This window comes from Melanostigma gelatinosum (assembly GCF_949748355.1).
Source record: "Melanostigma gelatinosum genome assembly, chromosome: 19".
In the NCBI taxonomy this organism is placed as follows: Eukaryota; Metazoa; Chordata; class Actinopteri; order Perciformes; family Zoarcidae; genus Melanostigma; species Melanostigma gelatinosum.
Genome location: NC_136652.1, coordinates 613,588 through 757,766, shown reverse-complemented (window position 1 = coordinate 757,766; position 144,179 = coordinate 613,588). Strand labels below are relative to the sequence as shown.

At 44.4% G+C, this 144,179-nt stretch overlaps 1 protein-coding gene across 1 annotated transcript; it reads right to left on the bottom strand.

Annotated features, from left to right (window-relative positions):
* Nucleotides 1–44,062: 44,062 nt before the first annotated feature.
* Nucleotides 44,063–124,867, bottom strand: kcnk10a (potassium channel, subfamily K, member 10a; the record flags this gene model as incomplete). The annotated part of the gene is given in 8 exon segments (XM_079290239.1): nucleotides 44,063–44,087; nucleotides 44,089–44,735; nucleotides 45,558–45,700; nucleotides 66,015–66,207; nucleotides 86,018–86,178; nucleotides 88,237–88,354; nucleotides 102,194–102,579; nucleotides 124,813–124,867. Coding segments are annotated over 8 exon segments (1,728 nt in total).
* Between the last annotated feature and the right edge of the window lie 19,312 nt (nucleotides 124,868–144,179).

Here is a 144,179-nt window from a genome sequence, read left to right as displayed (position 1 = left end):
GTGGAGAACAGGCAGGCAGATATTTTAAGATTTACTTTGCTATACTTTACATACGTTGCTGATTGTGAGTCAAGATGTACTAATTATTGATATTGTTGTTCATCTCAATGACAAGACTACAACTGCAAGGCCTTTTAAGATCACATCTATGAGCCTCTATATGTGGTGGTGGTTGAGGTCCTAGAAAGTCACCAGAAGACAAGCAGCAATGGTGTCACTTCCACACCGGACTGTTGGACTGGACTAAGATAACATACCTACAGCACACACTGGTACATAAAATACATGGTAATGTTATTAGAAGATAAATATACCACATTCATGAACTGGTAAATGGACTTGTATAGCGCATTTCTAGTCCGTTCATACTTATGGCAGGGGCTACCATCCTATACCACCGGCACAGCCTACAGGAGTTTGGGGTTAAGTGTCTTAAGCCCACATGCTCAAGGACACACCAACATGGAATCGAATCACCGATCCTATGGTTGAAGGACGACCAGCTGTGCCACAATTGCCCCATGTGAGAAGGTAGAGAGTAGTAGAGCTTTCTTAGTTACCTTGACCTACCTTAGACCAACATAACATAACATAAGTTCAGGTTGGTCACTTGCTTCAGTCAAGTTCAATCAAATTCAATTGTTGATTATTCAAGTCAAATGAACAACTTCTTTCAGCTATCACAACAGCTCCCCAAAGATGTTTTGCCTATGGTGCCTAAGGCTCTTTAGGGAAGTGAATGAGGAAAAACATTTGAAACAAAACCCTGTGACATGTCACTTTCAGACTGTAGGGTTACTTGTGGTTCCTAGAATCTCCAAAAGTAGAATGAGAGCCAGAGCCTTCAGCTATCAAGCTCCTCTGCTGTGGAACCAGCTTCCAGTGTTTGTCTGAGACTAACACCTAAGACTTTCCTATTCCATTACACTTATAGTTGGGGCTGGCTCAGGCTGGCCTTGGACCAGCCCTTAGATATGCTGCTAGGCCTAGACTGCCAGGAGATACCATACCAAAACTGTCTTATAGGGGGGCGACCGTGGCTTACTGGGTAGAGAGGGTTGTCCGCCAACCGAAAGGTCACCGGTTAGATCCTCGGCTGCACCGTGTCCTGTGTCGAAGTGTCCCTGAGCAAGACACTGTACCCCTAGCTGCTCCCCGGGGGCCTGTCATTGGCAGCCCACTGCTCCCTATACATACAGGGATGGGTCAAATGCAGAGAATCATTTCCCCACTGTGGGACTAATAAAGGAATGTTTCTTCTTCTTCTCATCAATGTTATTTTACACCTAACTTACGCTGCACACTGAATTTGGTGGGGCAGATGCAGGCATGGGGCATTAAGGCTGGGAATTTCTCATTTCATTGATTTGATTTTGAGAATGATTCATGGCGTCATGATGTATAAGTTTGTAAATACAGTCAATGTTCTCTTCAAAGGAGTAATCTATATACTTTTAAAGCCACCTTTCAAGTCTGCACTGGGTGAATATTTGATATTTTGAAGATTCGGGACAGTGTGTTTGAGTACTTGCACACTGGCTTCACCCTTCAACTATGGTGGCACAAAACACTGTCAGTATATTTCAGTATTTGCTCTCCATGATACTGCTAATGTGCTACAATCTGCAACAGAATTTGTGTCGACAATATGTACACCTTAAAAATGTGACTATGGCAGTGGCAGGCCGTGCATTTTATACCTGGGCCTTCAGTGCTGTCCTGCAGCTGAAACACCACCTAATAACCTCATCGTGACGCCACAGCTACGGTTATTTGTTTCTAGGGGTGTAACAATACACGTATTCGTATTAACCTGTTCGGTACGAGGCTTACGAACCGAACAATACGTTTGAACCCAGAACAAAAAAACCCAAAAGACAGCTGAGGCACCGCACGTGTGTTCTGGGAGGCTACGCTAAACTAGCTTAATGGGAAAACAACAGCAGCAAACAAGCTACGAACTCTCCCCGCAGCATTTAGGTAGCTGTTCCCTACTGACTCAAACAGGGCTAAAGCAATCGCCACACAATCCCCGTTTCTCCAGACCATAATTCTTGCTTTGTAAAAGAAAACAGCCCAAACAATGAAATGAATAACTAAATAAGTAAATGTAAACTAATATGCAAAGCTGCTGGTTAGCTCCAGTTGTACATTTACATTTTATATCATGTTCTCCTGAAGGATAATCTCTTTTTTTACATGAATGAATGACTGAGAGGTTTGTATTTACGAGTACATTGTTTGCATCTTGTAATAAATATTGATATGGTTTTGATCACTTTGTGTTGTGTCTATTTGCCTTTTCTGTTGAGAAGATAACTGAGACATTTGTGGGATTTTTTGGCACTGTTGACCTTTCAATGTTATTTATAAATGCTTTGTAAGGCATAGATCCTCACTTTAGATGAGGTCACACAAAACACTTAACGAGTAGTAACTACCTTAATGAATCATGAATTGCAGTATTAATGTGTTTATAAAGCATATATAGCAGGGGTGTCAAACTCATTTTCACTCTGGGGCCACATCAGCATCACGGTCGCCCTCAAAGGGCCGGTTGTAAATGTAACCACTCCGAACATATTTAGTTTAGTTTCCCGGGATATCTGTGACTTCCACAACACGTACTAAGCAGAAATAGAGGTTATTTTTTCCATGGTTAATGGCGGACAGTTGAACGGCTTTCAGGGCGATAAGCCCCGCCCCCTCTCCGACGCGTCCAGTGCGAATGAACACAAATAGCCCCCGGTGAGACCGGCGGCGCGAATGGCTCAACTCAAAGTTTTTTTATACTCAAACATCTCCGCTCGATGTGAACTTTGAATTGGAACAGTACTTGGGCTGAGACTGATGACGTTTCACAAGTCCACGAGTTTACAAGTCCAGAGAAGTACGCATGTTGAGAAAGGCACGATCACTTGTTGGAAATCCTCTTTATGGGTTGTTGCATCTCCTGTCCACCTGTTGTGATCGTTTTAATGTCGGCACACAGACAACATGCTATCTCATCACTTCGACTTTCTATCTCATAATTTCGACCATGGGGATATTTTTATTTTCACATCTAACTTTTAATTTTTGTAAAAAAAATAATAATAATAAAAATATTTTTTTTTATTTTTTTTTATTTTTTTGCTGGCGGATTCGCGGGCCACATAAAATGACGTGGCGGGCCGGATGCGGCCCGCGGGCCGTATGTTTGACACCCCTGATATATAGTAACATAGTCCCTAACCATGAGTGCATATCTAAATCATTATATATATATTTAAATGCATGAATAATGTACATCTAAATAAGTTATTAATCATTTACTAACACTTAATAAATTATGTTATTAATCATTTACTAACACTTAATAAATTATGTTATTAATCATCTACAACTCCTTAATAACTGGTTTGTAATATATATAATTAATTTACAAATGGGGAATCCATCATTTATAAAGTATGAAAATGCTAATGCCTAATGCTTTATAAATGATGAATTAAGTGTTTACTCATACTTAGCTAATGCTTCATAGCGTGTAGTTATTATAAAGTGTTACCGTGATGATATTTATGCTAGTTTTTATTTAATAGTTAATAATTAAACAGAAAAATTAATAGCATAGGAAGTCCTTAATACACTTCCTGTCTAGCCGCCGTTCCACTTTCTTATTAGTTCAATGCAGTCTGTCATTGAGGGTTTTATTCATCAATTTCCACTGTCTAAACAACCTCTATGCTCTTTTGGCCTGCCTGTCTTATTGTCACCACTAGACTATTACCTAAAAAACAAGCAATATTTCATAATTTCTTTAAATGTACCATACCTGTTGTCTAGACACACAAATGGCAACTGCATGTGGTGATTTGAAATTAAAGGTAAATATAGAAGTTCTCATGAACACTGTTATGTTATAATCATCTGACAGAGATCCGATGAAGCTGTGCCACACATCATATTTAACTGACTCTGCTTTCAAATTACGGTTCCGAGGAAAGGATTTCTCATTTTGCAAAATGCCTGTTGCCTCGAGTTCTCTCTCCTCGTGTCCCGTGCCCCATGGGAGTGTGGAGGCGAGGAAAGGAATCAAGGATGTACAAACTGGGAAATGGTCCGCCTGAGTTGTGCACAATATGGTCACACATGATGTTGACGGTATGGGTGTAACAATACACGTATTTGTATTGAACTGTTCAAGTCATCTCATTCCAAGATGGCGGACGATACACATCGAGGCTCGGTCGCTCCTGCATTTAAACGGTCTCGAATGAAACCTGAGATTTATAAAACTGTTGACGGCAAAGTTATTGTTGAGGATGAGCTGCTTAACTTTCTCGCCGTTAAAATTAAGACATTAAGTCAGGACGAGATTGTCCTGCTGGCTGCGAACACGTTTGACTCCGAGTGGATAGAGTCCTCGAAAAAAGTTTTGTTTGAACTCTGCCAAACTACACAGCGGTACGTTTCCCATAAAGGGGCACAGAAAGACATAAACAACATTAAGAGTTGCCTTAAAGTATTGAATGAGTGCGGGGAGAACACTCCCAGATTTGTCTTTCATTTCCTGGATGAATTGCCTCCGGTGACGTTTTCCAACTTGGACGTCTCGAGTCTACTTGGGAAAATGGAGCTGTACACTGAGGTCTGCTCAATGAAGAAGTCGATGCAGCTACAGGCTGATGTAGGCGAGGATTTTCGTGCCATCACTGTGGAAACTGATCGCCGAATGTGTGCACTGGAGCGTCCCACTGACCTGACTTCGGGCGGTGGCACAGGTGCTTCAGCGGCGCTGAATGGAGGCACTGTGTCTCTGAAGGCTGGGACCACTGGCTCTGACGATGCAGGGCTTGGGGCTACGCTGGCGAAGGACTCGGACGTTGATGCCGGAGAACGGGATGAGGCGGGACCCTGCGATCTGGACGAGGAGATGGCTGCGGGAGGTTCCGATTGTTTGGTGTCACGCTCCCCAAAATGGAGTCAGGTCGTGAAAAAAGGCCGACGGCTGGCGCGTGTTCCGGGGAGCGCTGCTGCTCAGTCGGGATCGCGTACTGTCGCCCCCGGGCGGAAAAAGAGACCCGGCAACGTTAAGCCTGTTGTTGGGACCGGAGCTGTGGGCAGCATCAAAACGGTCAAGACAAAGCTGGTGAGTGTCTTTGCTACCAGGTTCTCACCAGATCTAGACGCTGAAACATTATCTGCGTACCTTAAGGAAAAACTCAGCCGGGAGGTCAACTGTCTAAAGAGCGACACTGTCCACAGAAGATTCAGCTCATTCAAAGTATCTGCTGAATGCAATGAGTTTGATGAAATGTACATTCCGGAGCTCTGGCCAGAAGGGGCATTTGTCCGGCGCTATTTTGAGCCCCGCAGGGCGGGAGTTATCGGCTCTAACCATGCACTTGCTGTGGGGGGAATAAGTTTGCCTGCTGGTGCTATGGGCACTCACTTCCTTTGCTAAATGTATATCCGGGTTTTGTCGTACAACTGTCGTGGCCTGCGTGTGGGCCAGAGCGTTGGGGATAAAGCTCGCCGCATGGTTGTTGACAACCTTTTGGGGAATTGTGACATGCTATGTTTACAAGAGACATTCTTACCAAAGCAAGACTTGGAAAAACTCAACTCTTTTAATGATAACTTTCATGGTGCTGGGGAGTCTACAACTGACTTTGGCACAAGCTCAGTATTTGCCAAGCACATGGCTCAGTTTTGTAAAGACAATCTTATATTATCAAGCGAAGTGCTTTTGCCTACAGATATACATGATACATGAGTGAGGCCTGGCACACTACATCATGGCTGGACCATTGTATTCGTACAGCTGATGCTCATGCTTCATTGGGATGTATGGGCATTCTTTATGGAGCAGCAACAACTGATCATATACCTTTTGCTATGTCGATAAATGTTGAACATCTACCGGCGCTATCTAGAAATGGAAATAGTGTCAACACAGAAAAACTTGACTGGTCAACTCTCACTGAAGAGGACGTCTTAGTGTATTCTGCTCGTACAGACCAGTCCTTCAGTCATATTCATCTAGCTAGAGATGCAGCTATGTGTACTGACGTTAACTGTAAGGATGTGGTGCATAGGAGAGATCTCTGCTTCATGTACAATGATATAGTAAGTGCTCTGTATAAAGACAGCAAGCCCTACTACAAGCATCATAATAAGACCCACAACATCAAACCTGGCTGGAACGAGTATGTAGCTGAGTATCATGCTGAAGCCTTCAAATCATGGGCTCTAGCTGGTAGACCCAGACAAGGGCCAGTGTTTGAATACAAGAAGCTCACCAATGCAAGATATAAGTATGCCATTCACTTCATTTGCAAGAATGATCAAGCCATGAGGGCTGACTCCATGGCCAAGAAGCTGCTAAGCAACAACGTAGTTGATTTTTGGAAAGAAGTGACAGCTCTTAACTGTAAAACATCTTTACCATGCACTATAGATGGAATTTCAGGAACAGACAACATTGCTGAGTTATGGCGACAGCATTATAGCACCTTATTTAACTGCATCAAAAGTGATTTGTATAGCGTGGACAGTTCTGAGAGTAATGAGTCAATGGCAATTACATCATATGAGCTGCACCAAGCTATCAATAAACTGTCTGAAGGCAAAGCAAGTGGTTGAGACCATATTACTGCTGAACACCTTAAATATGCTAGTTCGAGGTTAGCTCCTCTCCTCGCTATTTGTTTTACTGGCTTCATGATTCAGGGCTTGTTACCAGACTCAATGCTGTCTGTTCTCTTAGTGCCAGTCATTAAAAACAAAGCTGGTAAAGTATGTAGCCTAGAGAATTACAGGCCCATTGCTTTGGCCAGCGTCCTGTCAAAAGTCCTGGAAAGAATTCTGCTGGACAGAATACAGGACTTCATCACCTCCACAGATAACCAGTTGGGCTTCAAAGCCAAACATGGCACTGACTTGTGTATATATGCCTTAAAGGAAATTGTAAACAAATACAGAGGTCAAAACTCATCAGTTCTTATGTGTTTTATTGATGCCTCCAAAGCTTTTGATCGTGTTAATCATAGTAAATTATTTTTTAAACTGAGCCAAAGAGGTGTCCCCACATACATTGTGAGAATTCTGGCTTACTGGTATGCGCACCAGAGTATGCAAGTAAAATGGGGTAAAAGTGTGTCAGCCCCATTTGGGGTTAGCAATGGTGTCAGACAAGGGGGAATTTTGTCCCCTATTCTGTTTAATCTGTATGTTGATGATCTGTCCAAACAACTGAAAGCCTGTACTACTGGGTGCATGATTGGAAATACTCTGGTTAATCACATCATGTATGCAGATGATCTGGTGATCTTTAGTCCCTCTAGCGCTGGTCTTCAGCAGCTACTCACTATATGTACTGTGTATGGTGTGGAACATGACATAAAATACAACGCCAGTAAGAGTGCTGTCCTGATCTGTCGAACTAAAGAGGACAAATGTCTAAACTTCCCTGACTTCAAATTGTCTGACAATAATCTTGGTGTCTGTAGTGAAGTAAAATATCTTGGTCATTTTTTAACAGAACACATGACTGACGATAACGACATTTCCAGGCAATGTCGTATGATGTATGCACAAGCAAACAGTCTCTCACGCAAGTTTGGTATGTGTACAGATGGAGTGAAGATGTCTCTGTTCAGAGCATATTGTACTCCACTCTACACTGCGCACTTGTGGTCAAACTACAAAAAAAAGAGTTTACAGAGACTTCAAGTAGCTTACAATGACGCCATGAGAATACTTTTAAAGAGAGCGAGATGGAGCAGTGCTCGTGAAATGTTTGTGGCTGCACGAGTCAACACTTTCCAAACAGTTTTAAGAAATCTCATGTACAAATTCATCTGTAGACTGAATGACTCTGTAAATGGGATCATACTTGTTTTAACCAACATAAGGTTTAGCACCACACGCTACCAGTCCCAGCTGTGGCGACATTGGTACAGCTGTCTCTTTGTAAGGCATTGCTAGGCCTATGTACTTTTATTGTTTGTGTCTGTCTTTTTATGTATCTGTCTGTATGGACCCCGAGTCTGAAATAAATTCTATCTATCTATCTATGAGGCTTCCGGTTCACATTTCAAACGGAGCAATTCGTTTGAATAATACCATTGCATTAATGCAAAAGCTTAAATTGTAGGAAATATAATGTTCGCTCAACAAGGCAAATCAGCCGGCGTAAAAGACAATGTGATGTCTGACACTCCCACCACAGAAGAAAAACATTGTACTCTGGTGAGCCACGTTTGTTCTGAGAGAGGCACGCAGCAGCACACAAATTCTCCCTGTAGCGTTTAGGTAGCTATTTCCTACGGATTCGAACAGCTGTTGCTCTGACAACAAACAGACGGATGTCACGGACTACACAGAGCTACCTGACTGTAGAGACACATTACGTCACTGCTAAATGGAGATGAAGAGCCATGTTCTTCAGACACAAAGCTACCTGATTGTAACGACACATTACCTCACCACTGAGTGGAGATGAAGAGCCATGTTCTTCAGACACAAAGCTACCTGACTAACAACGCTTACCTCACTACTGAGTGGAGATGAAGAGCCATGTTCTTCAGACACAGAGCTACCTGACTGTAACGACACATTACCTCACTACTGAATGGAGATGAAGAGCCATGTTCTTCAGACACAAAGCTACCTGACTGTAACAACACATTACCTCACTACTGAGTGGAGATGAAGAGCCATGTTCTTCAGACACAAAGCTACCTGACTGTAACAACGCATTACCTCACTACTGAGTGGAGATGAAGAGCCATGTTCTTCAGACACAAAGCTACCTGACTGTAACGACACATTACCTCACTACTGAATGGAGATGAAGAGCCATGTTCTTCAGACACAAAGCTACCTGACTGTAACGACACATTACCTCACTACTGAGTGGAGATGAAGAGCCATGTTCTTCAGACACAAAGCTACCTGACTGTAACGACACATTACCTCACCACTGAATGGAGATGAAGAGCCATGTTCTTCAGACACAAAGCTACCTGACTGTAACGGCACATTACCTCAGTACTGAATGTAGATGAAGAGCCATGTTCTTCAGACACAAAGCTACCTGACTGTAACGACACATTACCTCACTACTGAATGGAGATGAAGAGCCATGTTCTTCAGACACAAAGCTACCTGACTGTAACGACACATTACCTCACTACTGAATGGAGATGAAGAGCCATGTTCTTCAGACACAAAGCTACCTGACTGTAACGACACATTACCTCACTACTGAGTGGAGATGAAGAGCCATGTTCTTCAGACACAAAGCTACCTGACTGTAACGACACATTACCTCACTACTGAATGGAGATGAAGAGCCATGTTCTTCAGACACAAAGCTACCTGACTGTAACGGCACATTACCTCAGTACTGAATGTAGATGAAGAGCCATGTTCTTCAGACACAAAGCTACCTGACTGTAACGACACATTACCTCACTACTGAGTGGAGATGAAGAGCCATGTTCTTCAGACACAAAGCTACCTGACTGTAACGACACATTACCTCACTACTGAATGGAGATGAAGAGCCATGTTCTTCAGACACAAAGCTACCTGACTGTAACGACACATTACCTCACTACTGAGTGGAGATGAAGAGCCATGTTCTTCAGACACAAAGCTACCTGACTGTAACGACACATTACCTCACTACTGAGTGGAGATGAAGAGCCATGTTCTTCAGACACAAAGCTACCTGACTGTAACGACACATTACCTCACTACTGAATGGAGATGAAGAGCCATGTTCTTCAGACACAAAGCTACCTGACTGTAACGACACATTACCTCACTACTGAGTGGAGATGAAGAGCCATGTTCTTCAGACACAAAGCTACCTGACTGTAACGACACATTACCTCACTACTGAATGGAGATGAAGAGCCATGTTCTTCAGACACAGAGCTACCTGACTGTAACGACACATTACCTCACTACTGAATGGAGATGAAGACCCATGTTCTTCAGACACAAAGCTACCTGACTGTAACGAAACATTACCTCACCACTGAATGGAGATGAAGAGCCATGTTCTTCAGACACAAAGCTACCTGACTGTAACAGCACATTACCTCACTACTGAGTGGAGATGAAGAGCCATGTTCTTCAGACACAAAGCTACCTGACTGTAACGACACATTACCTCACTACTGAATGGAGATGAAGAGCCATGTTCTTCAGACACAGAGCTACCTGACTGTAACGAAACATTACCTCACCACTGAATGGAGATGAAGAGCCATGTTCTTCAGACACAAAGCTACCTGACTGTAACGACACATTACTTCACTACTGAGTGGAGATGAAGAGCCATGTTCTTCAGACACAGAGCTACCTGACTGTAACGACACATTACCTCACTACTGAGTGGAGATGAAGAGCCATGTTCTTCAGACACAGAGCTACCTGACTGTAACGAAACATTACCTCACTACTGAATGGAGATGAAGAGCCATGTTCTTCAGACACAAAGCTACCTGACTGTAACGACACATTACGTCACCACTGAATGGAGATGAAGAGCCATGTTCTTCAGACACAAAGCTACCTGACTGTAACGACACATTACCTCACTACTGAATGGAGATGAAGAGCCATGTTCTTCAGACACAGAGCTACCTGACTGTAACGACACATTACGTCACCACTGAATGGAGATGAAGAGCCATGTTCTTCAGACACAAAGCTACCTGACTGTAACGACACATTACCTCACCACTGAGTGGAGATGAAGAGCCATGTTCTTCAGACACAAAGCTACCTGACTGTAACGACACATTACCTCACTACTGAGTGGAGATGAAGAGCCATGTTCTTCAGACACAAAGCTACCTGACTGTAACGACACATTACCTCACTACTGAATGGAGATGAAGAGCCATGTTCTTCAGACACAAAGCTACCTGACTGTAACGACACATTACCTCACTACTGAATGGAGATGAAGAGCCATGTTCTTCAGACACAAAGCTACCTGACTGTAACGACACATTACCTCACTACTGAATGGAGATGAAGAGCCATGTTCTTCAGACACAAAGCTACCTGATTGTAACGACACATTACCTCACTACTGAATGGAGATGAAGAGCCATGTTCTTCAGACATGCCCCCTTGAGAGTTTCACCAGCAAGGATTTGGCCCAAGAGCTGACAGAAGCAGAACAGACTTTATGATATTGGTGGTAATAAATACAAATATTTTAAAACCAATGACATTTCTCTGGCATTTCTGCTTTTTTGCTGTATTGAAAACATACCGAACCGTGGCACTACTGTCTCGTATTAAACCGAACCGTGAATTTTGTGAACCGTTACACCCCTAGTTGACAGACATACACACACCAAGATCAGATAATTTCCCGCTCACTGTGGTTGTGTGAGGGTACCTCCTGGCACAGAGCCTTAGCTGGACAACACGTGGGGAAGAGGAGAGTGTTTACACACTTGCACCACAGACATACACACATACACACACACACTCTCAGGTTTGTGACTGCTGTTTCTGCCAAATAGCAAACATGAAGCTTCAGAGAGCAATACTGAGTTAGAGGAAACAGACAGTGATGGTTTAAACCAGGCCAGTAAACAAGAGACATGAGAGACAAATAGTACATATACTAAATGTTTACTCTCAGTTTGTAAAGTCACCTACCTATGATAACTCTCTATTCACTTCCTAGTCAGGAGGAGGAAGAAGAAGAGCTGGAGGAATAAAACGATAACGAAAACAGTAGAGCCATTCATAGAGCATGTTCCTTAGGGAATGTGGTGCTTTGTACAGAGTGGACCAGCGTGTGTGTGTGTGTGTGTGTTTGAGAAAGGAGTAAAAGGACTTTCAGGTTCAACTAAAAACCATAGAACAGGTACAATAATAAAATCAAGAAAAAACAAACCCCTTTGATCTATATGTAGATACATAGAGTATACAGTCTGTCATGCGTGTGGTCTCATTTTCTCATCCTGTTTGGGAAAGAGATAGAGGGAGTTTCCTTTGGCTCTAAACCCTCTGTTGTGACTACATTACAGCCCCACCATCCCCACCCCCAGCTCCATATGTCTCCCATACCAAACCTCTCCATAGGTCCAACACCAGACTCCAGTCTGTTAAAGGAGCAGTCTGACATTTTGGGAAACAGACTTGTTTTCTATGAAACCTAGGCTTTCCACAATGATCAAACCCTGGGCTTTCAGCAGTCGTCTCTATAGAGTTTAATTAATGTCATTTAGGTTTGGGAAAATAAATGACAAATATAGTGTTGTTTTGCTGAAATTATGACTTTTGTGTTTTGCTTTTCCCGATTTACCTTGCATCTTGATTTAGATTTGAACCTCCAATATCAAAACAATTGTGACTTGCTTTGACTTCAAACATTGCCTAAAGGAATAGTTTCTTGGTAAAAAGCCAGGGAGGCGCAGTGACTTCCTTTAGTCTTGCTATCACAGTGAAGTGGCCAGGCAACCAACGCTATTTGAGAGACTCTCTCTACAGATTTTCCCGAGATAGTTACGGCTTGAAACTTCCTCAAAAACGGTACACTTTGTGTACAAAATACAAGAAAGAAGACATAACATGTTAAATAGTACGATTTACAAATGCTGGTAGATTCATTCTTAAACTGCGGACAAAGCTGTTTGTTGTCCCCTTGCTTCCACTCTTTATGCCAAGCTTAGCTCATCAACCCTAGCTCTGTACTTCATGCAAGTGGCATTAATCTAGTCATGTAACTCTTAGAAAGGAAGTGGTTATTTCACAAAATGTTGCAACTTTTTAAATAAAAAAAAAAAAAGGCTTTTAAAATGCACTATAACATCTTTGTCTGATGTGATAATGTCAAACAAATATCCTGGAGTGAATTTCTTCATGTTTACCAAAAATATACAGAGCTCAATCGCCTGCCAAATCAGCCAACTGCTTATCAAAGTAAACTCACACACTCGCACAAACAACCTATTACCAACACAGACATGATTGCTCCTCACACAATTCTAGCCAACTTTCCTACTTACGGTGTCACAGACTCTTCAAATAATCCTGCACAAGTAGACATGTCTCCACACCCATGTAAACTGGTCTGCATGTCACAAACTGCCCCAGTGAGTGCTCTTGACCAGTGCCTTCATCTGTCAGCACCTGTCACACTGCATGTCTGGAAGCATGCGTAGGTTCAGCTCCATAACATCACACCTGATGACACAGGGCACCCTGTATGGGGTCTAGTTTAATTACTTCCATGCGTGCTTGTTAACATGCAGGATTTTCTTTGCGGCCACCATAAAGCAGAAAGTGCAGGTAACACAATCGCATGATACTTTGTTCTGTCTGGCAGCTGCTAGAGGGATTAGACTTGTAATGTGGTAATGTAAAGCCCCAAAATAAGTTTAGAATACATTGCAGTAAAAAGGACAATTTCATCTGTCTTCCTTCCTCTTCCTGTGTGGCCCTGAGGAGACGCCTGGCCGGTAGTGGAGCTTGAGAGATTGGGGGAAGCAGAGAGTAAATGGAACACTCAATATACACTCCATCAGTATAAACTAATCATCAGATGATTTTCAGGTAGACAGCAGTGTTTGGATGAACATGACTCGGTGCGTTTATGGGCCGTGTCCTAGGAAAGGATAAAGGAGGAGTTTGAGATCCCCCAGGAGTGAGCAGAGCTTTCTAAGTGGTAAAAGGCAGTGAGGTGGCCATGATACACATGACCAAACATGTGTATCACGGTATTTTTTAAGATTCTGGCGGTTTCACGGCATTTTTTTTTTTCCTTGACTGTGTTTTTATATAGGTTCATAGTGGCATACTCTGCTGTCAGGAGTACATAGAATATAAAAACATGTAAATGTCATCATGTATAAAGGCTTTGCCCGTTTGTTCCTATAATGTTGGGATAGCAGTTTGGCTGAAGTATTGTCGCCCCGGTAAGACGTACCTTGAATCCAGTGTTTTAATCATTGCTCTGAGTCTGTCTCGACTGTCTGTAGCGGGACCATGTCCTTGCATAGATGGATCGTAATTGCGTTCGTAATGTCGCTCCACCGCTTGTTTTTCTTGTCATATGCAGTGCTTCGAGCATATGCCTCTTCAAGCGATGTCTGACCCTTTGGCTTCACTGGTTGACGACCATAATCACACTCTTGGTATTCCAACTCATGTTTTCAGCTCAGGTGACGGAGTAAGTTGCTCGTGTTACCCCCAGCGTCAACAACAGTGGCTCGACAAACTTTGCAATACTATAGTCTTTTGGACGTCGGATTTTTAAAACCCAAACACTTCCAAACAGCAGACACAGCTCCTCTCTTGGGCACAGACTATCGGTGCATCTCCAGTCTGCCTTTGTTCATCCTGTATCGCTCCTTTCTGTTCTTTAATGTAACGTTCCTGTAGCGACGGAGCCTCTCCCAGCTGTTAACAGACTGTTGTGCTAGCGGGCTAGCTAGCTAGCGAGCTGTACCCAGCATGCCATTCGGCGGTGTAATTTTATAAATGTACAATTATTAGTGTTACAAATTGTTTATTTGTCACAAACTGTTGTGTCGTGGTGTTTTGCCTGTTAAAGAGCGTTAGTTGTGGGTTATAACCATGATTAGAGGTCCCTCTCAATACACTTAAGACAAGTAGCTCCGATCATGGTGCTCATAGCGGCGGACAATATATTTTGCTGCCTGTTGAAGAGTGACAGCAGTTGTTTCGGCTATGCACCGGTATGACTGTGTGTGAAAAATTCATATCACCGGTATACCACAGGGCACATCACACTTAAAAGAGTCTGCTCCAGTTTCGACAGTCTTGGCATTATTAAACAATGAAGCTGATGCTCCCTAGAAAAAATGTATGTGTCAGCCATATAGTTTAGCTCAATTAAACATACTCATCCAGACACAACAGAAAGCACATCTGGACTTTTTGTTTTCTACACTTCCCTCTTGTTAAACAGATACAAGCAGAAAGGGCCATGTCTCAAAGTCTTCGTAAATGTATTAACAGTTTGTCAGAATTTCCTTCACACATCATCAGGAGTATACCTTATTTTGGAGATATGGAAATAGAAGGATGCAACTGCTTCTCTCTTCTACTTATGCAGCATTTGGTCTTTTTCGGTACAAAGTGTATGGTTGTTTGCTAAAACATGCTGAAGAGACATTTTGCTGTCAGCTGAATTATTTCTGAAAGCAGATCTCTTTTGGGATTTCATTTACTATTTGGAGTGAAATTACATTACTTAACATTGCTTTTATAGTCTGGAGACTTTTCCATGCTGACCATGGTTTACCAAAAGCCTCCAATCACCTCTATTTAAGTCAGCTTGCTCATAAAATGTGGATGAAGAAGCTATTTTCATTGTTTATTTGTGTGAGATGCTATTTTTGTTTTCCCCTGAAATTAATCCAAACAGAAATCTATAGTTCTGCCTCCTTCTTCGCTCCTCCTCCTCTTCCTCTTCCTCCTCATCTTCCTCCTCTTCCTTCTTCTTCTTCTTCCTCTTCTTCTTCATTGTCTTCTCTGACATTCTATAGACTCTCTTTCTCTATTCTAATGAATCTGAAGGGGCCTTTCCACTTTTACAGGAACAGCAACTCATTAAAGGGTTGATTTCAGATGGCAGAGTGTGAATGTTTTGAGTTAACTTTATTGATCTGTGAGTGGGTCTGCGGGCAAGAGAGAAACTGATGTCCCCTCTAGCACATGGCAGTAGATTTACACCTCCGCCATTTAAAGACACCTCTAAACCCAGATGGCCATTAGGCTGCACTCTCCCGTGCTGCTCTGGCAGAGACATGGGGGTTGTCTCTCCTGCGCACGTGTTCACATAAACACAGCAAAAAGGCCTCGGAATAGGTTATTTTATTCACTTACCAGCATGAATGCACCTCTCTTCTCCGAGGTCTGTAGTGATGCGTAACAGCCTGTTAGTTCATGCCTGGTTTGCTTCAGTGTCCTTGGAGCCTCAACTCTGGCTGTCTGTAACACATAAAGAGGTTGTGGGGCGGTCACACAGAACACATTCAAATAAATATAAGATTCAATGTTTAAATGATTATTTGAAGGGGGTTCTGTTTTATTAGAGACCATATATTAAGAAAGATGGAAGTTGCAGAGTCTGGGGTAGCTGGAAGACGGGGAGTGTTGATAGGCCAAATTCTAGCCCATAAACACAAAATCCCTCATCTCACTGGAGAAGAATCAAGCCAAAATATTTCAATCTTCTATGACATGTTTTTGAAATAGGGCAGCACCTTCTCTGAGATCTTTGAGCATGAACTTGTGTGGGGGAATACGAGGGATCTGAAAGACGTCTCACCCCCCTTAATTAAGGAGTCTTTGGTGTTTCAGATACTGTAACTTTGCCGTTATTTCTCTGTATCAGCCAGAAAGAGCTTGGTCTGTCTCTGAAGTATGACATCACTCCCTGGCTGCGGTTGAAAAGTATTTTTTGCTTAGGAAGGTTCCTAACTCAGTGAAATGACCCAGAAGTATGTGGCTGCTATGATAAGAGATGTTTGAATTCTCTAAATGCTAAGGAAAGGTGCTTCAATGCTTCCTTTCTAACTTTCTTCAGCATAGGATTTATTGGACCTTTCCTTTATCAAAGAAAAGTAGATAATGGCTCCCCACAGTTACTTGCAGTGGCAACATTCAAAGTGACGCTCCATTTGGCCGTCCATGAAAACAAACGACATGCATCTTACACAGGTTTAACATTTATTTTCATACAGTCATAAAGTAATGGAATATTGATATTGAACAGTTTCATTGATGTTGCACATGAGTAAAAATTTCCAGTTTCTCTCATTCACACCACGAGTGAAGCAGCCTCTCACAGAAGGAGCTGTTTATACAGCCTGTATGCCAAATCTAGGATCACACAAGGTTTTAATTGAGTTGCTCTTTTTGTAGTCCTTCTTTGTTGTAGTTTCACCATGGCAGTCAGTGACATCCTGTCGCATCATAATTACCTAGTTTGTATAAAGTGGAGTCGGATTCTCTGAGCACCACAGTTGTCTTTTCCCCTGAGTATTGCCATTTCCCATAGACCTCCATGGTCCCCAGGGTTTCCAACCCACAAGATCAGGGAGTAGGCAGGGTGATTATGAAGAGTACATTAAATCATCTTGTCCTTTTTTGTTTAACCAACTAACAGTTCCCTGTGAGAGTCAAACATGGATGTCATTCATTTTGAAATGGTTTTGTGCCCATTTATTCATTCAAGCTCCATCCTTGTGTATTCTATTAATCCAGTGGTTCTCAAACTGTGGGGCGCGCCCCTCTAGTGGGGCGTGGTGGTATTACAGGTGGGGCGCAGGGGGAAATGCAGAATTTTTTTAAGTAATTAATAAATACATGGCGAAATGCCTGTACTTTCGTGTAAATGTTTACGTTACGGCGTTAACAGGTTACGCATGCGCGACGGCCATGATCCTTGGCGACTCACATGTGTGGCTTAGTGTTCCAAATGAAGAGACATTTGGCAGGCGGGAACAGAAAAGCAACCGCAAGCGATGCATCTGAGACAAACAGCAAGCAGCCAAGAAGAACATATGATGACGCCTATCTTGCTCTGGGTTTCACAGTGAACGCGGTAGGAGATGAGGAGAGACCAGTCTGTGTTTTATGTCTGAAAACTAGCTGCAGATAGTACGAAACTTGTTTTGTTTAGTTTTTCACAGGTTGCACTTTATTGTTATCTTGAAAAGATGTCTGATGGAGCAATCTGGTTTACTTAAAAGTGATTGCAATTTTCTTTATTCCATTATTTGAAAAAGCACAGACGGAGGAGTCACAAAATGTTATTTCAATAAAAATTCAACATAGACCATTTTGTTACAATTTTGTTGGGGCAGTGGGGCATGAACATTTTTCTTCCTCCAAAGTGGGGCTCGACAGAAAAAGTTTGAGAACCACTGTATTAATCTGTTTAGATTCTCTCTTCCTTCTCTCTCTAGAGCTGTCTCTCTCTCCCTCAGGGCTGAAAGTTGTGGGGCTGTAAGGTCCATCTCTTCCCACAACTGCTCCCAATCGCCCCTGTGACTTCCTGCTGTCAATCACTTTAACATCAGACCCACACTGAGCAGATCAAGCCTGCTCGCACACACACACACATAAACACAAAAAACAGCGTTTGAAATTGGGAGATGAAGGGATTCCTGTGAGCACCTGCTGGGCCTCACTGGGAAATCTGGGGAGATACAGATATACCCAGACACAAATACACACCGCAGGGCGCTAGTTGTAAAGGTACCACTTTAATTTTGGTCATATTTACTCAGCCTCCCCCCAAGTTGCCTCCAACCATGCTGTCTCACAGTGTCAGTATGAGCCGCTTTGCCCTTTAACCGAAGAAAGCCATGGGCAGCTAACAACCACGATTCAAAACACACACGTACAGAAATGACAAAGACACACACAAGCATGCATGTACAACGTGTCAAGGAAAGTCTGAGGCCATACAGTTTGTCCCACACACAGGCACACTAACATGAACACACACCTAAAGTCACATACTTTCTATAAGCAATGGAATCTTACAGGAAAATAAAGACTCAAACCTCGAGGTATGAATGCAAAACCTCTCAGTTCATTTCCTCTCTCTCTCTCTCTCTCTCTCTCTCAAATACATACATAAACACACACACACACACACACAGATAGATGTAGCACATGCACACAAACATACACACAGAGTCCATTAGGCTCATGTGTTGGACCCAAACCACGGCCCAGAGTGCTCTTTCATGGCCCCATCATTACATCAATAAGTCTTCACATTAATCTCAGCCCAGCAGAGCACACGGGCTATTACCAAACCATGCCCTGCACCACAGAGGCTCGCTCCGAAGCAGACATGGGCAAAATAGTATTCTGGATACTTGATAACCGCACGAGGCATGCTCAGTTTGTCTCGTTTTGCAAAGGATATGTCCAGTTTTGAGGCTGGTTAAACAGCAGAGGATAAATTACATATACTTCAAATCGTTCAAATGCATGAAACCATATCTAGATATATTTGACCATGTGTGCTCTGAATTTCACTAAAAAAGGACTTTCTTTAAGAGGTTTCTTTTCTATGTAGACTGCTGATTTAATACAGAGCTGGTTTCAATGGCGACTAACAAGAATCTTTCGCCAAAGTTTCTTTAAATCTCTATAAGATCATTCCCTTTTAATGAAGCTCTGAGAGTAGTCTGAAGAAAAGAAAAAACATCAAAACTTTCAGAAATGAGCTTACGCAATCATGAAATTATTATGAAATCATCCTTTGGTCAGCAGCTGAGAGCTCCTGTGAGAAAAAGGCTGCTTTGGTTAATAATCTCTAGGATGAGCTATGGCTACGGCTGCCTTCACAAACACAGCATCAATCACACTCAAAACACACAAAACTAAGTTATATTTTTGTGCAGTCCTATGAATATCAAGCTCAAGTAGAGAGAACAAGCAGGAGAGAAAGGGAAAACACGATAGAGAGAAATTGAGTGGAAGTAGAGGAGGAGTGTTTTCCTTCGTCTGTCTGGACAGGAAATGGGGTTCTTTAACCCTTGACCCAGGTCCACTATGCATCTGTGAATGGCTATATGTGTTTATCCTCTTACAAATGCCTTAGAACAGGTTCTTTCAGACACTGGTTTGATGGACAGATGGTCCTTGTTGTAATGCAGCCATTGCAGGTGCGTATGTGTTGGATTTCCTGCCCTAAGGTGCACGAGGGTTGGGTGGGGGTGTTTATTATCTACAGTGCCAGCGGGCAGCAGAGTACCGCTGCTCCCAAGAGGTAAGAGGAATGATGGAGTAGGAAAGAGGGGGAGATTAAGGGAAGGTAGGATGAATGGAGAAAGGGAGAGAGAGAGAGTGGCAAACTGTAAAACTTTGGTAGGAGGCTTCACTTTTATCCCCCTGGATCTGTTCTTGGATGAAAAGAGATGTGAAGTAGGTTTTTCACTCAACTCTCATTCCCTGCCATGATAGTAGAATAAAAGAATATTGCTTCAGAAACTTCCCCTGTTCCTGTAATGGCAGCCTCACAACCGATGACCTCAGATATTGTTCCGTTGTATTCTTTTATTCTCCTTTCAGCTTTGTGAAGCGGGAGCAGGAAAGAGGGGGTTCGCCGTGAAGGGAACTGGGTGGTGGGGCCAAGGGTCACAGCTGGAGATCCCGCCGAAGTCCGCCGCAAACCGGGTATCAATAAATATTTGGCATTTTGAATTTCTGGACCACCCCGCCCCTCTTTCCTTAGTCCACCCTCTACAGTTCCTGTGTCGAACACAATCAAACACGCACTTTGGTCATAAAAAACAGTATGAAAAACTGTCAATTCATACTTAAAGAATGTCAAAACTAAAACCATCTTAAATCAAGACTAAGCCTTGTAATTGTCAGAGCTCAATTCAAAGAAAATGTCTGAAACAAGTAGAAATGAAATTCAATCAAAAGACAAGTATAAAATAGCAATTTAAAAAACATGACAACTTTTCTGAAAACTATCACATCAAAAGCCTAATTTAATAATAATTTAAAAGGAAGAAAAATGGAATAACGCTGAAACACACACATAGATATGTCCCTGCACACATAAACATTTGGCACAGTGGAAGTATGTCTATACCACCCCTCTAATCCAGGCTGTCTGTTGTTTTTGTGTTTACTCTGAAATATTAGACATTCGAGGACACAGCGCAGAGGAAGGTAAAGACGGCAGAGCTCTCTCCAAAGACTCAACAAACATTATTCAATTCAAATTTTCACAACAGGGTTGTGGAAAGTAGTTACCGGTTTCTCTAGTTTTGTAAGAAATTTGAGCAAAAAACTGTGTTTAGTAGATATTATAAAAGTGTTTAATGATTCATAATTAAGAATTCATAATTAGTCATAATCATAAGGGTTTTGGGAATGCATAATTAAGATAAACATAAAGTGTTTTAGGATTAGTAGCTAAAAGACATGAAACTTCTGCCAAGTTGCAGAAGTTTAACATTTATACTGAAGGATTATCATAGAAGGAATTAAGCCATAACTGACAATTTGAATGTGTTAGCTGCTCAGGGAGAGAGAGATGTGGAGATAGGCGTTTACAGAAGTGTGTAGAGAAGTTAGCCAATAGAAATTGAGATAGACGGGAGGGGAGGAGTCGCGAACGAATATGTGGGCGGAGTTAGAAGTGTTTTTTCTTCCTCTTCAGCGTGTGGTCCCCAGCGACGGCTGTGTCTCATGGGACCAGAGGTAGTTTTTTTCCAAAGTGGGTTTATATTGTAATATTTCATAGGAGTATGTACTCCAATGTTTAACTGTAATCGTACTTGCATCAGTGGAATTAAATTCCTTATAATTGTAAACCAGTCTTGGTAGATTTCTTATTGCAGCGTGTCGACTGTACAAAGCAGCCGGACACGTGCTCTGGCCTCCTTCTCTGTGGGGTGAGTTTTAGCCTTCACACCTTAGAGTTCCTTATGCACTGTAGGAGCATGTTCACTCAACATGAGATGCACAAAATCATGTTGGATTTCAAGCACAGAATCCGCCCAGTGGGAAGAGTATGCGAAGTAGGAAAGCGGCATTAGGGGTCAGAGGAAAGGGAACCTGGCAACCCGGTGCCCGGACTTAAAGAGGGGGACGGAGGAGAGGGAACCTGGCAACCCGGTGCCAGGACTTACCTGGTGCCTGACGTGACTTTGGGAAGGTTTGGAGGAGTTGGCACGGTGTGCTTTGTTGCGTAGACTCTCTTTTCCCTTTCTTCTCTCTTTCCTTGTGGTGGTGGAGGGGGACGCTGTGAACCTGGCAACCTGGAACGTCGAGGCCGGCGGGGCGGGGCTTGGTGGTGCGTGATTGCGTCACTGACGGCACGCCCGTGTGTTGTTGCTGGAAAGTCCATCGCTGCGTGGCGAGGTGTCATGGCGGCTGCGAGGAGTTGGAGCAGTGTCGCTTTCTTGTCGCGGCGCTTGTGGGGGATCCCCCTCTCCTGCAGCTCCGTTAACAGGCGCGCTACGGTCCTGGGCGGGTCGGTTCTGCTGGGAGATGCGGTCAGGGCGCAAGCGCCGTGGCGGTGGCTTCGAGTGCAGCGTACTGGGAGGCTGGAGTCGCCGGAAGCCGGGCTGTCGGAGGTTTGTCCCCGAGCGCTGCGTCCGGAGCGAGCGGAGGAGGAAGGGGGAGACTTCCGCGTCCGTTGCCCGCGTTCGGGGGCAGCGGATCGGCGTCTGCTACGGAGGCGTGCCGGGGTGGGACTTGGTTCGCTGGAAGATGACGGTCGGTCTGGGTCCCCGTACTGGCGGATTGCCCGGAGGGAGGGATTCCGGTCGATGGATGTGGCTGGTCGGCGGGTTCGGCTGCGTTGGGCCGCCGGGGCGCTCTCGGAGGCGATCGGTGGCGTCTGGAAGCCCTGCCTCGGTGGAGTGCGGCCCCGGGCTGTGCGGCTGGGGAGGCGAACGGTTCGTCGTCATCGGGAGGCCCGGTTAGTAGCAGGTCCATGCTGGCGAGGTAAGGGGTTTATTTTCCTTTTCTGTTCGTTGTTTTGCGGTGCTGCGGGGCGTTCTTGCGGTTTGGTGCGAAAGGCGTAGCAGGCTGAGCTATGGTGGCCGTGGGTATTTGTAGGGTGTGGCCGGAAGTGGCCCCGTGGAGGTGTGGCCCTGCTCCTGAAATTCAGCTAAGGTTTATCTCCAATTAAATAGGAAGAGATGATGCAATCTCTCTCCCAGAAAATAGAGCTCTGGTTATTTGATTGAGAGAGTTGATGAAGAAACGCAGAGATCTTATAATATGCACTTTCCAGTTCACCAGTCAGAAAAAAGGCCTGATCTCTTGTTTGGAGGAGAAGAGTGGGAAAGGAGAAAAAAGCCAACAAACAGGGACAGGGTGCTGAAAGTTGTTAAGTCTAGAATATCTGGCTCTCAAAAAGACACAATTCCTGTCGTAACGACGAACTTTGTGGCCAATATTGCTGCAGCAACATGGAAACATGTGTTGCTGTGTGTGCATTTGTGCGACCTGGTGCTTTTCTGTTAGTGTGTGTGTGTGTGTGTGTGTGTGTTCGTGTATGCTGTGCACTCATTAGTGAAAAGCCTCAGTGCAGACTAGCTCCAGTTACAGTAGTAAACGCTGCCTTTGAACTTTTAATAGAGCCCTGAAACCCAACCAGGCCTTAAAAAACACAGATCTTCAGGAAAAGAAAAAAGAAGATATTAAATGGTCAAGAATAAACCACACAGAACGTATGAACTGAAAAGGTGAGGTCATTTCATTGTGAGTGTTAGGGTTTAAACAGAAGGATGCGAGGCTTCGGCAGGCTGCAGGGAGATTTCTGCTTCAAGCTTCCTACTGCACACACGCATCAGAAAAACGGAACTGGATCCGGTTTCAAAATTAAACAATATTTAATGTACTACACAAAGTTCACTTACAAACTGAATCAACTATCAATAGTAATGTTCTTGAGAACAGAGACCACATGCACGCGTCGTCCTCACAGGTCTGGCTTCTCCAGGTGCTGAAAAAGAGGGGCGGATGTGGTCTGAGGAATGCTCTCCAGAAAAGTATTTTATATGTCATAAAACGTGTGACTGATCCTCCGGTGATCAGTGATTGGCTCCATTTGACTTCTGTTCCCTCCCTGGATCGATCCTTTAGCGAAGCAGCTTTGCTCCTTGCAAAACATCTTTCTTGGCTCCACCTCTGGTCAGCTTGTCCTCCCAACTGACCACATCCTCCATTTGCTGCATGTCCCACTCAGAATCCCTGTCTGACCCTCAAACTATTCTTAGTGTTTTAATACCTTTAGTGACTATACTTTTATGATTTAATACATTCAATTAGTTAATATACTGTAACACACAATATCTTCTATAAGTAAGAATATTGTAAACATATTGTGACTAACATATTATTATTGTGACACTTCTACTCATCAATAGGGGGGTTATTTAATCGTACTTATAATGCATTTAATACTGAAATTCTCCACATGAGCCATAACTCTGCTACTGTAATACTCTGCAGTGACGAAATGTATGGATTGGCCATTAACACCAATGAAAGACAAAATATATGCTCACACACCCGTCGACCTGCTAAGAGACACATTTTCTAGCTCTCTGAAGTGAGACATGACATTATTGGCATATCAAGTTCATCCAAATGCTCGCTCTCTCTCTCTCTCTCTCTCTCTCTCTCTCTCGTGTACAAGTAATTCATCATTACCATCATTAGGACCACTGTCTAGTCCAGGCACCTGTGTGAGTGCCTGTTCACCGTGATGAAAGCACTCAGGCTTTACTGTCTGTGTGCATTGTGGGTATTCATCTGGGTGGGTGTCTGTGGTTGCAGAATGTTTCGGCATGCATTGCAATAAACAGATGTTGAGTCTTTATGAGGTCTTCACAACAGGTTCAGCGGTGCCCAAGTGTTTGTGTGCTTGTGTGTCTGTGTGTGTGTGGCTGAGCATACATAGGCCTGATATAGAAACCTCTAATCAGTGAATCATAAAAGAGACCACCAATTGAAATGAAGAGGGAAGGTGCTGCATTCTTCCTGTGATAGAATTATTATTATTTCAATAATGCTGTCATAATGTTGTGAGTTCCCAAAGTTATGAACAAGCTTTTCTAATCTGCATACGCAGGAACAACCTTCACAATCACAGGACATGCATCAATGGCTCGGTTTCATTTAACTGTCCAATTATTACGTGCCTGCTCAATACCCTAACCACAGAACTAGCACCCATAAACACGATGCATTAGCTTTATTAATGTAATTACTTACATCTTTGCGTTCCCTGGTCAAAATATCTGCTGATAAAAATGTCTACTCTGTTCTGGGAGCGGAGCAGGGCCGTGGACAGGACTGATTATTTGACTACGAACTGTTTACAGCGATGGATGTTGTCGAGCCGAGCGACAGCATGAGAAAATACCTCCGATAACATACTGACATGCAGAGAACTCAGCAGTCAACGCGCCTCCTTGTTTGTCTCTAAGGACCTATGGCATCACTCCGCACGTGAAATATTCCACTAACTTTAAACTATTTCACGAAAATCTATCCAAAATCTAATCACCTACACCATTTGAGTAAATGATGAAGAATGACACCCTCCCAGTGTGATGTGATGTGATTCTCTTTACAAGATATTTGAGAATATCTTCAGTAACACTACTTCATTATTTCTTTTTTCAAAGAAAAATGACTGAGCAGTAAGCATGCTGGCAAATCCATCATCTGACTGAAGTTTGGGTTCTGCTCATAACTGTCTGCGTGTTGAGAGGGTGCTTTTGAGAACATTTGGCACATAGGGACTACAGCTGTTAAGAGCTATGCTCCACAGCACCTTGTCATCCCATTCACAATCCCCTCCTGCACGTCTGAGGGTAAAACAAAAAACTGCTCAGGTGCCACAGCGGCCATCTTCGCCCAGCTCCACAACGTGCATCTTAAAACTTTTAAGACAAACTGCGAAATGCCTAATACACCAACAGAAGATAATAAGAATGTGTTCATCATACACATCTAACTAATGACAAAGAATGTGCAGCTAAAGTTGACTATTAGTTCACAGGACCTCCTGCTGATGGAACAGCGATCCCCACCTGAACCTATTGTTGAACAGTGCTGGACACTGTTTGCTTTTATAACCAATAAAGTATCAAAATGGAGGTCAAAATGTAAACAATGACCTCCAGGTATTGTGTTTTCTCATTCCATCAGCATCTGTTTTTTATAGGGAAGGAAATGAAAAAAAATGAAACTTTACATTATTTTCCTTTCACAATAAAGTCCCAGACAGATGACAGCTGTGGACACACAGAGTGCACGCTGCATGTTTTATCGCCTTCACCCATAAATTAAAAATGCAACGAGTGGAAGAAATACAGTCAAAATATGTGATTTATGGCAACGGGCACAGGAGGGAGTCTTGAGATTTCTTCGACAACATGAAAATAAAACTGAAATAAAACTGCACGGACCTTGATTGTGGTCTATAGAGAGAACATGGAGGGCCTCCAACACAGCTAACTTTATTACTTTATCTGAGAGAGCGAGAGAAATTCAGAGACTATTACCATCAACATAGTTTCCCTAAGTGGCCACAGTCTCCATCTCAGGACCCCCAAAAACCAGGGACGCAGTAGAGCACATGTGTCAAACTCAAGGCCCGCCACGTCATTTTATGTGGCTCGCGAATGGCCAGCAAAAAAAAAAGAATTTTTATTTTTTTTTATTTTTGAAAAATAATTTAAACTTAGACTTGAAAATAAAAGTATCCCCAATGTTCGAAATTATGAGATAGAAAGTTGAAATCATGAGATAGCATGTTGTCTGTGTACCGACATTAAAACTATCACAACAGGTGGACAGGAGAGGCAACAGCCCGAATAGCGGTTTTCCAACGATTGAAAAAGATCGACAAATAATCCCAAAATGTCCACGAAGAGAAAAATTGATGCAGAGGGAAGAAAATGTAATGAAAGATGGGAAAGCTAATACATGTTTGTGCTTCAAGGAGGGAGTGTCGGTGATGAAGGAATACAATTCACGTCGGCATTTTGACACCAAACATTTGGCCTCCAAGAAAAACATCAAATTGTCCAAGAATTAAAAGGCAGACTGCAATCACAGCAGAATATATTTACACAAGCTACAGCCCAGTGCATGCTGAAGGTATGTGAGCAGAGCTCCGACCAGATACAGACTTTTACAAATGTCAGTTTGTGAAGAAACACCATCGCAGACCGAGTTGATGAACTAGCAGCAATCTAACAACACAGCAGCTAAGAGACGAGCAGGTACTTGTGTTTCTAATGAACTGTTGATGAAAGCACAGACAACACGGATACATCATCTATCCATGTTCATCAGACCTGACTCTCAGTGAGCAGCTCTTGGATGTAGCTGCATGCACAGGACGACGACAGGGAGGAACATTAGTGATGCAGAGAGGTGACACAAACAGCTTTGAACAAAGTTAATGTCAGAACTTGTGTTTGATATTTGTCTTTGTTATTTTCTTTAATAGTTTGATCTTTGATAGAATCATGTGGGTTTCTTAACCCTCAATTTAAAATGATTTATGTTATAATAACAGAAATGTATTTAAATATCATTTTACATCTATATAACTGCATGTACAATATTTGTACACTTGAATAAACAATAATCAAATTCAGAGAGAGTTATTTAACAATATGTTAGGGAGAAGTTAGTGATACAGTCTTACAGTTACAACCGGCCCTTTGAGGGCGACCGTGATGCTGATGTGGCCCAGAGTGGAAATGAGTTTGACACCCCTGCTGTAGAGGAAAGAAACTCTTCAATTCACCCAGTTTACCCACTTTCTATTTACACAACCAACCTTTTCTTTGGTTTGCATAAATCTTTACAACATCATTTACATGACGAGGACAGTAAAGTGCGATTAAACGGGTGGCAGTTATATAAACATTGGAGGAGAAAATAAAATCCTTGTTTATGGAAGCGGTTGGTAACTTTGCAACTGAAGAAATAACTTACAGCCATTTTCATTGACCACAACATCACAGTGGCCAACTATTGTGCTCTAAGCATTTACAATAACTGAGGGAACATCTCTGAAGTCAGAGGAGCGGGAGGGAGAGCTTCACAGAGCATGCCGGGGGAACCGGACACAATAACAACAAATATGGTCTTGTATTTCTAGGTTGGGATTGTAAAGCCTGTTTCACAATTTATTACTCCAGGGAAACCAAACAAACATTAGAAACCAGCTTCCAGAATTGGATCAAATCTCTTCTGTTCCCAAATGTCCTTGAAAATAAAAATAAAAAGTTAAATAATAGGTTTACAGTACACGGAGAGACTGCAGTTGATATGGCTGATTAATACCATTTTGCACAATTGTTTAACTTTATGCAACGTAATATCTCCTTCACTAAATTAAGACATGCTGGAAGTTAAGTCTAAATGTAGGTTATTTTGACACAATCATTTCCTTTCGTATTATGATTATTGCTATTCCCTTTACTATATTCTACTGGTGTCACTATTACCTCATTGCTTAGGCCTAATCATTAACGACTGATTCAACACATTTAAAGTAGAAGATATTTTATTAATAAAAAAATAGATTTACCCGTTTATGTATCTGTAAGTAACCGATTATCACTATGATACACAGTAAGACAAATACAAACATATTTGAGTCTCCTCTTCCAACTACCAGAAGACCATAAATATGTGTTAGTTTGAATCATTCTCAAAAATGGTCGAAAACCTAAACTGTAAGTTATAAAACAAGTAAGTTGAAAAGGATCTTGACTTTCAGATTGTGTAACGTGCACGTAGAGGTCTGGACTGTGCTTCAGATGTGCTGTCACATATGTTACACTTTGTTGCCATCTACTGACCAAACACAGATACTGAGAAACCCACATCACACTTGCAATACATGTCCTCCTACTTTGACTGATGAACAAAAATCTATAAAGAGATTTATAGTAACAATATTATGTTTGCTGATGATACACCTAGAAGTAAAATCTTGAAATATAACTTGCTGCATTTCTATAGCTCTTTACAATTTGCATCCTGTTGAGACATTCACACACACACAGTAATGGAAGGGGCAGGTGGTAACATTTGGGGTTCAGTGTCAATGAATAATTCCTGACAATGACTGATACATTTGAGTCAAAGCTATCTCTGACCACATACCAAATCAAGCATTTCATTTGTCAAGAAACTGCATATCCTTTCAAAACAACAATAACGTGCAACCTTCTGCTGTACTCTGAGAAGAAAAATAAGTGACATTTACTTTAAGCAAAAAACGAATTTATTATTCAGTTATTAATCAGTATTTCAGCTCTATTATTATTAACCTTTAAAAGTTTTAGTCATATAAAAACACAGATAGCAAGATTAGTAAGAACCATCGCCTGTACAAATAAAGTGATTTGTTTTCATTGAACCTTGTTACTGTATGGCTTCATATTAACTTCCACTGTTACTGTAAAGCTGTTAGAATTGTGGCCTATCTTCTATTTGCAATTAATATGCATTCAATCCAGTTCAATTATTTTAATGTAAATGATAATCTACTCTGGCTAAGTAGTTTCAAGAGTAAAATAATAGCTGTGATTTAACTGCACGTGGGACTGTTAGTACACTGGCTGTGGTCATCACTGTGAACAGTGTGAACAGTGTGATGAGAGGACATGTGAGCCCTTGTTGCTGTAGTTTATCTCCTTGGAGCAGAGGCTGCATTTAGCATCCCCTGCCTTCTCAATGTATTTAAAACACTGTGACAGCAGGAAGCTGTACTCACATCTGTTTTGACCTCCACCTTTATCCAGGCCCAGCTCCACTCACAGCTCAACCCTGCATCAAGCTGCGCTACAGAAACAGACTCCTCTTCCTGAAGCTCTTTGACCTCATCATCTCATCAGTATCTGGGCCTCATGTTTCATCACGTTACGTTTTTTTCCTTCTAAATCGCGATAATGATCATTATCGCGTTCGGGAGGAAAGGCCCAGGTGAGCGTCCCACCCCCTTTTATTGCCTCCCTATTGCGTGGGTCCTAATGGTAGGCTGCCTGTTACCTGCCTGCAGTGAACTGGGGAAAATAGGCGCGTTCGATGTGCGGATCCGCCCGGTGTCCGCAGCAAATCCGCTGTTTGACGGTGCGCGATCCGTAGGCGGGGCGTATCCGGCACGCATGGCTGAACCGAGTGCGACAGTGCGGCGGAGCCGCCCCGGAGTCGACTGCTATCTGGGGATGAACTTTAACAGTCCACAAAGTTCTGCATGCAGTGGCCGTTAGCCTTAACCCAGCAAGTCTGAACTGTAACGGAACATAACGTATCTTAAACTGTAACCGAGGGAAAGACGATATCGACATCTTAACACTGATTTGCCAAGACTCGACACGTCACATCAAAGATGTTTTATTGTGAAGATCACGACATCACATTTTCTCCTCGTCTCACTCCAATCTGAGAAACGCTGGCTGGCCAGTTGACCCCCCCCCCCCCAAAAAAAGAAATTCTACGGATCTACATGATTCATGTGGATGATATATTTTGATTCAAAACGGCAAATTTTGCAGAAAAGTGACAAGTTTGCAGGTATGAATAAAGTTCTTGAAATAAAAAAATTCTGCATCTCCCCCTACGCGCCACCTGCAATACCGCTGTGCCCCACAGTTTGAGAACCACTGCCCTAACCTAACCAAATAGGTTCTATTCCTACACCTAAAGAGATTTCTAGAAGAAAGGGCTGTCTGACAGAATGCCCTGAAGGCAAACTTCTCCAGGGTTCATGTGCATGAACATCACTTAAACTTACTGGTCATATGGTCATGTGACAACAACAAAACATGCATCATCACACTTATAAAATAAATGCAAAACAGGAGTTTAACACACAAAGTACCCTAAATGACAGTAATGTAGGGGACGACCGAATTCACGGGGACCCTTTAAGGAAAGGGGCGTAACCCTGGGGACAGAGGGGGTTAAAGGGTGACAGGAAGTGAATGTGTTTTATGTTTTGTATGGATGGAAATAAACGGCCACAAGGTGCAGCCAAAGGGAATACTCGACTCCTTGTTTATTTCCACGCACCTACATTGGTGACCCTGACACTCCTGGACGTTTCCAGAAGAAAGAATGACGACGCACGCAGTTTCGCTGAAACTGCCGGAGTTTTGGGAGATGCAAGCGGCGGTGTGGTTCGCTCAAACTGAGGCACAGTTCGCTCTCAGAGACATTACAGCGGACGCGCCAAGATATTATTATGTCGTGGCGGCTCTCGGTAGTTCGACAGCAGGCAGAGTGGTGAGCATTCTGGAAAATCCGCCAGAGAGGGATAAGTACAATACCCTGAAAGACCGGCTGTTGAACATTTTCGGGCTTTCGGACTCTGAGCGGGCTCGCCGGTTGCTTGCTCTGAATGGCCTCGGCGACAGCAAGCCGTCGGAGCTAATGGACAAAATGTTAGTGCTGCTGGGTAAACACGAGCCGGAGTTTCTGTTTTCTGAACTTTTTCTGCAGCAGCTCCCGCTGCAGGTGCGGGCTGCTTTGGCCAACACCAGGATTACCGATTGTCGTGAGTTGGCCGAGGAGGCCGATAAGTTCTTTCTGGCGGGCCAACAAAGCTCCTCGGCCTCTTTTTGGCCATTCGGCATTTCCGGTTCCTGCTGGAGGCAGGAACCGGAGAGTGTCCACGGAGAGTGCCGTTCACTGCGTTTGTGGATCACAAACCACTGACGTTTGCCATGAGTAAGAGCACCGAACCATGGTCTGCATGCCAGCAGCGCCAGCTCTCCTTCATATCAGAGTTTACCACGGATCTGCAGCTTGTAGCGGGCAAGGAAAACCTGGTCGCAGACTGTCTCTCCAGGGCTGTCACCGGGGCTGTCCAGTTCGGATTGGACTATAACAAGATGGCAGAGGATCAAGTTACAGACCCGGGCGTCCAGGAGTTGAGGACGGCAGTCACGGGACTGCGGTTGGAGGAGGTCCCGTTTGGCGAAACTGGCGTTACGCTCCTGTGTGACGTATCCACAGGCCAGTTGTTCCCGACGAATGGAGACAGCAGGTTTTCAATGCTGCAGCAGGTTTTCAATGCTATTCATGGACTGTGTTAAGGCCACAACTTCTGGACACAGTTAGAAATCGTCCCCCCCCCCCCCCCCCCCCTTGCAGCCATGCTGTCTCAATCGCCTCCAAAACACAACAGCAGGTTAAAGTAAAAATCAAATGGATTTATGATCCAAGAAGCATAAAAACAGATACAAACAGTTACAAACCGAACCACACAATTATTAACAAAACAAACCTATGTATAAAATCAAATGTGAGATCCAATCCGAGCCACCCGGAAGGCTGGTCTGCCTCCTCGGTGGCCAGCAGAATATCTGAAATCCCCCAGCGCTTCAAACCCTTTGTCCCCTCAAAGTTGCATTCCTCAGCTCATCGATCAGCTCACTGATTGGCTGAAGTCCAACAAGCCCCACCTGGGCCTATGCCCCATTGTCCTAAACTTCACACCTCTCCCTGCCACTTTCACACAGCCCCCGCTCCAGCACATTCCTCAAACACCATCTCACAGACACTGAATGCATGAAATAAAACTTAAAACCCTCACAATTCCCCCTTTACTCACTCTTCAGAGTGAGTACATGAAACAGTTGTATCCATCAATGCATCATCCACTCATAACTGGTTGCCCTGTATATTAAAAGCATTTATAACAGTTCTCGTGTAGCATTACTAAAGTAAGTACAAGCTGTTGAGGGAAAAGGATTATTCTTCACACATAGGTGTCATCATGATGTGTAAGCAGAATAGGTGTTACAAATGACATGCTAAAAACAGCAGACAACACATTGTGCCTCTAAGGTCACATAGTTCTGGGTGTTTCTTCGTCGTCCAATGGTGGGGAATTTGCTTTTCACTCATGTAAGTGTGTATCACTGTCAAAAAGTTCAGTTGAGTCTGTGAGTGCAGTGACTGTTCAGGTAGCTCGTTCTCGTGTGGGTGGTGAAGAGAACTGTCCATGACACCGCTCAGCTTGCCAGTGCCTTTGTCCTTTCCGGTTGGGGGTTGTGGAGTTGTTTGGGGGAAGGGGGGTTAATGCAGCCGCTGTCTCAGTGGGTGTAACCAGCTCTGCTGCCAGGATCATCAGTGTTTTTTAAGTCAGTGAATTGAGTCTGACTTGCTGCCAGTCAGACATGTCCTTTCACACCATTCCTGGTCCTCGTACCAGAACACATGTGCAATCTCCACCTTTTACAACTCAGATTGTGTTGGAAACAGAGACAGCACTATTTTTTGTCCAACAAACTCATGATACATTCCACTTCTCTCTCTTCTCTAAGCACACTCCAAGTTGATCACATTTTAATCGGCAAAAACTGCCTTTTTCAAGGAACCCCAATTTAGTTCACCCTTATATTTGCCTCTGGTTTAACAGGCTATTTAGCTTTATCAGACCCGAAGATATTTCTCCAGTCCGCCCGACTCCACTAAATGCCTGTTATCCTACTTCTCCGAATCACCCACATGATTGCTTCTAAACAGTAAGCTGAGCTCGACCCGAACAACATGCCCCAAAGAGTTACAAAAAACCGCCGCTTTAAGCCCCTTCAGCCACAAGTATCCAGTCCGCCAAGCTACAAAAAACTGCTTTTAAACAAGTTATCTTGCTGACCCAGCAATGCACAAACTAAGCCAGAGTGTCTCCCAGCCTATGCACGCCAGTCCGCCAAGCAAGCAACCGTTTATTAATCCAATGTGGTGATTTTTATTTTATTTTTTCGCTATATTCTCCATATCACATTGCAGGACTCTAACCCGGCCTCTCTGAGGTCTTATTGAGTGTGGGACTCCAACCCCGCCTCGGGACTCCAACTCTCTGAGGTCTTATTGAGCGTAAATTTCAGGAGAATGCACTTTTCCAGCTTCAGGTTACTCTGCGGTCTTTCTCTGTGCCCAGATGTGGCCCTCAGGGTCTATGCGGTCCGTGAACACTTTCGACTAAGATTACCAAAACTGATTTTTATTAAAACGGCTCTGCTCACCTTTTATTCGTGTACACTCCGAAAGTATCCGCGGTCCCACATCCCCGTCTTAGAGTTCGTCAAGTCCCATCTGGGGTGCCAAATTTGTTAAGGCCACAACTTCTGGACACAGTTAGAAATCAGCTCACTGATTGGCTGAAGTCCAACAAGCCCCACCTGGGCCTATGCCCCATTGTCCTAAACTTCACACCTCTCCCTGCCACTTTCACACAACCCCCACTCCTGCACATTCCTCAAACCCCATCTCACAGACACTGAATGCATGAAATAAAACTTAAAACCCTCACAACTGTCCCACCCTGGCAAAAGGGGATCTCAGAAGTTGATCTCAGCAAAGTTTGTCTGGCACGGGCTGAAAAAGGATATACGGAAGTGGGCCGGGACTTGTGTGGTGTGCCAGCGCTCCAAGGTGCACCATCACATAAAGGCCCCTTTAGCACAATTCTCGGTTCCAGAAAGGAGGTTCGATCATGTGAATGTGGACTTGGTAGGACCTTTGCCCCCATCCCGCGGGTTCACACATCTTCTCACGATGGTAGACCGAACCACTCGTTGGCCTCAAAGACAGCAGTTGGGTGGACAGGCTCCCGTGGGTCATGTTGGGGCTCAGGACAGCTCCCAAAGACGATCTGCAAGCTTCATCGGCAGAGCTGGTTTGTGGACAGCCACTGCGGGGGGGAGTTCATCCCCAAAGTCACAGACCCTTGGTCTGCAACCCAGCAGCGGGAAACGCTCCTGGGAAAAGCCAGGCTGTTTAAACCAGTGCCCACGTCGCAGCACGGCCTTCCGCAGTCATATGTCCCGTCCAGCCTCAGGCAGCGGAGTATGTGTTTGTTCGCCAGGACGGCCACCGTGGAGCCTTTCAACCCCCCTACGTCGGGCCGTTTCAGGTGCTGCAGACCGGAGACAAAACCTGCAAGGTCGACATGGGCGGCAAGCTGGAGTACGTGTCGGTTGACCGCCTTAAACCAGCACATCTGGACCTGGACCAACCTGTACGGTTATCTGAACCCCCACGGCGGGGGCGGCCTCGTGCCCTCCCACCTCAGCACGACAGGACCCGGAGAGGGCCTTCAACGGTGGTTCTGCCTCCGGCCCCAGAGACACGGAGTCGGGCTGGTCGGTTGATCCGGGCCCCAAAACATTAATGGTTGGGACTAATCTCGGGAGTTGGTGAATTCTGGGGGAGGCATGTAGGGGACGACCGAATTCACGGGGCCCCTTTAAGGAAAGGGGCGTAACCCTGGGGACAGAGGGGGTTAAAGGGTGGCAGGAAGTGAATGTGTTTTGTGTTTGTATGGATGGAAATAAACGGCCACAAGGTGCAGCCAAAGGGAATACTCGACTCCTTGTTTGTTTCCACGCACCTACAGTAAACAAGATACATGATAATGTTATAACGGCTGTAGTTTTACTTGGACCCACAGTACAGACACAAACGAGTAGACAGTACAGTTTAAAAACAGAGTGAATTTATTGAAATAATTGTCGGTGAATGGTATATTGTTATCCATTAAGAGTTCAGGTAGGTTCGGGGCTAACATTCCAGGGATTCCTTTGTACAGAAAATGTTGCTGGGGTGAGGTAGAATTCTTGTTAGCAGAGGGACAGAAGCAGTGAGTTAGATGGCTGGGTCAAATGGAGGATAAACAGGGGGCTGGCATCCGGAGAACAGGACACGAACAAAAACTGAATAACACACAGAGCAACACAAAGGGACACAAAGTACAATTCCCAAAAAAGTAGTAAAGTTGGCCTTTGCAAAATACCACGAGAGGTAAACAGATGAGTGACAAACACAAAGGGAGAGCATAATGGGGAAGGGAGACCAGGACCCTGACGTATAATTGCATATTAACTGCAGGTGTCTTTTCAGCATTAGCTATTTTTACGTAGCTAATGCTTTACACTGTACTATAACTAACACTGAAATCTGCCATATGACACACGGTGCAACGTCATTACATCAATCAGTAGCCCAATATGGCCAGTGCTCGGAAAAGGGAAAGAAAATAATTTCCTTCAAATCGCTTTCCAGACATTGCTTTATGTACCAACTCACCATGTCTGCTCTATGGTCGGAAACTTCGTCCTGCTTTGCCCGTGTCCAGCACTGGATGTGAGTAGAGCGTGCTACGTGTAGACAGACACAGGCCTGTTTATTTCATAGATCAAATGGTGGTCAAGATACATACATAGAACATACAAGTTGAAACAACAGAACATTCCATTCATTGCATCTTGGCAAAAAACATACGACTGCACTGAGAATGATGACTCATTGAGAGAGAGAGAGAGAGAGAGAGAGAACCAGGCGATGGGAGCAAAGTAGAAAGTCTGCGATCCTTGGTGCATGGCCTTACCCAGACTCGTATGCTCGCAGCTCTTATTAATCTTCCCATAGTGCCTCGACAAAACAAAACACAAAATGTATCACTTTGTGCATCATTGTCCAGTCCTGAAAGAGCCATTGTGTTGTTGTTTAGGACTATGCACTATGGTGCATATGGATATCAGGGCCTCACACATCAAATACGGCAGGGTGTCGCACCAATTTGGCAAGGGCTACCACCAGATTTGATGCTTATATTTAAATATTTAAATAATAAATTAAATATTTAAATATATCCACAAGAGTACTCCCAAATCTACCACCCTGATGAGTCACCAAGGTGCATGTCATCAAAAAGAAATAAAGCTCTTCATTAAAGTTCAAAGTGAATTCTGGCACAATTCGATATTCCCTATATTGCACCTCGCTCATCTGAATATAAAGTGTTTGATATGATGTGTTTGCATGCATTGGTTGAAATCAATGCGGTATTAAATCAGACAGAGTCAGGAAGTGAAGGTGATACAGCTCTGTGAACGTTCTCCCAGGAGTTTTTAGAGGGATACAGGAAAGAACAATTCAAACCAGGGAATCATTTCAATGCAAGAGTTCACAGGCAGTGACCGTGAAACTGATCCATCCTGATGAAAGCCACCCAAAGCAGATGTGAAGGACAGAGGACTTTGAAATCGACTTCCACATCCTCAAAAACTCACTTAATTCTGTGATCTTTATTTCCAAAAGGCAATCACTACATTTAATGTAACGATTGCTGTGAGACACTGTGAGAAACAGAGCATGTGCTGCTTGTACATCTTAACAAAAGCACTTCAAAAAAGAAAATGCCATGGTAAGAATCCATGGTGGTGGTATACAATCAATACCATATACAGTACATTGTAATATAGTTTTGCAATAAAGCATGCCTTTTTTGTTTCATTTCTTGGTTTTCTTTTTAAGCGTTGACATTTTGTGGTCATTAGAACCACTTTTAAACACATGTAGTCCTTGCTTATGCTGCATTCACACTAGCTACTGCTTCACGTAGTAATGTACGATCCGACACAATGGACCTCACGCAACCACTCGTACAAACTATTTATTCATAAGTGTTTCAGGACTTAACTTGCTGCAATCACCAGTTTCTCTTATTTTAAGGGGGTCATGTGAATAGTATCTGCTGTTATCCAAACCTAAGTTTTTCACAAATGGATTGTTTCTCCCTTTCCGTGGCTTAAGCAGGTTCTTTAATTGCACTGTTGATGGTTCTCAGAACTTGTGAAGTACTTCTTTTTATTTTTTGGTGCCATTTTTATGACTGATAACTTGCAGACATATAGAGCAGGACGGGGTAGCCTTCTGTGGGATTAGTAGGGCATTTAATGTGCTAATTTACAATTCTCATGAATGCATGCTCATTTACACACAGGTGGCATTCAAGATGTTTACGCTGCTCATTTACACAGTTACTGAAGTAAGGAGTGTTTGCTAAATCTGACATGGGACGCTTGTACCGTACAAAAAAAAGAGAAAGTTAAGATAAGAATATGAAAATGTTGTTGCATGAGGCGCATTGTGTGCATACACAGAGTATGTTAACATGAGACTGGGAAGTGTATGTGAAAATGACATTGTGAGTATCATAACACTGTAATACCATCAGTGGCACAGTTGACATTCTTATGCATATGATCTCAATTCCCTCAATAATCAGATCAAGTACAAAAATGTATATTACTTTGTATGAATATCAGCCACCACCATTGCTGAGAGTGCCTTAAGTGCCTTAAGATGCAGTACCACTGATGACCACTAGAAAGGTCTTCACCTGTGTAGAATTACATTCAAAAAGTTTTTTGCAGGAATACAGTTTTTTCACGTAAAGTTTGGATCTTAAGAATACATTTTTCTTATTTTTTACGAACACATTCTCTTTTCCAACTTGTCAATACAGACGCTTCAAACTATGACACTCTGTACCCCTCTAGCATTAGTGTTGGACGTGTCATGGAGGGTGTGTAAGTTGCTTGTCGTAAAATGCGGTGTGTTTTCAAAATAAACTCTTGTGTTCAGAGAATACATTTTCTTCTTGTTAAGCGAAGTTCACACATCACGACTTTAAATTAGTGAGATCGCTGTGCGGTTCTACGACACAATTTGCTGTCTTGTAATCGTGAATCTTGAACGCTTTGTCGTTGTCACACTACATGACTGATAGCGTAGCGTAGTCATGCTTGTTGCTACGTAATTTAAGTACTCCATCAGTCAACGTTGACTCTAAGCTTTCACACAGGACATGAGCAGCAGCTCAGCTGGGTGAAAGGCAGCCTCCTCCCTACACAGCCTTTGTCGCTCTGTATAATACAGTTGCTCTGAGCATCTAATTATGGGCTTACATTGAAGTTAGTTGAAAGCCTGGTGGTGCATTGGTAACAGACGTTGAGGCCACTCACCAAGCATCTCTATTTTGAAGAGTTAAGAGTGAGAACAGGTTGTCTTTGCCTCAAAGGGGTGTTAGGGATAGAGAAGTGTTTTTCAGCATTTGGATGTCTCTCAGCTTATCAAGCATATCATCTGTAGTGGTTGTCGCTTGCTTGTCCTAACTCAGCTCCATCCAGGCTCCTGGAGTTTTGTTTTATTCAAATTTGGATTATCCAGGTTGAAGATGAGTGGTTAATCCAAATGTGAGCTTCAAAATATCCCTTCAGGAATTTACCGGTGATCCATACTTGTTGTATTACAGTCTGTGGATACAAATGCGTCAAGTAGGCCCTACAGTACACAATCCTCTCTCTCAGGAACAACAGTGCAGTCTATAATCTTAACTCATTTCATCACTTCATTGCTGTTCCATGTACAGTACGGACAGTGCTATGGCTTGTCTTCCAGCAGGTGCAGTAATTGTCCCTCTCAAAGTGTGAATGCAGCACTTGTTAGACGATAAACAACAACAAATATTAGGACAAGCCCTGAGATAGTGTTCAAAGAGGTCATGATATAGGTAGCATTCATGGGCATTGTACTAAGACAACAACTTAGCTTATGGACCATGCACAACATGTGTCATGTTCTGAATAGTTTTCAGCCACATTTAAATAGGAAACATGAAAAATAGCATGACAACAAATGCACAGTGGATGTTACATTTAAATGAAGCTCTTCTTGTTCCTGTTCTACTCTTCGACTGCAGGCTGATTTATTTTTGGTTTTTGTGTCTTACTTATGTTCTGATTTCAGCTATATATATGGAGTCATAGCACCGACTTGGAGGTCAGACATCAGTTTAAATGATAGAAATAGAATTGAAGAAGAAGAATGGATATTGATCAGTTTTCCGTGGTCATTTGACTAGGGGGGCAACTGTGGCTGAGGGTCGTACTTCAATCAGAAAATCGGCAGTTTGATTCCCGGCTCTGCTAGTCGCATGTTGATGTGTCCTTGAGCAAGACACTTAACCCCAAAATTGCTCCCGTAGCTGTGCTTATGGTGTGTGAATGAGTCTGATAGGCACTTAGCACCTGCCATCAGTGTGTGAACGGGTGAATGATGACAAGTAGCGCGCGGATTTTACTTTGACGGGCGCTTTTACGTCACTCTCGCACGAGCAAAAGTCGCTCGCGAAGCTTAAATCCGCTCGCTCGCGAAACTTCACAGGTTGCACTTTATTGTTATCTTGAAAAGATGAGTGCAAAACAGGTTAATTGAAGCCAACTGCAATAAGCTATTTTTTGCCAAATTGTAGTTCTTTTTTGCACAGATATAACTTTATTTGCATTGTTCTAACACAGTGATTGCAATTTTCTTTATTCTATTATTTGAAAAAGCACAGACGGAGGAGTCACAAAATGTTATTTCAATAAAAGTTCAACATAGACCATTTTGTTACAATTTTGTTGGGGCGGTGGGGCATGAACATTTTTCTTCCTCCAAAGTGGGGCGTGACAGAAAAAGTTTGAGAACCACTGAGTTAGTGGATGAAAAAGTATTCAGATCTTTCACTGTAGTAAACGTACTAATACCATACTGATGAAACTATAATCCACTACGAGTAAAATACCTGCATTCTAAACCTCAGTCAATGTTATCATCAGCAAAATGTACTTTAAGTGCAGAAAGTAAAAGTACCCGTGCAGTAAAATGTACATTATTTGCCTCTGACCTGTAGTGCAATCTGAAAATCTCCCCCGAGCGTCTGTGTCAGAGTGATATCCGGTCTATCCCAAGACCAATTAGATGTAGAGATACAATGGCGACTGGGTCCGTCCACTTACTGTCAAAAAGAAAAACTGCGAGCGAGCGAGCAGGAAAAAGACTCACGAGCGAGCATATTGAAGCTGCGCGAGAGTGAATTCTGCTCGCGGAGTGACGTAAAAGCGCTCGTCAAAGTAAAATACATGCGCGGCTGTTTGATTTTCGTGCGCGCATGTATCTCATTTGCACTCTCGGATTTTGACAGTGATTTGCCTTCATCGCTTCTCCTATCCTTATTTTCTGTAACCAGTAACATAGCAGAATTAGCATGTTAACTAACTACGCTGTCCGCTAGTTAACCGACTATCTCATGTCATACTAAAATGCTACACCGGCTACAGAAATGAAGCCGAACAAAGTTGTCATCTCATCTGGTGATAGCAATGTGCTTTCCTAAGCTTCGACAAGAGTTTGTGGATGAAGTATTAAGTTGTTGAATTGAAATGATATCATCTGGTTCTCTGTGCTTCAAGTAACGTTACTACTGCACTGCTCATTTTAGTCGTTTCGGCAAAACCTCACGTCAGCGAGTCTGTGACTTGCAACGGTACACATGGCCACCACTCTGGCCATCCTGCTACGTTGATTTGAATGGGAATGTCCATCCTACTCCTATTTTATTTCTGTGGTTAAAATACTTCCAAACATCTCATTAGTGTCTATTAAAATAATAAAAGCACTTCATATTAGGTGGTATAACTTTGTTATTTCTACATTGCATTCCACGTCTTCATGCTTAAACATGAAGATTACATTTTGAGAATGCATTTCTAATTTCAGAATTTATCATTGTCTGCTTCTATCTAGGCACAAATCTCACACCAGTGAGAATCTTTCCTGGCTGACAGCTTGTACGGTAAACACATATTGGATGTGACTACAGCCACAGCTAACAGTTTTGGCCATCATTTTTATCAGTGATGATAACATGAGACGATGACAACATCCCTACAACAAAGTAAGACACAAAACTTGTCCTAGATCTCAACACGGGCGAAGTCTTCAGCAGGTGAGCTTTGTTACCTATACAAATAGCCTGTCACCATTTGGAAGGGACAACCTCTGCATTAACTTAGGCTCTTATTTGCTTCCAATCTCCTTACTAGCTGAAGTTTCCAAAAAGCTATTCAACAGTATTTCTCTCTGTATTGTCAGTACTACCTCATTAACAAGTGGTGTGCTTGTACAGAGAGGATAACCAGCGGCTCCATGTTGGATGTGTAGTAAAACACACAATACACTCCAGATGCAAAGCAATTGTCGAGAAGAGTTGAGCTCACAGAGAAAGCCGCCTTGGATACATACTACACGATCAGGGGAAGGTCAGGATATAAAAGCATAAAGCATATACACAGAAATCAATAGTTAAAGTGTAATCGAAAGATAAAGTGTATGACCGTTACATAACGAATGTTTAATACATAGAGTGATTTAACAAATGTAAACCTGATAATAATAATAATATGTGTATCTGAGTATAGTGCAGTCTGAGTGTAGAAAGTACGGAGAAAGAGGAAGTGAGCTGAGTGCAGGCCTTAAGAAAATAACGGATGCAGAGAGAAGGAGAGAAAAATCGAATAAGTGTTTTAAAAGCAAGCGCGTGCTGAATAAAGCGATGAACAACTGTAACTGATTATAATAACTGTAACTGATTATAACAACTGTAACTGTGATTATGATAACTAATCTGTGTTAGAAATGTGTGAGTGTAGGAAAAGGTGTTGAACACCCAGACACGCGCAGAGCTTGATTAAGTAAGCGCCCAGACAGGGAAGTTGGGGTGATTTCGTCATGCACACACACACAAAATGTAGGTACTTTTCGAAGCACTTGCACAAAATCAATGATGTCATGTTAATCATGGGCTGAGGGAGGACGTGTTGGGGAAGAGGGGGGAGAGACGCGAGAGGCAGCCCAAAAGTGTTATAAAAGAAGTAACTTGCAAACAGCAAGACGGGATTTCTACACGAGCCGTCCAGACGCTCTGAGAAGAAGATACGGACGATCGCAACTGAAGTATTCGAGGACTTCGTCTCTGTTCACGGAAAGAAGACCGCTGTTCGTGGACAAAGATTGAAAGACGGAGATTTTCCTCTCCCCACTGCTCGACTTTAACAACTGAACAACGGAGGAACACAGCAGCCCTAGAAATACTTTGTACTGAGCCTTGAGGACTGTTGGCCGAACTCCGCTGCGAGAGCAGGAGGAATCCGAGGGTCTGGCCAGACCTTCGCTCCTAACAACTCCAAAATAACTTTTTCACCGAACCTTTGAAATCCAGCTCCAACCGAGCCGTCTCGGCATCCGAAAATAAATGAGTATAATCTAAGAAGAAAATTAAAGTAACGAATAAAGTATAGTAACATATTATGTGAGCTGTAGCTTAACCCTTGCTGACTAACTAACTATAACCTGCAATAAATATCTAATCTGCATTTAAAGTAAATTTCTCAAGTGCATTTATTTGCTTAAGTAGTAAAAGTTCCTCGTGACAGTAAAAAGTTAAATCTATTGTATGTCTAACAACTAAGTTCTATAAGGTTATCCTAGTGACCTATCCACTTAACAATCCCTTACGGTTTTAGATGTAATCCTAGCCGTTAAAACCAAACCTGGCAATTTACCAAGAGCACGGATCCAAAAGAGGGAAGCTGCCATAACTGACGCGACTGGTAGGAGCGCCCGGGGCCAGGCTGGCCTCTCGGCCGAGTGCACTCAGACCGGAGGAAGCAGGGTAGACGTCGGGAGTAACGGCAGTTAGAAGAGCCAGGCGAGTTCCCTCGCAAGAACACCAGCTCGACAATCTTTTAATAGAGAGCTGAGTCAGTAAGTAGCCCCGTATCGGGCCAGAGAACCCCAGGATCTAACACAATAAGGTACGAGCACCAAAAGCAGTGAGTAGGACAGTGCACACACAAGGACAAGGACAGTGCACACACAAGGACAAGGACAGTGCACACAAGTTTTCAAAAGTGCTATCCACCAGTAGGTCTGCGTTTCTACCAACACTTTGATTACCTCGTTGGTTAACACTGACAGGGTCTTGTGACAAATCAGCAATCTGTTTGGAAATCTTAGTAACTGAGTGTGAGAAAACCAGATCATCCACCAGATCAACACATTATTATGTGCGTTATGGGATATACTGCAAATTGGATGTGAACACAGACAACGGACAAGCACGCAGTTCTTTTGATACATTGTTTGTCTGCATAGATGGATGTGTTCAGACAGCATGTACAGTCACACGTGGCCCTTTATGGCTATGAGAGTACAAAAAGTACATTCTGTACTACAGACGGTGTCTTCCTTGTGTGTTATCTGCATGCAATGTGCACATGATGCAGAAGGGACCCAACACTTTGACCAGCGCTTGTGAGCAACATGCAGTTGTGTTAATTGTTGCTGGTTTACATGTACACTCAAACATGAGGGAGAAGGAATTCAGTGAGCACAACTCCTCCAATAAGGTTTAGAGTCGGGAACATTGTATATTGAGCAAATAAATAGCGAGGAAAATAAATGGCGTTCCCCCGTCACTCATGGCGATTAGGCCTCCGGCTCTCAACAAGTACGTTAGTTGAGTCCAATGTTATCATAACTGAGAGAAATAATGGCCACATTTGCGAAACTAAGACACATGTGGTTATGCTTTAAACACCCATTAGCTGACAAGTATTTTTAAAATGTGACCATCATTACAGCATAGCTCAATAGAAACTCTACTAGGTCTTGCATTCATACAACACAAAGTGTGTCCATCACATCCAGAGGGCACTGTCAATATGTAGACATTACAGTATATAGCACAAAGGGACACATGTTGTTCCTGCTTGAGCACAAACAGAAATAAGAGAGACCTAAGGCACTACTTGTGGTATTTAAAACACACTTTTGTAGGAGTACACACCGTCTATGGGTCCTTTTGAATATGCAGCTGTTTCAAGTGTTTTCTCACTCTCATTCTCCTTGGTCTGCTCTGGAATAAAACCATTATGTGGCTTACAAGCGTCAACAAACAGGGGAAAATAAGACAAGCTAGTGTTGCACTCCTTGTCTTCATTCTCATCCTCTACTTCGTCCTTCCTTTTCCCTTCATCTGTAGTTGGTGTGCTGCAGTCAAAGGTAGGCATACTGCAGCCATAGGCCTCGCTGTGAGGCCGGCGAGCCTCATCTGGGATGTTCTTCTTCAGGTCCCGATTCCGGTTGCGCTTGGCCAGCTTGGTGACGGAGCCCAGGCGGTTGAAAATGTTGTCCTCAGACGTGGTCTGGTGGTTTGAGCTCTGGCCGGCCTGCTCAGCCCCTCGCAACCGAAAGTTGTTCAGCTTGGAGTCGATGCTCTCCTGGGACGAAGTCTTGTAGCTGTTGGTGTCCAGGCTGTTGAAGATGGCGCGGCGCTCTGGCGAAAGCATATCCAGGGACACAGCACGCTGGTCCAAGCCCAGCTGCCGTCTTTCCATGCTCCGGATGGTGGCGGCTCGCTGCAGCTTGTCGTGGACCTCGACACTCATACGTCGACGCGTCTCCCGGAACTCTGCTCGCACGTTTGCTTTCCATTCTGCTGCATGAGCCTTGATCTCACCAACCTTGACCAAAGTCAGACAGTACAAACCAGTAGATCACTTATCTGTGTGTTTCGACTTTGTTCAAAAGCACAATGAAATTGTCCTTTTCAAGATAAATAGACATTTGAATCCACGATTATATATGTTTTAAGGTGCGTCTTGTCTTTTTTTGTATCTTGCTGATTAGTTAATAATTTGACCTTCTCAGGCCTCAATAAATAATTCTCATGAATCAATCTGAGACGGTCTATAGCTCCTACTGTATGCACCACGGGGCAGTATACACAGCTTTGTTTTAAGAGGTCACAAGATGAAAAAGTTGTGATCCACTGCATTATACAACAATGCAAAGCTAAGTAACTCCCCTTTAAAAACATCAACTAATTCAACTAGATTATACAACTAATATGTTGTGGTGGCTGCCTGAATGGTAAAGTGCAGCACATCAAACAGCAGCATATACAGTCATGTGGGCTGTCACTTTTTATTTTAAAGATTCAAGCTTTCGATCAAACAAGGGAATGTAAATAAAAATGCAATATTGAAATGGTAATGATGTGTTAGAATTCAAATGAACAGTCTATAAGTGCAACAGAGCGTTAGAATAAGTTTGCTTTGTAGTCCAGTAAAGGACAGTCTGTCACAGTCTGAAGGCTAAAAGTTCAATCAATTCATAAACAAAAAAATGAAAATATTATGTATAGTAAAGATGATTATCGTTTGTAACCGTATTAAGAAAGGGATAAATCAGAACATTCCAAAGCTCTTTTAACCTTGGTCAACAATTCAACACGAGTATAACCTACATCATATGAGCTTTGATGATTCCTAATGAGAGCATACCTCTTCTTTTGTCTTTTTGGAGAGCACCCTCAGCCAGTCACCAATCATGTTCAGTACTGCAGCAAAGTAGGCCAGACCACCCAGGATCCAGAACCACACCAGTGGTCTGTACCACTTCCGGTACTGAATCCTTCTGTCTCCCCCTAAATAGAAAACAACACATGAATAACTGAAGTAATGTACATGACCTTTCTGCTGCCAGCATGCATACCCTCCTGAACAATAAATGAAGCTGACTTCTGTAGTCACAGTCAGCGATCATCTTTAAAGGGGAACACATTCAACCAACTAGCTATTAATCCATTCATTCATTCTGCTTTAAGAAAGCAATACTCATACCCCTTGTTCATTGAGAGAATTGATAATGTATTAAACTGTTAACTACATTATATGAATATTGTATTCTGTTATTTAATCTAGATTGTAATGGAACATTTCCACTTAGTATATATTGTGTAAAGGCCTAAGCACTTGTACTTTTGCTCTGAACTCAGTAGATCTTCATCCTTTGTGTTAACATACGTGCTCAAATGTATCTTACTGTTTGTGTAATAGAAACTTGGTATTATTATGTGTATTTTATATTCTTATAAAATACAACTGTTTTATAACTTGTGTAACAGACTATCTGTCAGGATCCCTGTCTGACCCACTGTGTGGTTACCTCTGTTTCCCCTCCAATCTCCTCTCCTCATGTGTCTGTCATTCCCCTGTGTGTGTTTTGTTATGCCATGTGCTTGGTGTTTTCTCGGACCTGCCTCCAGACTCCTCCCACTGCTACCGCTCTGATGGATGCCAGCTGCGGACAATCTGGCTCGTTACCCGGCAGCATATAAGCCCTGGGCCTGCAGGCTTGGGGCGTCAGTCTGTATTGTCTTCTGCCTCGGTAGCGTCCGCCGTGTCGTGAGTAAACCCCATGGTATCTTCCTGTGCTAATCTCTCTCCTCTCTGCTACGGGTGGAAAGTACTGGGCGATCTACGAACTCTCCGGTGTCGAGCCACGGGACATCACACCGTCGATCTGTCAACTCTTCAGTGTCGAGCCACGGGACATCACACCGTCGAGCTACCAGCCCCCGGTGTCGAGCCACGGGACTCACACCAGCCACCCACTTGTCTACCAAATAAACCTGTTTCATTGGACTTTGTCTCCTGTGGTCTGCATTTGGGTCCTACCCGTGAACTCCCGTGACAGAACAGACTGACCATAAAATGGACGCAGCGACCACAGGAGCAGCTACGCTGGCCGGACATAGCACGCAGCTGGAGGCACACCAGCAGATGCTCATGGAGATGCGTCAAGCCCTGCAATCCATGGCAGGTGAGGTCTCTGAGGTTGGCCGCATCTTGCAGGGACTGGTTCGGACAGGCCAGCTTCAGCCGGCTCCAGCCCCGGACCCATCACCTGCACTCCCCTCTCCAGGCCTCGCCCCGCCGGTTCGGGAGTCCCCCGTGCCACCTCCGGAGCCCTATGACGGAACGCTGGGGAGATGCCGGGGCTTCCTGTTTCAATGCAGGCAGGTGTTTGACCGACAGCCCCAGATTTTCGCCTCAGACAGGTCCAGGGTTTCTTACGTGGTCGGCTTACTGCGGGGAAGGGCTTTGGACTGGGCCACGAACACACTGAGCATCGACCAGCCTAATCTTGTGGATTATGTCGACTTTGTGGAGGATCTGAGGAGGGTTTTCGACCACCCAGTGGACTCCGAGGATGCAGCTCAACGCCTCCTCCGCTTGCGACAGGGTCAGGCGAGTGTAGCAGAACACGCAGTGGACTTCCGCATTCTCGCCGCCGAGTCCGGGTGGGGAGAGACGGCGCTCAGGGGAGTTTTCCTTCACGGACTATCCGAAGCCATGAAGGATGAACTGGCAACCTGTAATAAGGCCGGTTCGTTGGAGGAGCTGATTAAGCTCTCGATCGGGCTGGATAATCGGATGCGGCAGAGGCGACGTGAGAGGAACTACAGGTCCCTAGGGGCATCACCCGTGACATCGCCCTCTTCCAGCTTCCGCCTGCGTGCTCCGGCGTCAGCCTATCCGGAGGAGCGGAGAGGGCCTCAGGCTTGGGATTCGGTCCCCTTTTCCACGCCGGAGGAGGAGCCTATGCAGCTCGGGCGTGCCCACCTTTCGCCACGGGAGAGAGATAGGCGGATCAGAGCAGGCGAGTGCCTGTACTGTGGCCGCCTGGGACATTCCCTTTCCTCCTGTCCGGTTCGGTCAAACGGGGGCGCTCGCCAGTAAAGGTTGGGATACTGGTGAGCGGACCCGAGCCTTCTCGAGACTCCCTACCAAGACTGTTGTTGCCGGCATCTCTCTCGCTGCACTCTCGCTCTCTCTCTCTCTCGGCTCTGGTGGACTCTGGAGCAGAACAGAATTTCATGGACACGGAGTTTATCGCCAGAGTCCAGATTCCCTTGGAGAGACTAGAGCGTCCGCTAGTGGTCAATGCCCTAGACGGCAGCTTCCTAGCCCGAGTCACTCACCGGACCCAGCCGCTGCAGCTCATCCTGTCCGGTAATCACAGAGAGAGACTTCAGTTTTACGTTTTTCCTTCTCCGCAGAACCCCCTAGTTCTGGGCCACCCTTGGCTCACCACCCATAACCCTCGGATTGACTGGGCGGCAGGGAGGATTGCCGCATGGAGCCCCGACTGTCATGCTAACTGCCTAAGATCGGTGCAACCCCCTGGAGGACCTCCCCAGGACTATCACGAGCCTTTGCCAGATCTCGCCTCCGTGCCCACCGCCTACCATGACATCGGGGAAGTGTTTAGCAAGAGCCGGGCCCTCTCCTTACCACCTCACCGTCCCTACGACTGCGCTATTGACCTCCACCCGGGCGCTCCGCTTCCTTCCAGTCGGTTATATAACCTGTCTAGGCCGGAGAAGGCATCCATGGAGGAATACATCTCACAGTCGTTGAGGGCTGGAATCATCCGCCCGTCCTCATCACCACTCGGAGCTGGATTCTTCTTTGTCTCTAAGAAGGATAAGAGCCTCCGGCCCTGCATCGACTATCGGGGTCTGAACAGCATCACTACCCGGAACAAGTACCCTCTGCCACTGATTAATTCTGCGTTTGAACCCTTGTCTGGAGCCACAATCTTCACCAAGCTCGACCTTCGCAATGCATACCACCTGGTGCGGATCCGAGCAGGAGATGAGTGGAAGACGGGGTTCAACACCCCCCTCGGTCACTTCGAGTACTTGGTCATGCCGTTTGGACTATCCAATGCCCCAGCAGTTTTCCAGGCGTTGGTAAACGACGTACTCCGGGACTTCCTGAACCGTTTTGTGTTCGTGTACATCGATGATATCCTCATCTACTCTGCGGACCTTCTGGAGCATCAGCGCCACGTTCGGTTGGTCCTCCAGCGCCTACTGGAGAACAAACTGTTTGTGAAGGCGGAGAAATGTGAGTTCCATGTGACCTCAGTTCAGTTCCTGGGATTCATCATTGAGAGGGGTCAAGTAAGAACGGATCCAGAAAAGGTCAAGGCGGTAACTGAGTGGCCGACTCCCTCCTCCCGGAAACAGCTCCAACAGTTTCTGGGGTTTGCCAACTTCTACCGTCGATTCATCAGGAACTACAGTAACCTCGCAGCCCCGCTCACTGGGCTCACCTCTTTCAAGACCATATTTGTATGGACACCGGAGGCCGGTCGGGCATTCAAGCTCCTCAAGGAACGGTTCTCCTCCGCCCCCATCCTGATTCAGCCCGACGACACCCGTCAGTTCGTTGTTGAGGTGGACGCCTCTGACACAGGTGTGGGGGCCATCCTGTCTCAACAGTCGGACTCGAAGTTGCGCCCTTGCGCCTACTATTCCCGCCGGTTGAACCCAGCAGAGAGGAACTACGATGTGGGAAACCGGGAACTGCTGGCAATTAAGCTGGCTCTCGAGGAGTGGAGACACTGGCTAGAGGGGGCTGTTCATCCGTTCGTGGTCTGGACAGACCATAGGAACCTCGAGTACATTCGGACGGCCAAGCGGTTAAACTCTCGCCAGGCTCGGTGGTCATTATTCTTCGGACGGTTTGACTTCACCATCTCCTACCGCCCAGGCCACAAGAATACCAAGCCTGATGCTCTCTCTCGCCAGTTCTCTCCCGAGGGTCGCTCCTCCAGTCCTGGGACCATCCTCCCTACAACCTGTGTGGCAGCCGCTCTCACCTGGGAGATCGAATCAGTGGTGCAGGACGCTCTCCGAACCCAGCCAGATCCCGGAGGCGGGCCTCCCGGCCGCCTCTTTGTTCCCCTGTCCGCACGCTCCCAAGTGCTCCAGTGGGCGCACACCTCTCGGTTCTCCTGTCACCCTGGCGTCAGACGCACCATTGATCTGCTTCGGAGAACCTTTTGGTGGACATCGCTGGAGGCCGATACTAGAGCCTTTGTCCTCGCCTGCTCAACCTGTGCCCGCAATAAGGCGTCACACCGACCTCCCGCCGGCTTGCTGCAACCCCTCCCGGCGCCTCATCGTCCCTGGTCCCATATCGCCCTGGACTTCGTCACGGGCCTGCCACCCTCTCATGGAAACACGGTCATCGTTACGGTGGTTGACCGCTTCTCCAAGGCGGCTCACTTCCTCGCTCTGCCCAAGCTTCCCTCAGCTCAGGAGGCGGCGGATATCATGGTCAGCCAGGTGTTCCGTCTGCATGGGATCCCGGTGGACATTGTGTCGGACCGAGGCCCGCAGTTCGTATCCCAGGTCTGGAGAGCCTTCGGCCGGGCCCTCGGCGCAACCATCAGTCTGTCCTCGGGGTTCCACCCCCAGTCCAACGGGCAGACGGAGAGGCTTAATCAGGAGCTCGAGGCCTCCCTCCGCTGCGTGGCAGCATCGAATCCCTCCAGCTGGAGTACTCACCTGCCTTGGGTGGAATATGCCCACAACTCCCATACATCATCGGCTACGGGCCACACTCCATTCGAGGCCTCCCTGGGTTACCAGCCACCTCTGTTCCCCGCCCAGGAGGTGGAGATAGCTGTTCCCTCAGTGCAGCGCCACCTTCGTCGCTGTAGGAAGGTGTGGAGGGAGACCCGGGCCGCCCTTCTCCGCACGGCGGAACAGAATAAGCGTTTTGCGGATCGCCGCCGCATCCCTGCTCCACATTACCAAGTCGGTCAAATGGTGTGGCTCTCCGCCAGGGACATCCCATTACGGACCGAATCCCGGAAGTTGTCTCCCCGGTTCATCGGTCCGTTTGCGGTCCAGGCAATTATCAACCCGTCCGCAGTTCGTCTGAAGCTTCCCTCATCCATGAGGATCCACCCGACGTTCCACGTGTCGCTGATCAAACCGGTGTCCACCTGTGCCCTGTGCCCTCCGGCCAGACCCCCACCACCCGCCCGACTCATCGACGGAGGTCCAGCGCATACGGTCAACAGACTGTTGGATGTTCGCCCTCGGGGTCGGGGTTTCCAATACCTCGTGGACTGGGAGGGTTACGGTCCTGAGGAACGCTCATGGGTGCCCCGGTCTAGGATCCTCGACCCCACTCTCGTTCGGGATTTTCATCGACGGCACCCGGACAAGACTGGCAGACCGCCTGGAGGCTCCCGTTGAGGGGGGGGTACTGTCAGGATCCCTGTCTGACCCACTGTGTGGTTACCTCTGTTTCCCCTCCAATCTCCTCTCCTCATGTGTCTGTCATTCCCCTGTGTGTGTTTTGTTATGCCATGTGCTTGGTGTTTTCTCGGACCTGCCTCCAGACTCCTCCCACTGCTACCGCTCTGATGGATGCCAGCTGCGGACAATCTGGCTCGTTACCCGGCAGCATATAAGCCCTGGGCCTGCAGGCTTGGGGCGTCAGTCTGTATTGTCTTCTGCCTCGGTAGCGTCCGCCGTGTCGTGAGTAAACCCCATGGTATCTTCCTGTGCTAATCTCTCTCCTCTCTGCTACGGGTGGAAAGTACTGGGCGATCTACGAACTCTCCGGTGTCGAGCCACGGGACATCACACCGTCGATCTGTCAACTCTTCAGTGTCGAGCCACGGGACATCACACCGTCGAGCTACCAGCCCCCGGTGTCGAGCCACGGGACTCACACCAGCCACCCACTTGTCTACCAAATAAACCTGTTTCATTGGACTTTGTCTCCTGTGGTCTGCATTTGGGTCCTACCCGTGAACTCCCGTGACACTATCATAAGCTTGCATCATGTAATTGTGATCCATGTAGCTGACTGCCTGCACACATGTCCTCTTCTTCTGTGTGTTGGATAACATGTACCTATTGTATGTTCTGTGCCTTAAGGATAAATGAATGCATCTGTGTGTCTGCTGTTACACAGATAAAGCACTTCTTATACTTCTTTAACTGCACGACCTGAAACAGGATGTCCAGTACACAGGCCCCAATCCTTGATCACTCCCTTTATAACTCTGTGTGAATTTTGATCTGTAGTGCACACTTCTACAGAGTCCGAGTGACTCTGTGTAACTGTGCCTCTTCTCTGGCCAGAGAATAAATACTTTTAGAAGACAAGTTCTGTTTGACAATATTCTTCATTTCAGCTTAAAAAGACTCAACAGCGGGTAAATTAATTTTTCCACCACAAGATATGGAACAATATACCATGGTTCACATTGTCTGTAATGTGATTTAAGCTAGGTCAGGCAGTATACTTTTGGCAACATTGGGCAAAACATTCAATAACAACCTATATAATTCCATAACAACTCAAGTGGTGTATATATTTAAATGGGCCAAAACTCACAACCAACTTTTCAGAGAGCAATGGTGCTTGTTTTGAGAGGACTCCATTGATAAACATGCATCTTTTTTTTTCTTCTCATTGACATAATTTGTATGGGACAGAATCTGCAGTTTATGGAGCACATTGTTTTACGTGATGGACCAGTAATATACAGTAGGTGAGTTGCCTGTCCCAAGATTACCCACTGAGATACGGGGATGGTGCTCTTATTACAGATATTAAACACAAAAAATATCCCATTTGAATGATCTGAAAAATGTTCAACTGCATTTCATACATTAACAGATGCACCCACCTCCCCTACAATAATGGTATTTCCCAACTTTCATCAGCCAATCATTTTCAGTATAGATGTATCTAACTACTAGCTCTGGGCCTTTGTCTGGTCTTTAAGACACTTCAGACACTATTCAGCTGTAATTGTCCATTTGCATCAGTGATCATCGTCCACTCCTCAGTCTACATAAATTGCATGCACACATGACCCCACAGGACAACAAGGTTGTTGGGCTTTGGATTTGTATCAATAGTCAGTCGGATGAAAAGAAACACACTGATGCTAAGTCATGGAATCCTCTCTCACAACGGGACCAACTGTTTCCCGGAGGAAACAGTGCCCCGGAGGAAACAGTGCCTCCCTCCCAGGAAACCCCCTCCTGTCAAATCTCATATATATATATATATATATATATATATATATATATATAGATAGATATAGAACAATCTGCCAGTGCAGCCTTCGACTATCACCAGCACAACAGCTCACGTTTACTATTCAGAAAAATACACTGCTGTTGCTCAATTTGGGATTGGGCATTGTTTACGCTGCAGAAACCATGGTTTGGATGGATAATAAAACAACCAAACTGCAATCATTGTCAATGTCAATTTAATTTGAGAACCTCAGGCAGCTAAGTTTCCAGAACCAAAGAACAGCTTTAATACAGTCCTTCGAGCCAGAGCGCTGACTCACTGAGTTCCAGACAGTCAAAATTAACATATGAGAACAATGCAATTTAATCTACACATTACAAAACCTATTTTTGCCTTCTGTGCTGTGGTGCAGATACATGAATCCGTGCATGATAGGACGCTGCGTCATTAACGGACAATGCATAGTCAAATCAACGTAATTAACATCGTGACAACCACAATGTCATAAGAACCAGTCACATATATTTACATGACAACAAAGCATGACATGACAAAGCATGACAATCCAGCAGACCTGCAGCGGATCCATGCATTCCACTACACAAGAGCACGAGCCATCAAATATTATTCATAAAAACGTTACTGCAGATGTAAAAACACAAACGCAGTTTGTCACTTACCGAATTCTTTGTTGACAAAGAGTTTAATCCCAGTACATCGTTTTAGTTCCAGTAAGAAGTCCTTCTCGATTCACGGACGCCAGTAACAGTCGAGCCTCCCCAGTCGTATTTCACTGGTCTGCGGCAGCCAGTTCGCAGCGGGGCCGGCCCCGGGAGCCCACCTCCACCGGCCGGGAGCCCACCTCCGCCGGCGTTCGGTCACACCAGTAAGCTGCGTCCAGTTGATTCGGTCGCACTGGCCGGCGTTCGGTCGCACCGACCCCGACCGCCGGCCGGAAACCCACCTCCGGCAGCCCCGACCGCATGGCCGGTCTGCGGTTGTGGAGCTCAGTTTCCCTTCGAACGTGTTTGTTGATCTGTAGATCCACTCGGGTTTCTCCAAAAGTTTTCAAAAGCACCGTAGTGCCGTGCTATGGCGTCCTCAAGTTAGCGTAGCATAGCTCCAAACACCAAGATGCTCAGTTAAAATGAAACACATTCCCACCCATAAAATATGCGACGCTGTCAGCCAGACAGCTGTGCAATGAGAAAATAAGCTAATGGGAAAACTTTGTGATTCTGTTTAGGCCAGCAGAGAAGGCTTAGCTGGCCCTGACGGCTCACCACTGCCAATTACCCTGCAGTGCCTAAACTTCATCCTCCAACAGATGCACACAAAGCTTTTTCTGTTATTCAGTCTTCTGCCTTAATTCAAAGAACACTGGGCCATGAACCATTAAAGCTGAATCATAAACTGAAAGGGGCTGAGGGTGGTTTGCAACCACCAGGGGATGCTCCATTGGACTAAAAGCCTTTTTATTCAGGAAAGCCTTTCTGACCTAAATCACTGTCAGTTATTTCTTTTGTGTTTCTGTTCACTGGTTTTCATTTTATTATAGTATATTTTTTAAAACTATGTTTTAACTATGTTTTTACTATGTTTTTACTATGTACTGGCTCTGTGGCACTCTGAGATTTTTTTTAAATGAAAAGTGCGTTACAAATAAAATGCATTATTATTATTATTATAATTTGAGGAAGGCATGAATCAACCTGACAACAAGTCGGATTCTAATCAGTCTATCTTTCCTTATGGAAGAAACTCAAAGCATAATGTGAATGCGGAAGTTATGACAATAAGAGGCCTCATACACTGCTTGTGGGAACATCCACACCTCACCTGAAACCTGATTACACATCAGGACCTGTGGTCAGGCCTAAAATCAGGCCGAGAGATATTCAGCAACACTGAATGAGCATATCACTTAAGCAGAGGAGAACTTCACTACTTACAGGCTCTATATTCTATAACCTTCTTAGTACCGTAAAGGTGCTTGTACTCAACCACAGCCACTTTCACAATAGGTAGCTTGGATACCAATACCCCAACCTTCAAAATGATTTATTGTAGGCTACTGCCACCGCTTCATCTAGCCCGCTTCCACATGAGCCTCCACTGTATCGAGTTCCTTGGCCTACCATACCAGATTTCACTCAGGATGGTGAGAGAGACTTTGCCAACCTGTAGCTGTTACTGGACAATCTTTTGAACCCTTATGTTCAGCTGAGCAAGACATATAAATATAATTTTCCCCTTGAGCATCACAAATTGCCTAAAGCTCAGATGATCGCTCAGTTTTGCCGTCATTAACCTGAGCCCAGTGGTGTATAGTAACGAAGTAGAAATACTTCGTTTCTGTACTTAAGTCATTTTTTGGATATCTGTACTTTACTTTACTATTTATATTTCTGTTGACTTTTACTTCACTACATTTTGCAAAGAAAACTGATACTTTTACTCCGATACATTTCCCCTGAAACCTTCGTTACTCGCTACAAAATCAAATCTATCTTCAGAAAAAAAATGAATCATGAGACCAGCATCGGGGACTGTGGTGGAACACAGACTGCAAGCAAGCAGGTTTGGTGAATCAGTGGTCCTAGCAGCAAGTTAAATCATTGGTTAATCATGTTAATGCGCAATTGCAAACATGTGCTCTCAAAGCCGCGGTGTTTTGATGCCGAGGATGCTATAGCTAGCGAGCGACTACATTAGTATAATTCCACTCTACGATGACTGATTTCATGATGGAAGCAGAAATGGAAGCACATGCTACTCCCGAAACAATCTACAGTGGTGATGAAAACCAACACCCGTGGATCGCTAGCGAGTTAGTGAGCTGAGGAAGTGTTGACAGTTGTGAGATTGTGTTGATTTGAGTCATCTTAGCTATAATCGTTGCAGCACTTGTTGGCTAACATTAGCTAACTTAACGTTAGCTAGCCACCACACCATAGGACAATACTTAAGTACATTTAATATCAGACAATTACGTTCGATACTTAAGCACAATAAATATCAGATACTTTAAGACTTTTACTCAAGTAGTATTCTAATAGGTGACTTTCACTTTTACTGAAGTCATTTTCCAGTAAGGTATCTTTACTTTTACTCAAGTATGGCTTTTGGGTACTTCATACACCACTGCCTGAGCCTCATACTGCAGCAGTGCAGGTCCTCCAATAGCAGTACCATCAGCCTGACCAGTTGGCTCAGATTGAGATAGCGGCAATACTTGCAGCACCTGACATCAAAATTGGGGACTCGCAAGGGTTTCAGAGCCTTTCCCTGCAGATTCACCTCCTGCTGAATATGCTGGTATTGTTGGTATACCAACTGGTTATGAGCTGAACTGTTCTCATGTTGACGGTTTACTGAGCAAGCTGCCTCAATAATGTTTCATTGAGTTTCATTGAGTTCTTACACCTACAAAGCAAACTCACTGTAGCTACATTGAACCCAAACAATATAAGGGATTTGGCTGGATTGTAAGCCTTTCAAACTGACTTGTTTAATGATATCAGCAGGAGCAGCCCAGCAACAGGTCACACAAAACCACCAAGAATAAGAGTCAGGCAGTTGTTTATCATGGCTCTTATCCAGATGTTCCCCTTATCCAGTTCAACCAGTCCCCTCAGAAAACAAATCCTTCTGTTACCGCATTCGAAAGGTCCAATGCTGTGTTCGCAAATGCAAAGCAAATGTTTTACGCCACATGATTACATGTCAATGCTAGAAGCAAATAGACATGCGTGACAAATGAGGTGAATGCGCGAAAATCGCCTCATTTGTGTATTTGCTCCTCCTGTCATCCCTAACAGTGTCGAATCAGAAATGGAGGAAAACAATATTGTAGCTGTAGGTGGTCACCCAGAGCTAGAGAACAATACCTTATATTTGTAAAGACACCGGACGCAACTATGTGTACAGAGTATAAACCATATAGTACAAACAAGTCTCATTGGGATGAGCTGCGTCTCTCCTGGAAAGTGGAGAATATCAGGTGGCAGCGGCAGGGGGTGTTAAAAAAAGCTCTGGTCAAATCAGACAATTTCCAGCAGCCTTCAAAGAACATACAGGGAGTCACAGAAATACTGACATCCAGTTTGATCCAATCTCTAAGCTTCTTCTAGTTTGCAGAACACGTTCGACACATCGATCATCGATCCTGTGAGGTTATCGTGCATGACATCAGAGCAAGCCAGGATCAAGTCGGACACAAATCTAACCGCATGCATTGTGTGGCAACCACCGGTCACATCTTAAATGAGCCTATGAACGATGCTGCCGTATTTACGCCTATTTGACATATATTTTGAGTGTTTATGGAGGAGCTTCAATGTTAGCAAACCTTGCACCAAATAATCCGAGCTTCATTCAGAAAACAAGCATTTTAAAAGTTGTTTGATTGTCTTGCTTCATACAGCTGTAGTAAACCAGCCGACATGTAGATTGGTAGATACAGTGAATACAGCTCGGTGAAATTCACAGAGGGCCTCCAGATTAGTCATGAACCCAGACAAGATGGTGTTTAGTTTCCAGAGATATCTTGGACTTCTACAACATGTACAAAGCAACAATAGTGTTTTTTTCAGCCATGATTGATGAAACGTCTACATGAAGGGAACCCCCACTCCTCTCCAGCGCAAGTGATGCGAATAAATACAAATGATCCCGCAATGAAACACCTGCAAGTAACACGACGCAAACATTTGCTTCATGATTGGTGTAAACACAGCAGAGATGATTTGATCTTATTGATCAGACATACCCAGTTCAGTCTCTTAGTGCCACTATTCATACCTAAAATATATCCCCATTCAGCCTTTCAGGAAAGTCCAACCTCTTGTCTTAAGTGCTCCAACAATTCTCATCTCCCCCATGGATCCTGTGAGAAGGAGCTCTCAGGGAGGTCCCATTGCAGCTGTGTTGGACCCTCTAAGGTCACGAGAGTTCACCTCTCGTTATCCTCCAGTGCACGAATGTCTGTTCACTGCTTCTCATAGTCCAGCTTTTTCCTTGTTTAGTCATGTTAAAAAGCAATGGAAACTACTCTGGAGACTACCCGTCAGCAGTGAGAAACAAGACACTTGTCAGTCTGTTGCTGAAACCCTGGTCCATGCATTTGTCACCTCCCGCTTGGACTACTGCAATGGTGTCCTGTTCGGGGTACCCAACAAAACCCTGGACAGGCTCCAGTATGTACAAAACTCTGCCGCCAGGGTTCTCACGCACACAAAGCCCTGGCAGCACATCACCCCCACCCTCATCAACCTCCACTGGCTCCCGGTCAAGTCCCGCATCTCATACAAGATCCTCCTCCTCACCTACAAGTCCCTCCATGCCCATGCCCCCCAGTACCTATCGGACCTCCTCCGCCCACATGCCCCTCCCCGGAACCTGCGGTCTTCAGACTCTGGCCTGCTTGCCACCACCCGCACCAAACTGCGAACCTTCGGGGACAGAGCTTTCAGTGTGGCAGCCCCCACCCTCTGGAACTCTCTCCCTGCGGTGATCCGCAACATCTCCACTCTGGACGCCTTCAAAAGGGCCCTCAAGTCCCATCTGTTCGCCAAGGCTTTCGGCCCCTAGTTTACTTGTTCTGTTTTTCTGACTGTTTGTCTAAACTGTTTTTGTCTAAACTGTTACTCTTGTAAAGCGGCCTTGGTTCCCCTGAAAGGCGCTATATAAATTAAAGTTATTATTATTATTACTTGGTCCCAACAAGACAAGCAGTCAATTAATATGTTAGAGGCTTGAACGGAAAGGGTGACTATTGATGGAATTAAGAGCTGTTACTTCCGTTCTACACATTCATGATGCTCCTAAACTGAAAGCTGCAATGAATGCTACCATGCCCAACCTAAGGAGTACTCAGGCTCCTCAAGAATGTGGAGAAGAAGTGAGTCAGTGGGCGAGTAAACATCAGTCCGTGGTAGCTCACTTACCCTCAAATGTGCTGTCACAGAGTCTAGAACTATGGCTCTCACTGAACATTGTGTAACCGGTAGAATCCGCCTAATCCTAGCTAAAGTTGAACTGCTCCCCTGATGCCTTGAGTCTCAGTATAAGCCTATCCTTCACAAGTGACCATGGGAAGATCCCATGGGAAGGATCTATCAAGTGCTTGTGCAACAGTATGAACCCCTTGTGTTCATTATACCCTATATTACCCGAACCAAAATCTTTGTCTAACAACTTAAAAAAAAGAGATTGGGATGACCCAGATTTACCCTAAAGATAAGAAGAAAAGGAATTACCCAGTCGTCAGTCCATTTTTATCCCCTGATGTTATACTTCAACTTTAGACCCAAGGTCATCCCTCTAGATCTGCATGTCTTCTGCGATACTTTTGAGCGAGTTCATGGAGCTGATCTGCACATTGAGTACAATGAAGAATGCCATACTAACTTTGTTATGGCCAGATCGAGAGTGGCCCCTAAGAGGCCATGTTTGGTGCTTCAGCTGGCGCTCAACTAGCCCAGCACCTTTAGAAAGAGCTTGGCATCACTCTCCGCCAGTGGCAGTGGTATACTTGACAGCTGACTCTTTGTTGAGGAGATGAAAGTGAGCATAAAGGTGTTCAGCTCATCTGGCAACATGGCCTCACACATCATGGTTGCGCTACTGCTTTTATAGCCTTCGACATTTTGGATCTCCTGCCACATATCTTTAGTGTTGTTGGTGTTGAGGGCTCTCATTAGTTTCTCTTGACGCCTCCACTTTGCCTCCTTGATACCAGCTTTTTTGGCTTTGGATAGTGCCATCACCTCTCCATTCATCCAGACTTTCTGGTTGGGGAATGATTTTATTGTGTTAGTCATCACCACATCATTAACACATTTGCTGATATATGATGTCACTGTTGATGAACAGTCTCAATGGCAGAAAGAGTGTGATTTTGCTCTGTAGTTTTGCTTGCATTCAGTATATGATGACACAAGAGACAGAATTTCAGGGTCATAGTGAAATTTGACAACACAAATATGAACTTTTCTCAAATAAAGAGAGAGAAGTTATTTTCCTGGTTGTAAAGGAAAGACCGACAAACTAGCTTTCATATCCGCTTCACTCCCAAATCCTAATTCTTAAAGGGACCACACACAATGGATGGAGAATGGACCTGGTTTACTTGTTTTATTATGAGCAGAAGGGAATAAGATTTTGATCATTACATTACAAAACAGTCATTTAGCAGACGCTTTTATCCAAAGCGACTTGCAATTCAGATTCTAACACCATAGGCACAGCTACGGGAGCAATTTTGGGGTTAAGTGTCTTGCTCAAGGACACAACGACATGCGTCTATGAGTTTAGCAGAGCCGGGAATCGAACCACCGACCCTTTGATTGAAGGACGACCCTGCTCTCTACTTAGCTCCGGTTGCCCCGATCAACATTCATATCTATTTTGTTCTCCGTGTAGTTTTTACATACCAGTGATATTTTATGCTCATTTGGACACTATCACTGAGATAAAGATGAACTAGATCAGTGTCAAATATACCATTCAATGGAAAAAAAACATGCAGCCTCCCCAAGATCCTAGTGCCCGGGGTTTAGTGGTTTAGTGCCCGTCATGTCAAATGCCTTGTATGTTCAACATACAATGGCAATAAACGGTTTCTGATTCTGATTATATCGTTAAGTATGATGATCGGCTATTGGATTGTAATTTGAAGGGGGAGAAAACATACAAACCAGAACACACGCACATTTGTGGCATGTTAGAGTTATAAATAACTTGTCCATGTGAATTTAATGACATCACCAAAAAGAAATAATGCCAAATTATTTGGGGGGCTGAAGAACATTTTAGGGGGGCTTCAGCCCGCCTAAAATAGGCCTAACGACACCCCTGCTGAGCTCCCACCCACTTCCCATGGACGTGCTTTTTGTGCAAGATCATTTTACAAAGTATGTTAAGTCAGAAAACAGCAACAATAGCATAACTGCTTTGTGAGACACGTTCCTGAGCATGGAGTTCCAAGACCTGTTTTAGATAAGGGATGACAAAATTAATCAGAACTACTTCAAACAACATGTGAGACTGAACATCAAATAAAAAAAGAACATCAGAATACTACCCCCGTGGAAATGGGATGGTTGAAAGATTGAACAGGACTCTTAAAGGACAGTTGGATAAACTTATTTGTGACAATGGTGGTGAGTGGGACCACTATTTGCCAGCAGGGTTTGTCTCTTTTAACTACAATTTCTTGCTTGGGTAGAGAGCCTTGTGTTCCGGCTAGTGTGAATCACTGTACACCAGTGTAAACACAAACTGCACAAAATGATGGTACAGAACTGGTGAAACAGCTGAAAGTATGAGGAAGAAGAAGGCTTTGAAAGTTGAAGAAGTATAACAGGATTTGAAGATTTTCTCCATATAGATCCCATTCAAAAGAAAATTGCAAAAAGCTTAATTCAAAAAGTTTAAAGATTACAAATATGAAAAGTCAAAGCACCCCTCTCCTGAAAGAGCTGAACATTTTGATATTTGAACAATTTCTGTAGCTTAAACAAATTTCAGAAGTAGTGATATTTGTAGTAATAGTAGTAGAAGTTGTAGTTGAAGTAGAAGTATTATTATTAGTAGAAGTATTAGTAGCATCAGAATAAGTAGTAGTAGCAGTAGTGATATTTGTAATAGCAGTAGTAGAAGTCGTAGTTGTAGTAGAAGTATCATTAGTAGTAGAAGTATTAGTATTTAGAAGAAGTAGTAGCCTAGTATCAGTAGTAGTAGTAATAGCTGTAGTAGTGGTCGTAGTATTTAATATAACAGTAGTAGTAGTAGTAGTAGTAAAAGTAATGGCAGTATTTGAAGTAGCAGTAGTAGTAGTACTAGTAGCAGTCGTACTAATAGCTGTAGTAGTATTAGTACTGGTAGTAGCATGAATAGCAGTAGTAGCAGTTGTAGTATAAGTAATAGTAGTAGTGGTAGTAATAGCAGTAGTGGTAGTAATAATATTGATGGTAGTTGTAGTAGACGTAGTAGCAGCAGTAGTAGTAGTAATACTAGAAAGATTAGCAGCAGTAGTAGTAGTTAAGGACAAGATTAGCTACTTCTACATCCAGAAATTATGCATGAAGAGTGAAGATTGTGGACACAGTGACAAAATACAAATGTTTTTTTCACAAGAATCTCAAGCTGCTCTTCACTCTAGCGGTGACATCACGCACTCTAAGCTGCGCAATACACACCCATTATAAAGTCAGAAAAGGGCTGAAAAATCATAAAAGTTAAATTGCTACAGTTCCAAAGGTTTAGAACATATCAAAAAGCTGAATCATGTGGCAATAGTTAAGGGTTTTCTCAACATTGTAAAGTTGAAATGGTGTCTGTAGCTGAAAGTATGAGGAAGTTGAAGGATTTGAAAGTTGAAGAAGTTTAAGAGGATTTGAAAATATTCCCCATAGAGATCCCATTAGAAATATGTTAGAAATATGAAAAGTCATAGCACCCCTCTGGTCAAAGAGCTGAACATTTTAATAGTTGAACGGTTTCTGTAGCTTAAAATATGAAGGAGAAGAGGTGGGACGGAAGAAATAGTAGTTGAATAAAGATTCTCCGATATTAATAAGTGCGAGGAAGGATGAGTTGAAGAACAGATCCTGTAAAAATTGTGTCTGTAGTGTAAAGGTTTTTGTTTTTTATGCTCATGTGTTGCTAAGAAGACACCCCAGAAGATGAGTCACTCGGGTATAGTTCCATAATTGTTCAAAGTCAAAGAATAACTTTATGATGTTAGTTGTAATGAATAAATATATTTTAAAATCAAGTACATTTCTCTGGCATTTATAGTTTTCTACTGTACCGAAACGTGGCTCCACTGTATCATACCGAACCGTGAATTTAGTGAACCGTTCAGTACTGGGCAAGTTAACGCATTATTATCGCAGTTACCGCATTCATTAATTAATGCTGACAATTGTTTTATCGCGCAGTTTTTCTTTTTTATTAAGCGGACATTTTTAACACAAGAACCGGCTGGCCGACAGCAAGCGGTGAACAGCTGTTTGTGTGGCGTCACTTCCTTCTCTTTCTGTTTCCTTCACCTACATTCCCCTGGGTCCCAAGTCCCTCCAACGTACATTTATAACAAATAGCATACATATTACGGTAATCAGCGTTGCATGTGTCTGATCAAAATACCAAAAAAAGCAATAAATAAATAATTAATTTAAATAACATTTTTAGAGTTTTTAAAGAGTTTTTATTTGGAATATGTATAATAAGCAGTGGCGGCTGGTCAATAGAGGGCCATGGGGCATGGCCCCACCATGAGCCACACAACAAACAAAAAAAAATTATAATAATCATAAATTATACAAATTGTCAATATTTGTGTTTTTGAACTATGGAATGTACCCAGTAATGTGTGTAAAATATGATATCTGTGCAAAATATATGCTTTTCCTGCTCGTCCTCTCCGCCTGTGTGCTCGTCTGCTCGTGCTCTGTGCCTGTGTGCACGACACTCTGAGAACGCGCAGCTTGGGGGGCCTAATCGTTTTGGCCCAAAAGAGACGGGTTTAGCAGTTTAGCCAATTGCTGATTCAAGATATAAATGAGTGACATACAATTTAACCAATCAGCGCCCTCAAATAGATTCAGCTTGGGTCCAGAACGATCAGGCCCCCCTCGCTGCGCGTTCTCGTCAGGAGAAGTCTCTACAGGCGCCCGCGCCAGCGCGAGCACTACTCCTCCAACCCCCGTTTGAGAGGAGAACTTTGGCGGAGATTCTGCAGCCAAAGAGCTGATATCAGATCAGCCTGACCTCACAATCAGACAGCAGACTCGCGGGAAAGGGAAGCAGTACATGCGGAGCTTCTGTACCAGCTGTACACCAGATAGCTTTGGCTAGCTGCATGACGTCATGTTAATAACGTATTTAGCTTTTTAAAACAACGGGGACGGATCCAGCACGGACAGTTACGGGAGTGAGGGATGAGGTGGTAAGGAAACATGAGAACACCAGGACACACATGAGAACTCTGTCAAGCTACATATCAGACAAATTGAACATCTTTTATTCTACATAGTTGTCCTCAGTCTCATCTGCTTAACTTGGTCATGGAGGCATCAACATGTAACAGAGATGTTAAATTAACAGTGAAAACTCATCATAGCTTAATTTAACATCAGTATTCATAATTACACTTCATGTTCACTTCTCCTGATCTTTACCTCCTATAACAAGGTCCATCGCAATAAATAAACATGTTATATTATGTTATATAAGTGTTATTTACTGATTGTTTTCGTGTTGGAATACATGTTAAATATTTAACTGCCAAGTAATAATGCGTGTTTGATACTTACATTTTTTTTGCATTAAATCATACTGGAATGTTTACTGAAATTGATAAGATGGCCCTACCAAGAACATTTTCCACCAGCCGCCACTGATAATAAGCATATCATTTAGTTATTGCTACTGATAATTTAACAAAAGAAAAAAACATGACGTAGACAGGTTTGCAGTTTTCAAGGTGTATATTTCAAATTGCATCTCTTACACACATGAAAATAAAGTTGTGAACATATGTTGAATATCTATTATCAGAATCATTAAAACTGCATTTTAACTGCTACGCCCTAGCATTCACTGGAGCGGTTTGCAGCCGAGTGTGAAGCGGCGGGGATGAGAGTTAGCACCTCCAAATCTGAGGCCATGGTGTTCTGCCGGAAACCGGTGGATTCCTCCCTCCAGGTGGGGACGGAGCGCCTACCTCAAGCAAAGGAGTTCAAGTATCTCGTTCACGAGTGAGGGTAAGATGGAGCGGGAGATCGACAGGCAGATCAGTGCGGCTGCAGCCGTAAAGCAGGCGCTGCACCGGATCATAGGTCGGAAGGCTCTCAATTTACTGGTCGGTCTACGTTCCTACCCTCACCTATGGTCACAAACTCTGGGTCGTGACCGAAAGAACAATGTCGCGGCTACAAGCGGCCAAAATTTGTTATCCTCCGTAGGGTGGCCGGGCTCAGCCTTAGAGATAGGGTAAGGAGCTCGGTCATCAGGAGGGAACTTGGTGTTGAGCCGCTACTCCTTCAAAAGGAGTCAGCTGAGGTGGTTCGGGCATCGAATTAGGATGCCTCCTGGACGCCTCCCACTGGAGGTTTTCCAGGCACGTCCAACTGGGAAGAGTGTCACGGGGCATGATGAGGACTCAAACGCAGACAGGTGTAGTGAGAAAGGTTTTAATGATAACCAAAAACAAACAGGGAATGCAGGGACAAGACAAAAGACGAGGGGGAAAATCCGGCAGGAAAAGGCAGAACAGGCAGACTGGAAAACCGGGAACAGGACGAGCAAAACGGGCAGGTAGGTAGGAAAACAAACAATGATCTGGCAGTGGGTGTATGTGCGGCAGGGGTTTAAATAGTGAAGGAGGCAGAGTGAGCAGGTGAGAGTAATGAGCTGATGAGGTGAGTGTGACTGGCAGGTGCACTGAATGAACTGATTAGGTGAGTGAGGAGCTTACAGAAAGAAACAAAGACACAGAACACACAGAGCAAAGCCTGATCGTGACAAGAGACCCCAGGGAAGATCCAGAACATGCTGGAGGGATTATATCTCCCAGCTGGCCTGGGAACGCCTCGGGATCCCCCAAAATGAGCTGGAACATGTTGCCGGTGAGAGGGAAGTCTGGGTCAGCCTGCTTGATCTGCTGCCACCGCGACCCGACCCCGGATAAGCAAAATTGATGGATGGATTCAACTGCTACTGTCTAAAGGAAATACTACTGTTAAAAAGAACCTTATTTGTTTTAAGTGTTTGCAAACCAACTATTATTGTACTTTTGTTCATATAGCAGTACTTTTAAAATAAAAGTGCGCAATACCCTACTTTTGAATTGTTGAATTTTGCGCATAACAATGTGATTAATTGCGATTAATCGCAAAAAAAGCATGCGATTGAAAATTGAAATCGTTGCCCAGCACTAATGTGTGTGTGAGATAGACACACACATACAACTTTTGACGTGTTCTGATTTACTTTTGATGAATAATATGTAAGAAACTAATTAGGTTATTCGGACATTTCCATTCATGAATATTTTGACTATGAATGACAAGCTCTCACCTGCGACATAGTCACCTATTCCAACTGTTGTCAGAGTGATGACAACAAAATATGTTGACTCCAGAGCCGTCCAGCCCTCAATGTGTTGGAAGATCACAGCTGGGATGGTGACGAACAAGATGCAGCCAGCCAGGATGAAGAGAAGGGTGGAGGCCACACGGATTTTAGTCTGACTGATCTGGTTGTGTTTATTCTGTGAGAGAAAGTTACACACACACACACAAAGTATAAGAAAAGTGTAAACCATAATACCTATCTCATTTTCAGGAAGTTCTGATAGGGTTTGGACTCCTGAGTATGAGAAACGATTTAGATTTATCAGGCAGTGTATTATCTCATCAGCATGACATGTAAAAAGAAAAGCGTGTGAAACCACACCTACCCCCCCATCATTCGTGTGAGATTTGGTTTAAACCAAGGAGGAGTCCGTCTGACACCGTCATGACATCAAGGCTATAAACATTGGCCCAAACCTTCACACTGTGCCTTTCCATTGCAATTCACATTGTTGCAGGAGGTAACAACTTTGGTACCCGAAACAACCTAGGTGACAGTCCCAACCTACAGACTGTTTTTGCTCCCGTAGCTGTGCCTGCGGTGTAGAAATGTGATAGAATCTGAATTGTAAGTCGCTTTGGATAAAAGCATCTGCTAAATGACTGTAATGTAATGCGTTCACACACTTGGATGCTGAAAGAGAGACGGATAACCTCTGTGCCCCAAGCTCTCTTAACTGCACCTGCAGATAGAATTCCCGGATTCTTCAAGTCAACATCGGATGCCACATGTGGACCAGCTGGCCGCTTAACCCGCCGACAGAGCACGTTATATGGCCGCCGGATAAACTCCGCCAATCAACAGACGGATGAACACACGCCGATCGCTACGTGAAGCGATCTCAAGGCAGAGATAGGTCATAGTGTGTGTAGCTGCACTGATCCAACAATAATGGTGACGCTTCATTCTGATGTCTTGATGAACTTTATTTGCCGTTCTCACTCTTCCTCTCTCTCTCTCCACTCTGACACCGTGAAAACTACAAACAAAACAAACATTTGTACGTAAATTGCGAGCTCTTGTGGAGTCTCTCGGGCAAATGTCCGTTGACAAAAGGACATTTGCCAGCACACGTTGTTAGCACATATTAGCACATTAATAATGACATAAACTACGAACTACAATCTCAAAAAATGCAACACATTTAAACGTAGAGGCAGGTCAACAACAATACACACAAATATATGTACAAATGAACACTTTACCGTGTGCACCTCTTGGACCACATGCAGAATCAGTTCAACCTGGGGTCGTTTACTCCTCTTAGCTTCTGCGCGAGCTAACAACCCACAATGCCATGGTCATATGCCCACGCCCACTCTGGGTGTGGCCTGTTACTTAGCAATATACATGACGAAATATGATACATTGAGGCACCACATACGGTACCATATAAACTCAAAAGAATAAACAATTACACATATCTCCTTGACAGTTACACTCCCACCAAGTTACCGTAATTTATGATGACCCTTATATGCAAATATTCAAATAAAACCAGTAACTTTCAGAACCAAATGTTTGATAACTGTAAACCAATTTCATGTCAACCTGATACTTTGACCTTTCCACACAGGTAGGCAAATACTATTTGTCCTACTGAAATACATTTGAGTTGTCTTCCAAAAGCATGACTAATTTATGAATAGGACGTTCAAGAATGAGTCGTGAACCTTCTTTCCCTAGTTTTCTATTTCCTATCTGGAGTGTAACTTTTATCACTAGACCATCATCATCCTTGCAAGCATCCAGTACTCTTCCAAGTCTCTACTCGTTGCGCGAAATCCCTTCCTCTTTTGACAATGACGATATCTCCAATCTTCACATTTCTTTTTGAAGAGTGCCAGCGTTGTCGGAAAGTGATGTTCGTCAGGTATTCCTTCCTCCACCTACTCAGATATTGTACTCCACGCCATCTTTTCTTGGCATACAAATCTTCAGCCACAAACTGTCCTGGTGGAGGCAGCAGAACAGAAGCTTTCATTGTAAGTATGTGATTTGGGGTAAGTGGCTCCAGAGTTTTGGGATCATTTAGGTTATTAGTAGTGAGTGGGCTGCTGTTTACGATTGTCAGCTCACTTTTCGCTCCAACAAAATTTGTCCCTTGATCTGATCTTATTTGTCTTACAGTTCCCCGGATTGCTATAAAACATCTCAATGCGTTTATGAAAGCGTCAGTTGTTAGATCTTCCAACATTTCGATGTGAACTGCCCTCGAGGACAGGCAGGTAAATATGAGACCATATCTCTTGCACTCTTTACGGCCTTGCTTAGTGTAGAATGGTCCAAAGCAATCCATCCCACAGTAGGAGAATGGTGGCAAGGGATCAACACAGTCCACAGGTAGATCTGCCATCCTTTGCGTCTCTGTTGGCCTGCGAGCTCTCCTGCATATCACACATTGCTTGATGTAGTTCGCTACGACTTTGCTGCCACCAACAACACAATAACCATGTGTTGCACTCTCAATTCATTGAGGGTTTGTCCTCTGCCTTGATGTTGAGTTTTCCTGTGGCAGTGATCTAGGATCAGCTGTGTGATTACACCATCTCTGGGTAAGATTACTGGATGTTTCACGTCAAAGAATAAGGACGCATTCTTTAATCGCCCTCCCACCCTGAGAACACAATCTTGCAATACTGGATCAAGCTGGAACAATGCATGACTATGTGGCAATTTGCCACAACTCAGTATTTGCATGTCCTCTTTAAAGGCATCCTCTTATGCCAGTTTCACAAGCACCACACTGACCGCTCTCCTATCTTCAACATTTATGGATTCTGTTGGTTTGACTCTCTTTGCGAGTCGCTGTATCCGAGCAACAACTGTATGCCTGTATACGCTGTATGCCTGTACGCTGTATGCCTGTATACGTAACTGTATACGCTGTATGCCATTTGGAGATCCTCTTGAATCTCTCCAAAAAACTGTCCTCTTTTACTACCTGTATCTGTAGTACTTGTATCGTCTTGACTTCAGGATCACCTTTCAGAAGCTCTGGAGTTCAGGTTGGTATGACAAGGTCCCTTTTCCACAGGAATTCCGGTCCAGTCAACCAATTTGAACTCATCAACTCTTCAACTTTGAGGCCTCTGGAAGCATGATCTGCTGGATTTTGATCAGTGTTGATATGGTGCCACTGCACAGGATCGGTTATTTCTCTGATTCTTTGAACTCTGTTTGCAACGAAAACATGAAACCTTCGGGCTTCGTTGTTGATGTAGCCTAAGACTACCTGAGAATCTGTCCAAAAATATTCTTGGTCAATTTGGAGCTCCAGCTCCTCCTTTAGCATGCAGCTGACTGCTGAAGAAACCACTGCAGCCGTTAACTCTAGTCGTGGTATGGTTACAACCTTTGTGGGTGCAACCCTAGCTTTACCCATGACAAAGGCACAATGCACTTTGTCTTCACCCACAACTCGGATATATGAGCATTGGCCGTACCCATAGCTACTTGCGTCCGAAAAGTGATGCAGTTCAATTCTCTGAACCTCTCCTAGGTCTTGAGGAACAAAGCACCTTGGAATCTGGAGTTTTTGCAGATTCTCTAGATCGTTCAGCCAGTTATCCCATTGTGGCCGCTGCTCTGTGGGCAGTAATTCGTCCCACCCAATCCCCTTTTGGCACATTTCCTGCAATACTCTCTTTCCCTGTAAGAGGAAGGGAGCCAATAAGCCCAGTCGATCAAACACAGAGGCCACAGTTGAGAGAAGTCCCTCCCGTGCTGGTTTCTCCTCCAGGGAAACATTAAAGGAGAGTGTGTCAGTGTTGACACTCCACCTTACTCCTAACACGGTCTGAACTGGGAGTTCATCATGACTGAGATCTCCATCCTGAATTTCGCTAGCTCGCTCGCAGTCAGGAATTGACTCCAAGACTTCTCTGCTGTTCGAGATTACCTTGTGGAGGTGTAATCTCCCTTTTGCACACACCTTTTGTGCTTCTTTGACTAGTATGATGCCTGTGTCCACAGATTGTACGCTGATGAGGCCGTCATCAATGTAGAAATTCTTCCTGATGAAGTTGGCTGCTGCAGGACACTGCTTTTCATTTTTGCTTGCAAGATACTTCATTCCATAACTTGCACAGCCAGGGGAGGATGCTGCTCCAAAGAGATCGACTTTCATGCGGTATTCTTTTGGCTCTGAATTTGTGTCATCATCTTCCCACCACAGAAAGCGTAAGTAATCTCTGTCCTCTTGGCTCACATGAAACCTTTGAAACATTTTCTCAACGTCACAGCTGACAGCAATTGGGTGATTATGAAATCTGCACAGCACTCCTGTCAGCCCATTTGTGAGGTCAGGTCCAGTCAGTAAGTGATCATTCAGAGATGTACCATCATATTTGGCAGAGCAGTCGAACACAACCCTAATCTTCTCTGGCTTTCTCAGGTGATAAACCCCTTGGTGAGGAATGTACCAAACATTTCCTGCTTTTGGTTGACATTCAGCTCTCTCTGCATCGCCATTCTTGAAGACGCCCTCCATGAATTTAACGTAGTCATCCTTGAACTTGGGGTTTTTGTCAAATTTCCTTTTGAGGTGCTTCAACCGCACCAGAGCCAGTCGCTTATTTTCTGGCAGTTGTGGGCGTGTTTTAAAGGGTAGTGGCATTTCCAGATGTCCATCAGTGTTCTGATGCATTCGTTCATTGAGTAGTTGTAGAAACTGTTGTCAAGAAGAGTTGAGCCCACAGAGCTGCCTCGAAAACATGCATACACGATCAGGGGAAGGTCAGGATATAAAAAGCATAAAGCATATACTCAGAAATCAATAGTTAAAGTGTAATCGAAAGATAAAGTGTATGATCGTTACATAACAAATGTTCTGTGTGACCGGAGCCGAGATGTGGGAAGAGTGTTTTGTCATGATGAGTCAGCAGAAAGAGTGACGTTAGGAACAGATGTTTTTGAGTGTAGAAAGTACGGAGAAAGAGGAAGTAAGCAGGGTGTTGGCTTCAAGGGATGGGGAAATAATGATGGTTGAGAAGAAAAGACACAAAGCACAATAATGGTGAAGGATGAGATCAATAATCATTTTATAAGCAAATGTGTACTAAGTAAACTGATTTAACAAATGTAAAAACTGTGATTATGATAACTAATCTGTGTTAGAAATGTGCGAGTGTAGGAAAAGGGGAAGTGCAACAGATGTTGAACACCCAGACAGGGAAGTTGGGGTGATTTCCTCATGCACACACACAAAAGTGATGTCATTTTCGAAGCACAGGCACCAGATCAATGATGTCATGTTAATCACGGGCTGAGGGACCCCGTGTTGAGGAAGAGGGGGGAGAGACGCGAGAGGCAGCCCAAAAGTGTTATAAAAGAAGTAACTTGCAAACAGCAAACTGGGATTTCGACACGGGCGCCGTCCAAGTGCGCCGATGAGGAGATACGGACGATTGCAACTGATGTATTGAGGACTTCGTCTCTGTTCACGGAAAGAAGACCGCTGTTCGTGGACAATAAGATTTAAAGACGGAGGTTTCCTCTCCCCACTGCTCGATTCTTAACTGGACAATGGAGAAGACGCAGCAGCCCTAGAAAGACTTTGTACTGAGTTTTGAGGACTGTTGAACGGACTCCGCTGCAGAGCAGGAGGACCGAGGGTCCGGCCGGACCTTCGCTCCTAACAACTCCAAAAGAACCTTTTCATCACACCTTTGAAAATCCAGCTCCAACCGAGCCGTCTTGGCATCTAAAACTAATGAGTATAACCTGAGAAGAAAATTAAAGTAACGAATCAAGTGTAGTAACATTTTATGTGAGCTGTAGCTTAACCCTTGCAAAATAACTAAATATAACCTGCAATAAATATCTAATCTGCATTTAAAGTAAATTTCTCAAGTGCATTCATTTGCTCAAGTCGTAAAAAGTTCCTCGTGGCAGTAAAAAGTTAAAGCCATTGTATGTCTAACAACTGAGTTCTGTACGGTTATCCTAGAGACCGAATCCACTTAACAACCCCTTACGGTTTTAGAAAGAAGTAATCCTAGGCGTTAAAACCTAACCTGGCATTTACCAAGAGCACGGATCCATAAGAGGGAAGCTGCCATAACCGACGCGACTGGTGGGAGCGCCCGGGGCCAGGACTGGTCTCTCGGCCGAGCGCGCTCTGACCGGAGGAAGCAGGGTAGACGACGGGAGTAACGGCAGTTAGCGGAGCCAGGCGAGTTTCCTCGCAAGAACACCAGCTCGACAATCTTTTGATAGAGAGCTGAGTCAGTAAGTAGCCCCGTATCGGGCCAGAAGTATCCCAGGATCTAACACGTGGCGCCTAACGTGGGGCTCGACGGAAAAGGAGTACGTTGAGTCCAAGAGAAGAACCCCGGCAGCCAAGAGAGGCTGTTGTTCGTGTACGAAAAGACCTGAGGTGAGGCGTTGGGTAGAAAGTAAAGCTGCCCAAGCCTCGAAGAAGTCAGATTGCGAGATATCCACGAATCGAAGCTGTGTGTGGTATTTACAAGCCAGCACAGGAGAAGCCGCAGGCGACGGGGAGCATCGACCAGACTCGCCCGACCTGTAGAGGGACCAGAGCCTGATCCCATCCCTTCCTCAACGCGCGACGAGAGGCTTTGGGAGGAAGGCGACTCGAGACAACAAAGACAAAGACAAAGTCCAAGATGCAAATGTAGCAGAACGGACCAGATGTTCCAGGGACCGGCCGGCAGACGGAGGCGACCCAGCGGGACGAGCCAGCGGCCCTGATGAAGGAATCGCCACCGGACGGCAGCGAGGACCCGATGGCGACGAAGGCAGCCCGCAGACGACGACGACTCAGCAGGACGTGCCAGCGACATCAACCCAGGACCCGGCAGCAGACGGCAGCGAGGACCAGGAGGACGGCGCTGGATAAAGACGACAGAGGCAACGTCCAACATCAGGTCATCCTGTATGGAAGAGGATGGACCACCTGGGACGCTGCCATCCAACAACACCTAACCAACCTACATCAAGAAGAAAGTAGGGCGTCGGTTAAAGGAGAAGTAGAACAGCAGTGCAAAGAGAAGGGTGAAAAGAGCTAGAGTCATAACTGATAGTTATTACTGTGCTCAGGTCCTTAACGAAGACCTGTCCATATGGGAGGAAAATGGGTTTGAGAGCGCTAAAAGTAAAAAAAGTGGCTCATCAAGACCTATGGAGAAAAATAGCCGAATTACGGCTAAGCATGGAGCTCGAAGTGGTGCACCAGAGGGCCCACACGCGAGAAGAAATTCACTGGCAAGGAAACGAAGAAGTGGATCGTTTCGTCCAGATGACACAAATTGTCTTTGTTGGGATCGAGAAGTGGGAAGAATTGCCCAAAGGAAGGGTAGTCCCAGAAGAGAGCGTGGAGGAGGTGGTGCAGGCAGTGCATGGCGCACTAGGATATGCAGGCACCGTTCCAACGCAAAGGGAACTGGAAAAGCAGCGACTCTGGATTCCTGAAAAAGATGTCCGCAGAATCCTAAAAAAACTGTGAGTTGTGTGGTCGATACAACGCAGGAAGGAGAGGACAAAGGGAGGGGAGGACTCACCATTAAGAAAAGAGGAATCCAAGGAGTAGGGCAGCTGAAGCCAGTTCCGCATTAGGAGAAAACCAGGAACTCAAGAATGGCCACCAACATACAAGATTTACCACCCTACGTCAGAGTGGCCAATGTCAAAGGGGTGGTTACCATGAGAAGGAGTACTACGGGGCTCTGGGCAGGAAGAGCCCTGAGGAAGTTGGGTTATGCAAGAAGTGATTTCTCTCCGGAGAAAAAAGAAGTGTTGCAATGGAGAGAAATTAAGAATGCCTGTGTGGTCTGCCTGCTGCCAACCACCCTAGCCGTTGCATGGCAGGGACCCGGAGACCAGAAACCACTCCGGGTCACAGGAAAAAGAAAAGAGTTTAACCGCATGCGCCATAAACCGGTGAAGGTTATGGATGCATGCATATGCGGTACATGCCGTGTGGAGAAGTTAACAAGGTTAACCTTCATCACCTAGTGGTGATCGACAGCTGGGAGCAGGCATCAGGACCGTCTTCACCAGAGGACAACGTGCTCGTCATCACTGCCGCGGCCGACGAAAACTTCCTGTGAGATTCCTACTAGCTAAGGCGAGGCAGCCTGTGACCTCAAGAAGGGGATGTCAAGAAGAGTTGAGCCCACAGAGCTGCCTCGAAAACATGCATACACGATCAGGGGAAGGTCAGGATATAAAAAGCATAAAGCATATACTCAGAAATCAATAGTTAAAGTGTAATCGAAAGATAAAGTGTATGATCGTTACATAACAAATGTTCTGTGTGACCGGAGCCGAGATGTGGGAAGAGTGTTTTGTCATGATGAGTCAGCAGAAAGAGTGAAGTTAGGAACAGATGTTTTTGAGTGTAGAAAGTACGGAGAAAGAGGAAGCAGGGTGTTGGCTTCAAGGGATGGGGAAATAATGATGGTTGAGAAGAAAAGACACAAAGCACAATAATGATGAAGGATGAGATCAATAATCATTTTATAAGCAAATGTGTACTAAGTAAACTGATTTAACAAATGTAAAAACTGTGATTATGATAACTAATCTGTGTTAGAAATGTGCGAGTGTAGGAAAAGGGGAAGTGCAACAGATGTTGAACACCCAGACAGGGAAGTTGGGGTGATTTCCTCATGCACACACACACAAAAGTTATGTCATTTTCGAAGCACAGGCACCAGATCAATGATGTCATGTTAATCACGGGCTGAGGGACCCCGTGTTGAGGAAGAGGGGGGAGAGACGCGAGAGGCAGCCCAAAAGTGTTATAAAAGAAGTAACTTGCAAACAGCAAACTGGGATTTCGACACGGGCGCCGTCCAAGTGCGCCGATGAGGAGATACGGACGATTGCAACTGATGTATTGAGGACTTCGTCTCTGTTCACGGAAAGAAGACCGCTGTTCGTGGACAATAAGATTTAAAGACGGAGGTTTCCTCTCCCCACTGCTCGATTCTTAACAACTGGACAACGGAGAAGACGCAGCAGCCCTAGAAAGACTTTGTACTGAGTTTTGAGGACTGTTGAACGGACTCCGCTGCAGAGCAGGAGGACCGAGGGTCCGGCCGGACCTTCGCTCCTAACAACTCCAAAAGAACCTTTTCATCGCACCTTTGAAAATCCAGCTCCAACCGAGCCGTCTCGGCATCTAAAACTAATGAGTATAACCTGAGAAGAAAATTAAAGTAACGAATCAAGTGTAGTAACGTTTTATGTGAGCTGTAGCTTAACCCTTGCAAACTAACTAAATATAACCTGCAATAAATATATAATCTGCATTTAAAGTAAATTTCTCAAGTGCATTAATTTGCTCAAGTCGTAAAAAGTTCCTCGTGGCAGTAAAAAGTTAAAGCCATTGTATGTCTAACAACTGAGTTCTGTACGGTTATCCTAGAGACCGAATCCACTTAACAACCCCTTACGGTTTTAGAAAGAAGTAATCCTAGGCGTTAAAACCTAACCTGGCATTTACCAAGAGCACGGATCCATAAGAGGGAAGCTGCCATAACCGACGCGACTGGTGGGAGCGCCCGGGGCCAGGACTGGTCTCTCGGCCGAGCGCGCTCTGACCGGAGGAAGCAGGGTAGACGACGGGAGTAACGGCAGTTAGCGGAGCCAGGCGAGTTCCCTCGCAAGAACACCAGCTCGACAATCTTTTAATAGAGAGCTGAGTCAGTAAGTAGCCCCGTATCGGGCCAGAAGTATCCCAGGATCTAACACTGTATATCATCCTGTGATATGCTCTTTTCCCCAGGAGTAGTATCCTTGAAGTCTGCTTCTAGCGCTCTGATGACACTGGCTGGTGTCAATAGTGGAAGTTCCTTAACTGATACACGATGACACAAGCCTGTCACTTCTGTTGACATTACCACCAGTGAGGAGCTGCCAACAATGCTCCAGCCCAGATCAGTTCTGACAGCATATGGTTCTTCTTCACCTCCTGTGATGACTTGTCGAGGCACCAACGCTCTGGAGCAGTCATAGCCGATTAGGAGACCAACCTCACAGTCCATTAGCTCTGGTATTTCCTGTGCTAATCTGTTCAGATGTTTCCACCTTTTAGCAGTTTCAGGAGTAGGAATGTGAGAACGTTCAAGTGGAATGAAGTCTCTGGTGTAGACAGGTGGTAAGTTGACAAAGCTTTGTGAGGAAAACCCCCTAACTCTAAGATCGCTAACTCTTTCACTCTGTACAATCCAATCTCTTCCCATCATAGTGGTGAGCTTTAACTTGACTGGCTCTAAACTTGCCCCCATCCCTCTACCTATCTCTTGGTCTACAAGGTGTTGCTACTCTGTGTATCCAGCAAGGCATACACTAAGGTCTCTGTTTCAGGTGTGGTTGTTGAAGAAATCCATAGAGGCAGTATCATGGATGTCCTCCCACCATCGCCTTTGTCTACACAGCAAGAGAGAGAAGACATGTTTTCATCTGCTTGCGTGGTATGAGAAGGAGATGGGACTGCAGCCGCAGATGGACGGTTCTCATGAAGTGGTGTCGGATGATACTTCTTACATGTATCACAAATTGCTTTGTTTTTGCAGTCTCTTGAATTGTGTCCTCTCCTAAGACAGCCGAAGCAGAGGTCGTTGTCAAATATAAACCTTCTCTTTTCTTCGACAGGCTTACTGGCGAATGTCAGTACAGGACAGGCATGTGAAAGGGTTTGAAGATGAGGCGTTTACTCTCTCAAATCTGCTTGACTTGTTTGAGCTGTTCTCCACAGCATTGTAGGTTCTCATCACAGTCTTATCAGGTGCTTTCACAATTGTGATGAACGCATTAGCCTTTGTGCGCTTTTCTTCAGTAGTCTTCAAGGCTTGAAAGGAAGTTATAGGATTGCATGCAATTTCTGCTTCTTCAGCAACTAATTTAGCAAACTCATTGAAATGAGGATATTCCTCTGTTTGCTTCAACTGCTTTGTGATGTGACGATTCCAGCGAGAGGTCACCCAGGCAGGGAGTTTTTGCAGCATTTTCAGATTCTCAATCATTTAACACCTGGAGCCCTTTGATGTGTGGCATGTGTAGGAAATTTGAGTGTAGAACTGTGTGTTTAGGAGATATAATAAAAGTGTTTCATGATACATATTTGAGAATTCATAATTAGTCATAATCATAAGTGTTTTGGAAATGCATAATTAAGATAAGCATGACGTGTTTTATGATTAGTAGCTAGAAGTATAATTTGAGACGTAGCTTTTGCCAAAAGTTGCAAAGTCTTATCTATTATATGGAATGTTTATCATAGAGGCATTAAGCAATAACTGACAGTCATTGAATGTGTTGAGAACTCAGGGACAGAGAGACAGACAGGCGAATACACTCCTGGGAGTTAGCCAATAGGAATTGGGATAGACGGAAGGGGAGGAGTTTCAAACCGGATGTGGGTGGTTTATTTTCAAGTATTTTTCTCTCTCACATGACAGCTCTCAGCAGACAGACGTGTTTTTTACGAGCTGAGGAGCTGAGTTGAGTTTTTTGCACGGGGGTTTTCATTCATTTTGTTGTTTCATATTCCATAGAAGTAGTGTACTTCTGTGTATAATTGTATTTGCATCAGTGGGATTAAATTCCTTTTAATTGTAAACCAGTTTTGGTAGATTTATTATCGCAGCATGTCCACTGTGAACAGCAGCTGGACACACGCTCTGGCCTTCCTCTCTGTGGAGCAGACTCAAGCCTCTACAATTTGGCACCCCAGATGGGACGCTCTCACCGGGCTGGAGGCAGCGTGGGCTGGAGACAGCGTTGGTCAATCATGCCTCCTGGGCCCAAAACAATGGTACGCAGAGCCATTTCAGGAAGTCTGTTTTAGTTAGCTTTTAGGAAATTAGGGGAGGACTGTTTGACTGGCGTTGCTAAGAGCTAGCGGTGCGGTGCCGGTGAGGAACGGACCACGAGGAGGCCACATTCCACTGGGTAAGCTACGATTTACAGTCTGAAGTATACTAGCATGGTGCACTAAAGGGACCGGTCCAGTGAATACAGAGGATCCAGAGATTAAAGAAATTAAAGATTACAGCGCTGTAATAAAAATCACCACATTGGAATTAATGAACAGTCGTCTGCTAGGCTGACTAGCGTGCATATTCTGAGTCTCCCTGGCTCAGCGCGTGCATTGCCGGGTCTTGCAGATAACGTGTTTAAAAGCAGTTTTTGTAGCTTGGCAAACTGGATACTTGCGGCCGGTAGGGACTTAAAGCGGCGTTTTTTTGTGACTCTCTGGAGCATGTTGTCCGGGTCTCGCTGCATAGCTGTTTAGAGGAAGCTAAGGCTAGCGGGAGTTAGCTTCTGAGACTGCGGGTCACAGGTGGTGATACGCCGGTCTTTAGGACTCTGTCGTGTGCTTTTGCTATGCATTAAAATAGCGATCGTGTGGGTGATTCGAAGAAATAGAATAATGGGCATTTGGTGGAACCAGGCGAACCATGGTAGTGTTTGTTTAACTGCTAGAGTCTGACTCGCTAAAAAGCATTCATGATGATCTTTGGGTCTGGAGAAGCTAAATAGCCTGTTAAACCAGAGGATTTAAGGTTAAATAAAACCGGACAATAAGTCCAATAATACGTGACTAGTCTGTGTTTTAGCAGTGTGGAAATACGTTTAACGGGTGAATAAACATTGCATGATCTGTTGCCGCGGTGTGGGACGCTAACATTAGCTACGAGTAGCTTCGGGCTTGCGGTACTGTGTATGTAAAATAAAAGTGCTTATAAAGAAAATAACCGGTGGATTGTGAGAGGAGACAAAGGGCGTATGAGTGGAATTAAAGTGTGGGATTTTGGTGAGACGTGTGTGTGCGTATCCTTTATTAGAAGCTCCGTTTTTGTCGTTAGCATAGCTGTTAGCATATCCGTTAGCATAACATCCGGTTGGATAACTTCCTGTCGGAAAAAATCGTAGAAGAAGAACACAACGCCAGAAAGCAACTCCATTACCTGGCGGCTAGGAGGTGTTACTGCTAGATAATAATAATCCTAGTGTTTAGAATCTGTAATTACATTAGTACTAAAACAGTCTGACATCTGGTGGCTTAGAGAGACAATCACAGCATAGTTTTATAATATTACAAGAAGTACGCCACCCAGTGGGTTAATAGATAAATTACAACGACAGAGTTATTCAGAGATATTCATTGTCCATGATCTTTAAGCTTACATCCTGACTTCAGTTTTAATTAAGCATTATAACTTTAGTTGTTGACTTAGGGTTTAATTCAGCATTCTAACAAACATTAATGGTTTCAGTTGTGCTTCTTCAATTTTTGAACTTAATTGTGATTCATTCGTAAATGAGATTCATTATTGTGCAGTGTGGTGTTGATGAAGTGTCAAAGATTGCAGTGTGGATTGTAAGTGTAGTTCAACAGTTTGACTTGCATTGGTATTTCTGATTGAATGTTTTTGAATACAGTTATTGAATTTTAATTTAGATTTTGATTTGAATTTGATTTTAAATTTTAAATTTTAATTAATTTTTTAATTGATTGAGTATTGATTTTTTAATTTAATTTTTATTTCGATTTGAAACCTTGAATTCTGATTTGGATTTTGATGTTGATTCTGATTTAGGTGTTGAGTTTGATTTAAGAGTTCTAACTTCAATTTTGGTTCAAGATTTCTTCACATATCCTGTATTGACAAATTTTGGTACATTGACTATTTTACATAGTTCCGAAGAATCAATTTTGACACGGACAGCGCCAAAATAGTTCAGAGATCGTTGACCATTCATACACTACAGAAGTATGCTAACATTTACTGCTGAACTTTGGGCAGGTTTGTGTTTGTTTTAGTCAAGGTGCGTGGTCTAGTGGATCCAGATCTGGGAAGTGGAGCAGTGGATCCCAGTTTTGGAGTCAACGACCGCACACAATACAGCACCGAGGGTGAGTTGACTTTGGTTCATGAGATGACAAGCGTGTACATTTAATACACACATTTGAATACTCCTAGGCTGCATAATGTTTACATTCAAGAGGCAGAGAAGGGAAGTAGAATAACTGGTAGGAAGACTAAAATGTGAATTAAGAGAAGTAGAACGCATCAGAAAAGATTTGCAACAGCAGATAGAGGAAAGACGAACAGAAAGTAAAGAAGACGAGGATATGAAGAGAATGCAGCGGCGCCTGCTGAAACTTCAAGTAGCAGATGCCGACAGAGAATTAAATAGAAAACGTCAGGCCAAGAAGCAGATGACGGTAGCAGAAGCTCAGTCTCCTCCAGCAGCACCTCCCGCTCCATGTCAACAAACTCCAGCAGTACCAGCACCCACGGTGGTGTACCACCAGCCTCCACCACAATACAGAGGCAGAGGTGGTGCATCCAACAGAGGCAGAGGTGGTGCATCCAACAGAGGGAGAGGTAACTATAAAGGGGGGCCTGAAGGTCTTGTAAGTAGAGGAGAGTGCTATGTATGTGGGAGAGAAGGTCATTGGGTGCGAGATTGCCCACATAAAAGAGCAGGACGTGTCTGTTTTATTTGATATTGACTAAAAACCTTCACTTTCTTCTCCCGACTAGTCTCAGAATCAGAATCAGAAAGAATATTCTTTGGAATATTCCACAACACTATCTATTCTCATAAATCAGAAACATAACTGAGTTTGCTCAAAAAATTTAAATATGCCCCTTTCCGCAAAGACTGTCAAAGAAAGTGTGTAAAAATGGCATCAGACATCACTCATCAGCAAACCGAGAACATCAATTCAGCTCCAACATATTAACTGCTAACTACTATCAACTGCAATTAGTGTGGTGATGTGAACGATATTGATCTGATCTGAATATAGATCTGAATATAGTGCAGATATGGTACTCTGATGGGCCGCAGGAAGAAAACCATAAGTTAACACCGCTGAAAGGCCCAACTTGGGGGGAGGACATGTGAGGCTGTTGTGAACTGTTTACAAGCCAAAGAAAAAAAAATAGCCACTTGGTTTCAGTGGTGATTAATAGTGAACATAATTATGGCAAAAGGCTTAATTAAACCATGGTCAGTTCTTTGCATGGCTAGATGGTCGACGGCACATATTTAGAGGGACCCTGCTGGACCATGCAAACAGGTCGGTGGATGAAGCAGTCAACATGGGACTGCACTACATGCTGCAACACCTTGACTCCCCAGGGACATACGCAAGGGTTCTGTTTGTGGACTTCAGCTCAGCGTTCAACACCATCATCCCGGAAATACTCAAATCCAAACTCTCCCAGCTCACTGTGCCAACCTCCACCTGTCAGTGGATCACAAACGTCCCGACAGACAGGACGCAGCAGGTGAGGCTGGGAAAAATAACATCCAGCACAGTCTATCAGCACTGGCGCCCCCCAGGGATGTGTGCTCTCCCCACTGCTCTTCTCCCTCTACACCAGCGGTTCCCAAACTTTTTAGGCCGCGCACCCCCTTCTACATCCCGACCGGGTTTGCGCACCCCCCCCCCCCTTAATAAAAATAAAAAAGCAAGAGCCTAAAAATAAAATCAGACCAATGAGAGAACAGTTTGCTCGCGCGTGGCGTTTGTTTACAAGATTTAGTCCGCTGTTAAATGTTGCAGTGTGAACACAAACCGAACAAAGGGACAACTGCAACATTGTATCATATTAAATCCCTGAATCAGAACAAAACAAACGAACTACGGGTGTGAAAACGCCCTGAAACACTGCAACAAAGTTTCCATAAATTTCAGTTACACAAGGCGTCACTTTTAAAGAGCAATACGGACGGCGAGGACACACGCACAGGCAGGGTCAGAGGCAGATTGCATCACATTTAATTTACAATTAATGACCGACTAATGTAGCCAGGATGTCTTCGGACAAAGCATCGATGCGGCGCGACACAGTGTTGTTGGACACCGGGATCATGTCCAACTTTTTTGCTTCTTTCTCCCCAATCATACATTCCACCATCTCTCTGGCAGCTGGCAAGCACACGTCTTCGCCGATTGTGTACGGTAGCCCCTTTCTCGCTATTCTGTAACTGACCAGATATGAAGCCCGTAGTGCGTCATTTATAGACCCAACACATGAATGAGACTCCAGTTGTTTTTGGCTGTTTTGTAACTCCTCCAATTTCGATATAAACAATGTAAGGGGCTTTTGACTTGCACTGGCATGCTTGGTGTTCAGGTGGCGACGTAAATAAGAGGGTTTCAGACAGCTGTTAGCCAGAACCTCGCTGCACACCACGCACTGTGGCTTTGGGGAATCTGCATTACCAATCCAAGTGAAGCCCAGACACAGATACTTTTCATCATATTTCCTCTTTTTTTTCCCAGTCTGATGCTCACTCTCGTTTCCTCTTTTTTCACCTTGACTCCGCGATGGGCCGATGTGCTCCCCATTTGTCTGTGCTATCCCTTCCTCCTTTTCGGTCTCCTCCGTCTCATCTTCCTCTGACTCTGGCTCGATTTCTTCTCCCGGTCTCTCCCCAACGCACCTCTCCGTTCCCCTCGCCTCCGATTCCTCTCTCTCTCTCTGTCCCTCTCCTCTTTTACGACTGATAGCTTCAGATGTCCCACCTGACAGTTTCCCCGATTTCAGCCAGTTTAGCATATTTAAATTAATGTTGCTGAATGCATGAAGTTCGCTGTTAGCTGACGTTAGCTGCACAAGCTAGGCTGGCTAGTGTGTACGACTGGCGGCAGGCGGCAAGACTGCCGGAAGGTGCTCAAGTGCATTTATTAAATTGTACGTTTTTAATTTTAAATCTTACAAAGGGAATTTTTATAATTCATGTTTTTATTTTGTGAAAAATCACTTTTTAAATTAAAATTTGAATGTTATATGGCTCCGGTAAACATCATATTTAGTTTTGTGATTCTGAATTAGGCCTTATTCCGAATGGAGCATTTTTAGATTAAAACATGTGGAATATGCCAATATTATTCAGATTTTAGGAGCATTCTTTGGACATGTCTCCTCCGCGAATCGCCACCTTAACGAGGTGGAGGAGTTTGAGTGGCTCAGTGATCCTGGGAGCTATGTTGTCCGGGGCATTAGCCCCTGGTAGGGTCTCCCAAGGCAAACAGGTTTCAGGGGAGAGCCAAGACTAAGAGCGGTTCAAAACGACCCTTATGATAAGTAGCCAACGGACTTCAGCCACCTCGCCTGGACCAGGGAAACCGGGGCACCCTCCCGGAGCCAGACCCAGGAGGGGAGCTCGTAGGCAAGCGTATGGTGGCCGGGCCTTCGCCCATGGGGCCCGGTCGGGCTCAGCCCGAAGAAACACCATGGAGCAAACTGTGGACCCACCACCCGCAGGGACAAGCATCGGGGTCGGGTGCAATGCAGACCGGGCAGCGGGTCAGGCGGGAGGCCTGGGCATGCAGATCGCCGGCAGCATAGACTAGCTCTAGGGACGTGGAACGTCACCTTGCTAGCGGGGTAAGAGCTGGAGCTGGTGCAGGAGGTGGAGCAATACCAGCTAGATATAGTTGGACTCACCTCCACACACAGCGTTGGCTCTGGAACCAAGCTCCTGGAGAGGGGTTGGACTTTGTGCTTTTGCGGTGTTGTCCAGGGTGAGAGGCGTCGGGCGGGAGTGCGGATACTCACAAGCCCCCGGCTGAGCGCCGCTGTGTTGGAGTTCTCCCCGGAGAACGAGAGGGTCGCCTCCATGCGCCTACGGGTTGCGGAGAGCAAGGCTCTGACTGTGGTTTGTGCTTATGCACCAAACAGCAGTTCGGAGTATCCGGCCTTCTTGGAGTCGGTGGGAGGGGTCCTGGAAAGGGCACCGCCTACCGACTCCATAGTTCTTTTCCGACTCCATAGTTCTTTTCCAGGCACGTCCAACTGGGAAGAGACCCTGGGGAAGACCCTAAACACGCTGGAGAGATTACATCTCCCAGCTGGCCTGGGAACGCCTCGGGATCCCCCAGAATGAGCTGGAGGTCTGGGTCAGCCTGCTTGGCCTGCTGCCACCGCGACCCGACCCCAGATAAGCGGAGGGAAATGGATGGATGGATGGACATGTATACAGCACATTCAGAATATGCATCTCCAATAGGGGTTTTTACGGGACTTTACACGGCCTCTTTTCCTGTGTACGACCAGCTCTGTGCGTTGTACACAAACCAACTAGCCAATAGTTTGCAAAGCTGGAGTAGAGATGCATGCCCAAAAGAAGGAGAAACAGATGAGGCATGAGGGCTCGATGTCCTCTTGTGCTTGACAGTCATTTGCCAGAGAACATTAGACTCGGTAGGTTCACCGATGGCACCCCGTTCTCCTCACAGATGAGAGCAGGTTCACAATTAGCACGTGGCAGACGTGAAAGAGTCTGGAGACGCCGTGGCGAATGCTGTGCTGCCTGCAACATCATCCAGCATGACCAGTTTGGTGGTGGGTCAGTGATGGTCTGGGGAGGCATATCCTTGGATGGTAGCACAAACCACCACGTGCTAGCCAACAGTACCCTGACTGCTAATGTTTGGTACAGGGATGAATGATGAGTTTGTTGAAGTGTGAAAAGATAAGGGAGATGTCAGAGCCTGCATACCAGGGCGAAACACACCTAGAAGCACACCTGAATATTCACATTAAAAGTTTAAAATTAGAATGAGGAAAATAAAACATCTTTCTTAATAAATAAATCAGTAATTGCTCCAGGGTACATGTACTGATATATTACAGTCTAAAGTAATCATAGAAGCAAGGATCCTCTCTTGGTTTCCCATTTGCCTTAAAATGAAAACAACCTAACTAGAAAAGGTATACTTAGAATTGAATACAAAGAGCTGCAATATTTTGCCGAGTAATGCAGTGCATTACATTTCAAACGTTTGAACTCACCAGCCACAAAAGCTTAATTCTTTACAATCGCATGCTTCATATTTTTTTAATAGTCTTTTAGGTTGTACAAAGTCCTATTTACAAATAGATGTTATTTAATATGTGGGTTTGCATGAAAAGTATATTTTTGTACATGGAGAACAAAATGCACCAGAATAGCAACTGAAAGGGACAAAGATCCCTCTGAGCAGCAGTTACATAGAAATATGAGATATCTCCAGTCATTGGTAAAATACATTGAAAGCTCAGCACCAAAATGTGTGCAAATTTGAATAGGATCTGGATATTGTTTGAGTCAAGCGCATGATAATGCAGTTCATAACAACCTTGAATTAATGGGCATATTGTTCTTAAAGTTATTATGTAATTTAAAAATAGAAATAGAAGGTTAGCACTATTGCATTGCTATATCTACAGAAGTATGAGCTGCCGAACCACCAGACTTCAGCTTCTTTCCTCTGGTTAAGACTCCTAAATTCTTCCTCCACCTTCAGGATATAATATAGTTTTTTTTGTTTGTTTTTCTTTCTTGTTTCACAAATTGGGACTACAATCTAAATTAAATTTTGCAACCTTGTCGTTCATGTGACGACATAATGACAAATGAAAACCTCGCAACTTGGACTGGAATTGGTTCACGGAATATCAACTGAACATACTATATTCACTATATACTTTGTAATCATCAACTGACAAGACAGCAGAGGGAATAATATTTTTCCCCAAATATTCAATTCCGAATTCAAAACCGAAAGGTATTTGGGGAGGGGTTGGCATTGTCCCTTGTCATGCAACACTAAAACATTAACAAAATGGAAGATAATCATGTCATTATTCTCCTTTTGGCACCAACACTTTTTCTAATTTTACATTTGGTGTCTGAATTATACCGTTTATCTACCTTAAACTAGCCAATATTGAAGGAAAGACATCAATATAACGGGATTCTAAACTTTTGTATGGCAGTGTCCATCAAGGACATATGAACAAATCATGCTTAATGTGTCTCACTTTATTACTGGGTGTCTGGTCCTCTTGTTGATTACTGTCCTTATTTAAAACCAGCGGAAAACATTAAAAATTAAATTGTATAACCAAATCATTTACACAAAGCTGAATCATAGACGATAGGAGATTTACGTTTTGACTCACCCGGAACATCTTCTCCACCTTGGCGATGCTTTTGACAAATATGGTACCAAGCTGGTCTCCAACCCCTGCCAGGAGGAATCCAAACAGTGGGATTCCAAATATTGCATAAAGAATGCAGAATATTTTCCCTCCCTCGGTGCTCGGGGCAATGTTACCATATCCTGGAGAAGAAAACGAAGACACGAAAGAGTTCTATAGGACTACGTTACGCAAACAAAAGCACTGGGCTGATTTATACATTCTAATGGAACAGACATTTCAGACATTGTTTTTAGTTCATTAATGCTAACAATGACAATAATAAAATGTCCATTGTCCAATCAGATCTCATCAGCTGCCTTGCTGTGAGTGTTCTTGAGATGTTACCATGGGCTCTGATTTTCAAGTCCAGGTGAGCACTATAAATAACAGTAGATAATAAGGTTAAAGAGTATTTTAACGCCCCCCTCTTGTCTTTGATGACCTCCACGTTTGACTTTCCACCTTGCAGCAGTGATATAGAAGTGGACTTCAGGACCTGGTGACATCACTATTGGGTGTGGTTACAGTTTCAACAGAGCACACGAACCACAGCCAACTACACCCATCCATGAGATCATCAATGCTATGGGCAATGATGAATGAATATTTTAATGTGCCATTCATCAAACTGTACACAAAAAGCTACATATACTACTGCTTCCACTGATGAAGTACTTGAAGCTAATCCTACTGATGCACTTATTACTAGTCACTCCGTTGTGAGGCATTGGAGACATTTAAAATGTATTATGCTCCGCTAGTCCATGTCGATGTGTCCTTGGGCAAGACACTTAACCCCAAATTGCTCCCGTAACTGTGTCTACGGTGTGTGAACATTTAAGAGTAGGCTTAAGACTTTCCTCTTTGATAGTGCTTATAGTTAGGGCTGGCTCTGGCTTGCCTTGGACCGGCCCATGGACAAACTGGTATAGGCAAAAACTACACTGAGCACCTCTCTCCTCCTCTTCTTCACCTCCGTCTGTATGCATTGATGTCCCATTAATGCTCATTACTAACTTTACTTCTTCCCCGGAGTATTTGTGCTTTCTCTCCTCACAGGATGACCGCAGTTTTATCTGGACACTGGTTCTTCAACCAGCCATGGCCCTGCTGACACCTACTACGATCTTCATTATTAACAATATTAATCCTATTACCGATACCATTAATGCACAGTACTGATTTAGTCTCTTCCCCGGAGTCCTTGTGCTTCCTCTCCTCACAGGTTTCCATGGAGCATGGTTTCATCTGGACCCTGGTCCTTCCTCCTACCATGGCCCTGCTGACTCCAACTGCTAATATCACTTTTATTATTACTCACATTACTATTTCATACTACCGATACCATTAATGCACATTATTGACCTGCTTCTTCACCAGAGTCTCTGTGCTTTCTCGCCTCACAGGTTCCTGTGTATCCGGGTTTACCTGGACCAGGTCTTGCCTCCTGTCGTGGTTGTGTCATACATTGAATGTGCTGTAATTACATTGAATGTGCTGTAATTCACTATCCTGTTCTACACATGACATCATTGCACTTCTGTCCATCCTGGGAGAGGGATCCCTCCTCTATTGCTCTCCCACAGGTTTCTTCCTCTTTCCTCCCCGTTAAAGTTTTTTTTTCCTGTTCCGATGTGAGGGTCCCGGGACAAGAGGATGTCAAATGTGTACATATTGTAAAGCCCTCTGAGGCAAATTTGTAATTTGTGATTTTGGGCTATACAAAAATAAATTGAATTGAATGTTAGTTAGTCCTGATGGGCAGGTGGAACCTTGCATGGTAGTCCCTATCATCAGTGTATGAATGGGTGTGAATTGGTGAATATAGTGTGAAAGCGCTTTGAGTGGTCAGAAAACTAGAAAAGTGCTGTATAAGTACAGTCCATTTACCATTAACATGTAATATACAGCTTAATGACAGGACTGTGAGGAGCTGAATTATCACTTTTTTCCACCTAATGTAATGACAATGAAAATGTGGGCTTTACTTCACTTTGACAATAGAAATGGGCTGCTTTGTTTGGTTAAATTTGGGAGATTGCGGATGCTTACAATCCATTCAACTGACAAATGCAATTGTTTTGAAAAAAAAAAAATTCTTGAGATCAACAGCTGAGAATCGCGCCAGCAAATACCCTATATTGAACTCCATTGACCTGTTAAGTGTGAACCATTGAGTCATGCCATAATCACAGTACCTATTGTTGTGATAACAGTCCCAGCAAAGAAGAAGGCACTGCCTAGATCCCAGTGGCTGGAATTATAGGACGTGTCACCGATGGGATTCACTCCGGCATTCGCAGCCTCCACAGAGTGCTGTAAAGAGAAGTAGAGACAGCGGGACATAAGAGAATCTCAGATAATAAATTACATAGTGTCTTGCTCTCTGTTTAGCTGAGAGTATTCGATACTATTGTGTTACATCTCTGATGAGGAAGGCTGTGCCAGGATTTCAGGGAAATTGCAACATGTTGTTGCTTGACATAGGTTAGGTACATTTAGTTTAGAATATTTTCCTAAAATCAGGATAATGTTGGCATCCTGCCACGTTTGTCTGAGAGCAGCCAGGATGCTCTCTGATCTCCTTTTTGAGAGTCTGATGAGCCTCCTGCTAATACTTAATATGCACAACAGTTTTCTGATGATCGGTTAGCCTGTTGAAATTATCAACATGAATTAGCAAACACAACTTGCCATTGGAAGACAGGACTAATGGTTGCTGAGAATGGGCCTCTGTACGCCTATGTAAATATGTCATTCAAAATCAGCTGTTTACAGCTACAGTAGTCATTTACAACATTAACAATGTCTACACAATATTTCTGATCAATTTGATGTTATTTTAATGGCCAAAACATGTTATTTTCTTTCAAAAACACGGGAATTTCTAAGTGCCCCCAAACTTTGGAACAGCAGTGTATATATAAACAGTATAATTTTGTTCCAGCCATTCCATCTTATTCTTTCGCACATCGCTATTTTGATAATCTATATGGCCTTTTATTACTGTTGGTATGGTAGTGACAATTATGATTGTCACAGTGGCGGGCCGTGCATTTTATACCTGGGCCTTCTGTGCTGTCCTTCTACAGTTGAACCATCTCCTAATAACTTGATTATGACGCCACCGCTACGGTTATTATTTGTCTCTATTGGTGTAACAATACACGTATTCGTATTAAACCGTTCGGTACGAGGCTTACGAACCGAACAATACGTTTGGATAATACTAGTGCATTTGGAAAATGTAGAAGCTTAAATTGTGAGATATATAATGTTTTAGGTGGACTTTGCTCAAACTGGCAACATGCTGTCTGACACGCCCACCCCGGAACCAAAACATATGGCGGTTCTGAGAGGCTACTCTAAACTAGCTTAGCAGGAAATACAGCAGCAGCAAACACGCTACAAACTCTCCCCGCAGCATTTAGCTGTTCCCTACTGATTCAAACAGGGCTAAAGCAGTCACCACACAATCCCCATTTCTCCAGACCATAGTCAGACCATTGCTTTGTTAAAGAAAATAAAACCCCAAACAGAGAATCAAATGTCCGCCCGTGATGGGATGCTTCGTCATTAACGGACAATGCATATAGTCAAAATCAATGTAATTAACACAATGACAAGAACAAACTCACAAGAACCAGTCACATATATTTATATGACAACAAAGCAACAAATCAACCCAGCAACTCGGCAGCGCTAAAACAGGTATTCCACCACACACTGAAGAGCACCATTCAAATATTATTCACATCAGAGGGAACAATATTAACCATATCATAAAAACGACACCATAGACAAATGAACACAGTAGTAACGCTACTGCAGATGTAAAAACAAGGCAAGGCAAGGCAAGTTTATTTGTATAGCACATTTCAACAACAAGGTAATTCAAAGTGATTCACATAAAACCATTAAAAGCATCAAAACATAAGGCAAAAGAAAAGGAGATTTAAAAACAATTAAAGAAACAGTGTAAGAAATAAAATTCAGTAGTAAAATGCAGAAATGCAGGAAATTGATTAATATATGAATTGAATGTGGTTCAATTAAAGGCAGCAGCAAACAGAAAGGTCTTCAATCTTGATTTAAATGAGCTGAGGGTCTCAGCAGACCTGCAGCTTTCTGGGACTTTGTTCCAGATATGTGGAGCAGAAAAACTGAACGCTGCTTCTCCATGTTTAGTTCAGACTCTGGGAACAGAAAGTAGACCGGTCCCAGACGACCTGAGGGGTCGGGATGGTTCATAAGGTAGCAGCAGATCAGAGATGTATTTTGGCCCTAAACCATTCAGTGCTTTGTAAACCAACAGCAGGATTTTAAAGTAAATTCTTTGTTGGACAGGAAGCCAGTGCAAAGACCTCAGAACTGGAGGGATGTGATCCACCCTCCTGGTCTTAGTGAGGACTCGAGCTGCAGCGTTCTGAATCAGCTGCAGCTTTCTGACGGACTTTTTACAGAGACCTGTAAACACACCGTTACAGTAGTCCAGTCTGCTGAAGATAAATGCGTGGACAAGTTTTTCCAAATCCTGTTGAGACATAAGTCCTCTAATCCTTGATATATTCTTCAGGTGATAGTAGGCTGATTTTGTAATTGTCTTGATATGGCTGTTCAGGTTGAGGTCTGAATCCATAACTACTGTTGGGGTCTGACCATATGGCTTCAACATGTGCTGTGGACAAAGAGAATCAGGCCTTCCCTTTTTCAAGCAAAGGTTTCATCCTGATTTGTAGTTTGATGAGAGCAAACCTCCTCTGAAGGAATTTCACACTAGGGTGTGAATTCCCCCCCCCCCAAAAAACTATGGTTCCTGAAGTCACCTGAATGCACCGCTGCAATCTCATTGGCCGAGGGCCAAGAGACCCCAGGACCCCTGTGGTTCAACCACTGTTCTACAAAACTGTTTGTAACTCACACCTCCTTGCTTTTTTCCCTTCGACCTCCGTCGAACAGGGAGCACACAACGCTCTCTTCGCCCTGGGACCCGTCCTTGGACATATGAAGACACACCAGCCTCCTACCTCCAGCACGACACTGGCAACCGAAGGACACGAGGAAGCAACGGCCTTCTCCCCTCCTCAAACCCTGACAGGTCACGAGCCATTTCGCCGGTCGAAACGACAGTGTTCCACGCTGAATAAAGGCCCACTCAGCCCGCGATAACGAATCCGCTTCAGCGATCCGTTCTCCGCTTTTTGCTTTTCTTTTTCTTTTTGTGCACACAACCCGGCGAAGGAGCACGACGAAGCCTCCCTCCTTCTCCGACGATTACCGGAAAGACGGACGGACCACGCCGTCTTAGCCGAAGTTAAACTGTCCTCCCTGCAGGTGGCTCGTCGTGATTGCAGACTCGGTAAGGTTATCAATGGATAAATCCAAAAAAAGAAAACTCCTGGAAGAAAATAGAAAATAGACACACAGCATTTGCTGAAAAATATCAAGCTGGAGATGCGCTAAATATCGCTCCCGCCTCACAGATGACAGCCTGCAGTACTGTTTGAAGCTCAAAGTCACATCTTACAGCCCTGACATAGAGAAACTCTGCAGCGATGTTCAGAAACAAAAGTCACATTAAACAGGTGAGAACACTATCATTTAATAGGCTTTTATCTTGGAGAAAAATATTTCTTTTAGATCCTGAACTGATGTCGTTGTGTTTTTATGTTCAGGCGCGACGGTTGATGGCTGTACGTGTCTGAGGAAAGAAGGATGACATCGCACTGAAATGGACTTTAGTCTTACTTAAATACAAACTGCCTATTTTTTATCTTCACTCATTTTAAGATATTAGGCTGCAGCTATATGTTATATTTATTTCAAAGTAAGCTACTTTTTATTCAATATTTTTTCCACAAACATGGGGAGAGGACCCAAATAGACTTGACTTGTTCTGTGTTTGATTCACTTCTGCAGCTATACGTTGTATTTATTATAAAGTTATTTTATTTATTTTCCACAAACATGAGGACCCAAATATACTTGAATTGTTCCGTGTTTGATTCACTTCTGCAGCTATATGTTATATTTATTTCTAAGTTATTTCCCACAACTATGGGGAGGACTCAAGGCCTGCATAGTTCTGTGTTTAGTTCTGTGACCTCAATGTAGGCCTACACATGCCAGTGTATTTTTTTCTCCTCTTCATGAAAGTTAAAATAGCAATAAAATGTCAATAATTGTCTTTATTCTTGTTCTATTATTTCATAAATACAACAAACTATAGTTTTTGTAAATATAATATAACTATATATAAAACGTATATAAGCTGTGATATCGAATAGCTTTTGCGGCTCCAGACACATTTTATTTGGTGGAAAATAGAGCAAAATGGCTCTTTGGATAGTAAAGGTTGCTGACCCCTGCCTTAAAGGATCAAAAAGAGTGCCTGAAATATTCCCTGAAAGTTTCAATGAAATCTTCTCTTCAAAGTAAAAACTTGCAGGATATGTTTCATGATAATGTTAACCCACTTTTGTAAAACTGTGAAACCACTCAATTTGTGGCACCATCAGTATCACTCATGTCCATGCGGTGACTGTGGCTCAGAGGTAGAGTGGTGCCTGCAGTCGGAAGTTTAGGAGTTTGATTCTCCGGCCCATCCATAGGTGTATGGATGTGAATGAAGATTGACTTGTAGTATTAGAGGAAGTTAAATGTGCGGAACACTGAAAAGGTGTCAAGTCCATTCATCATTGTCCTAGGTACTGAAGAGTCTGATTCATCTAAGTCAGGGGTCTTCAACTAAAATTCCAAAAGGTCCAGATTGAGAAAATCTCCTCGGGCAAAGGTCCGAAACATTACAATAATATCTAACTCGCGCTATTTAGTGCCATATATATATATATATATATATATATATATATATATATTGAAGAAGCCTAGTAGTAGTCACAATGTCTCAGTGTAGTCAACAACTGTCAAATCAAATCTTGTTTGTTTCCTGCTTTATTTTGAAGTTCCCTGTCTCTTATGTGGTGCTTGGACTTCCTGTCTTTGTGGTTTTCCCTCCTTTTTTTCTGTGGATCACCTGTGCTGTATCAGTCTCGTCCGCCTTGCTCCCTTGTGTTTCTTCCACCAATCAGCTTTCAGCCTGCCCTGGTGTCTGCCCTACTGTGTCTTGTTGTCAGATTAGTTGCTTGTGTATTTATAGTCCTGTCTTTTGTCTGTTGGTTGTCGGTTCCTGTTTGTATCCCTCGTATCCTTTTTACCTTGGATTTTCAATTACTCGCTTCAGAAGTGAGTAATTGAAAATCAGTGAAAAAAGTTGTCTGATAATTTGTTTGATATTCAGCAATGTGACATTTTCTCTCTGACAGTGTGTCAAATGTGCTTTCATTTCAAGCAAGCCAACATAGGTACGTGTTGTGTTCAGAATTTCTCAGAAAAAGGAAAAGCCCCCCTCCCTGCTACTTTGTCCGTCAGAAAAAACAAGGCAGAATCAGCTGGTTCAAGTTAAAATCAAAAAGTATTTAATGTCTAACAAAAGAAAATACAATTAAAGCTGCGAGCAGCGATGAACAGGCCATCGCATCCTCCCATGCGTCGGGGGTGCCGGCGGGACTCCGGCCGGCGCTGCCGAGAGCGTCCGTGACTGTCGGACTGCGCCCCTGCGAGTTAGAAGTTTTTTTCCTGAGTGGACTGCATGATGCTGGAAATTATGCTTTGCAATAGTGCACCGCTTCTTGTTCCCGCTGTTGGGCTCTACAGAAGATGCGCAAACATACATTGTGATCCTCTATTTGTAAAAGTCATGTAAATCGGATGCTGTTTGTCACAAAACGCAGATTTCCTTTCGCCAGAAGGTGGTGCTGTGAGTATTATTGAAAATTAGCTTGTAGGCATTCTCAGGCCATGAGTGTTATCAAGCATGGGACGTTTGGGCTCGTTTGCAACAACTCCAGTTGAGTTGCATTAGCTTGTTTAATGGGGAATCGCGTAAAAAGTAGACGCCTGCTATGGCTAAGCCATTCAACCAAACATAAAGCTTTTGATAACTTTTAATCACAACTGTCTTGAGATTGTACTGACCAAATTTGAAGAGGATCTGACAAAGTCCCTAGGAGGAGTTCGTTAAAGTATAGCGCCTATAAATTGTCCAAAATCAAGGAAAAATTCACACATAAATCAAAATGGCCGACTTCCCGTAGAGTTTAGATCATGGTGCCAAGAGACTTTTTTTTAAGTCTTCATAGAATACATGTGCCTTCAAAGTTTTATCCATGTATCTCAAACGTAGCGCTGGGGCTTCTCTTGTGAAATATTGTAGGGGCCGCTATGCAGGCAATTCAAAACGGCCAAGCCAAAAAGTCATATAAAGTATGTCTTCTCATTACCTATGACCAATGTACAAAGTTCCATGACTTTTTAAGCATCTCAGGCCACTGAACCATCAGCTTCTTTTTCATGGTGAATGATTTTAGCAGAAATGGTTGAGAAGTTATGTGTATTGATATATAAGCCACGCTCCTACGAAGTTTATTGGTTCATATCTTGTAAACGCAAAGAGATATCAAAGAGATTTTGATAACTTTTTCTGATCTAGATCCATTGATGATCCACAGCAAATTATGTTCCTGACTCTGATTAACTCTGACTGCTGTACCTGCAAGTTTGTAATAAAAGCCAACGATCCCTGGAATGTTATGTGTTGCATTTGGGTCCATATACAATCGGTTACACTACAATCTGGCCAGTCATGGACCCAGCGCACACCCCTGCACCATGGAGCTGTTTCGAGAGGATCGAGGGGGCTCTCCAGCAGCATGAGGTGCTGATGACCAACATCGCCGCTGAGACACACTGAGTGCTTGGTCTCCAAGCATCCATCGTCATGGTCCCAGCAGCTCATGTGGGTGGAGTATGCCCAAAACACCTTGACCAGCTCTGCTACTGGAATCTCCCCGTCCCGGTGTGCCTACAGTTTTCAACCTCCACTGTTTTCGGCCCTGGAGGAGGAGGTTTCCTGCCCCTCTACCAAGGCCTTTGTCCGCCGATGCCGCCGTACCTGGTCCGAAGCCAGAGTTGCGCTCCTCCGCTCAGCCAACCGGTACTCCACAGCGGCCGACCGGCACCGCTCCAAAGCCCCTATGTACAAGGTGTGGCTGTCGACCTGGGACCTACCCTTGCGGGTAGAGTCTAAGAAGTTGGCACCCAGTCTGCAACACCTGGTCGACTGAGAGGGCTACGGTCCAGAAGAAAGATCCTGGGTCCTAGCTCGACCCATTCTGGATGCCCCTCTCATCAGGGAGTTGTATTTACTAAATACGTTTTAATGCGTTTGAGGGCCACTCGACAGAGGCAGCAGATATTGGGATCGTCACCGCCCAACATGCCACGCTAGCCCACTGACCAATCACGTATGGCTAGGACAGTTGGAAGGCTCTGACGTGTCAAAGAATACGCCCAACATGTCAAATAAAGATCTGATTGGTTGAACACAATGACAATCAACAATATCGTCCCCATTTACTTAAACTGCAAAGATATTCCCTTGTAATTCTGAAGGCAGATTTTTTTACTTAGCATAGGGCTGAAACCTGATTGGATAATAGTTGAACGGCCCACCGCTAGTTCTAATATGCTACAACTGTGACAAATAACTTTGAATCCTGTAGCCATCTGCCTCTTGTTCTGACTTTGTGTTATCAACCAGTCGACTACGGCCATCCCATAATGTCTAAGGTGCCCTGCAACTGCAACCTGGGATGCACCAACGTGCTGAAGATATATTTCAGCAACTATTTAGAGAAAGAGACTTTAAAATGAAATGAAAGACATTTTGAAAATGGCAAACATGCTAGAATGAGCCCTGCAGCTACAATGGGGGAAGACAAGATTATTCAGCATCCCACTGAGAGCGATGGAGAGGACAATATCTTTGCTCCACCAAAGGCAAGATATTTTGGTCAGAAAATACTGAGGTCATGATCAGGCTATTTATTTATAAGCCTATATTTTAAAAACTGATGCATTAGAACACTGATTTGGATTTCAATTACAATGTCAATGGTCGAAGAATTGAAACATTTGGGTCAGACTTACTCAATACTAGTATTGGCCTCTGCGTAACTTTACATACACTGTCCCGTGGGCCACTACAGCTTTTGGGTCTGGTACACTGAGACGTAGGTGCAATACTATACAGCATAATAATCGAAACAGTACAATGCGGAGAAAAGAAAAGGGGGCATACCTAGACTACAATGGAGGTTTTCATGTGTGGATGTGTATGCGGAGCTGTATGGGCGGGAGAGAGAGAAAGAGAGAGAGGGTGTGGGGGGTCTCGAAGAGCCAGGGGGTTACGTCCTTATCGCGGTACAATTATCCATCTAGTTTGCCCAGTGATATTATTGCTTTCTTTCCTCCTTTCATCATGCGTTTACGGATTGGAAACAGAACTTTGCGTCGTTGCATGATTTCTTTTGGATGTTGATCGTTGAGGCCATAATCTGTTCCTTTGAGTTGCCTGCCTTGTTGTCTGAACTGTTCTTTTTGTTTGTAGTGTTCAAATTTAGCGATAATTGGCCGTGGTCGGTTATTGTTGTTCCTCGGTCCCAGACGGTGTACGCGGTGGAATGTTATGTTGTTGACGGTCTCTGCGGGTAGTTTGAGCTGTATGGACATAAATTCTTTGATTGCTTTTTCGGGGTCTTCTGTGGTTTGTTTGTTTATGCCGGTGAAAACTAGATTGTCTCTCATACTGCGTGCTTGTAAATCCAGTATGGTTTGTTTCATAGCTTTGTTCTCGGCGGTAACAGAGGTGAGCTGGGTGGTTATCGTGTTGACAGAATAATGTGACTTGATGTCTTTAGTGAGTGTGTCGATTTGTTCTGATTGAATTCCAGGCTGTGGCGCAGAGCCTGGAATTCCCGGTGTAAAACTTCGATGAGGGAGAGTCTGGAATCAAAGCCAGAAAGTTTATTTTCAATGAACATGAGTATGTTGCTTACCTTGGAGCAGCATGGTGGTTTTGGTGAAGTGGATGGAGTTGTGCCTGTGCTGGAGTGTGAATCATGATGGGGTCTTTTGCTGTATGGAGTGGATGTCTTTTCGGTGTCGCCTGCATTGTCCTTGTCCATGATGCAGATTCGGTCGAAGCACTCGTCAATGTATTCATCCAGATGGTCCAGGTCAATTGATATTGTAGTCCAGTTTTGAGTGAAATAGATATGGGTGAATGGGAAAAGAAAAGGTTTTAAATCCGATGAGAAAAGTTTGTTTCGATAGTGGTCTAGCGGCTGGGGCTGCCATCTTGGGTCTCGCACCGTCTCGTGAGAGTTACGCATCACGCATCAGAATCACCAATTGCTTCCATGTTTGAAGTTGGGTCACAGAAAGCCAGTATTGATCCATCCTTGAGCTTCAGTTTTGAAGTGAATCCTGCTGTGTATACTGACCCTTGTTGACAAAGAGTTTTCCAGTTGTTGGAACATTTCAGTCAAAAATGAAGTTAATCCACTTGGTCTTATGTACAGGAAGACTTTTCTGTTGGTTCTTGCAGCCAACAACAGAACAACTAGCGTACTTTGCTTGTACTGTGTAGCGAGGAAATAACAATGACGGACAGCGAAGTAGATTTACTAAATATTCCGTGGGAGGGGATGGTCATCTTGCTGGAGTTACTGCTATGTTCAACAAAGCTCCATTGGCCATGGAGGCAAATCTGACTGAATCCTTTGATGGATTGAGCAGGAGAAAAAGAGAGATGATGCTTTCTTCTCCTACTTTGGGGGTCTCTAAACACACCGCACACACATGTTGAAAAGCAATGAAAAACTACATTTTGCATAAAATGTGACCTTTAATGTAAAGGGGGCATCACAGCGCTCTGTGTTTTTCAGCGACAGAGGACAGGAGGAAGAGAATATCAGCAGGAAGTTACGGAGACATTGCTCACTGTAATGTTTACAGCAAGATTAATTGAAAAGTAAAGCTATTTTCTGAAAGCCGGTTTTCCTTTTCTATAGTAAAAATCTGGATTTATTATGAGACGACACGCCCCTAGGTGAAGTTTTAATTCAACATATGTCTCCACTGACAGTGAGCGAGGATGTCTGTCATTTAACAGCCAGCCAGGACCTGAACTATGTCACATCCTAACATTCTGATTGAGCAGAAAAAGATAAAGGATATATAGTTAAAGGACAGAGCCAACATAACAAACAATCATGTTATTACCAATCAGATAGAACATCACCACAGTGCACCACTGTCGGACACTCACAGGTAAACAGATTGGCAGCGCTCACACACCACCTGGCACCTTACTCAAGGACTGTAACAGCTGCTACAGTGCATACTCTGGGTAAGACAAACCCAGACTTTGCCATTTTTCTATTGAATGAAGGTTTCAGCATAGAGCCTGAGGCAGAAGTCAGTGAGCCATGTTGTTTTAATAATCTCCGAAATATCTAATGGAACAGATTTAAGCTAAATGTAGATGACATCTGTACCACTTGGTCACATTCTTAAGAAAAAAATCAGTCTTCCCAATAAATTGAAAGGTTAATGACCTGCACACCCTGACTTGCTATTATGTCGGTTTAATTTAAATTATAGTGCATTACTTTTGGCAGGTATCAGTGCAGTGTTTCTGTGTTGAGTGGCAGTGGAGGCATAGTAACACATGTCGAGAAGAGTGGAGCTCACGAGAGCTGCCTCGAAAACATGCATACACGATCAGGGGAAAGTCAGGATATAAAAGCACGAAGCATATACTCAGAAATCAATAGTTAAAGTGTAATCGAAAGATAAAGTGTATGATCGTTACATAATGTATGTTTAATACATAGAGTGATTTAACAAATGTAAACCTGATAATAATAATAATATGTGTATCTGAGTATAGTGCAGTCTTTGTGTAGAAAGTACGGAGAAAGAGGAAGTAAGCAGGGTGTTGGCTTCAAGGGATGGGGAAATAATGATGGTTGAGAAGAAAAGACACAAAGCACAATAATGATGAAGGATGAGATCAATAATCATTTTATAAGCAAATGTGTACTCAATAAACTGATTATAACAACTGTAACTGATTATAAAAACTGTAACTGTGATTATGATAACTAATCTGTGTTAGAAATGTGTGAGTGTAGGAAAAGGGGAAGTGCAACAGATGTTGAACACCCAGACACGCGCAGAGCTTGATTGAGTAAGCGCCCAGACAGGGAAGTTGGGGTGATTTCCTCATGCACACACACACAAAAGTTAGGTACTTTTCGAAGCACAGGCACCAGATCAATGATGTCATGTTAATCACGGGCTGAGGGACCCCGTGTTGAGGAAGAGGAGGAAGAGACGCGAGAGGCAGCCCAAAAGTGTTATAAAAGAAGTAACTTGCAAACAGCAAACTGGGATTTCTACACGAGAGCCGTCTAAGTGCTCTGAGAAGAAGATACGGACGATCGCAACTGAAGTATCCGAGGACTTCGTCTCTGTTCACGGAAAGAAGGCCGCAGTTCGTGGACAAAGAATTGAAAGACGGAGATTTTCCTCTCCCCACTGCTCGCCGTTAACAACTGAACAACAGAGAAGACGCAGCAGCCCTAGAAAGACTTTGTACTGAGTTTTGTGGACTGTTGGCCGAACTTCGCTGCGAGAGCAGGAGGAGCCCGAGGGTCCGGCCGGACCTTCGCTCCTAACAACTCCAAAATAACCTTTTCATCGCACCATTGAAAATCCAGCTCCAACCGAGCCGTCTCAGCATCTAAAACTAGTATAATCTGAAGAAGAATCAAGTGTAGTAACGTTTAATGAGAGCTGTAGCCTAACCCTTGCAAACTAACTAAATATAACCTGCAATAAATATCTAATCTGCATTTAAAGTAAAATTCTCAAGTGCATTTATTTGCTCAAGTAGTAAAAAGTTCCTCGTGGCAGTAAAAAGTTAAAGCCATTGTATATCTAACAACTGAGTTCTGTAAGGTTATCCTAGAGACCGAATCCACTTAACAATCCCTTACGGTTTTAGAAGTAATCCTAGCCATTAAAACCTAACCTGGCATTTACCAAGAGCACGGATCCATAAGAGGGAAGCTGCCATAACCGATGCGACTGGTAGGAGCTTCCGGGGTCTGGGTGGCCCCTCGACCGAGTGCACTCAGACCGGAGGAAGCAGGGTAGACGTCGGGAGTAACGGCAGTTAGAAGAGCCAGGCGAGTTCCCTCGCAAGAACACCAGCTCGACAATCTTTTAATGGAGAGCTGAGTCAGTAAGTAGCCCCGTATCGGGCCAGAAGTACCCCAGGATCTAACACACAAGAAGGGAAGTTTGTATTGGAAAGACGTTTCAATATGCACTTCATTTGTCACAAACTGTTTAAAGTCTGACATTAGCTTACCATGAACTTAAGAATGCATTTTTACACAGAATGAGGACTATGAATGGTGACTGCATTGAAACAGATTTGGGAACACATTGCTTTGGGGCCAGTAGAACAGGAGGAAATGATGACGAGAAAACTCAAGTTCAGTGTTTGTATGGGCACATCACTGTTGTTTAAAGACTGACTTGAGAAATTGTAAACCTGTCCTTTAATCTGGTTGCACCTCTAAACTTAAGGAATGCCTTAGCTAGTGAAGACTTAAGTGATGTGTAAATTGGTTGCCAGGAACCATTTGTAGCACTGTCAAATCAAAAGCAACTATGTAAACAGGAAGTCACTGCTGCTTCACAAGCTGTTATATAACTTCCTAAACTAACAGTTTGAAGATGAAAGATGTTTTTGTAATGATATATTGAACTTACTTGATCATCTTTTTCAAATATAGGTATGATTTTGTTTTATTTATTTATGCAAACATGGCAACGTGTTTTAGAGAGATAGTTGTCAGATTGATATTATTGTTGTTGGCATTCATCAATTTATTTTAAAAATCTTCCCATCAATACCATCATTAAACAGCATTTCAATCAGGTTTAGGTCAGGTCAGATATGACTATCATATTTTTATATTACCTCTTACAATCTTACCTCCAAACAAGTTTTTTAACAGCAAACTAATTTGGCCAGTTGGTTCAGTCAGCTACAAAAGTTGCTTGGTGTAAAATGTTAACAATAACGTATCGCTATATAAGAACTAGTTCGTGGGGAGATATTTCTGTAATTTAGTGATTTGTAAAACTTTGCTTACTAAACACTATACATTATTGCAAGGCTCAGTTTGAACCTGTGAACAGCTGGTGCATCTGGCCCATGCTGGTTTGAACCACACATTAAAAGATAAACACAGCTTGGCCATCAACTAACAATCGTTATCTATTTTTTTCAATTAATGCGTTGATTTTTTTTATGAAGCAATTAACCTAGTGGTTCCCAACGGGGGCATTCAGAGAACTTCAGGGCACGTTTTTGAAAGGTAGACGTTGAGGTGTTTGTCTGTGTCCATTTCTTAATGACAATTTAGTCATTTGCATGCAGGGATAACATAACTATTTAAATGTAAAACTGGATGCATGAGTCTTCCTGCATTGTATTCCATTATATGTAGTGTTTTTAGTTACATAAATAACTACATTACCACCATACATTGTTGCATACAAATTCATCAGAATGCAGGACATTAAGTGTCCCCTCCCTTGTTGAAATTAAAGCTTTCTTTCTGCTTTCTGATTGGTCCCTATTTGTGTATAACAAAAGCTAACTAAAGTTTTATTGTCAAATTTCTAACCGTTGCATTTGTTTGTTTAACAGACAACATTTATATTCACATGGCTATTTTGCTCCCTGGGAAACTAATGATGAATATATTCCAACTGTCTAATCAACTGTTGTTCAACATGCTGAACAATAATTGGTATAGATGTTCAGGGAAGACAGGCGGTAAGGGACCCGGATGATGGCTATGGGGTGCCGGTCGAAAATAGGTCAAGATTAGTGGACTAATCATCCAAAAACATCTCAAGGGAATATTATTTTTAGATTCACAAAACTTCAAGGAGTTTCAGGGATGTAAGGGAGCAATTAAGATGCTCCATTTTAGTATGTACAGCTCAGTGTGGTTTGTATCCAATTCTAGGGTGTCTGGAGTGTGTGTGGAGCTTGAATGGAGTCAGATCGATATGAAGCTCCGGTTTCATTAGACCCGAGTCTCCACTGGGGACCATATCCAGGGCTGAGGAACGGCTGCAGTATCGACCAATGGCTGTTCTTACCTTGATGAGAGCCTCCAGGTCATCTGGGGACACACATGGGTGTCTCTGCAGGAAGGCAGCCTTCTCTGCTGTGATGGTGATCTTCTGGTTGTTTTCAAAGGGCTGCTCCAGCGCCCGGAACACCAAGCCCCCTACCACCAGGTAGGCCACCACCACCACAAACACTGCTAGCACCGTCTTCAGCTTCATCATGGTGAAGGGAGCTGTGCTGTCAGCCACCGCCTCCATGCTGACCACCATGCTGGGGGGGCGGGAGGAGACAGAGAGCCGCGGCAGAGAGCAGCCCATTGGGTTCTGCATGGTGGCCACACTGGCGTGCACCAGGCTGGACTGAAGCATGCCTGGCTGCACCTTCTTAGGGGGGACCAGGTTTGTCTGGACTTTCACTGAAACAAAGGACAAATGAATTGTGTGATGAGTGCTGCAGCATCTCAAGGTTAATTTATTGTCACTGTACAACACAGGGTTGCAGGCACTTTATGCTACACAATTCCAGTAATGCATTTCATGAATCTGTATCAGGAGGAATGTGAAGAGAAGCAACAAAAACATTGGTAAATTCCTGAGGCAGATAATATGGCCGGCCTTTTAAAAACCAGAGTATGGGACTTTTACATATTAATGAACTATTGCGTTACATTATAAGTTCCCACAATCTTGATGAAGCCTACCCCCACCAGGGAATGCTCTCTGTCTGTGTCAAAATCCCTGCGCTGAAACACCCGAAGAATGCCGACCATTCTCAGAACAAGAAGTTTATTGATGAAAAGTGGCCGATACATTTCCAGAAATGGAATATAATATTCATATTTATGTGTTGAATAATATATCGACTGTGGCTCAGTAGAGTGGGTTGTCCTTCAATCAGAAGATCAACGGTTTAATCCCCAGCTCCGCTAGTCCATGTCGATGTGTCCTTGGCAAGACACTTAACCCCAACTTGTTGTGAATGCTTAGTTAGTCCTGATGGATAGTGGCACCTTGCATGTTAGCTCCTGTCATCAGTGTGTGAATGTGTGAATGACATGTAGTGTTAAAGCTCTGGTTTTACCATGTTTTAATCAGTGTACAATCACCTGAAACTAAGAATTGTTGTATTTTTGTTAGCTTAGAACAGCGGTTCCCAAACTTTTTAGGCCGCGCACCCCCTTCTACATCCCGACCGGGTTCGCGCAACCCCCCCCCCCCCCCTTAATAAAAAAAAAAAAAGAAGCAACAGAGCCTTTTAAGCCTTTATAGCCGCATAATAATCGGACCAATGAGAGAACAGTTTGCTCGCGCGTGGCATTTGTTTACAAGATTTAGTCCGCTGTTAAATGTTGCAGTGTGAACACAAACCGAACAAAGGAGCAACTGCAACAAAGCAAACGAACTGAAGGTGTGAAAACGCCCTGAAACACTGCAACAAAGTTTCAATAACTTTCAGTGACACAAGGCGTCACTTTTAAAGAGCAATACGGATGCGAGCACACACGCACAGGCTCAGAGGCAGATTATCACATTTAATTTACAATCAATGAGCGACTAATGTAGCCAGGATGTCTTCGGACAAAGCATCGATGCGGCGCGACACAGTGTTGTTGGACACCGGGATCATGTCCAACTTTTTTGCTTCTTTCTCCCCAATCATACATTCCACCATCTCTCTGGCAGCTGGCAAGCTCACATCTTTGGCGATTGTGTGCGGTAGCCCCTTTCTCGCTATTCTGTAACCAGATATGAAGCCCGTAGTGCGTCATTTATAGACCAACACATGAATGAGACTCCAGTTGTTTTTGGCTGTTTTGTAACTCCTCCAATTTCGATATAAACAATGTAAGGGGCTTTTGACTTGCACTGGCATGCTTGGTGTTCAGGTGGCGACGTAAATAAGAGCTTCAGACTGTTAGCCAGAACCTCACTGCACACCACGCACTGTGGCTTTGGGGAATCTGCGTTGCCAATCCAAGTGAAGCCCAGACACAGATACTTTTCATCATATTTCCTCTTTTTTTCCCATCCTGCGCCGTCTCATCTTCCTCTGACTCTGGCTCGATTTCTTCTCCCCCCAACGCACCTCTCCGTTCCCCTCGCCTCCGATTCCTCTCTCTCTCTCTGTCCCTCTCCTCTTTTACGACTGATGGCTTCAGATGTCCCACCTGACAGTTTTTTAAATTAAAATTACATTTTTTTTTATATTTAATATTATTACACCATCAGACCGCCATTACACTTTTCCTCTCGCGCACCCCCTAGAGGCAGCTCGCGCACCCCCAGGGGTGCGCGCACCCCACTTTGGGAATCCCTGGCTTAGAAAAAGCCATTTATATCTACATAGGGAGCAGGTCCTCTTCCACGGAGTCCGCCATCCTGCACCACCATAATTCTACAGCAGCCAAGAACAGACAAACTGAACACTCTATGTTTTTACGTTATCTGAACGTAGGGATGGCTACTGAAACACAGTATTAAACGGGCCCCAATGGATAATTATTAAAGATCAGAGTATTGATCAGCCCCAACGTTACCGGCGTTTTTTGTTAGTACTGTAACCAAGTGGAACTGACTGTGTAACTAGTGGGTCCGTCGGACCAGTAATGAGGTGCACGGTCCTGATTAGGTGAAAAGAGGCACCTGCTGGCAACTCGCCTCCTGTGTCTTTCTCTCCGCCGTCACGAGCGGCTGTGCTGAATCTGCTCTCGGTCTCCGCCGCCACAAGCGGGGGGGGGGTGCGAGTCCACCTGCTTTCTCTCCCACAACAAGCGGAGCCGTATGGTGAGGCCGCATACGTTGCGTCAGTAGCGCAGTGTCTGAGAGGTGTCAGTTACGGAGGGGACAGCGTGTGTTTGGGGGATGGCTGTTTCAGGTATATTCATTTTATGTATTTCATGTGCTGGGGAAATTCTGTATAATTAAGGGATATGTAATGGTGTATTTGTGTTATTTTAGAGTTTCCTGAGCAGTGCACCCAATGGTAGCTGGGGGGGAATCCAAGTGGGGGTGGCTGGGTTGCTGAACAGGTGGGTGGAAGGATAATCTTTTGGGTTGGGTTTTTGGTTATTGGCAGTTATGGGTGAGTACTTATGTTTTTGTTTTCATTTCTTTTCTAGTTAGTGGGACGCTGCCTTGGTCTTTTTGTTTTGTTTATTTGGCTTTAAATTGTTTGAGATCTATCTTATCGCCTGGTCTGTGAACTCCTCCTGCCTGCTAACCCAGCTGTCACTGGTTACTTCACATAGGGTGTACCAATAAAGCATTTATATTTTTATAACACTGCTTCCTGTGTGTCGGTGCCTTTACGGTGTTGTGAACCGGGTCTCTGTGGTAACTGGGTGCTACAGTTTGGCGCTGTGAGTAGGGTACAATGAGGCAGTGACAGTTTGGTTGGGCCTAGGGCTGGAGGGGCAGGACTGGTGCGAAGGCAAACGATTTTAGACCAAGGCAGTGGGTCTCACGAAGTCTACACAGCTACAAGAGCCGGGGTCGTCAGCTGGTGAAGATGGACGAACTTCAAGAGCAGCTACAGGCCCTGAAAGAGAGGGTGGTGGCGGACAAGGCAGCTATGGCGGCCTTAAAAGACATTAATGACTCCTTGAATGAACAGTTGCAACGACAGGGGTCTCCCGTTACATCCCACGCCCTGTCTTCCCCACAACCGGAGGAAACGGGAGTACTGGGGGATGGTGCTGCTGGGCCGAGGGGTAGAGAGCGTGTCATTTACGTACCAAAGGAAAAAAAGTGTCCGGTTTTCAATGAAGGGTCCTGTGCTGAGTTTTACGAGTGGTTGGATGAGATAAATGCAGTTTTGGGTTATCGTCATTTTGAGGATACTGAGAAGGCGATGTACATTTATGACCATTTGGGTGGGGAAGCCAGACAGGAGGTACGTTATCGGTCTCAGAGTGAGAGGAGAGACCCTAGGCGCATTCTGGAGATCCTGAAGGAAGTATATGGGCAGCCTGATTCCCTGACCAGATTGCAAAAACTATTTTTCGACCGGAGGCAGCGAGAAAGGGAATCTGTCAGGGAGTATTCGCACGGGCTGATGGCTATTATTGATGATATTAATCATTGTGACATCAAGCAGGCCTGGTGTAGTGACTTTGCTTTACGTGACCAATTTGCAGAGAACGTTCGGGATTTAGCACTCCGTAGAGAGCTAAAGAAGGTGATTCGGCAGAATAATAAAATCACTTTCTTTGGGTTACGCGAGGAGGCGTTGAGGTGGGACGATGGAGAGCCAGCGGGTGGTCAGAGTCGGCGGGTGACAAACTCATGTGAGATGGGAGCTGTTGAGTCCAATACAATTGTTGCGGCTGCCCTCCCCGAACCTGACCCACTGCTGGTGGAAATTCTGCAAACTTTAAAGCAACAGCAGGTCCAGGTTGAGAGCACGCTTAAGAAACAGCAGGCTCAGATTTTTGATTTGGCACAGAAAGTGTCTGATTTGTCCGGTCTAGGGATTAGCTGGCAGGGGGTACGTGGGGATCAGCCGAGGTTTGACGCTGATGGTCAGCCTATTTGTTTTAAATGTCGGGTTGCGGGTCACATGGCGCGACAGTGTCGGGTACGAGCACCAAACAGAGGGGCAGCTCCGGTGTTGCGACATGAGGTCTCCCGTGACAGGTTTGCCCAAGTAGCTGAGCAGCAGGGAAACTCTCCCCCCCTGTGGTAATGAGTCCAGCTACAGGTGGGGTTCAGTCGGGCTCACACTTTGAAGTTCCAAAGCAGGAATATGAATGTTTGGTCGGCAAATGTCCAACTGTGGAAATTTTGTTGGGGGATGTGAAGGTTAAATGCCTCCTAGACACTGGGTCTAACGTGTCAACTATTACAGAGACATTTTTTGAGCAGCATTTTAGGCCAACTCTTAAAACCTGTGAGTGGCTTTCCCTGTCGTCGGCAAATGGGTTGGGCATTCCTTACCTGGGGTATTTCGAGAGGGATGTCTGTGCCTTGGGCAAGGTGGCAAGTGGGAGGGGCATTCTGGTTGTTCGGGACCCTACGGACACCGCGACATTCCAGCGGAAAATAGCTGTTCCTTGCATATTGGGCATGAACGTAATCAAGCGGTTTTATGAAATGGAGCAGTTGGCATCAGATGTTGAGCAGGATTCGGCGTCTGATTCGGATGAAGTGTGGGGGTTGGCATTCTCGGTTTGCCAGCAGGCGCAGGCTGTTTCACCTATAGGCTTTGGCTATTCCACCGTACCTTTCTGTGTTCCACCTGGGCAGACTTTGTTAGGCTCATTTGTGTGTGTGGAGTCATTGGGGGTGGGGGAAGGGAGCCTCCCGGGGGAGTTACTCGTTTCCAATGCAGTGGTTCCAGTGGCGAATGGACAGGTTGCGGTGCCGGTCATGAATGTAGGACATGTGGATGCGAACATTGCATCTCAGACCTGCCTTTGCGCAATACATTCAGTGGAAGTGGTGTCAGGGGGTAATGCCCCTGTAGCATTTGAACGAGTAGGGCCGCAGGAAGAGAGTCTTTTTGTGCGAACAGACTGGTGGGGTAGCGGAGCGGCAGCAGCTGCCCCCGGAGGTAGCCGTACAGGAATTTCCAGGGCTGACTGGTGAACAGGTACGGAAAGTGAGGCAGCTCCTGAGTAAACATGCTGGGGTCTTCGCAAAGTCAGACATGGATTTGGGATTTACAAACGTGATAGAGCATGAGATTCCAGTCCTGGATGAAGCCCCGGTGAGGCAGCGCTACCGGCGTATACCCCCAAGTCAGTATGAGGAAGTCAAAACGCATATTTCACAGCTGTTGCAGCAGGGCATTATCAGGGAAAGCAGTAGTCCCTACTCCTCCCCCTTGGTGATAGTGAGGAAGAAAGACGGGTCGCTAAGGCTCTGTGTGGATTACAGGCAGCTTAATGCGAGAACACGGCGAGATGCGTTTCCTCTTCCACGTATCGAAGAGTCCTTGGATGCGTTGAGCGGGGCAAGGTGGTTTACCACCCTGGACCTGGCGAGTGGTTACCATCAAGTGGGAGTGGCTGAGAAAGATTGCAGTAAGACTGCATTCTGCACTCCTTTTGGCTTGTATGAATTTACACGGATGCCGTTTGGGCTCTGTAATGCGCCAGGTACCTTTCAGCGGTTGATGGAACGAATTTTGGGGGATCAGAGGTTCCAGTCGCTCCTCCTGTATCTGGATGACATTGTGGTGTTTTCATCTACCATTGAGCAGCACCTTGAGCGCCTAGATTTGGTGTTGTCCCGGCTGGGGCAGTTTAATCTCAAGGTCAAGTTGAGTAAGTGCTCATTTTTTCAGTCCGAAGTTGTTTACCTGGGACATGTCATTTCAGCTACTGGAGTGGCTACTGATCCGAAGAAGATTCGGGCGGTTGCAGAGTGGCGTCGACCGCAGAGTGTGGCGGAGGTGAAATCATTCCTGGGTTTCGCTAGTTTCTACAGGAGGTTTGTGAGAAACTTTGCTAAATTGGCAGCCCCCCTCCACGCTCTGTCCACACTGCTGTCAGCTAAAGGGGGGAGGAAAGCCTCTTCGCTCCCCGGGTTTGGCCAGTTGTGGGATGCCACCTGTGACGATGCTTTTGAAACATTAAAACAAAAGTTAATTTCCACTCCCGTGTTGGGGTATGCAGATTTTAGCAAGCCATTCTTCCTGGAGATTGACGCTAGCCATCAAGGGTTGGGGGCTGTTTTGTCGCAAGAGGGGGAGGGACAGCGACGGCCGGTTGCATATGCAAGTCGGGGCCTCCGGTCGTCGGAGCGGAATATGGAGAACTATAGCGCCATGAAATTGGAGCTGTTGGGGTTGAAGTGGGCAGTTACGGATAAATTTAAGGATTATCTGATGGGGACCAAGTTTACAGTGTTTACTGATAACAATCCGCTAAGCCATTTGAACACCGCAAAGCTTGGAGCTGTAGAACAGAGATGGGTGTCTGAACTGGCTCAGTTTGACTTTCAGTTGGTGTATCGGCCAGGTAGCCAGAATGCGGGGGCGGATGCTCTCTCTAGGCAGTATGTAGAGCAGAAGGGGACAGAGGGGGGAGGAGTGGCGCAAAGTTTTCAGGACACACGTAGTGTTCTGTCCAAACCCCATCGAACGGCTCTGTGTCAGGAAACCAGGGCCAGCCCCCAGCAAGCTTCTATGTCTAGCTTTCCCTCATTTGACATGTCGGCCTTGGCTAGTCTACAGCAGGTAGATTCTGTAATATCAGCTTTTCGAACATACTGGGTGAGGGGTGTGAAACCTGGTAGGGACGAGAGGTTGCAGGAATGTGACAAAACAATTGCACTTCTGAGACAATGGGGAAGGATTGTGGAGCTTGGGGGTGTGCTGTACCGGACGCTGTGTGATCAGAAGGAGGGAGAGATTAAGCAGCTTTTGTTGCCAGCAGTATTGCACCGGGAGGTGCTTGCTCGCATGCACTCTGACCATGGGCACCAAGGAGTGGAAAGAACATTCAAGTTGGTTCGAAGTCGGTGCTATTGGCCAGGAATGTTTGCAGACATTGAGGTTTTTTGCAAGACTTGTGAACGTTGTATTGTTGCCAAAGCACCACAGCTAAGGGTGGTTGCAGCATTGGGGAGTTTGTTGGCTTTTAGGCCGCTGGAAGTAGTTGCAATGGACTTCACCGTGCTGGAACCGTCGTCCGATGGACGAGAGAATGTCTTAGTTTTTACCGACGTGTTCTCTAAGTTTACGGTTGCGGTACCAACCAAGGACCAGCGGGCCATAACAGTCGCAAAGACACTGGTGAAATATTGGATTCAGCCCTATGGGGTCCCTTCAAGGTTGCACTCTGACCAGGGGAAATGCTTTGAGGCTGGGGTTGTCCAGTGTCTCTGTGGGTTGTATGGAATGAAAAAAAGTCGCACAACCCCCTATCATGCCCAGGGGAACGGACAGTGTGAGCGTTTTAATAGGACGCTGCATGATCTGTTGCGTACCCTGCGCCCGGAGCAGAAAAGGAAGTGGGTTGAATACCTTCCGGAGCTGCTGTATGCTTATAACACCACTGAACATCAAAGTACGGGCTATTCGCCGTATTTTCTCATGTTCGGGAGGGCTCCAGTGGTTCCGCTGGATGTCTGGCTGGGACAGGATAGGGAGGATTTTGACGGTAATATGCACGAGTGGGTTGAGGAACATCAGAGGAGGTTGGGCTGTGCTAGGGCTGGGCGATATGGCCTAAAAAAAAAATCTCCGATTTTTTTACAAAAAATCCGATTCACGATTTAAATCGATTTTTTTCCCCCACAAATTTTTGCAGATGACAGAAGCTGTTGAAAACAATTTTTTATTTTATTTTGTGATGATTTTCCCTCGTAGGTTGATAAAAATAAAGTGCAAACAAAACCTGAACATTGTAGAAAGGTGCCTGTAGTATACAAAAAGTATTTGGTCACTCTTTTGTTTCCCTGAATCATTTAAATATAAAATTAAATTAAACATAACATTAAATGGCATTAAATAGTAGCCTTCCATTGTAAACAACTGTGCAAATGTAACTTTTTACAGTAAGCTTTTCTAACTGAATACACTGATACAAACACAGCATGAAATAAAATGTATGTGACCCTTTAACATTCACATTTTCAAAAGTGCAACATCTGATCTAACATCAACATAACATATTTTGCACAGTAAATAAGTGCATGTAAACAAAATCAAGTGCATTCACAACATAACCAACAGTATTAAACAGTAGTGCATGTTTTTTCGAAATATTTTTTGCCAGGAAGACAGCGTCGCTTGTGCTCCCGCGGTCCTGCTCCCTCCTCAGGGTGCAACGCTTCTCCCACTCGGCGGCATGCCTCTGTTTGAGGCTGTTTGTTCTGTGTCAGATGACACGAACCCGAACCATTTCCAGACCACCGAAGACACATTCTTCCCTCTCTTAAGAACGAGAGCTTCACTGCTGGCCGCCATTGTTTTCGTTTGTAAACAATGCGCGCGCACTCAACTACGGGAACCCAACGGGGGGGGAGGGTGGGGGCGATTTTCTCGATTTTCAATAAAACACATCGCCTTAAAGCACACATTCGAATTAATCGATTAAATCGATTTATCGCCCAGCCCTAGGCTGTGCCTACGCTCGGGCTAGAAAGAACATGGAGCAGGCAGCGGAAGCTCGTAAAAGGTATGCAGGCATGCCTGTAGGTGACCATCCTTTACAGCCAGGCCAATTGGTATATGTTAGGAATCGTCAGTTTTCGGGTAGGCATAAGATTCAGGATGTGTGGCTTCCCACCCCTCACCGAGTCATAGCTCAGCTGGGTGGGGACCTGCCTGTGTATTCTGTGGTCCCGATTGATTTCTCGAAACCACAACGCAATTTACATCGACATGAGTTGCGTGTTTGTGGGCCAGGCGTACAGATGGCAGAGCAGGAACTGGGGCACCAGGGAGTGGCTGGGTCCTCACTTCCTGATGTGGAGTCCGATTCGGACGACTCTCTGCTTGCGATGGTCTGGGCCGATGAGCCGGGGGCGCAGGGGAGCATTGGGAGGGAAAAAAAGGAAAGGGAGCGAGAGGTTGGCTTAGAAGGGCTGTCTCCCCCCCGTCCAACGGGGGCTGCCCCCTCTGTGGGCGGGGAGGAACGGAGTGCAGGCGAGAGTACACATGTCTTGCATTCGCCACGGACACTGCCATTACCTGTGCCTTCGCCATCACCTCCACTTCGGAGGTCCAAGCGTGCTACTGCGGGGGTTCATTCTAACCCGCACCGGCTGCCGAGGTCTGCGGTAAGCCATCTCAGGGAGGAGGGAGTAGCTCCGGTGGGGGTGACGCAGTTGCAGCAGACTTGCGAGGCGGTGCTGAAACAGGTTCTTTCAGGGTTAGCTGAAGGATTGGGGAAGGGTGATGTGGGATCTGGAGGGGGCATATGCCATCAGTGGGACACTGAGTGATTAAGGGGGGGGTGGATGTAACCAAGTGGAACTGACTGTGTAACTAGTGGGTCCGTCGGACCAGTAATGAGGTGCACGGTCCTGATTAGGTGAAAAGAGGCACCTGCTGGCAACTCGCCTCCTGTGTCTTTCTCTCCGCCGTCACGAGCGGCTGTGCTGAATCTGCTCTCGGTCTCCGCCGCCACAAGCGGGGGGGGGGGTGCGAGTCCACCTGCTTTCTCTCCCACAACAAGCGGAGCCGTATGGTGAGGCCGCATACGTTGCGTCAGTAGCGCAGTGTCTGAGAGGCGTCAGTTACGGAGGGGACAGCGTGTGTTTGGGGGATGGCTGTTTCAGGTATATTAATTTTATGTATTTCATGTGCTGGGGAAATTCTGTATAATTAAGGGATATGTAATGGTGTATTTGTGTTATTTTAGAGTTTCCTGAGCAGTGCACCCAATGGTAGCTGGGGGGGAATCCAAGTGGGGGTGGCTGGGTTGCTGAACAGGTGGGTGGAAGGATAATCTTTTGGGTTGGGTTTTTGGTTATTGGCAGTTATGGGTGAGTACTTATGTTTTTGTTTTCATTTCTTTTCTAGTTAGTGGGACGCTGCCTTGGTCTTTTTGTTTTGTTTATTTGGCTTTAAATTGTTTGAGATCTATCTTATCGCCTGGTCTGTGAACTCCTCCTGCCTGCTAACCCAGCTGTCACTGGTTACTTCACATAGGGTGTACCAATAAAGCATTTATATTTTTATAACACTGCTTCCTGTGTGTCGGTGCCTTTACGGTGTTGTGAACCGGGTCTCTGTGGTAACTGGGTGCTACAGTACCATATAATGTGTCGGTGTCATTTATTATCACGCCACAGCAAACATCTCTCTCTGTCGGGATGAGCTCCTCCAACTCCACACGTACTTAGACCCAAGCACACACACAGTAGTGAACCAGGTGGAGTGAAGATTACTCAAGTTGTTGGATACTGCGCTCCTTACTGTTAGTGCAATAAAATATTTGCGAGTAAAAAGCCAATACTTGATAATCAATTCATCTTTTCAACAAGCATGGACATGTAAATGAAAGTGAAACCTAATTCAGTCTGCTCTGTCCACAGTCTCTCATCCACTGCAACTATGTTTACCCAAGCACAACACAAAAGGTCGGTCAAAAGTGTTGTTTTTTACAAATAAGCTTCAACAAAAGCTGTTTGTCTGTAGTTTGACTGTTTATCTTAGTCTGTTCTTGTAAACGTCTCTGCTGGCTGAGACAAAGCAGCCAGGGTCCTGTTTCAGAAAGCAGGTTCAGTGTTTTACTGAACCTTGAGATGAGGGAAATGCTGGGTTTTCAGAGAGTTAACTTATCTCTGTCTCCTCTCTCTTATAGAGCAGACACGCAGTTTCATTTCCTCATTCATTCTGTTTGTATCAAAATGCCTATAGCAGCGCTACAGTAGCGGAGGTTGACCATCTGTTAGAATATAAATACTGGTAGGATATGAGTTTGTTCCTCAGGTAAATCCAGAGTTACTTATTATGTCGTGACAGTCATTTCTTTGAACAGCGGGTTTTTTTGCCCTCTTGTTCAAATATTACACAGAGTCAAGTCAGGCTTAGCTCAGAATAAAACCTCTGCATGTCCTTTTTGCGAGTGGAAATTTTTATATGAAAATATAACGCTGTGACTGCACACGGCTGATGTCACCTGTCACTGATGGAGAACAATTCAATAATATTTGAGATTATATGTTAATATTTCTGAATGAGCAGGATTGTGGTGCAGCTGTAGAATGTACTTTGAAAGCATGACGTGAACATGTTGAACAGCATTTCAGACTGGGTTGAACTTTTCTACATTTGTTGAGGTAGCTGAAATAAACTGAACGTTCCAAGTGTCTAACATTTAAAATCCACTGTATTTTAACGTTTAGATCACCAAACACATTATTGCTGAATCCGATTGTGAGCTTATGTCTATTGATATCTATTTTTTTTAAATCTTCAACTATATTTTTTACTTTTGGCCCATGTGCGGTTTACCCATCAGAAAAATAGATAAAAAATGAAAGCTATGCACAGTCAGATTCCACCACTTTATCATAGTCTGGTAAATAATGAATTAATGGACAATACGTAATGATGAATCATAATTGTTGTAATTTACTGACATTGCTCCTTGCTCTGATAAATGTGCACAGTCCATACATAGTTTACATGCATTAATATCTCTATGTCCACTGGTGAATACCTGTTGCCGTGGTGAATCGTGGAATCGGCTAATCTCAGGGTTAGTCAACTCAGAGTTCAGGGTTAGTCTCAGAGTTTGGTAAACCTGCTTTCTGAAACAGGGTCCTGGAGGACAGGAGGTCAGAGGACAGGAGGTCAGCAGGACAGAGGACGAGAGGTCAGAGGACAGGAGGACAAAGGGTCAGGAGGACAAAGGGTCAGGAGGACAAGAGGACAGGAAGTCAGATGACAGAGGTCAGAGGACAGGAGGAATGACTCATACTATCTGATGTCTGTGTTCTTCATTCTTTATAAACTTCACTCAGGAATGTCATTTATTTTATGAACATTTTAGATTAGTTTACAGTGAAATTCACTAGCTTAGGCCCCCACCTCGGCCGGAGCGAGCCTTCGTCGGTTGTTTGGAGTGTGAGGAATGGTTGATGGAGATTTGGCCTGATGCGGTTTGGGGGAGGCTTAGCTGAGGATCCACTGTGGCTCCCGGGCCTTGCAGAACCCCCAAAATAAGCCTGTGCGCTGGTCGGCAAGATCGAGTGAGGATTCGTGGGTCTAAAGACGGCGTTGGGTATGCCGAACCGATGCTGGACGGGTGTCTGCAGGAGGGCTGAACTCCTGGAATGGGAAACGAGAAAGCCATGGCATTGCGGTGGCCCAGACGTGAGCTGCATCGAGGACGCGCCCTTGGTGGACAGGTGTCGCGCGTCATTTGATGATTGGGTAACTGACTGCTAGGTTGTCAGGAGTTTAAGGGATGGACTTGCTGGGCCATCCGCGGCCCCACGTGATGCTGTGGCTACTATTGGTCCGATTTCATAGCATTTCATAGCAGAATGACTTGGCATCTGCTTGCAAGATCCGAGGCTGGTCTACGCCAAACGTCGGCCATCGTGGAAACCCCCAAAAGACGGCAGAGGGAGCGGCATCGTTGTTGGCCAATTGTGTGGGTCCATCGCTGGAAGCTTTTTTTTTTTTCTCTTTCTCTCTCTTCTTCTTCCTCCTCCTTTCTTTGCTCTCTTCCTCTCCTTCTTCTCTACTTTGCTGTCTTTCCTTTTCTTCCTCTCTCTCTTCTTTTCTTTCTCTCTCTTCTCTTACTTTTCTCTTCCTTTCTCTCTCTTCTCTTACTTCTCTCTTCCTTCTTTCCTCTCTTCTTTTTCTCTCTCTCTGCGATTCGTTGTTGCTTGCTGCGTTCAGTGGTTGCGTTGTTGCGTTCAGTGGTTGCGTTGTTGTGTTCAGTGGTTGCGTTGTTGCGTTCAGTGGTTGCGTTGTTGCATTCAGTGGTTGCGTTGTTGCGTTCAGTGGTTGCGTTGTTGCAGTCAGTGGGTGCGTTGTTGCGCTTAGAGAGGGGGACAGCTTAGAGAGGGGGACAGAGGCAAGAAGACCTGGCAACCCGGTGCCAGGAATCTGCCTAGTGGGAAGAGTATGCGTAGTCAGAAAAGCGGGATAGGGGAGGGGGACAGAGGAGAGGGAACCTGGCAACCCGGTGCCTAGGTACGGCAGAAGAAAGGTGGTGTAAGAGAACAGTAAAGGGACAGCGCAGTGGTGTATAAAGTACTCAAAAGCCATACTTGAGTAAAAGTAAAGATACCTTACTGGAAAACTACTCCAGTAAAAGTAAAAAGTCACCTATTAGAATACTACTTGAGTAAAAGTCTTAAAGTATCTGATATTTATTGTACTTAAGTACAAAAGTACTCAAGTATCAAAAGTAATTTTCTGATATTAAATGTACATCATAACCTGAACATTAAATGTACATCATAACCTGTTCATTCAAAGTAAAAGTACAAGTAAATGCTGTTAATAAAAACACAAAGGGTCAGAATTTTGAGAATGATGAAGTTTATTCTTTTAAGTGCTGTGGCACCATGACCAAGGACATGGAGCTGTGTTGAACATAATTGGGTTGGCTGTGATCCATCCAGGAGCAACAATGTTCAACATAATATATTGTACATAAGTATACTTTTGCATCTACTATGAACTTATCATCATAATTCTCTGAAAAGCAATATGACACTATGAAGGAGTTGTAACAGTGCGTTTATAAGTCTGCTCATTAGACTAGAGGATGTAGAGGCCAATGCATAATATTATGTTCAGCAAAAAATATTCACTTGATGCATCAGGTCAGTGTTGTGAGAAAGGACGCCTGCCTTGTAAACTCCTATGGGCCTGATTTAAACACACAGGTTTTGCTCAAGCTGAATCTGCAATTGGGCAACTGCTACCACCATAACTCCATCTGATCATCCACAACATGACTCAAATATCAAAACATGATCAATACTAAAGCAGCACCGAAAGTAACAACCCAGTCATTACTTGAAACTGAATAATGTCCTGTTCATCTTCAAAAGAAGTTGGTTTTCAAAATTGCGAGAATTCAGTCTCGCTCTTCTTGGGCTGAAGACTAGTCCTGCGATGTTAAATAGCCTTTCACAGGCCGCTGAGGCAGGTAGAGGTGTGTTCAGCGTCACAGACAGCTTGCGCACAGCTGCGAAGGATTCCCCGAATGCTGCGCTCTCGCGGCTCCTGTCAATCCGTGTATATAGCTACAGCTAACGTTAGCCAACTAGTGCTGCACAACTGTCAACACTTCCTCAGCTCACTAACTCGCTAGCGATCCACGGGTGTTGGTCTTCATCACCACCGTCGTTTGTTGCGGGAGTAGCAGGTGCTTCCATTTCTGCTTCCATCATGAAATCAGTCATCGTAGAGTTCTACTGATGTAGTCGTCCGCTAGCTTATAGCATGTAGCATCCTGGGCATCACTGGGAATCGAAACACCGCGGCTTTGAGAGCACTTATTTGCAATTGCGCATTAACGTGATTAACCAATGATTTAACTTGCTGCTAGGACCACTGATTCACCAAACCTGCTTGCTTGCAGTCTGTGTTCCAACACAGTCCCCGGCGCTGGTCTCATGATTCATTTTGTTTCTAAAGATAGATTTGATTTTGTAGCGAGTAACGAAGGTTTCAGGGGAAATGTATCGGAGTAAAAGTATCAGTTTTCTTTGCAAAATGTAGTGAAGTAAAAGTAAAAGTAAACAGAAATATAAGTAGTAAAGTAAAGTACAGATATCCAAAAAAACTACTTAAGTACAGTAACGAAGTATTTCTACTTCGTTACTATACACCACTGAGAGGGGGGGACAGCTTAGAAAGGGGGATGGAGGAAAGAAGACCTGGTAACCCGGTGCCTAGGTACGGCAGAAGAAAGGTGGTGTAAGAGAACAGTAAAGGGACAGCTTAGAGGGGGGGACAGCTTAGAAAGGGGGATGGAGGAAAGAAGACCTGGTAACCCGGTGCCTAGGTACGGCAGAAGAAAGGTGGTGTAAGAGAACAGTAAAGGGACAGCTTAGAGGGGGGGACAGCTTAGAAAGGGGGACGGAGGAAAGACGACCTGGCAACCCGGTGCCTAGGTACGGGCAGAAGAAAGGTGGTGTAAGAGAACAGTGGAGGGACAGCTTAGAGAGGGGGGGGACAGCTTAGAGAGGGGGACAGAGGCAAGAAGACCTGGCAACCCGGTGCCAGGAATCTGCATAGAGGGAAGAGTATACGTAGTAGGAAAAGCGGGATAGGGGAGGGGGAGAGAGGAGAGGGAACCTGGCAACCCGGTGCCGACAGCTTAGAGGTGGGGGGCAGTTTAGAAAGGGGGACAGAGGAAAGAAGACCTGGCAACCCGGTGCTGACAGCTTAGAAAGGGGGACAGAGGAAAGAAGACCTGGCAACCCGGTGCTGACAGCTTAGAGGCGGGGCAGCTTAGAAAGGGGGACAGAGGAAAGAAGAACTGGCAACCCGGTGCCAGGAATCTGCATAGAGGGAAGAGTATGCGTAGTAGGAAAAGCGGGATAGGGGAGGGGGACAGAGGAGAGGGAACCTGGCAACCCGGTGCCGACAGCTTAGAGGGGGGGGCAGTTTAGAAAGGGGGACAGAGGAAAGAAGACCTGGCAACCCGGTGCCTGGGTATAGGCAGAAGAAGGGTGGTGTAGGGGAACGGTGAAGGGACGGACGGGTGAATCCGGCCAAAAGGTGGGATGGAATGCTGTGGAAATGGAAGGGAGGAAGATAGAGTCAGCGTCTCTTGCTGCTTTGGAGAGTTGAGTTTGCCTGAGGTGGTGGAGGGGGATCAGAGGTGAGGCGCTGCGACCTGGCAACCCGGAACTTTGTGGGTTGGGGGCGGCGTTTCGGGGTGTGTGGTGGCATCACGGTCGCTGCGTCACGCCGGTGTGTTTGCATGTAGGTACGGTGTGTTTGTTTGTTTTACCCTAACGTGACTTCGGGAAAGTTGTGAGGAGTTGGCACGGCTTGCTTGTTGCGTCGATGCTCTCAGCAGGCGGACTGTGGTCGAGTTGGAGATCAGCTGGCGTGTCTTCGATCAGCTGGCGAGTCTTCGATGGGGGACCTGGCTGGAGCGCGGGGGGGGGGGCGGCATCTTTGGGCGCTGCGTGCCGGGCAGCCAGTCGTCGGAGGCTCATTCCCGAGCTGGGTCTGGAGCGAGCGAAGGAGGAGAGAGCTGGATTTACGTTTCCGTTGTCTACGTCAGGAGGTAGCGGGTCTCCCTCTGCCGCCGAGATGTGAGTAACAGGAGGACGGCCGTGAGTCCGACTCTTCGTATTGTCAGATGCTGGCGGGTGGATGCAGCTGGTCGGCGAGGTTTGGCTGCCTGGACCCTCTCGATGGCGGTTGGCGGCGTCCTCTGCGTGGTGTTCCGGTTGCCGTAGTGTTCCGGTTGCGAGTGCAGAAAACGCGATTGTGCCGAGGCTTAGAGTGGGTAGGTATTTATAGGAGTGTGGCCGGAAGTGGGCGAGTGGCTGAGGTGTGGTCCTGCTCCTGAAATTCAGCTAAGTTTTATCTCCAATAATTGTAAATATAACTGTTGACAGCGGTGGGCCATCAGGGCCAGCTAAGCCTTCTCTGCTGGCCTAAACAGAATCACAAAGTTATAGCTATTTTATAATTTAATAATTTATCACAAATACACTACATATATCATAAAAATGTTTCCCATTCGCTTATTTTCTGATTGCACAGCTACTGTCTTCCTCTGTTGCTCTGCTTCCAGCACAGCTTGTTTTAAGGAGAGCTTTTATCCACTCAGATTCAGCCCCTATGTCTCTATGTACGGAGAGAGGCCCGAGGCCCGCTAGAGAGCCTTTGCAGTTTAAGTGAATGTGTACAATATTGTTGATTGTCATAGTCTTCAACCAATCAGATCTTTAGTTTGACATGCTGGGCGTATTCTATGACGTGCAATTGGCACCGAGGAAGACTGCGAAGTTCTGCATTAACGTACTGCTGGCTCAGCATTGATGTGCAGCGCAGCATTAACGTGCGCCGTGATTGGTCAGTGGGCCAGCGTGACTTTTGTCAAACAGAAAGCTAGCTAGAAGATCTTAGTGTTTAGTAAGAGCTCAGGTTGAAACGTATGTAAGAGACGTTATGACATTTTTAGCGTTTTGCTTGGTGTAGATTCTTTTTTTTTTACCTAGCTGTGTTTTTTTAACACTCAATGGCTGAAGGAGGAGGAGAAACCGATTTGGTGGCGGAATTACTGACAAAGCCTTTCTCGAGGAGGACATTTCCGAAAAAGCGGGAAATCGTAACGAAGGGACAGCCAACCCCGCAGCTAGCAGCCTTGACCCAGCTAGTAAAAGGATTGGTGCGTCACTTTCAGTCCACCAACTACGAACGTTATTCCTGGCTGACAGCATCGGAAAAGAGTTGCAAATTGTATTGCTGGGAATGCCTTTTCTTTGCGACTGAGCGTCTTGGTGTTTGGAGCCATGTTGGATTTGCTAACCTTACCAAAGCTGCAACAAGACACAAAAGAACGGCACGACACTTGCAAGCTACAGTGCTCTTGAAAACGTTTGAAGAGACTCGCTTGGATCTACAGATCAATGAACAAGTTTGCAGGGAAACGGTGCTCCACAACGAAAAATTTAAGAAGAATAGGGAAATACTGAAAAGACTGATTGTGTCAACTTTTTGGGTAAACAGGAGCTCTCAGTCAGAGGACACGACAAACGTAAGGAGTCCACAAATAAGGGGAACTATGTCGAGCTACTTACCTTTGTGGGCGAGCACGACACAGACTTGCACTACCACCTTTCCACGAACAAAGTGTTCACCGGGACATCAGGCAAAATACAGAACGACCTGATCAGTGCGATAGGTGAAGTGATGGGAGAGGAGATCAGACGTGAGATAAATCAAGCTTTTGTCGCTGTTATGGTGGACGAAACGACTGACGTGAGTAATAGAGCGCAGTTGGCACTGATGTTCCGTTATGTGACGGATACCGGTGTCAAGGAAAGGTTTGTCAGATTTGACGACGTTACCAGCAACAAGAGAGCCGATGACATTGCTGCTCTTCTCATTCGATTTCTGGAGGACCACGATTGTCTGGACAAAGTCGTGGCTCAGTGTTTTAATGGCGCCGCAGTCATGGCATCTGGACTTAATGGAGTGCAGGCTAAAGTTAAAGATAAGGGTCCTCTGACTTTACACTGCTATGCCCATACACTGCTATGCCCATCAGCTGAATTTAGTGAATGAATGAATGAATGAAATTTATTTATAGAGGGTTTTTCACAGACATAACATCACAAAGTGCTTAACAGAGCAGAAATGTAAAAGCATGAAAAACACAATGTGACCCTAGGGTCAATAAATTACATACACAGAGAAAAATTTAAAAATAATAAAAAATAAGATAAAAATTTAAAACATATTTTAAGAGCAGGTCTAGGACATGGGTTTTTACTCAAACGTGGGTCAAAAAGGTAGGTTTTGAGCTGGTTCTTAAAAGTATTCACAGTATCTGCGAGGCGTAGAGTTGCAGGCAGAGCATTCCAGAGCCTCGGGGCCACTGCCTCAAAGGCTCGGTCACCACGGGTCTTAAATCGTGTGCGTGGGACTGACAGAAGACCTAGAGCGTTTGACCTGAGAGTGCGGGCAGGTGAATATGGGTGAAGTAGATCAGCTACATAAGTAGGGGCCTGACCGTGAAGTGCTCTGTAAGTGATGGTCAGAATTTTGAAGTGAATCCTAAATGCTACAGGGAGCCAGTGGAGAGATCGGAGTACGAGGGTGATGTGAGACCGTCGATTTGTCCTGGTGAGTAATCTGGCGGCAGCGTTTTGGATGACCTGCAGACGGTTAAGAGCAGATACACTGAGTGATGTGAAAAGTGAGTTACAGTAGTCAATGCGAGAAGAGATAAATGTGTGTATGATCATCTCTAATTCAGGTGTTGATACTACAGATCTCAGTTTACTGATATTTCTTAGATGGAAGAAACATGATCTGGACAGCTGCTTAACATGGGGGTCAAATGACATGGATCGATCAAAGACAATCCCAAGATTGCGCAAGTTGCAATGGGCAGCAGAGGAGAGTGGACCAATACTCTGCCTGATCATGGGGACAAACTCATCTGGAGCAATAACTAGGACCTCCGTCGTTGAGTTGTAAGCAGTTTTCTGCCGTCCAAACTAGTGCTGACTCAAGGGGTCTCAAAGCTGAGAGAATGTAGAATATTGTTTTCACATCTCAACGCCTCGCTGTGTATTTTTCCAGGTCCCCAAAGCACACGCAGTTGCTCGACGACATCTGCCTGACGCCATCTCGTGTGGCACAAACACGGTGGCAATATAGCTCCAGACTGGTCAACATGGTCTTTGAAAAGAGAGCTGCCCTGCAGGAGCTTTTTGAGCACATTCTGGAGCACCATGACGAGTACGACGAGGAATCTGTGCGCTGTGCTGACCGCTACAAAGCCCATCTGGAGAACTTTGAGTTTTGTTTTTTGCTGTCCACTTTCCATGGGATTTTTGAGTATTCGGATGTGCTGTTTGGAGTACTACAGAACAATAAACTGGACGTACAGTTGTGTCTGAAAAGAGTGGATGAGTTTTGTGACACTATTGAGAGAGAAAAGGGACGGTTTGCTGACATTTTTGAGTCCACTGTGCGTGAAACAGGTGCCCCAAGCGCACGGAGAGGCCAAGCGGAGGGAAACATTCGTGCACGGTACCAGAAACTCCACAGCGATATCTTGGACATTCTTGCCCAGGTACGAAATTGGTCCAAAGACCACGATAAATGAGTGTTTCTCTCCCTCCTTGACCCCCAGCAGTTTCAGGTATATTGGAAGAAATTCCCGTATTCAGACTTCTTCAACCTAACGTAGAGTCACGGATCTCTGTTTGATGATCTGACTCGGCTTAAAACAGAACTGAAGAACTGAACTGAAAAGCCCTGCTGATCTACTGGCTTTCCTTCAACAGAAAGATCTGGTGGAGAGCATGCGTCAACTTTACGCACTGGCATGTTTGGCGGTGACGATCCCGATATCGACTGCCTCTGTCGAACGGACATTTTCAGCCCTAAAACGGATCAAAACCTATTCCAGAAATGCAACTGGGGAGGCTCGACTGTCATCACCATGGCAATCGAGAAGGACCTCTTACTGGAACTCAAACGCACCGATGTTCTGCACAACCTCGTCAGTGAACTGTTTGTAACCAAAGACAGGAGGATGGACTTTATCTGTAAATAGTGAGAAGCATTTGGTAAGTAAACAGCTTTTGTTTTACATCTGCAGTAGCGTTACTACTGTGTTCATTTCTCCACAGTGTTTTTATTATATAGTCAATATCGTTCCCTCTGATGTGAATAATATTTGAATGGCCCGTGCTCTTGAGTGTACGGTGTTTTAGCGCTGCAGTGTTGCTGGATTGATTTGTTGCTTTGTTGTCATATAAATATATGTGACTGGTTCTTGTGAGTTTGATTTTAAGATTCATTACTTGTGAGTAACATTTTATTTCACTTGTCAAATGTTGCAGTGTTCTGTGAATATAAGGTGTTTACACGAAACAAACAATAACCCGTAGCTGTGGTGGTTCAACTGTAGTAAGACGGCACAGAAGGCCCAGGTAGAAAATGCACGGCCCGCCACTGACTGTTGATGATCTAGAAACAATATTTATTCTACTGCAACATGAGTACTATTCTGTTTGCATGAGGCGGCTATTGTATGCTACAGGTATCAATTGACGTGCGTCAAAGGAGGATCCGCACTGCGATGCAGCCGATTTGTGTTGCACTCGACATTCAGGATATGTTTAACTCTGCTGCATTGATATTGATCAATTGTGACAATCCTTTCAGAAAGTTGTCCCTTGCAAGTTCCCAAACTTTCACGTAATCATTGATGGTGGAGATATCTGGCGGATCGAACAGTAATGAAAATACTGTAATAATAGGTTGCAGCCCAAGACAATTCATTTTTTACCTTGCAAATAGTATCTAAACAGAATATCTTACAACCATTTACTAGCTTTTTCCAGAGCTGTCAACTGCATCTCACAATCTTCACCAGCAGAGTTTGCTGATGCATTGAAGATTTTAGTTTTTAATAAAAACTCTGGCATTGCAGTAGCAGTGATGAAAATAGCTGAAGGGGATTGTGAGATGTGGTTGAAAGTGAACCTTGACGTTATTAAATGCTATAATGAACCCATTTGTGTTAAAAGTGCTCAGTGTTGCTATAGAAAAGGCAAGATAATGCTGAATGTCTCTTGGAACTGTAGACTGTGTTTAGACTCCAGTGGTGTTGATCAGCTCTGGGTGTGACTGACAACCATCAAAACAACATAATTGGATTTTGACATTTCATCATCCGTTGACTGTTATGCAACAGTGGCTTATCGAATCGCCACATGTCACTGACACTGAGCACACTTATGAAAACCAATAGAATCAATTGCTTTGATTCATTAATGTAACCAATCAGCCAATGAGTGTAGAAAACTGCTTTCTTTGCAGCTGCATGTGAACGCAGCTCCCACACTGATCTAATTGTGTGGGAGCAAAGCTTTAAATGAAAGAAGGCTGTCATATCTCTCTCAAAGGTCATGTTCTGAACAGTAAAATCACTTGTTGCCAGGTAAACATGAGCTGATGATGAAGCTGTGGGAGAACGTGACACACATGCAGAATCTCTGTGTGTTTACCCAGCAGAAGATGAGGTAATGTTTCAACCATACCATCTCTCATACTGCATCACATTGAAGCTTTTATTGACTGACAGTGCGTGTTTGGATTTTCCCGCAAAGCCTCGTTGTGGGCATAATAAACTCAATTTTCTCTTTTTTCCTTCCCTCCCACTGAATCGTTGCTCATGTATCAACACATGTCCCCCCCGTGTTTAGAGCCCCAGTAAAGACGCAGCTGTAGTAAGCTTTTCAGCATCAGCCTCTGTCTGACCATATTCCTCTGAAAGCCTGCAGGAGCTGCCTGATAGAAAGCTAAAGACCATAAAGACCATATGAAGGGACACTTTCAGACTGCAGCATTTCATTTCAAAACACGCAGTAATGAGATGATTTTAAGATTCATTTTCACCACATTCAATGTACAATATATTGGGGGAATGCAGATTGGATAGCAATCTTTTACTAAAAGACTCACTGCAGTCTTTACGAAAACAATAGAAATGGTTAATTCATAGTCTAACCTGGTGGAGGGTTCATGTTCCCCGGTTTCCTTGGATTCTCAATCGGAAATTTCATCTTGATTCTCCTGGCTCTTTGTGCTGCTGTAGGATGAAATCAATGTTTTAATCTCTCATGGTCCTTTACGTCAATTTCGACGACTTTAACCGAGAGAGGATGGAGGACGACAGGGAGTAAAAACACATAATCCGCGGCGTGTGCTACTGTAGAGGCTGAGAAACTGTTCGATGTAGCTCCTCTTCACCCACGGCGGTCTTCAGGAGCGCATACTCACTGCTCGCCGCATCATTGTGAAGTCGTTAATACCATGGGCGTCCGAAACGGGAGACGATACTACATTGAAGAATCTAACGTTTACGTTGTGATGTTTCTTTTTTGATTTGTTATGTATTTGCGTCAGAATGCTGCAGGACAGCGACTCTGCACTGCTCGTTGTCAGGATCCACCTCACTCGGACGTACAATAGCTTGTAATGCGCTTTGGTTGGGTCTCTACGCCGCCGCTGCGTACTGCAAGACACGACGTCAGCTCACACAGAAAAAGAACAGTTGGCGCAGTTGAGAGAACCAAGGAGGGAAAGAGGAAATGAAATGAACACATGGAATAATAGGAGGAATAATAATAGCCCATAGCACTTGTTTTTCTTGAATTGTCTAGTAAAATAAGTACAACACAAGTGCAGACAAGTAGCCTACATGAACAAATAAAGGACTCGTGAAATTATACAGGTCCAAAAACAAAGGGGACAAAAGCAAACTGAGGAGAATAACACAGGTTCAGACTGATGGGTATAAGTAAGAAACGGAGGTCCAGCAAAATGGCTATAGATGGATGTGTGTGTGTGTGTGTGTGTGTGTGTGTGTGTGTGTGTGTGTGTGTGTGTGTGTGTGTAGGTGTGTGTGTGTGTGTGTGTGTGTGTGTGTGTCCATTTTATGTGTGCTCCAGGTAATGGGTGAGTGAGGGGTGTCCAATGTAGTAATATGGGACACATTCAATATATGTACGAATACAGAAATAATATACATATACACAAATATATATATAGGCCTATACATATGTATATATAGCCCATATTTAACACAACAAACACATGACAAACAAAACAAAAACAGTGGTACGTTCCTGTAGTGCATTTTTTGAATTTCCATCACAAGAAATTTAAACAGCAGCAACAAAAATAACTAGAAAATTTCGCAAGAAATTTTGACAGTGTGGCTGCTACTGCCCGAAGAGGTCGCACTATATATATATACGCAAATATTACCAGTAGTAGGCCTATCATTGTGGTTCATTTGAGATATCGCTTCTCTCATTTGTGTATTTAAGATTCATAATCTTGGATTGAATCTTGTATTCGTGATGGACAGTCCACAATTGGTCATTTCTGTATTTGAGATATACATCTTTGTTTGAGATACATAGCATTGGAAATGATGAGAGCAGCTATTGGTTCATAGTAACATGTGTAAGGCAAAAATACCATGAACCAAATTACCAAAATATTATTTTCAACCAAGGAAAGACTCTGCCCAGGGGCGTTTCTAGGATTCAAAGAAAGGGGGGGCTTAGCCCCAAGGAGAGGGGCATGTTTGTGCGCAAAGAACACAGCAATTTTTTTGGGACCCATTTGGCGCCGCGGATATCCATTGTTTCAGACAGCTCATAGATTGGTTCAATCAGAAAGAGTGTGATGTTGCGCTGTAGTTTTGCTTGCATTCAGTACATGATGACACAAGAGACAGAATTTCAGGGTCATAGTGAAATTTAACAACACAAATATGAACTTTTCTCAAATAAAGAGAGAGAAATAATTTTCCTGCTTGCAAAGGAAAGACAGATAAACTAGCTTTCATATACAGTCAGCAGACACTGTTATCCAAAGCGACTTACAATTCAGAGTCTATCACATTTTCTACACCATAGGCACAACTACGGGAGCAATTTTGGGGTTAAGTGTCTTGCTCAAGGACACAACGACATGCGTCTAGCAGAGCCGGGAATCGAACCACCGACCCTTTGATTGAAGGACGACCCTGCTCTCGACTTAGCTACGGTCGCCCCGATCAATATTCATATCTATTTTGTTGTCCGTGAAGTTTTTACATACAAGTGATATTTTATGCTCCTTTGGACACTATCACTGAGATAAAGATGAACTAGATCAGTGTCAAATATACCATTCAATGGAAAAAAAACATGCACGCAGCAACCTCCCCAAGATCCTAGTGCCCGGGGTTCATATCGTTAAGTATGATGATAGGCTATTGGATTGTAATTTGAAGGGGAAGAAAACATACAAACCAGAACACACGCACATATGTAGCATGTTCGAATTATAAATAACTTGTCCATGTGAATTTAATGACCACCAAAAAGCAAAAAAAGTTTTTTGTTTTTTTTAAGCCAATAATGCCAAATTATTTGGGGGGGCTGAAGAACATTTTAGGGGGGCTTCAGCTATTTTAGGGGGGCTTCAGGATGCGGAGTCCAATCAACAACATTTGGGTATCATGAGAAAGATAAGACTGCCAAACGTGTCGATGTGGTTTTTATGTTTGTGGTTTTTAAAATGTGAGCTACAAAGCAAAATACAAAAAAAATGGTACCATCTGCTTTCTATGAGAAAATGTGCATTTTGATAGCACAGTTTTCATGAAGTCACAGATTAAGTTTCAGGAAAATTTTGGGTCCGTTTCAGATTTTCAAATGGGTGTGTCCACGGAATGTTCAGCGCAAGAGTGATGACATCACGGTCAGAGTGGAGCAGAGCATGAAAAGTATTCTGTGATTTTTACAAACAAATTGCTCCCATTCCCACAACCTTTACTCTTTATACACATTTTTCGGTCAAAATGTGACGTTCGCACGCAAGTGTCTATGGAATCCAACCAGTGGCGGCTGGTAGAAAATGTTCTAGGTAGGGCCATCCTATCAATTTCAGCAAACATCCCAGTATGATTTAATGCAAAAAAATGTAAGTGTCAAACACGCATTATTACTTGGCAGTTAAATATTTAACATTTATTCCAACACGAAAAAAAGCAGTAAATAACACTTATATAATATAATATAACATGTTTATTTATTGAGATGCCCCTATGGACCTTGTTATAGGAGGTAAAGATCAGGAGAAGTAAACATGAAGTGTAATTATGAATACTGATGTTAAATTAAGCTATGATGAGTTTTCACTGTTAATTTAACATCTCTATTACATGTTGATGCCTCCATGACCAAGTTAAGCAGATGAGACTGAGGACAGCTATGTAGAAGAAAAGATGTTCACTTTGTCTAATATGTAGCTTGACAGAGTTCTCATGTGTGTCCTGGTGTTCTCATGTTTCCTTACCTCCTCATCCCTCACTCCCTACCCTGGTGTTCTCATGTTTCCTTACCTCCTCATCCCTCACTCCCTACCCTGGTGTTCTCATGTTTCCTTACCTCCTCATCCCTCACTCCCGTAACTGTCCGTGCTGGATCTGTCCCCGTTGTTTTAAAAAGCTAAATAAATGATTAGCATGACGTCATCCAGCTAGCCAAACCTGTCTTGTGTACAGCTAGTACAGAAGCTTCGCATGTACTGCTTCCCTTTCCCGCGAGTCTGCTGTCTGATTGTGAGGTCAGGCTGATCTGATATCAGCTCTTTGGCTGCAGAATCTCCGCCAAAGTTCTCCTCTCAAACGGGTCTTGGAGGAGGAGTGCTCGCCTGTAGAGACTTCTCCTGACGAGAACGCGCAGCTAGGGGGGCCTGATCGTTCTGGCCCCAAGCTGAATCTATTTGAGGGCGCTGATTGGCTAAATTGTATGTCACTGTATGTCACTTATATCTTTAATCAGTAATTGGCTAAACTGCTTCATAGACCCGCCTCTTTTGGCCCAAAACGATTAGACCAAGCCTCGCGTTCTCAGAGTGTCGTGCACACAGGCAGAGAGCACGAGCAGAGAGCACACAGGCGGAGAGGACGAGCAGGAAAAGCATATATTTTGCGCAGATATCATATTTTACACACATTACTGGGTACATTCTACAGTTCAAAAACACAAATATTGACAATTTGTATAATTTATGATTATTATAATTTTTTTTTTTTGTGGCTCATGGTGGGGCCATGCCCCATGGCCCTCTATTGACCAGCCGCCACTGAATCCAACAGACTTACATATTTGGCTCAAGGAGCCGGAAAGCGACATGAACTCCAACCAACTGCTCCATTAGACTCCAGGTTAAATCTCACCAGTAATTACTCAAAGAAAGCAGACGGTACCAGTTTTGTATTTTGCTCTGCAGCTGTTGATTGGACTCATGGTTTTGTTGAAAATCCCTGTACTCTAACCCCTCCTCTAACACACAGGTGCTCCAAATACCATGGCAACCAGTGACACACATGCACACACGAACGGAGTCTCTCTTGACGCCTCCGCTTTGGCTCCTTGATGCCAGCTTTCAGTCTTGCTCTGGTAATGAGCAGTGGTGTATAAAGTACTCAAAAACCATACTTGAGTAAAAGTAAAGATACCTTACTGGAAAACTACTGAAGTAAAAGTAAAAAGTCACCTATTAGAATACTACTTGAGTAAAAGTCTTAAAGTATCTGATATTTATTGTACTTAAGTACAAAAGTACTTCAGTATCAAAAGTAATTTTCTGATATTAAATGTACATCATAACCTGAACATTAAATGAACATCATAACCTGTTCATTGAAAGTAAAAGTACAAGTAAATGCTGTTAATAAAAAAACAAAAGGTCCGAATTTTGAGTATGATGAAGTTTATTCTTTTAAGTGCTGTGGCATCATGACCAAGGACATGGAGCTGTGTTGAACATAATTGGGTTAGCTGTGATCCATCCAGGAGCAACAATGTTCAACATAATATATTGTACATAAGTATACTTTTGCATCTGCTATGAACGTATCATCATAATTCTCCGAAAAGCAATATGACACTATGAAGGAGTTGTAACAGTGCGTTTATAAGTCTGCTCATTAGACTAGAGGATGTAGAGGGCAAATGCATAATATTGTGTTGAGCAAAAAATATCCACTTCATGCATCAGGTCAGTGTTGTGAGAAAGGACACCTGCCTTGTAAACTCCTATGGGCCTGATTTGAACACAATAGGCAAAGGTTTTGCTCAAGCTGAATCTGCAATTGGGCGACTGCTACCATCATAACTCCATCTGATCATCCACAACATGACTCAAATATCAAAACATGATCAATACTAAAGCAGCAACACAGTCATTACTTGAAACTGAAACATGTCCTGTTCATCTTCAAAAGAAGTTGGTTTTCAAAATGGTGAGAATTCAGTCTCGCTCTTCTTGGGCTGAAGACTAGTCCTGCGATGCTAAATAGCCTTTCACAGGCCGCTGAGGCAGGTAGAGGTGTGTTCAGCGTCACAGACAGCTTGCGCACAGCTGCGAAGGATTTCCCTAATGCTAACGCTAATGCTAACGCTAACGCTGCGCTCTCTCGGCTCCCATCAATCCTATGGTGTGGTGGCTAGCTATAGCTAACGTTAGCCAACTAGTGCTGCACAACTGTCAACACTTCCTCAGCTCACTAATTCGCTAGCGATCCACTGGTGTTGGTCTTCGTCACCACCGTCGTTTGTTGCGGGAGTAGCAGGTGCTTCCATTTCTGCTTCCATCATGAAATCAGTCATCGTAGAGTGGAATGCTACTCAGGTAGTCGCCTGCTAGCTTATAGCATGTAGCATCCTGGGCATCACTGGGAATCAAAACGCCGCGGCTTTGAGAGCACTTGTTTGCAATTGCGCATTAACGTGATTAACCAATGATTTAACTTGCTGCTAGGACCACTGATTCACCAAACCTGCTTGCTTGCAGTCTGTGTTCCACCACAGTCCCCGACGCTGCTCTCATGATTCATTTTTTTCGAAAGATAGATTTGATTTTGTAGCGAGTAACGAAGGTTTCAGGGGAAATGTATCGGAGTCAAAGTATCAGTTTTCTTTGCAAAATGTAGTGAAGTAAAAGTAAAAGTAAACAGAAATATAAGTAGTAAAGTAAAGTACAGATACCCAAAAAAACTACTTAAGTACAGTAACGAAGTATTTCTACTTCGTTACTATACACCACTGGTAATGAGGCATGCTTCCCTGTCACCTGACCAAAAGGCAGGATTATTTTGCTTTGGATAGTACCATCACCTCTCCATTCATCCAGGCTTACTGGTTGGGGAATGATCTAGTTGTCTTTGTGATCACCACATTATGAGGAATATTCGTAATCATGGTCCAGTGTGTTGTTTCCGAGATGTGGACATGCTGGTGGAATTTAGGTAAAACAGAGCGTTGAAAATGTTTGCTTTTTTTCTGTTCTGAGAAATGGAATTCCTTTATATTTTTAGCCCGGGACGCCCACTGACTCGGACACTTACATCCCCAGGACAATTAATTACAATTACACACCCTTGCACAACTCTTCTCTTTAAATACACACTTGACACTTTAATAACATACTTGTTTTGACGTACTCTAGCACTACACCCCCGCCCGACCACTTCGCTCTGCTGCCTTGGGGCGACTGGTTGCCCCGTCCCTCAGAGGTCCCTGCGGCTGATCGACCCGGTCACGGCTTTTTTCTGTCCTGGCCCCTAAGTGGTGGAATGAACTCCCCACTGACGTCACAGCAGAGTCGCTGCCCATCTTTCATCAGGCTGAAAACTCACCTCTTCAAGAAGCACTACCCAGAGCCTTCCACTCAGCACTTATTGTATATTATTAGCACTTATTAGCACTTATTGAATTCGTATTAGTTTGTTGCACTTATTGTATTCGTTGTAGTTTGTTTCTGCACTGTACTTCTGCTCTTAGATGCTTGTGTAAACAAGGAGATGCACTTATGACTTCTGGTGACTAAGATAAGATAAAATAAGATAATCCTTTATTAGTCCCTCGGTGGGGAAATTACAGGATTACAGCAGCATTGCTCACAGTAAATAAAAATAAAAGATAAAAATCAAGTAATATAACTAAACTAAACAGTAAACAGTAAAACAGTCATAAAATAGGACAGTAAAGAAGAGTATTAAATATAAAATATACCAGCATATACAGAATATACAGACGGAATAAAAAATATAAGAGAATACTTAAACGTATTGGATATTGCACCAGGTGAATGAATTAAAGTGATTAAGTGATTAAAGTGGTTCAAGTGTTCAGTGTGTTAGTGGTCCACCGAGAGCAGTTTGTTGTGCAGCCTGACAGCAGCGGGGAGAAAGGACTTGCGGTACCTCTCCCTCAGACACCGGGGGTGAATCAGCCGGTGACTGAAGGAGCTGTGCAGAGCTTCATTCTGCAGTTGTATCCCCACTTCTTCTGTTGAGTTGTAGGGCCTTTACCCAGCAGTGATCCAAAAATGATATAAAACACATTCACAAATAGTCAATTAGAAAATGCAATATGAAGTATAATTAGTGATTGAATTTATTTAGATTCATTTGTAAAACCCAAAATTTCGAATTTGCCTCAGAGGGTTTTACAATATGTACAACATACAACATCCTCTGTCCCAGGACCCTCACATCAGAACAGGAAGAACAAAGGGAGAGACGTGAGGGAGAGCAACAGAGGAGGATCCTCAGTCAGGAGGCACAGAAGTGTGACAGATGTCATGTGTACAGAATGAACAGCATAACAGAGTTACAACACATTCTATGCATATGACAGAAATGATTCATTAATGAAAGTAGGCAGATGGAAAAAAATCACAACCACTAATAACGGCAGCAGCAGTGGGTAGAATATAATAATCATTATAATGAAAGCATTAATGATAGACATTCAATTTTTCCAAATGCATCTTTGTGTGTTGAGCTAATCCGTGTTTTACCACCACCTAGTGGACAAATAATAGAACTACATTCTCTGAACATTGACTGGACTTCTGGAGAGTGATGCCTTTCCATCACCGTTGATGTATTCTATAATGGTTACATTGATATTTATCCCCGAGTTAAATGATTAAATAGTTTTACTACATTTGGGTTTCATTTGCAGTTGTGTGAAGATTTGAGATTCAAAATGTCTTTATTGTTACATCTCAACTTCCAGTACAAGAGAAATTTGTTGGTCTGCTTTCCGTGACATTGCAGCAATAATTGCATTAAAACGAACAATATCAAGCCATTCAAATTGCACGAATGCAATACAATACAGTTAAATACAATAATATTACAATAATATAGTGAGCTGAGCCGAAACTTAAATCTTGTGCTGTAATGTCTCTTAACTATTGCCAACCCCAATGTAACACTTTAAATGAACGTGGAACCCCAATCACTTTCCCCACAACAATTAGACTCAAGGACTCAATATAGTCAGTTAATAAAGTGCAGCTCCATCGTTGTCTGTGCTGAGAACATGCACAGACAGTACAGGAGATGCACAGTAAAGGTTTCCACCAGCAGGCACAGTTATGTTCAACCTGTCGGATATTTCATATGTTCACAAACAATTGACGAAGATAAAAAGCCTTGAGAAAACACACGCACACACACACACACAAACACACAAACACACGAGATAGACAGATAGATATTTTATCAATCCTGCAAGGGGACATTTTTTGCTACAGCAGCATTTATAGGTACAGGGACATTTTAAAGCAAAGCAATACAAATAACAGAGTAAAAATATTAAATGTGAAAATGCACAATATATACAATAAAATAGAATAAAATAACTAAACAACCGTGCAAGATTGAACCAAACTGTTGGAAAGATTCACTCGAGACTGGTGTAAAAATCATTCATCATTGGACCTTTATTCTTTGCAAAGGAGACAGGGTTGATTCACATACAGAATGTACATCAAGACCGCTCCAAGATCTGCCTCCGAGTTTCTGGTATTTATCCTAAGTAAACAACAAGCATTGGGCTGGCACAGGGTAACACACACACATCTCGCGTTTCACACGCGTATCTGGACACTTTAACAATTCGTTCTAGTACAAAGGTCACTTTCTCGTAAGTCATGGTCGCAAATCAGCCCTGCGTAAGTATAGACGCTTTCTACAAGTTTATTATCATTCTTATTCAGGACAAACTGCTGAAGTGTTTTTTCGGCAATCAACTGCTTCTTAATAGACTAAACATTTGCTGAAGACGCCTGGGCCCCGTGTCACGTAAGTGGTTCAGCAAAGTCGATCAAATGTCCTATTAGCCAGCCTACATTAACGAGATGATTGATGTCAGGCTATCTCGGTTTCTCCAATGCTGATCCTCTCAAACAGTCTCGTTAATTTGAACCAGACGATCGGGATCAGGATGATTGCACGTGCTCGTCCTACGTCAAAAGGGGGAAGCGTCGATCACCGAAACCATGATTTTCTAACAGTACAATGTTAAATAAAGTCAAAGAAAGAGCCTCTTTCTCCTCCGCTGACGAGCAGGAGATGATCATGAACGCATATGAGGATTTCAAGACCACAATCACGGCAAAAATATAACACCGCCACCGCTGCGAGGGCTGGACAGGAAGCACGACAAAATATCACAGACAAGTTAAATGCGTAAGTGTTGGGAAAATGTATCAGCTAATTTGAATGCCTCATCACCCCAATCAATCAGATGATATGTCTTTAATGTGCCTGCTGGCAGTAGACTTCATGGAATGCATCATCCAATGAGATCTATAGCGACAATAATGATCTCAACTCTTTCAGAATAAGTAATAAAACAAGCCCAAAGAGGATCTAACTGATACTCATTAATATGAGGATATATGTACTGTATGCCCTTATGTATCATGTAGCCTACTATATATGTGTATATACATGTATGTGTAGATTACCATATATAACTAGTTTGAATATGTGTGTGTACGAATCTGACCAGCTTATCCAGCTACCTTCACTGAGCCTGCGCTGGAGCAGGTTCAAGCTTTTGGATGTCTTGCCATGGTGATTTTGCCGAACTTGCTTCGTGGAACCGAAAAGCCTGATCTGGTGGTTTTGGCGTACAGAGCTCTGTAGCGCCTACCAGAGGGGAGGAGCTGAACAGCTTGTGTCCAGGGTGTGAGGGGTCTGCAAGGCAAGGCAAGGCAAGTTTATTTGTATAGCACATTTCAACAACAAGGAAATTGTTGAGTGTGCCCCCTGTTGTGGGTGGGTCCTGTCACATGCTGAGTCAGATCATAGTTATCAAGGACACCACATAGTTCTATAGACTCTTTGTCCTGGTGATTATCAACATGGATATTAAAATCACCAACACTAACAACACAGTCAAAATCAATACAGATTACAGACAGCAGTTCAGTAAACTCATCAAAGGTTGCACAGTATTTAGGCGGTCTGTAAATGTTTAGGAATAAAGCTTGAGTGGAATTCAGAGCCACATATTCAAAAGAACTAAAATGACCAAAGGGAATCTGCTTGCATTAAAGAGAATCATTAAATAAAACAGCAACTCCACCTCCTTTCTTATGCGCTCTTGTTTCACTCATGAAACTGAAGTTGGGATGTGTTGATTCAATAACAACAGCTGCACTGTTATCTTGATTTAACCAAGTTTCAGTTAAAAACAAAATGTCCAGTTTGTGCCTAACAATAAAATCATTGATTAAAAATGTTTTTCCTGACAGAGACCTGACATTTAATAAAGCTAAGTTTAATGTGGTTAAAGCTTTCTTTGCCCAATTTATTTGGACAGGCTGACGAGGAATGTATGCTAAGTTTGATAAGTTAGCATGTTTACTATTGTTTCTTCGCAGCCTCACCTTTCTTTTTCTATGAACTTGCAAAACAGGAATTGAAGCGGCTAGCTGCATACAGGGCCCCGACTTTTCCTGGAGAGAGTCATTGGTGTCATTAGCCCTGTAGCCTGGACCCAGAAGATATCAATTATTTAGGGGAGACAGAGGACGGTTGTAGAGCCGTCGGGGAGTGTGAAGAGGTGTGTGTTTGGTTCCAGCAGTGACCAGCTTTTTCATGTTGTCAGTTACCTCCAGGTGGGGGGAGGATGGGGAGAGTGTGAGAGAGGATTGCGATCCAAAGTATAGACCCGAAATAGCTGGGGAGGGAGGTAAAGACTCCTCGTCTAGGAAGGGTGGGGAAAGTGGGAGATCGGAGGCGAAGGCGGTCCCTGATGATGAGGTTGGAGACTCCTCCTTTTGACTGTCGTTAGGCGGGGTCATCCTTCCCGTAAGGTCTCCATGGCGATGCTGTGTGGTTATCTCTTGTTTAGACTCCTCTTGTATCTTGTCCTTGACAGTAGGGACAGACGGGTGACGCAGGGAGAAAAATAGGTTAGAGGTAAACAGTTTTACCCCTGACTTGTTCAGGCAAATTCCATGCGCTGCAAAAAGATGTCTGCGCTCCCAGAAAAGGTAGAAATTGTTGATAAAATGTACTGAATGGTCAGTACATGCAGTTGACAGCCATTCGTTCAGTGCAAATAGCCTGCTGAATCCTTCATCTCCTCCTCTGACTGGTGGGAGAGGGCCACTGATGAACACCTCAGCCTTGACAGAGCTGACTGTGTTTAACAGATCAATAAAGTCTCGCTTCAGAACTTCAGACTGTTGTTTCACAATATCACAGCTTCCTGTATGCACGATGATGTTTTTCGCTGTGGGATAGTCAGCCACGATATCTAGGAATTTGTCTCTCATGTCAGAGACCATATCTTTCGGAAAGCAGAGTATTTTGGTGTTCTTGCTGCACAGTTTTCTGACATCTTTTACAGCATAGTCACCAACAATCAGAGTCTCAGGCCCAGTCACTAGCTTTGCCTGCGGCCTTTTCTCACAGTGCAGTGATCTTTCAGCCCGTTTCCTGACTCTGGAGGTGAACAAGTCCAGGATGGAGGGCAGGCTGGAACCAATGATCCTCTCTGCAGACCGTTGTAGTCTGTTTCTGTCCTGTTTGGTGGCCGATCCAAACCACACAGTGATGGAGGAGCAGAGAACAGACTGGATGATGGCTGAGTAGAAAATAATCAGCAGCTCCTGAGGCAGGTTGAACTTCCTGAGCTGGCGCAGGAAGTACAACCTCTGTTGGGCCTTTTTCCTGATGGTGTCGATGTTGGGGGCCCACTTCAGGTCCCGGGAGATTGTGGATCCCAGAAACTTGAAGGTCTCCATAGCAGACACCGTGTTGTTGTGTATGGTGAGGGGGGGGGGGGGGGGGGAAGTGTTGGGGGGCTCCTCCTGAAGTCCACTGTCATCTCCACAGTTTTGAGCCTGTTCAGCTCCAGGTTGTTCTGACCACACCAGAGGATCAGCTGTTCAACCTCCCGCCTGTACGCAGACTCGTCACCATCCCTGATGAGGCCGATGACCGTTGTGTCATCTGCGAACTTCAGGAGTTTAACAGACGGGTCCTCTGAGGTGCAGTCGTTGGTGTAGAGCAGGGGTGTCAAACTCATTTCCACTCTGGGCCACATCAGCATCACGGTCGCCCTCAAAGGGCCGGTTGTAACTGTAAGACTGTATAACTAACTTCTCCCTAACATATTGTTAAATAACTCTCTCTGCATTTGATTGTTGTTTATTCAAGTGTAAAAATATTGTACATGCAGATATATTAATGAAAAATGATACAACATGAAGTAACTAATAAAGTCATATGGACCAGCTTGATGACAGCTTCATTTTGAATAGTTGATCTTAGATTTAAACACATCCTGTGAATAATGTAACACTTACACTTTTATTTTACATTAGATACAGAAATATTTTCTCTACCGAGGATAAATGACAATATCTGAGAATTATAGATAAAGCAAGGCAATAACAGTGTTCTGCAGAGTGAACATATCTACATTGTGTGTGTATATATATATATATGCTCTCTGCCACATACCATGTCTGTGTGTCTTTGTCCTGTTTAAACAATTAAAATCCTCCAAAGGAGACATAATGAGCTAGCTGGCTTCTGTCCACAATGCCAAAGGGAGTGTAAAAACACATACACACACACAAGCACATATGCACACACACTCCAGTGCTTTAAATGGTTAATGACAAGCAGATCTTTAGTGACAGTACAGAGCAGGGCCCAGAAATAATGAAGGAAGAGGACTTCGAACTTTTGTGGGTTTTTTATTTGCTTGTCATTTATATCATGAGAACTGAACTGGAGGCAAAATATGAGTAATATAAAGGAATGGTATCAGGACACAGAGATGATGAATCATTATGCATGCCTGGGAGAAGTGAACTGCACTTCTCAGGCATGCAGCAATGAGATCTCTTTCTCTTCATCGGGTTCCTTTCATGCCTTCAACAAAAAGCTAAAACATACAGTGAACCGATTATTGTGAGTTATACATTAAGTCTTGACTTTATGAAATTTGAGTGCCAGAACAGCATGAAGTGAAGATATTTTAAATATATAAATGTGTCGCTATATGTGTAAATACACACACACTCACACACAATAACCACAGGCGTCACCAGATCAACCAGGATGGACATTCTAAGATCCCAGTGCTACAGGAATCACTGATGTGTGCTTTCTTATTTTAACAAAACATTTTAACATATTAGGCTTTCTCTTTTACAAGACCTATGATAGTGAGAATCATTAGAGAATGTCATGCATTAATGCTTTAAAGGAAGGCTTAGCTATGTTCTAGGATTCAGATCGGGCCATTATGCTGCCACTTCATGTAATCTGAGTCGGTTTCTGTAGCTCCTGAGAGGTGAAAGCAATGAAAAGGCAGCGCTACCTGTGATCTTTTGTTCAGGTGGCTCCAAAATCTCAGCCCTCTGGCCCAGCGTCAGGTGTGGTTAGTGATAGGTACTCATGTGACTCATGGGGTTCTGTAGTCAGAGGTCCTGCTGCTCCCTGGGTAAACCTGTGGCTTTGTTGTGGTAACCATGTGTATCCGTCCTCGGGTGGTAAACTAACCAGCCAATCAGGCCGAGCTTTGTCCAGCCTTTTGATCACAGGAGGACCACAAGTGTATGCATGTGTGTCATTGTGTGGGTGACTCTTGTCCAATTTTTTGCATGTTAAATCATATTCAATTAGACAGGTAATTTTTCCTACCACCATGTACTAGATAAGGCTTTTAAATGAATATGAGGTGATATTCTCCTTCGTCCAGTGATGTAGATTGGATGGTGCTCCTGTGCTTTCTGTGGCTGACTGCTACAGGGTGATTAATGTGTTCATTTCCCATTATTAAAGACTAGAGCAGTGCTGGAGGCTACAGATATAGGGCCTCATCATAAATCTTAGCCAAATGAACAGTCAAATAATCGCTCATCGGAAATGAAATCTGGGCTCATTAATACTGAGGCCCAGACTGGGGGAAGAGTACACACACACATGCAGATGAGTCTGGGCATCTCATTCTTTCTGATTCAGCCACACACTCGCATGAATACACACACATACAGATGCACACAGAATGAGGACTTGAGGGGGCTCGGTCTAGTCTGCCACCTTGGCGCACCACTCAACAATGACAGGCTAATCATTAGAGGGGAACACACAAACAGGCTCATTGTGGGTCTTCTCTCATGTCTCAGCTTCCATACAGTGATCAGTGACCCATGGGTGCAAGACAAAGCAATCACAGGCTCTGACTTGAGCAGTAAATAATAACCTCTGCACATTGTTTGACTTCTCATCTCCCCCGACTCCCTTCACAGGCTTTGTCATGGATTCTTACTGATGTTTATTTTCCTTATAATGTCCAAATAGGAGTTCATTTTTTCTATTCACTATCTGCTTTGAATCATAGGAAATGCAAACCTACATACCATGCTTAGGTCTAGTGTTGAAGAATAAACGTAATAGCTAGGTAAAATAAGCTCAAGATGGAAGATTAGTAATAAATAATAAATAAAAGTTCAGACATTGGATAAATATTATTTTGATAAAAGTAAAAGTTCATTTATGGAAAACATGATCCGAAAATTGAATGAATGAATGAATGAATACAAAAAAGCAGAGAAATAAATGTATCTAGCTGTACTGAAGGAATATATATTGAAAACCAATTTGTAATCAAAGCCTTGTTGCATTAAAGAGAAAAAAAACATAACGTAAGACAGACTATACATCTACATGTTACTTTAGATTTTCAGGGGTGTACACGGAGTATGTAGTCTCATGAATATTAGCATGCAGAGAAATGAATATCAGAAAGATTAATGGTGTGTATGAGCTGCATTAGACAGATTTATAATATGTAAGCTTTGATTTATGGTTTGTAGAAATGACTACCTTTCTTCAAAGCTCAACAATTACTGTATTAAACTCCAAGAGGTATGCACATATACTGCAGGGGAAGGCACATCATCAGTATAGACTGTGGCGTCTGTGACATGTGATCAGATTGTGTCATGGCAGGTTAATGCTGCACATTGGGAGGACTGGTGCTAAATTAATTACAATGGAAGCTACAGTGGCACATCTTTAGAAGCTTACGTGCAGATGGCAAGTTTAGGTATCCAAACCCCTGTCAAGTATGATCTTAGGCACCATCTCAACTAGGGCTGGGCGATATGGCCTAAAAAAAAAATCTCCGATTTTTTTACAAAAAATCCGATTCACGATTTAAATCGATTTTTTTCCCCCACAAATTTTTGCAGATGACAGAAGCTGTTGAAAACAATTTTTTATTTTATTTTGTGATGATTTTCCCTCGTAGGTTGATAAAAATAAAGTGCAAACAAAACCTGAACATTGTAGAAAGGTGCCTGTAGTATACAAAAAGTATTTGGTCACTCTTTTGTTTCCCTGAATCATTTAAATATAAAATTAAATTAAACATAACATTAAATGGCATTAAATAGTAGCCTTCCATTGTAAACAACTGTGCAAATGTAACTTTTTACAGTAAGCTTTTCTAACTGAATACACTGATACAAACACAGCATGAAATAAAATGTATGTGACCCTTTAACATTCACATTTTCAAAAGTGCAACATCTGATCTAACATCAACATAACATATTTTGCACAGTAAATAAGTGCATGTAAACAAAATCAAGTGCATTCACAACATAACCAACAGTATTAAACAGTAGTGCATGTTTTTTCGAAATATTTTTTGCCAGGAAGACAGCGTCGCTTGTGCTCCCGCGGTCCTGCTCCCTCCTCAGGGTGCAACGCTTCTCCCACTCGGCGGCATGCCTCTGTTTGAGGCTGTTTGTTCTGTGTCAGATGACACGAACCCGAACCATTGATTGGAACTTCATGGCGGCGCGAGCAGTCGCAGCGGCCACTCGCGGTCCCGGAAAAACAGTGTTTTCGTCTTTTTCGTCTAGTTTGTCTAGTCTGCCGCTGTGTTCGTCATGCCCGACGGACTTATATCGCAAAACACAACAATACAGCCGTGAGTTTCTTCTTGGAAAAAGTACAACTTTCTTCAACTTGGAAGCCAAACTCTCCGTGGATCTTAGCAGCCTGGGACTTCTCTGCTCCCCCCATTGTGTCAACCCCCACCCGGTAAGGAGACCGCGCAAGCGGTGCGAAAGGAAGCAAAAGCGGGGGAAGCGTGGAGGTATCCGGGCTAGGCTAGCGGCTAGCCCACACAAGCCGGCAATTCCAACATTACTCATGGCAAATGTCCGTTCACTGGACAACAAGATGGACAATATACGGCTACTCAGAACCAAGCGTGAGGTGAGGGACTGCTGTGTTTACGTGTTCACGGAAACATGGCTCCACCACAACATCCCGGACTCCGCTATTCAACTGGACAAGCTAACATGCTACCGAGCAGACAGAGACACAGTTAGCGTGGGAAAGTCCCGCGGCGGCGGTGTGTGTGTTTACATCAGTGATGCTTGGTGTCGAGACGCTATTGTTGTTAACCAACACTGTTCCCCGCTGGTGGAGTTTATGGTTTTAAAGTGCCGTCCTTTTTACCTGCCGAGGGAGTTTTCAGCCATTCTACTGGTGGCTGTTTATATACCTCCGAGCCCCAACATCAAGGACAGAGAGGAGGCACTCAGTGAACTTTACAGAGCCATCAGTGAGCAACAGACAGCACACCCAGACGGCATTCTCATCGTTGCTGGAGACTTCAACCATGCTAACCTAAAAACTGTTCTGCCTAAAATATACCAGCATGTTGATTTTCCAACCAGGGAAAACAACAAATTAGACCTAGTCTACACATCGATCAAGGGAGCGTACAAGGCGTCCCCCCTCCCCCACATTGGCCTCTCCGACCACCTCACGGTCTTGCTGAAACCGGCCTACAGAGCAAGGGTAAAGGTTACCAAACCGGTTTCAAAACAGGTACGGGTGTGGCCAGAGGACAGTACAGCTGCACTTCAGGACTGCTTTGGTACCACAGACTGGGACATGTTCAAGCAGGCAGCCACCTACAACCATCACATTAACATTCAAGAATACACAGAGACAGTCACAGGTTACATCACCAAGTGCATTGATGATGTAACTACCACCAGAGCCATCACCATCCGAGCCAACCAGAAGCCATGGCTGACAGGGGAGGTCCGCACACTGCTCAAGGCTCGCGACACCGCCTTCAGAGCTGGAGACCCAGCTGGGCTGGGGGCAGCCAGGGCTGACCTGTGCCGTGGCATCAGGAAAGCTAAACGACTGTACACCAGGAAAATCACAGGACATTTCAAAGACAGCAGGGACTCACGGAGCCTGTGGCAGGGCATTAGGACCATAACGGACTACAAACTACCGCCACAGACCTGTGACAGTCACACCTCCCTGCTTAACAACCTCAATGGCTTCTTTGCACGCTTCGAAGCACAGAACAACACACCTGCGCAGAAAACCACCCCCCCCACCGACGACCAGGCTCTGTGCCTGTCCCCAGCCAGTGTGAGGAGCACACTGCTGAGGATAAATACCCGCAAGGCTGCGGGACCTGACAACATTCCTGGTCGTGTGCTGAGGGACTGCGCAGAGGAGCTCACGGATGTCCTCACCGACATCTTTAACACCTCCCTGAGCCAGGCTGTTGTTCCCACGTGCTTCAAGGAAACCACCATCATTCCTGTGCCGAAGAAGTCATCTCCAGCCTGCTTCAACGACTACCGCCCCGTCGCATTGACTTCTACCATCATGAAGTGTTTCGAAAGGCTGGTCATGAAGCAGATCAAATCCACCCTTCCTCCCTCCCTGGACCCGTTTCAGTTTGCTTACCGAACTAAACGGTCCACAGAGGATGCAATCTCCTCCGCTCTACACCCAGCCCTCACACACCTGGACACTAAGAACTCCTACGTCAGAATGCTGTTCATAGATTTCAGCTCAGCATTCAATACAATCATCCCCCAGCAGCTTGTGTGTAAACTTACAGACCTGGGCCTCAGCCCCTCTCTCTGCAACTGGTTGTTGGACTTCCTCACAGAGAGACCACAAGCTGTTCGGGTCAACAACAACACTTCGAACACACTAACACTGAGTACGGGGGCCCCCCAAGGTTGTGTGCTCAGCCCCCTTCTCTTCACCCTGCTGACCCATGACTGTAAACCCAACTACAGCTCCAACCACATCGTGAAGTTCGCTGACGACACTACCGTGGTAGGTCTCATCAGCCACAACGATGAGACTAACTACAGGAAGGAAGTGAACCAGCTGGTCCGTTGGTGCCAAAATAACAATCTCTTCCTCAATGTGGGGAAAACAAAGGAGATTGTTGTTGACTTCAGGAGGAGAACCCACTCCCAACCCCCCCTCCCTCTGACCATCAATGGTGCTGCTGTGGAACAGGTGAGCAGCACCAAATTCCTGGGTGTGACAATCACAGAGGACCTCACCTGGAACAGCAACACCACTGCACTGGCAAAGAAGGCCCAGCAACGCCTGTACTTCATCAGGAAGCTCAAGCGAGCAGGAGCCCCCCCCCCCATCATGCTCTCATTCTACCGAGGCGCCACTGAGAGCATCCTCAGCAGCTGCATCACGCTGTGGTTCGGAAGCTGCACCGCCTCCAACCGCAAGAGCCTGCAGCGCATTGTGAACTCTGCCCAGAGGATCATCGGAGTCTCACTCCCTACACTACAGGACATTTACAACACCCGCCTCACCCGCAAAGCACTCGGCATTGCGGGTGACCCCACCCACCCCTCCAACAGCCTCTTCAGCCTCCTGCCTTCAGGGAGAAGGTTCCGCAGTCTCCGTTCGAGCTCTACCCGGCTGAGGAACAGCTTCTTCCACCAGGCGGTCAGGATGCTGAACTCTCTCCCTCCCTCTCTCCTCTCGCTCCCCCTCTCTCCCCCCCTGCCATCTCTCCCCTGACCTCTCTACCCTCCCCCTCACCCACCTTTCCCCTCTGCCTCAAATGGAACATACCAGGACATCTACTCCCCCTCACACCCCTTCCCTCATCCAGCACCAGTCACTTTTTATCAGCACCAGTCACTTTTTATCAGCACCAGTCA